General features: G+C 42.1%; 1 protein-coding gene and 1 long non-coding RNA gene across 2 annotated transcripts; one reads left to right on the top strand and one right to left on the bottom strand.

The window, feature by feature from the left end:
- The first annotated feature begins 11,569 nt into the window (after nucleotides 1-11,569).
- Nucleotides 11,570-114,550, top strand: ARID5B (AT-rich interaction domain 5B). Its single transcript, XM_008933646.3, has 8 exons — nucleotides 11,570-11,791; nucleotides 45,231-45,461; nucleotides 78,067-78,179; nucleotides 84,129-84,339; nucleotides 86,659-86,711; nucleotides 93,796-93,893; nucleotides 106,204-106,402; nucleotides 110,330-114,550. The coding sequence occupies exons 1-8, from the start codon at nucleotides 11,683-11,685 to the stop codon at nucleotides 112,478-112,480; spliced, it is 3,165 nt and encodes a 1,054-aa protein (XP_008931894.1). The 5' UTR covers nucleotides 11,570-11,682; the 3' UTR covers nucleotides 112,481-114,550.
- LOC108641824 lies at nucleotides 87,336-103,945 on the bottom strand. Its single transcript, XR_001922300.1, has 3 exons — nucleotides 103,860-103,945; nucleotides 90,262-90,381; nucleotides 87,336-87,560 (listed from the first exon to the last, which is right to left on the bottom strand). It is a non-coding gene; the product is annotated as an uncharacterized LOC108641824 (long non-coding RNA).
- Nucleotides 114,551-126,445: the final 11,895 nt, after the last annotated feature.

Genomic DNA, 126,445 nt, shown 5'->3' with positions numbered 1-126,445 from the left:
GAGGGTCCCCGAGAGGGGCTGGAGATCAGGCAGGAGGGGGATGAGATGTTTTGGGGTAACTTGTGTTGTGGATGCCGGGGGAGTGTGGGTTCGAAGGGGGGCTCTCCGCAGGAGCTGTTTTCGGAGGCACGCGTGGCTGTAGGTGTCGGCGTAGCCCTGTCCCCGCACACATGCGTACGCGGCTGAAACGCGTTTCAGAGCCACCTTCACTCGCTACCACCTCTTCACTTTAATTTTCTGTGCGTGCCGCTGAGATAAGGGAGCCTTTTCCTAAGAATCAGGGAGATGACAGTGAGCAATGGATGCTCTGAAATTGCCCGTGGTGACTATTTAAAACTGTGCCTCTGTGTGTCTCGTGTGTGTGTAAAATGAAAGATATTTGGAAGGGGGGGGTGGGGAAAGGGACACAAATCATTTTAATACGCCTTAATGATCAGCTCATGTTACTGTGGTAGGAACATCAGAGAAAATTAATCCTACCATTACGAGTAAAACACTGCTCTGGTACGAGAGTTCTCAGCTGCATGTACCCTCCTAATAATACGCACAATTTTATTTATTTTTACATGCAAACACGGCTAGTAATTAGCCGTGTGATTATACTTGTGCATTTCATTGGGGCTTTAACTGATGTCATTCTGCATTATTCAACCATATGAAAACAATTTTCAATTAAGATAATGGCACACCTTGAAATTATGCAAATGCCAGCCGTATTGTGTAGAATAATTATGACAAATGCAAAGCAGGTAAAAAGTTTCCTAATGCAGTTGTGTTTTACACCCTGGTGATGTCATTTCCCCTCTGGCCTAAGTTAGTCATTCATTAGCAGAGTAGCAGCAGCAGCAGCAACAGCAACAGCTCTGAGTGATACTTCTCTGGCAGGGAGCCTACAGAAACCGGCACTGAGAGCCAGGGCCTAGAGAGGGCAACATAACACTCCCATTAAGAAATGTACTTTGTTTTCACTTACTCCATTAACTTGTTTATAGACATCAGAATGGTTTTTTATGATCGATTTTTAATAGTTTGGAACGATCCGAGCTGTGCTTGGGGATGTGTGGGTGGACAGGAGACAAAAGGCTGGGTGCTGGCTGGGGCTGTGCAGGGTCCTGGCTGGGGGTGACCAGCCTCATCAGGGCACAGGGTGGCTGTTCCCCCTGACCACCCCAAGGTCCTGATCCCTTAGGTAAATGACACCCACATCTGTCCCCAAAGGGGCGTCAGGGCCACTCTGGGGTCGCAAGGCTTCCTAACTCCAGGCTGAGCTCTGTCTGCGGGAGGAGATGCAGTTGGTGGGTCAGAGGCGGCTTGTAGCCATCAGGGTAGACTTTATTCGTGGTGTGGGACTGCTGATGGGGTAAAACACCTTATCTTGCATTCAAGGAACGAAGTGAGACGGTGCTTATACGTGCATTGCAAATCTGCAGTGTCCGAGGCAAAGGGTGAGAGGGGCGCTCGCTGTCCGTGGATTTGTCGGCGAGGGGAACGAGAGGTTGAATCGCGGGCTTGCGATGGAGCCCACAGGAGGTTTAGGCACAGTCACTGGCAGCTACCTGCGCTAGAGGCATGATTAATAGAAGCAGCTGGCTGCCTGCTCTCTGTAATAGCAGCACTGACACTATGACAGTATTCAGCTAGTGGCTGTGAGGAGGGAGGAGAAGCGAGGAGGTATGTAATGCTTCTGTTAGTCAGAAATTTCTGATGGCGTGTTTTATCTGATTGCCAAATGTTTGAGCTAATCAGCAATAAGCGTAAATATAAGTCTTTTTATAGCTAGCTGAATTCATCATCCAGATTTAAATATAACCCTGACTGCTGCTAAAACCGGATGTTTCCACGCACTGAGGCCCAGACCCAGGGAAGGTTCAAGCCCAGATGTGCCTCTGCTGCAGTACCTCTCCCTACACCTGAGGCTCAGCATCCCCATCACCTCCGTGGAGAAACTCCTGTTCACCCCCAGGAGCTGGCCAGAGGTTGCTTCCCAGGGAGTCTCAGTGGATGGTGAATGTGGGATGGGGCTGGTCACATGCAGCAGTAGAAGTGCTCCTGGCCCTGATGCTCATCACATCCCAAAGATATGCCTGCTCCCAGGCATGGAGAGCCTGGCAGCAGCTCTGGCATCATGCTTGGGCCAGGGGTCTTGCTGCGCAGGAGCAGCGGAGACATCTTTGTAAGAGCAACGGTGCCTTTGGGAGCACTGTTAGGTGAGGTAGAAGAGGTTTGTGCTGCTTCGGTGAAAACTTCATTGCTGCTTTTAAGACACAGGGGCCTGAGTGTGCTGCCTCCCACCTTGCCATCCAGCCCAAACACTTCAGCACTCTGGTCAAAGAGGTGAGGAAGAAGTGGCTCTCCTCTGTTCCTGGAAAGCCATTGCCAAACTGGAGAAAAGTATCTTTTTCTGGAGGAAATCACCACCTTGCCCCTATTTTCTCGTCCACTCCTGGTCCAGCACAGTTCCCTGTGTCACCTCCAGCATAGGCTGGGAAAACCTGTGTGATGGAAGGTGTCTCACACAGGGTTCGAAGGAGAATGCTTGGGGGGATGTGAAGATCCTGAGGGAGTTGGCCCTAAGAGCACACTGTTGCACTTGACCAGTTTTGCAGGGTGAGTGTGGAAAGCAGCCCCCCAGCTCTTTTGGCACCTGACTGGGAGAAGTACGTGCCGGCCGAGAAAACCCTTGTCTGGTCCCTTTGCTCAGTGCCCTGGTCCTGTGGCAGTCAGGGAGCACAAGGTGGGCTCAGCCCCCAAGTCCTCCAGCCCACAGGGTCTTGACCAAACCCTCCTCCAGCTCATTTATTCCTCTGTGCTCCAAGGGGTAGCGTGGAGCTGTGGAATGACTGACCTTTGCAGAAGCAGTTCTAGAGCAGAATGCTTGTTAGTGCCATGTGTTTTCATGTTTTTAAAGGTGTTGGCATTAATTAGACTAGGCTTAAAAATATATCTCAAAACTGGTACTCATTAAATCCAGAGATGGTATTTGATGTGATGCATACAATTCCTAAAGAAACCCAAACAACCAACTAATTCACTTTGCATGGTCTGACATTCCCTACATTGCCCTGCATTGTGGTGAATGGTGCTTCCACTGAGGCTGGACTGTCAGTGGGGATCTGCCTTTGGTTCATTCATCAACAGTGAAGTTTACTACGAACTCATGTTGATTTCGTCTCTTCTCCCGAACTGGGGATCTGATGCAATGCTTTTCGCCTTGCAAATAATCCTTACTCATGCAAGTAATTTACATGAGTAAGCGTTGCTCATACGGAGGAGAGGAGAGAGCTAGTTTCCTGTAATTATTTCCCTAGCAGTATTTTGCATTTTCAGACTAATTGGGGGAAAGGGAAAAAAAAGAAGTCACTCCATAAATGTACGTCACTTTATAATTTCAGGAGAGATTCTTCAAGAAAGTTAAGGGAGGCAGTGGTTTTTTTCTCCCTTCATTTCGGGACAGATGTTCACAGCATCCCTCGAAAGCCTGATTTGTTTTGGAGGGGTTCTCCACGTGCAGAGGTCCTGCCCCAGTGCAGAAATGTAGCATAGGCTGACCTGAGCGTGGTGTCTTACACCCGCAGTGCTTTATTGCCACCCCCCTTCAAAAATGTGCTACTCCCTTTGCGCAGTAATAGATCTATTTTTATTTTTTTAAAAGACATAGGAATCTGTACGCTCTTATTTGAAATGAGAACAGTCCTGTTTTAGTCTCCACAGTGTGTGCCTTATGCTCGTATCTGTCAACACTGGTAATGGCAACACGTTTCAAACATGCAGATTATGATTATTAAAGGGTGCTTTAAAAATCATGCTAATAGCATCAATCTCCAATGTACACTTGCTCAAATTAATTCAGCTTTGTAAATCAGGCGCACTGTAATAGCAGTGTTAGAGGAATGGCATTTGTCATAAAATATCATGGTTTTGGTAATTGCATATCCACTCTGTATATTTTTATCTCTCTTGCCACCAGTAGCATATGCTGGCAAAGGAAGGAGAGGGCAATGATATTACTCAGAGAAGCCACATGTTGCTAGCCATTAGCCAGCAATCTGGCATATCTGGTCATTTAAGGCAGATTTCCTTTTTTAAAATCTTTTTTTTTTTTTCCTATTCCCTCCCCTTCCCAGTGCATTCAGACTGTAAAATACACCCACTGCTCTCCAGAGTTGCTTTTCCCAGTCTGATCAGTGGCACTAAACATTAAACTCTTGTCTTTGGAGAAGAATGGGCCTCACATGGTACACCCTCAAGCATGTTGAGATACTGTGCAGGCTGGAAAATAAAAATGTTCTAATTGTGTCTTTTAAATAAGCATAGGAGTGAATTAATTAGACTATATTTTGTCTTTAGTTGCTTAGTTACACAATAGTATTCCTAAGCGCAAGTAAGATAAATTGGCTCTTTTTGTGCTGCTTGTCCCTTAATCATAATTACTGTATTGCTCAGGAGAGTAACGCATACATAGATTTTGCATTTTTAATAATATTCAAACAATATGCGAATGATATAGAAAGTATGTTCTGATTCAAGCTCTCGCATGCTTTTATTCGGGAAGAAGTTCTACTGCTATGGGAGCAGTATTTGCATTAGTTGCTCAGAGATGTAGTTCTGGGAAATACATAATTGAAATATTCTTGCAATGCTTGTTCTGGCCCTTTCATTCGCATTCAAAATAACAATGCCTTAAGTCTCTGAACAGTCATCCACTCTTGATTTAAGAGCGTTTTTCTTTGTGTGTGTGTGTGTGTGTGCATATGCAGTGTGGGTTCACACCCAGCGTTAACCCTGCAGAGCCAAGGCACTCGTGTGATTCATGGTGTCGTATCAAGTTGAGCTTTTTATTTGTAGCTAAAATGCAGTCAGAAGGTCAGATGAACATCGGCATTTTATGGCATTAATCCAGTGACCTTAATGCTTGGCAGGCGTCCATGTTTCTGTGCAAAGGTGCCAGGGTTATAGATAATAAAAGAGTTTGTTTTCATTTTCTGGGTATTTTAATCTTTCTTTGCAGAGCGTAGCCTCGGGTTTGGGGGGCTTGGGGCTACTCCCGGGGGCCAAAACTTTAATGTCTTGCTGGGTTGTTGAACGTTTGCTGCTAATGATGGGCAGATTGATACAGATACTGAACAATGGAAGGTTCTGGCAAGAAACCCCCTAGACATGCTCAGTGGATGTATGTGAAAATTGGCTCCATTGTTCTGCTGTATGAAAAGCAAGTAAATTATTTACAGATATTTGCTAATTAAAGCACATATTGTTTTACCAGCACAATAGAACACAATATAACTAAAGACAAAAGAATAAGCTTGCATAATTTAAACCTGCTAATGCCATGTACTCCTTGTTAAGAAAAATATAATTATGTAATCTACGAGGAAAGCTTTTCGTACTGTAACTGTAGTAGGCAAAATTAGGAATGAATTGCTTGTCAACTTGCCTAAACTAAAACAGCTCCTCAAGATCTGTGAGCTATCTGATGGGGAAACATTTTGACTGAAGCCTATTTTCTCTTTGGTCAGGACTTCTATCTACAATGACAGATATAAATTCAATTTGAACCTCTGCTTGGGAGTGGGAGGAGGGAGAAAAAAACCCACCCCAGACAAAAAGGAGGAGGCTCACAGTAGAAATGTCATGTCTGGCTGCTCACAGCCATCCCTCTGTGCACTCCATCTCCACCCCACTTCTGGCCCAGATGTACCAGTGTCCCACAGAGCATCCTATAAAGACATGGTGCTGCTCTGCCCGAGGTCATTTGGCATGTCTCGCTTTGGAATTACGGAATCACATGGAAAAAGCTGCTTGCTAGTACAAGAGAAAGTGAAAACCATAGGATTTCTCATGCTTCATTCATGTCCTTTATCTTGGTCTCTTCTCTTGGTTTTGGACCCTGGCAGAAGGGATGAACACATCAGTGTGAGTTTCAGACAGCTCTGTGCAGCTGTGCTTAGGCTGGGGAAATACCTGTCACCTGAATTTAACAAGATTATTATAGCCCTTTAAAGTAATTAGCAGAGGATTAACAGATGAAAGGTTCTGCCTTGGCCTCTTTAAAATTCTCCCGTGTGCCAGGTAAATTCCTGATCTGTGCCTGTTTCCGTTCTCAAAGCTTTCCCCATAGGTGGAGAGTAGTGGTCTCTGTAGGTCTCTGCACACAGCCACCCCAGCAGTCAGGTGCACTCCACAGATCCTTTGGGATCCTTGCTTCCAGCAAAACCTTTCTTAGGGTGCTGCAGATGTGGGGACTGGGGCACAGCTCTGCCAGACAGGAACCTGGTTCAGTGATCCTGTTCTGCAGGTGGGACCACAGGGAAACCTCATAAGAGTCTCCAGTGCTTGGCACAGGCAGGGGCAGCTTGCTTTCCCCTCAACCCTGCTTTGAGTGCCTCATTTGGTTGCCATCTCCTTGTGCATCCCCTAGCCCAGGGCAGACAGAGGTGTCCCAAAGGATCTGTGAAGTGCACCTGACTGCTGGGATCTGGGCTTGCCATGTAATAGGGGACTGTATGGCAGTGTTCCTTGCAGGGAGGCTGAACAGGGAACATCCCAGAGCCAGACCTTTTTTACAACACAGCCACAGTTTTTCTGCTAGTTTGTGATCCTGCAGTCTTAAAGCCCCCCATGTGTATTCCCAGTACACAGCAGGCAGCAGGGAGACAGGACCTTCTTATGCTAGAGAAAGTCTCTGAGAGCAAAGCAGTCCTGTACAAATGCCCTTTTAGGGCTGGCTATGGTAACTGAAGGAAGTGCTGCTTGTAGGGGATGACTGGAGCCTTGAGTTCAGGTTCCTGAGTGACTTCTGGTGAGTGGGCTAGGGCTGAATTGACATGACCTGGTTTCTCCTGCTGTCCCAGAGCCCTGGTAGCATCTGTATGGCAGAGAAAAGCTCTGGACTAAAGGCTTTGCAGTCAGGGCTTTTTGGTTTTACTGTGCTTTCAAGTAAGGGTTGTGGTACTTCCCTCAAACCCCCAGGTAAATGCATTGCTGTGGGAGAGGTGCTTACTGGCAACAAGCCCCCTCCTTCCCTTCTCCATGCCTGCAACATGACCTTCCACTCCTCAAAGGGATCTAGAGCAGGAAACCAGATTCCTGAGGTGAGAACTGCGTTGTTACACAAAGTATGGGAAGGTCCGTTTCACCTAAATCGCAAAAAACTAAAAAATCCATGGGATGTAAAAAGACCCCCTAGAATAAGACAGGCCTTTATGGCCAAATGAAATATGCAGTTCTATTATCCCTGGTGAATGCAGTCCGTAAGAGTCACACTGTATTTTTTACTCCTGTGGATGAATGTGTTTTCATCAGCAATGTACTCGGTTGTAAAATATGCATCCCCAACTATCTGCTGTGCTAAAGATTTCATGAAAAAGGCTTGAAGATGTTTTCTAATGCAAATCATACTGATCAGATAAATGACACGCAGTGTCTCCTGTAATTATCAGCAAGAGTTTTTACAGTACGTCTCCTGTTTTTCTCTAGGCCACGTATTTGATGTTAGGAGACAGCCAAGCAGGTGTTCGACTCGCTCGTGCCCTCCAGAATTCCTTAAATGACCTCTGGAAGCACTGGAGTGAAAACAGTCTCAGCATGTCAAAATTTTGAGATATCTCAGTTGCTGTAATTCTTTTAAGGCTGCCTGGACGTCTCTAAAATATAAATCTTTCCTAGTTATTGGCAATGAGTGAGGAGTTGTGACGTACCATATGCGAGCGTGCAGTCAAGATGTACGACCTCCCTGTGCTGCCCTGTGACTCCCGGCCTCGTAAGAGTTAATATTTCTTCTAAAAAATAATTATCTGTTTTAAACTATTATAACTACCTGACCTCTTTCCCTGAATGTAAGTATTTCAACCATCTGCTGAGTCAGGCAATATAGCATTCTGTGCTTTTGGGAGGCTGTGATGGTTGCTTAGACAACAGTGACATAATATTTAAGCATAATGGCTCTCGAGAAGATGCTGTCCCCTTCTCCCTGGATGAACTTCTCTGGAAATGCAAATCCAATATGCTCTTAAAAAAAAACAAGAGAGGGATGAAAAGGGTTTGTGTCACCATCTTTCTTAACCATCTCCCCACATCCCACTTGAGAGGTGAAAGTATTGTACTTCTCTTAGAATCTTGTAAGATGTGCTAAAATTACAGGCTGAGTAGATACCCGTTTTAGAGAAGCAGAAAAAAAATACCTCTTTCAGTAGTCAGTGCTTATTTCAAGACTTATACAACATTGTGTCTGGGAACGTTGGTCCATTGGACCACTGACCGTTGATTGGTCAGTGTCCATTAAGGTCCATCCGAGATAGATCTGATTCCTGAGCTGGGCTGAAATCTGTGCCAGTTGTTTTCTCATCCTGCTGTAGCAGGAAAAAATGGTAATTAAAGACTTAACCGTGCAATGGAGATCTTATAAACATATCACTTCAGAGCATAGCTAATACACGATGAGTTGATTTTTGTATATATATATATATATATATATATATATATATATGTGCTCTCTAAGCCATGTGGGTGGTTTTTCATGTTTACACAGAGATATAATTATGAATGACATGAAGGTTATACAGCAGATTTCTTTAATCTTCTAAAGGTTTGTTAGTCATGTGTCACCGTGTACCTGGTTTTTATTTATTCAACATCTGTATTCTCTGGAAGGGCTGTGGCAGTAGGTGCACAGTGGTTGATACAGAATGGCTGCGGGGGCTCCTCTGGCTGGCAGAGCCCTGCAAGGTTCCAGAGCAGCTTTTGTTGTGACACAGGGCTTAACCAAAAAGGAGAGGAACCCTTTTGTCACCTGCTGCTCAAAAAATACGTAATGAAAATAAAAACCACAGTAGTTTAGGTCTGAGTGCTTGGAAAGGTTGCTTAGGAATGTGCGAAAGCTTGACAAGGCACATTGAAATTCCAGAGCTGGTGAAGTAGCTGGGTGACCTCTTGTTTGGGTGGCAGAGGGACAGGTGACCTCTTGTGTTAGCAGACTACCAAGATAAGGGGAAGACAGCCCCTCTGGAGCTACCTGGGGCTTGGGCTCCTCAGAAAGCAGGAGCTGTGGCCACCTACCATGCCTTGCTGGGTGGCAGTGTTTGTATGATGAGGTGTCAAGGTGGAATTGTCTCTGGAGATGCGGCTCCTCACTGGTGAGATCCGTATTGGCAGCGGCGCTCGGAGGAGGACTGCGGTCTGACTTGTGACCTCTGTGGTGTTTGAGGAGTTGGGAAGGACAACTCTTGTTCTCTCTGAATTGGGCCAAAAATGAGCAGAGAGAGGGAGAGAGCAGGTGTGTTCAGTCCCGCTGTAGGACGGACGGGGAGACCCAAGGCAGGCCCTGAAATGCACTGGGTAATTTTTCCATTTCCTGGGTAAAAGTGAACTTGGCTGTGTTTCCCTGGTGCAGCCGGGGTGATCCCTGGTGGTACAAGGGGTGAACAGGGATTTGGGGACCAGCTGGTTCCCCCTCCATGGCAGCCCGGGCAGAGCCAGTGAGTGCACCAACATCGCTTCACCCTTGTTACAGTAGGGTGTTGTCTTGTTTTTTTTTTAATTCCTTTTTTTTCTTCCTGTGTACACATCATGTGCATGTGTGCGAAGGTTGTATTCTCGAAAACAAGTTTATTCATTGATGATGTAACAGTGATTGTACTTTTCTTTTGGTTAATAAATTGTCTGCTCAACTTACTTTGTATGCCAGCCAAAATTAGTCATACCAGTTCTTGGAAAGGATATGAAGAAACTAGTAATTGAAATCATAATCATTTGATCATGAGAGCTATTTGGAAAATAATATTTTAACTAAAAACATGTCTGATCTCCAAGTCAGGATTTTTTTTTAAACTGCTGCTAAATAGATTTCTCTAGTGTGGAGTATTAGAAATTGTGTAGTAGCTGGTGATGGTATTCAACACCCTAAAAGAGGACTTCATCCAGAAATTGCCGAGACTGTCTGCAGGCAGTCTGATATTTATATATATGTATTATTTTTTTCCATCCTGACATTTAATAATCACCATGTAATAGCTATAAAATGCATAGCAACTACAGCTTTTTTATTTCAAGTGGATGGTGTAATGAAATTGGGTGAAACCATCCATTGAAATTGTGCTTTGTAGTACCCAGTGCTTGTTTACAAAGTATTGACGTTTGTCATAAACAGAGATTTAAAGCATCACTGTTATTGTTTGTTGTTTGGTGGAAGCTGTGCAGCGATAATGGAAAAGATTTTATTACAAGCTTGCTTAGCATAGAAGCATGCTGTTCATTTCTGACCAAATATTTGTTATTGCACTAAATGTAATGAAGGTGCCTGCTTATAAAACAGTTTTGTATTATATAAGGGAGAGTGGAATATCAGATCTGGTTTTTTTACTAGAGATATTTCAGTATTGTGTGCAACTTGTCACAATAAAGCTTTTTTTTTTTTTTCTTTTCCATTGAGCAGTATTTTATTTCCTGAGGAATGTGTTCAGTGGACAAAAAAAACACACAGAGAGAATCAATCATGCTTTCCTCTTTGTTTAATAACGCAAAGAATTTCTCTCCCCTTTGCAAATACTTTTGTTTATTTGAGAGAAGAATTGGATTCTGGTTTATTTATTTCAAGAACCTGTAACCTTATTCAGTGCTAGAAATGCGTGGTGTGCAAGGTGTAGTGTGCAGCCAGCTCCTGTTACAACATAAATTATTTCTGCTGTTTTAACCAAAAAATCTGGAGTGTATCTTGCTGGGTATGTATGTTTGTTTGGTTTTTTTTTGAGGCTTTCTTGATCCCTTGCTCACTGGAGTCAGCTGTAAAACATCCTGCTTATTCATCATGACTGAGAGGAGTTGATTGTTTCCTGGAAGGTTAAAATCCAGCAATTAGGGCTGTTTTATTTGAGTATATGTTCTGGAGGCTAAACTAAGTTTAAGTGCTTTTCTTAGACTGTATGTTTTAGACGGGAAAAAAATTACGGTTCTGATCTTGAAAAAGGTTTTAAGAAACATGAGAATGTGCAAGTTTCTTTTGGTGGGAAGCACATAACATTTATGTAGTATTTCTTTTGGGATTACATCACAGTTTTATTTAATTTTAAGGACAAAAGTTAAATTCAATATTTGTATTTAAGCCAAGGGAAAATGTACCATAAACACAGGAATTTTCTGGTGAGTCAGAGTTCCAAGAATCTGAGATTTACTTAGTCCATTTATTTCAGGACTAGCTATAACCATTAGTCATCCAGCCATGAATTTTTACATTTGCAGCTAATTGCACCTAAAAAACAAACTTTCCCTCAGGGCTTTGGGTTATACAGGATGTGATTTGGCAACCTGCATTCCAAATGCCTTTTAGGATCATTGCCCTGGTCCTCGAAATTGTCTTTAGATCATGTATATTTGCTTCCAGTAAACAACTAATATTTCCACTTTAGATGGCAAGAGGAATAAATTAAGTACTAGCTATTCTGTAACACAGAAAAATTACTCAGCAGCAAGATATGCTTTTCCAGGAGTCAGTGTGGGGCGGTGTTACGGGTTTGTCAGTCCTCGTGGAGCCCAGAGTGACATGTTGTGTTCTCATTTCACTGCCTCTTGCAGGATGAAGTTATTGCTGTTTCAGAAAAAGTTACTGTGAAACTTGAGGATTTGGCAAAATGGGCACAGTCCGATTTCTCCAAGTGGAAGTGTGGTTTCCGGGCTGAGCCGGTCCAGCTGATGGATGTGGGGAAGAATGGGCAGAAAGAGGCCTTGACAAGATACAGACAATCCACACTCAACAGCGGCTTGAACTTCAAAGACATCCTGAAGGAGAAGGCTGACCTCGGTGAGTATCCCTTACTTTCTCCTGTGGGGAGGGGCCTGTGGGTGAAAGTCTTTTGAAGACAGATGAGCCGATCCTGCCATGCCATCCCCGATTCCCAAGGTACGTCAGAGCCTGGGGCGGAGGTGTGGCGATGGGATACCTGTGTGGGATGGGTGGTGGTGGTGAGCTCATCGCAGACTCCTTCGAGACTGGCATGGGGTAACTCTGTGATACCTGTCTGCTCCCTAGACATGTCCCCAAGCACTATGGCTCAGACCCTGAAGATGTGCACACAAATAATTGTCACTGTGGAGAGAGGAGGCTGGTACGTCTTCTCAAGGCCTCCTACAACAGGCAGGGGCGAGCAAAGGCCTTTTACTTTTCCTGTCCCATCTTCTGGAAGCTCAGAGATGCTCCTGATGCTTGCCCTGCTCCTGTACGGTTGGCTCTGTGTCTTGTTCAGTAGGGAGGTGGCCCTTCTATGGCGTTTCCTTGTCAGCTTTATCTTACTACACAACATAGGGCTCTGCAAGCACCCCACTGTTGTCTCCTGTAGTTTCTTTCCCTGTCTGTTTTTTTGGGATGGGAAACAGTAGCTCTGCTACTTTGGATGGTTGCAGACAGGCTTGCAGCTCTGGGGCTCCTTTGGTGCACAGACACTCATACCTCTAAAATCTGTGGTGGGATCCAAGGTCCAAGGGAGATGGATCGATCCTTTGTTGGTAAAAATGCCTGTTTGTGGTATTAGGCCCCTGGATGCATAACAGCTGCCAGAGATGGCACTTCGAAGTGCGTACCAGGGACATTTCTTTCTTGTGCCAAGCTTTTAACAAATGTTCCATGTTTGAAACAAGTTTAGGCTGTAATTTGTGGAAAGGTAAGAAATTAAAAGCTAAGGCTGATGCATTTGAGGAAATGGTTTTGTACCTTCATGAACAGGAGGTGCAGAGCCAAGTTCAGTTTTGTAGTGTCACGACTGTGTTGGCATTGAGACCCAAGTTACATGAAGCTGAAGATCTGTCTTGGAGGATTTATCTTCTGCATCTCATTTTTCTGATCTTATCAAATGGTGAAGTGATTTTGTCAATGTCACGTTTCACCATTAGATATGTAGGTTGGGAGATTAAAGTACAATTGAAAGTTGATCTTATTTTTCATTACATGTCCAGGAATTAAAAAATAATCCATGCAATTCTTTATCTTTTCCTTTGCTTTTCTGTGTGGTTTCTTCTGGTTCATAATTACGTGCAGTAATTTTCTCTTGCTATTGCCCTGGTATGTTCTTTACACACTACATTTATTTGCATTTGTTTGTTGTGTCAGAAGAATCTTAATGTTTTTCAGACAGAACTTTTGTGTGCTAGTGTTTTCTTGTTTTTGTTTTCAACAAACAAAAAAACCCTTGTGGTAAGTTACGAAATTGCTATTATCTACTCTAGGAGCCAAAGAAAATTATCTTTAAGCCTAAAGCTTATAGTTGCATGTTAAGCCTTTCAAAGTATGGGTTATACTGAAAATGTTTATGGAATGTGAACTGTACGGTATAATTTTGATAACCCCACATTCTGATGTTGCTCATTTTCAGTTGGTGGCTCTGGCTTTATTGTTGGGTTGTGCTTTTTCAGTAGAAAACAGAATTTTGGCTAATGTTTGATTATGATTGCCTTTATCTTTATAATGACCGGTTGATGAGAAGTGAAGCCAAAGGTTCAAGGAGACATAAAGCTGACCAGATATGTTGATATAGACAATTGATCTAGCCTTTTAAAGGCAGTAAAAGAAATTTCTTAAATTTAGTAGTGAGATGATTTTTTAACTATTTGAAAGACCCAAGAATTTAAGCGTATTTTGCTTCCTGGATCTGACAAGAATTCAAAAGAATGGTGATCTTCAAAGCTTGTGAAGCAGCTTGGTTTGGTTGTGTCCTGTAGGCAACCCATGAGCTCTGGTGTTTGTCTCAACTGTGAGACGGAGGTTTAACACCCACCAGATGAAGATTTACTTCTCTCATTCTGGTTGGTCAAGGTTGACATTGTGCTTTGGGAATCGTCATCTCCCAAGCTGTAGACATGGGCAGCAGCACAATGTGCAGTGTCCAAGGCACAGGGATTTGGGCTGCTGGTGTTGTCTCTTCCCTGCTGTCAGAAAGGCAGGTTTACTGCGCGTTACGACGTGTGCCCGCAGACCTTTTCCAGTACTCAGCATCTTGCCAGTGGAGCAGCACTCAGCTGCAGTGTGATCAAAAGATTTATTAGCAATAACTTTTGCAGCAGGTCTCCAGCACAATCAGATGGGGTAGTTTTTCTCATACTGTGAGGGAGCACAGTGCACTGTCGTGCAAAGGTCCCTCTGGTGATGCTCATGTTTAACCCTGGCTGTAGATGAGGAAGTTGCTGAACCAGGTGTTGAAAAGGCCTAGAAAAACAACGTGATCTCCTGGACCCATTTTTTCCTATGAAACGACATGTTTCCATTACAGAAAAATCCCATAGAAGTGAGTAGATTCTGCAGTTTTTCCTGCTAGATGTTTTTGAATCGAGCTCTAGAAGGTAGTAGGAAATTATATCCCTACCGAAGAGCTCAAAAAAACTTTACAGAAGAAACAAAATTATTTTTCACACACTGTCCAGGAGTGGGGAATAGTGAAATAACTCGGATGAAATGAAAACATGGCCAATGCAGAACCAGAAAAGTGTCACTGTGCAAACATACTTAATTAAACACGCTGCTGGGAGCAGGGCAGCTCCAAACAATAACCAGGCAAAGTGAGGCATCGTGAGCAGTGTATGCCCTGTGCCATGCGCTCTGTGGCACTTGCTGAGCCAAAACTAAGGCAGCCCTTGGTTAATCCACAACCTGGAGAAACCATGCACCTATAATTGAAAGTTGACCCTAATTCAAATGAGGTAGTTCTGTCCCCTTTTTTGTTCTCTCTTTTATCTCTTTTTCTTTTCTCTTTTGTTTCTCTTTCTCACTCTTTTCTCTTTTTTTCCCTTCTTTCTTCTTTTCTCTTTGCCTCTCTTTTCTTCAGAAACTGTGGAGTTTTTTTCTGTAAAATGCCATTGTTTTTATCCCTAGTGAATTATGCAGAACTTTTCCTTAGGACTGTATTAAATAAAAGATCTTGCAATGGCATTTTTTTGTATGAGCTTCAAGATTTCAACCTGAAAAATGATTTTTGAGAATTATTTCTTTCTGCCTGTTGAGATATTTATGTTATACATTCTATCCCTTTCTACAAATATGTCAATATTGAATGCTAGCAGTTTATGTCTTAAGACTATTTATAGCTTTCTGAATATTTCTTTCTAATGTTGAGAAAAATAAAGAGTAACAACAATGCAGCATATAAAAATAGAGTTGCTCAGGAATGTATTATTCATAATGAACATGAGAACCTGTTTTTCCAGAAGAATTGGTCTGATAAAATCATTCAGTACTAAGGCCGCTAGTTATTTATTTTTGTCTTTAGAATTATTTAGGGGATTTTTCTTTGTAATAAATGGACTTGTATATCCATATTTGGTAAACCAGTGGGAAAGCACCAAATGAGGAATTATTTCATTTTACAAAATTTCTAGCAACTAAGCAATGTAAACACTATCGGTTAAATATGGCAAAGTTGCATATTTGTATTCCTTGGGCTATAGTTAAAAAAAAAAATTCAAATTATTTTATATAACACTACTTCTTACAGACTTCCTTTAAGTGAAGTATGAAAGCTGCAGTGTAAGCTTTATTGGCCTATAAATATGTCATTATAGTTGGACTACATTTATATGCTTTGGATTGTTGTTTAAGCCAAGAAAATATGTCTCTACAGGTTGACTTTTTATTGAAACCCTTTGAGGCATACAACAGAATGTATTTTAGGCCAAGGTTATTAAAACAGCATTTTCATTTTTGCAGCAGACTCATTGTCAATTATGCTGCCACAAACTGTCTGTGGATAGGCAGTTATGAATGGTTTCATCTCTAAATGTGTCTTTAGAAAAAGAAATAAAAGATAGAAGAGTCAGAGCTGAAATTGAGAGAAGAGACTGAGAGAAAAATGACTGAATTTAGTGCTCTGGTGGTTTGGGTTAGGCTGGGCTGCGGTGCTGCCTGGGCGTAGCCAAGGAACAAGTGGTCCCTGTGCCTGAGGTGGGAGCTGCTGCCCTGGCTAGGAGTCTGCATCCGTCTGGTTCTGTCCTGACAGGAGTCTAGATTTGGTTCCCAAGCTGGCATTGACACTCTTTTCACCCATTTTTTATGGCTGTCATGCCAAAATGGACAGTTTGAGGTTGCTGTGCATCAGGCACTCCTGTTCCTGCACTGGCAGTGTTAGTAATGGGGATAAGCAAGTTCTGGTGCTTACTGAAGGGGTTTTGCTGCAGTTATTTCTTGTTTGTTTGTGTCCACTGGGGGGAAACATCAATAAAATTTAGCAGCCAGTCCTGTCCTGTCTTTCATTTCCCACAGTCGTGTGTTTGAGGGTATAGAATCTGGATCTTTGTTCCCTGTGAAATCCATGGAAATCAACTACTGCTTCTAGCTGAGGTGTATATTCTAGCAGTCACCTTTTTCTAGTCCCTAGGTGGCTTTCCAGCAGTTGTTTCCTGCTTCTCTTGAAGTAGCTCTTTTGTACTCTCCAGCAGAGCTTGCTGGGCAGGGCTGGATGCTGCAGGACTGGGTCACCCTCCCATTTCCTTCTCCATACCAGTCTTACAATTTGCATATCATCACTTGGAAGATCACAGCTCCTCGTTGGATCTTGTGTTGCTGTAGAAATGGTCTGATCCATGGCAGATTGCAGTGAGTTTGGAAGGACCAGCAGAGCAGGGATGAGCTGTCCTGCAGGAAGGTGCCAACCCCACGGCTGCCAGCGAGCACTGGGCTGCTGGATAGCCCTTCTGACTTCACTTGCCAGTGGCCTTGAAGCAGGCATGGCTTCTCCAGATGAAGGTTCCCCAGTCATAATGTAGTTAAACTGTGATATTATCGAAACTGATAATCTGCAGCTGTAGTGTGCTCAGACACTTGCGGTGACTTCTGGTCTGACGCCGACTCTCCTTTCACATTGTTTGTCGCGTGCTGCTCAGTTCAGGCTCGCCTGGCTTAACTTGATGCAATAATTTTCTGACCAACTGATTGTTAGCTATTCAGCGTACAGCCCACTTTGGATACTTTGTGCCTAAGTCATGCCTCTACCTCTTCCCCTCCCCTTCTCCCCTGTCTGTACTCTTTGCCTCTTCCTTGTGCCTTCCTGTCCCCATTGCCCTAGCTGAATGCCATTTTGATCTTGATAAAGCTTCTTTAAGTGTCCCATTATCCCATTTTCCCTTCTCTGCCCTTGTTCACCATATGTTGTTTTTTGTCTTGTGGGTCAGAGTGACCTCTCTAACTCATTTTAACCAGCCCAGTTGATACAGTTCTTTTGCCATAGATGAGGCTATTACATGATTTGTCTGTTGTGCTCTATGGAGCCTGAATGGAGAAGGATGGCTCCCTTGGGAAAAAAAGACTGTGGCCTGGCTCTTTCTTCTGTGTTTGTGCAGCTTCTGGCACATGCCAGCACTGTTGCAGCAGGACGAGAGCACCAGCAGGCTGTGGAGCAGGGAGGTCTGTTGGGATGGCTGTTCAGAGAGGTCATGGAGCAGGAAGACTTCATTTGGTTCAATATCTTCTTTTGATTTAATTACTGCTTACCTTTGGTGTTAACATGTTTGGGATCAGAGATAACCTGAGGTGCTGAGCAGACAGACAATTTTGTCTGGCCTTGCCTAAAGAGGGCAAGATAAATATTTGTTTTAATATCTGTCAGCCAGTTGGTTTAACAAATACTTGTTGGCTTGTTGGCTTCAGTTGCTGTCTGCCTTTTAAATGGTTAAAGGGGATGCTGTTGTTAAGTCCAGTGTACCCCCAGTAATTTGGTCCTGGAGGTGAGCCTTTCTCCAGTAGCATTTTGGGGCTCCCCCTCCTCACTTACCCTTCTCTCCTGAGCCACTGCTGCTCTCCTTTGCACCTTCCTCCACCTACTTGGGAGGAGATTGGTGGGGTCCTTCCAAGGTTGTCTGTAAGACACCTGGTCCTTCCTGAGGCCACATGTTTGCTTGAGCAATGCTGAGATGATTTAAGTGCTGTTAATTTCTTCCTTTCCCTGGGGAGAACCTACTTCATTACAAAGGAAGCATATGGGGGTGACAAAACATTTTAATATGCAGCACTGACTATGGAAGCCTTTCATTCACCACTGGATTGTGTTGAACCTCATCTATTTGTGGCTCTTGAAAGGAGTTTTAACACCACACATCTCAAACTTCAAGCGTGCCTTATCAAAGAGATAAAATTTGGATTTCTTATCAAACTTTGACCTGCCTTTGAGCCTTTGTAAAAGAAGATGGAAGTATCACCCCTGGAAATTGAAGATGTGGGTATTTTGTTCTTTGAAATATAGAAGGTATACCAAGAAATGTAAACAAAATCCTAGGTAACTTTTCTCTAGGTAACCCCTAAATCACAGTACCTGTTCCCCACCCCCATGGTTCCTGCAGCAGGAACAAGCTTATATGATTATCAGAATTGTGCTGATAGTAGTTGTCACTGTGTCAGCATTTTCAATTATGTATTGGTATGACAGGGCACTTTGTCGTTGGTGTAGAGCACAGCCATTTGCAATTGCAGTTCTGGTCTATTCAGAAACATTGGAGAAGGAATCACTACTGCACAACTAGAGGAGGAAGAGTTAAATTTTATTGCTGGTGAAACTGGAGGGAACTGCCCCATGTTCTCTTAAAGCAGAAGTTGCAGCAGTTTGCGCCATCAATAAGAGTTTTGTTACAGCCTCTGGCTGAAACAGGGTAGCCTACATAATTACAAAATAAGTAGATAAAAAATAAGGACCATTCACAGACAGTGTCAAAGCAGCCAGTGTGGGACAGTGTCCCTTTAAAAATGTTTGATGGCTTTTTTTATTTTTGTCTGTTTTTAGCACCGAGATTGACCTTGCCAGGCTGTGTAATAACCCACATGTGTCTGCTCTCCAGGATTTTTTCCCTTCTAGTCACTGTTGGATCTTGCATTTAATTCTTACTGACCATGAGTTTTTGTTCCAGTAACTGGAAACGTGTGCCTTCTGCTGCAGCGCTGCTGTGCTCTGAGCCTGACTTTATCTCAAGGGCTGCCTTCTTTTTTTTTTTTTTTTCTTTTTTTAATTTTTGGGTTTAGAGGGTGCTGTTTTCCTCCCCAGCCTTCCCTCTAGTTTCCGTCCCTGCCCATATTGTTTCTGGGTCCCAGGGGGATCCAGTTTGGGACTTCTATTGTTTTGTGTCCCTGCGCTTCCCTTGCCCAGTGCCATGGAGGGAGGTGATCAGTGGTCTCCTCTGTGTGACGTGGTTGCTGGTTAGAGCTGTTGATCCTCTTAGATTATCAATGCCTTTTTCCTGCATTGTATCCTTTCCACACAAGCAGCCAGAAATTGTCTGAATACCGAGATCTGTAAACCAAGCACCTATATAACATTGTGGTATAGTTGGGTGGGCCCCAAGGACATCCTCTTTTTCCTGCTTGGCTGCTTTCCTGTGTTGTAATTCTGCTGGAGCCCAGGACTTGGAGTCCTGCAGTCATCTTTGACTCCAAATGCTCTGTTAATCAAGTCTTCACAGCAGCCCATGAATCAGGCAGAATTGTGACCTGTGCTGCCGTGCTGAGATGCTCAGCTGTGGGTGCTGTTGATACTATGGCCAGATCTGGGTGTCATTTCCCTTCTGGGGGGGGGAAGGAGAAAAGCCAGACTCAATTTATTCACCACCTCCCTTCCAAGTTGCTCTTCTTGAGTTGCTCTTTGTTACTCCCATGCCCAGAAAGATGACTTGCCTTTTGTTTACAGGCAGAGTATGATGTGCTTGGCCTGTCATTGTCTGTTTTCCTAAGTATTTTAGTTCACTTCTGGCTGGTGTGTTGCAGAAAGGCCAGTACTTGTTCTCTGAGATACAATATTCATCTTCTTATAGATGACTCGTCTTGTGCCATGGGAGCTTGCCAGAGGGAGCATCCTTTGTGCATCTGAAATTGAAGGAGGAGACTCGCTTTTTCTTCCCTTTCTCTTCTTTTTGCAAAATTGTTTGGTAGGACAGAGGCACACAGGAGCAAAAGCTGGGCTACCCCCAAGATGTTTGGGGCTGTAATGCCAGTGAAGGGCCATGTCAGCATTTCTGGGCACCTCAGAAACAGGAGGTGGTGGGCCCTCAGCTTGCCAAGGTGGAATTTTGCTGGGCAAGCAAGGGAAGGTGGGAGATGAAACACTAGAAAGAAAAGGAAGGTGCTGGGCAAGATTGTGGAGAGAGGCTTGGCTCCAGCAGCTGAGTGGACAGTAGCAAATCTGCCTTCCCCGCATGGGCAGCCCAGGGATCTCCCCTAGAGTTGCATGTCACCTTCGTGAGCACCAAGAGCTGCTGTGTGGGTAACCAGGAGAAGACTGTGGTTCTGGAATCCTTCCTTTGTTTTCTGAGTTTTAGGACTCTTGGTGTCAATATTCTGACTGCTTAATCTCTTTTGGTTAATATGGGTCATACTTGCCTTTTCTGGCATGGTGGTCCTTGTGTGATGAGAACACTGGGAGATGAGGGTGTTTGGGAAGGGTTAAACTTAGTGTGTGTATAAATTGGATTGCAGTTTGTGGGAGTGGGTGATAGAGAAAGCGTATATTTAAAAGCTGTAACAGCATGAATTGTAACTTGCTGGGTAGGTTTTGTATTGGAGAACATAGTGGCATAACCTTTATTTACTTCATTTAGTAAAATCTGTACCATGTAAAATAAGTTCCTCCTAAATTTTACTGCCAATAATTATTTGCTTGTAAAAATGAATCCTCAGCACTGTAAACCTTCAGGTTGGATCTGTCTTGCTCTGATACATTGTGAAGGGCAAATAGTTAATGGCATAAAGAAGCTTTTGTTAGTGATAGATGATGTGTATGATTTTAGCAGGAGTATATTTTAGCAGCTTGTGAAAAATCAAGGTGAATTTTTACATCTATGCACTGCTGCATAATTGATATATGTAGAAGCTGAAATTCAAAATAAGCTTCTAGAAGAGCACACATATGATTTTCCTAAACATTTAAATATATGTATCACACCCTCATTTTAAGATGCCGGTTAATGACTTTATGAGCCTGTTGGCAGCCAGAGCATTACATGTGGTTTGAGAAATGTGTTTGGATATGCTTGGTAAGCAGTATTGTTCTGACAGTGTACTAAAGGCCATCTTCAATTTGACTGTGCTCTACTTTGTTATGCTGTGAAAGAAAAAGATAATTCAGCAGAGCATTGTGCTGTCGGCTGGAGACGCCACACTTCAGAATACAAATATTACTAGGGATAAATGAATCATTAAAAGAACAGTAGCATAAAATATCTGATGAATGAACTCCAGGAGTCTGTGCTGGAATAAATTTAGCATTCATGGACGGTACCATAATATGTGAAATAATAGTATCAGTTCTACATTCAGATGCCAAAAACATTTATGGACCCAGAATAATTGTGATTACAAGGCTATAAATACATAGAGGGGATTTGGTGATATCATAATAAACCATGAGAAATTCGCTAGACTGGTTTCTAATGTTACCAGAACCTTGAGATATATTTACAACCTTGTTCACACTCCTGCAGTTTTAGGGGGCAATTCTCCTCTCACAACATGGTTGTCATTCCCATTAGTGCCAAGGGGAGTTATGCATGTGTGTCATGAGTGGAATAGATCCCCACACAATTCAAGGATCCTATAGCAAACTGAATATCTAATTTAAGAAAAAGGTGGGAAACATTCCCTCTCGTCCTCCTTCAAGTTCCCTCACGTCCTGTTCTGCTCCTATGAACGAGGCTAGCAAAGGGAAAATAGGTAAAGGATGACAAGGTAGCTGCTGTGTTCCTGAACATTTTATCCACAGCTGCATCATTTTTTTCACTTTTTATTACTGAGAAACAAAACAACCAAAGCCCAGATGTTCTGGTCCCATGTTTCTTTAAAGTGCAGGCTAATGCATTTTAAAAGCCTGTTGTAAATACCCGGGAAACGCTGGGATCGCCAACCTGTCCTCCAAAAGGAGGCTTCACTGTTGTGATACCAGATCCATGCCTGATAAGAACCGTTAATTAGGAACTGGGGCTGAACCTGACAGGATATCCAAGAGCATGTTCAGCTTTCAGCATGTCCCACATCACCTGTTTGTAATTAATTCTGGTGTCCCCTGCCTTCCTGAGCTGGGGTGGTGACAGAGCCTCTGCAGGTACTTTGCGTCGTTTCACACATCTCAATATTAGATATTAGGGTTAGATGGGTTACAAGCCCCAGTACTGCAGGACCCCTTCCCCTCCCAGCATCTCCCCCAGCCAGCTGTGTGGTGTTACTGGCCTCATCCTTCTTGTAAGTCATTGGCAAAATATGCATGTTCAGTGTGGTGCGCAGAGCAAGTCAGCTCAGTAATTCCACATTCCTCAGTGTTGCAGGAGGTCTCTTGACTGAGCAAGCTTCAGTCTTTCTGCTCATCCCTCTCCTGACTGTACATCCAGGCCTGCCAGGGGGGCATTTGTGGTATTTACAGTGGGAAGGGTCTGTGGCTTGGTTGACGTCCCTCCACGTGATTGCAGTTTTAGTTCTTGTGTCTTGGTGGACTAACATTCTGATATCAGCAGATAAATCACATCCTTGAGATACATCTTGGGCCTTCCATCCTTGTCAGCTGATGAAGCAAAGAGAAGATAGTTACAGGACCAAAAAAATAACAACAGTGAAGTGGTCATCAGCAAGAGGGGGGTCCTTGGCAGCCTTGTAGGTGATTTGTAGGCTTTAGTGTGTGTCAGTGATAGGTCCTCACCCATTTAGTCACTGAGCCTCAATTTGCTTTGATCACTGCCTGTTTATGTTATTGTCTTTCTCTCTTGAATCCATGCATGTTTTTGCTATGGCAAGGTCATGGGATTATTGATTATTTGTTTTAGTTAATTACTAGTGGCTTGATATTCTTAGCAATATCTATGTGAGGTCTCGTGGCAAACCCAGCAGACAAGGTATAATGTAATCTTAATGCATGTTTTTCTCTTTAATTATTTTCAAACCACTGTCTCCACTTTTCTTTCACACTGAGTATTTGCAAATTAAAAGCTTTGTGGGCTGAAAATTAAATGATAAGTTACTATAAAAATCTATTTCAAGAATCTCGAATGTTTTGGCTCCGTCTTTAGTTTTTTTACTCCCTGAATGACCCTTAGTTGTGACAGTGTTTGTCACTATAGATTTCTAGTTTTGTTGCCCAGAGAAAATAGCTGAAAAAGTCCTTTTACAATTGTGTTTTTAATCCTCTGTTCATAAAATTCCTCTGATACATAAAAATGTGGCCCTGTAAGTTCTGTGGTACAGTAAAAAAAACCCCAACCCAAATAATTTTGGCAGTTCAAACACAGAAACTAAAAATAATGTAATCTGCAGTGTGAACATAGTTTCATATTTATACTAGCATCTGGCCTCAGGAATTGAATACTCCATTCTTTAAATAGCTTCACTCTGGCTCTTGAATGCTTTGTGACTAGAGCATTACCCTACAGTCATACACCTTGTTTACATATTTCTGTTAAAAGGCAAAAGAACTTACAGTACTTCAAAACATCGGTACAAGCTCCCTCCTCCCCTCTCACCCTGGAAAAGAGAAGTTAAAAAATAAAAAATGAAAGAGTAGTCTGAAAGTGCATTTTAAATTTAGTTCTCTGTTTGCTGCTGGGTACGTATTTTACTGTCATTTGTATGAAAAACTGGGAGAAAAATTTTCCAAAGAAAATGTGTGCCATTCCAGATGCCTAACAGTAGTCAAACACAAATTTATGTACACTTCAGTTGTGTGTTTGTTTTTAATCTGGCAAATGTCTTTGTCTTTAAAAACACTTTGCCTAGAGACAGTGGGTCTTTTTTTGTTACCCATATAGAAATAAGGAGGAGGTCCCCGCGAAGGAAAAATATCAGAATAATGTAATAAAAAGGTCACCACTATAAACAGGTGGCTAATGATTAGCTTCTTGCAATCTTTAGGGACAAAGTATCTTTTTATAGTTTTATGGTCCTTGCCCAGCCCGACTTCAGGAGGAGTTGCATTTTCAGAATTATATATTTGAAACTTCAGCTAAGCTTCACAAATTTAGTAGATCCCTATTTAGTGTCTGTTGGTGAACGTAAGTCCAGCCTAATATTCTTACCTGCTATTTCTTCATTCACATGTCTTGAGGTGAACCTAGGAGCAGAAGAGAAAATATCCCGTTTTTAAACCTTAATCCAGAATCCATTCGTATGAGTCACTAAAACAAAATCATAGTGGTTTGGCTAAAAAAGGCTTCGTGTCCGAAGGGAACGTTCCTTAAAGTGCTGGCGCATTTCCCACAGTGTTTCTTGAATGTGTTTTATATGTTGTCTTTGTGCTATTGTAAAACATCAAAGATTAGATGCTGCAGTTTCGTGTGTGGGAGGCTGCTGGTGTGTCAGTGGACTGGTCAGCTTGAACGAGGGCAGGGGGCTTCTCCCCTGAGAGGAGCTCAGCCCCCTCGGCTGCCTGTGCTGCTCCTCCCATGGAGCAGCCTTCCAGCTCAGGTAGGGAGAGCGTTCCCCTTTCTTGTGGTAACTCTTCAGTGCTGTACCACGGGCTTAGGCTTGCTGCTGTGGAGCTCAGCAACAAACCCTGCAGCAGTGTGAGTGCCAGGGAAATAAGGCCCCGTCTGCCTCGGTGAAAAACTTACAGAATGAGTTGTTTTGTTTTTCCTACCCAGCTATTACAGCCTTCAACAGGAAAGAGCCTCTGGGATAATCATCCCACTTGGGTTTTGGGTGGTCAGTGCTTATTTCTGTAGACTTCAGACTGGCCTGGTACGTGTGAGAAGGTCAGTGCAGAGGCCATACTCCACCATGACCTCCAGCTTTGATCTCCTTGTGATGGAGAGAGAAAGAGGTGGTACGAAACTGGATAGGAGCAGGTGTGAGGATGGCTGGAGATAGCATTAAGGTCTGCTTCTTTACCTTACCACTTTGCTTTTTTTGGTGGGTGGCTCAAGTTTTTTTGTTAGCCTTCCCTGCAGGGAAGGTTGGTGTTCACTTTTTACTTTATTTTTCAGACCTGGGCCTTCCAACTCATAATGAATGTGAATAGTGCAGGATTTAGCCTTTGGTGATTTCAGATACCATGTGATTCCAAGGCACAAAACATGTGATTTATTGGGTAAAGCCTGTTTAATATCTTAAAAGCATAGAGTAGGAGATCAGATGTGAGCATAGCAGCCTTAAAGTATATTCCCTGACAACATCCTTAGGAATGTTTGGGTCTATATGAAATATACAGGAAATGAGGCCAATTTTGTCCCTGCTATTTTGATGGCAGGGCATGCAGGAGAGACGGAGAAAGTGTGGTCAGGAATTCATATGTTTGATAACATGAGCCCAGCATATTTGCTGAAATGGAATATGAGCATTTTTCACCCTCTGCAGCAGAAACTATTGGCAGTTTCTTTGCCTCTCAGAGAGACTTTTAAGGGATCAGACATATCGGCAAATCCGTGTAAGTTAACATGAAAAGTCATTCCCTTGTCTCTGGCCAGTTGTGTATAGTGTTTGCACAAAGCAGCACCTCTTTGCCATTTCTGGTGTCTTGGGGAAGCACACACAGCTGATTCTTAAGAACCAGAGATTAAGAAAGGCTACTATCCTCCATCAGACCCTTTTTCCTTCGTCACCTTGTAGCCAAAGTCAGTCTAACAGTAAGAAAAGGCTTATATACATTTACTATGAGAGTACTTGTTAAGTGTTGTTTCTAGAACAGGAGGCTTTCATGAACAGTGAAGCAGGAAAGCAGTTGCCAGAAGGACCTGTAATTATTTCTGATCATGCTAATGTCTGACCACTGTCTTCTGCCACACAAATAAAATTTTCTTTTTTCCCAAGAATGTCAGACTGCTTAATATATGGCTGGTTTTCTTAAAGAAGCACTTAACTTTCTACTTTTTAGGAAAACAATGCAATTAAAGTTCTTATTTGAAGAATAAGAATTTGAAGAATAATTGTTCTTATTCCAACAGTAGTTGGAAATTTTTATTGTCCAGACTGTAAAAATCCATATTGAGTGTGTTTGTCTGAAAGAATCATTTATACCTTCCTGGGCATGTGGCAAATTTCCTACTTAAAGTCATGTAACATTTCTTGAGCAACAGGTATTTTTAGTGGGGCATGTAACAAAAGTTTTGTAAATGTTTGGTTGAGAGAAACTCAGAAAATGTGCGGTGGTTGAGTTTTCTCTTGTTTTTCCATTGGTTTCATCACTTATGTTTCTTATGGTTGTAGCATCTCCAGCTGGAGCACAAGCTCTCAGGAAACAGGAGCCCTTGGGCCCAGTCCCACAATGTACTGAGTGTCACAAGTGGTACAAGGAATGCCCTAAGCTCAGTGTGGCTGGCAGGGCACTTCATCACTGAAGGTTATCAAGACATGACAGAATGGGATGGTGATCATAGATAAAATGGGACTGCAGTTTCCATCTGGGTGCTCCTTTTCCTTCAGAGTGTGTCTGTGTGGACTGCATGTAGGACAGTTTTGTGCGTGCCTCCTTTGCCCCAGCTATCCATAAGAATTTCTTGCCATCTCCATTTCTCAGTCAGTTCACTAGCCAGGTTGCCCAAGCCAAAATAGGACAAGGCTCCTAGGAGGTGTAGCTGTGTACTGTGCATTCTTCTTTACCTGATAAAGTGACTCCAGTTTCATACCAATGACTGATGACTCCAAAGCCAGGAAGCCCTCTTTGAACGGAGAGACCAGATTTATACCAGAGTGGATCCTCAGTTTCATTTGATGCTATAACTTCAGCCAAAATCTGTCTTCAGGGTGGCTTCAAGCTTTCCCTTTTTAATTAGTTTACCTACATAGAAGAAATGCAGTTGCACATAGTAGACTTGACTTTTCCTTTCACGGATCAAAATGTTGAGGTGACAATCACTGCTAGGCACTCTGAAGCTCAGGCCATCCTGCCACAGTGTCTCGAAGTTAATGTACTGGTGTATCATTCTGTGTTGCTGCCTGAGTGCTGTGTAAGTCCCATGGAGCTTATAGACCCAGTGCAGCATTGCTCTGGGGATGTGCTCTTCCAGTGTCAGGAATCCACAGAGCAGCAAAGAAGAGCAGCTTCTCCAGTACTGTTGCTAGACTTGACTGCGAGGTTGGGAGTTTGGGAGAGCATTATTTCAGTCACTGTTTAACTGACAAAGTCACACTGAAGACTTTGCTGTGGTGCATGCTGGCTTTAGTGAGAAAAGATTGGTTATTTGCCCTTCTCCTACTAATTGTGACTTCTCCAGATTTTACCATTCCTTCCTGTTTTTCAAACGCTCTGATACTGCAGGCTTGAATTGCGGGAGGGCTGTGGTGTCCCCCAGGCTTGTCCTCATGCTGGTGCAGGAGGAGGCAGCCCATGGACCAGGAACAAAATGCTTGGCGTCTCTCAGAAATTCCCATCTCACTTGCATCTGGTATAAATGCACCCTGCGGTTTATTGAGTTGCTTGTCATGAACGCTGTGGTTACTGTGCAGTAACTATACTTTTGCATATTCTGTTCTTCCTGGGCATTGTAGGAATTAGTGCATCAGTTGAGTACTGATGAGACTGATTAGATGAGAGTGAAATGGTATGGGTCATTAAACAAACAAACAACTCCACTTTCATTTTACTGAAAGTACCTATAAATCTCATCAATTTTCTTCTTTACAGCTAGATGACCGAGGATCTGTGTGAAAGAGCAAGCTGTTAGCTTAGGCAACTCAGATTGCTTTAAGCGGCTGTGAACTAGTTTTATTGTGCTACCAGTCTATTTCATTTCCAGAAAGTGAAAGTTTGAAGTAGGTCCCGAATCTGATTTCTCACATGTGAGATCATTTTGCTACCCATGACCTAGAAACCAACAATGAATGTGTAAATTACAGACAAGAAGAAAATTCTGAATTGACTGTAAGGTGAATAGAAGTTGAATAATTCCCTGAACTTCAACAGTGAAAAGAAGAAAAGATCACTGAATTCTAAAACAGACTTCAATATAGACAAAGAAAATGTTATTTTAGTATAGATTAAACTTATGACTAAGATATAGAGGGATTATTGTGTCTGTTTCAAATGTAATTTCATGCCTGAGAATTTACATTGAAGGCAAACTGGTCTGGATCACATTAGCAAAGGCCCTGTTTTGCTGTCAGTTTAATTAAATGGAAACTGCTGGCAAGGAGACCTGGGTAGGTTTATAGAAGCAATACTATTTTGTATGTTGGAGCAGGAAACTGTTAGGTCTTCCAGTTTGAAAGGGACACAGAAATGAAACCTGTGATTCATTCTTTACAAACTCCTAGCTAGTATACAATGACCTTAGCGATAAATTCGCTGCAATTACATGTTATATGAGGTGGGCTTTACAATAGCTGCAGACTTCATGGTTATGAAAACCATGACCTTTGACAGGGAGGTTAGAACATGAAGTTTTTCCAAACAGTGCCTAGGTCTTCAAAAGTATTTGCATTTCCTTCCCCGTTTCAGGCGAGTCAATTGACAAGATGTGTGGTGGGTGTTCTGTTTGCTCGACGCGAGATTGTTGTCAGGCAGGAACCCCCCAACACAAAAAAGCCCACCCTTCAGGAACATTGATTTATCTGTTAACTGTGGCTGGCATGCTGCCTTTTGGCTTTGATTTCAGAGAGAAGCATATTTGGTTACTTTAATAGGCAAAAGCACTGAACCTGACTTGTAGGGGAAAAAATTGTTTTCTTTCCCTTTTTCAGTTCTGTTTATCGTATCCTGACGTTCTGTATCGTAATCATGCAACAGTTCCAAGTTGAAGTAAAGAAAAGTAGAACTGGATGTCAGGCTCCATCAACCTCATTATTTCAGAGCCAGCTTTTCTGGGTGACTCAGTGGGACTGCAAATGCATGTTTATGCCAGTTAATAGCCACCCTGTGACACCAACTCAGGTGATATCAAATGCCTTTTTGTTCTTGAGAATTGTTCACATCACCTATTTATATCTCTTCTTTTTATTTATATTTGTTTTTGTCTTAAAAATTTTTGCTGAGCTGGAGTTGACTTGCCTCTTCCCCCCAGATCTGTTTGTTCATCTTTTTTGCTTCTTTCAGATATACTGAAATGGAAGGGGTTTTTTTTAACTTTATTCTTTGACAAAAGAAATTCAGGTCTTACCTATTTTCAGCTACTTCTCCAGTTTATGATGTCACAGTGTGCGAGAGTAAAACTTGGGAATTTGAGAAAGTAAGGTTTTAAGTGGTGTTACAATAATTTATTCTGTATGTATATACAAACAGATGATTACATAGACATGTGTAGATGACTATATAGTCATCTCAGGTGAAACTACACATATCTGTGTGTGTATACATGCAACTGTATGTGCTGCTGAGCTCTGGTACCCATAAAGCATTTGGCCAAAGGAGTGTATTTATGAAAGTCTTAACATTCTTCACATAAGTATCAAAAGTAATAAAATACTTTGTTTGAGACCTACAAAGATCAGAAGAGAAAGAAGGGAGAAAAAGAGCTTTAAAAAAACCCCTGTAATAGCAGCAAGAAAAACAGAACAAGGAGATTATCAGGAGACCTCTGTCCCTGTGAATGCAGTGGTTTTTTTGAGTGAAGCTATAGGAGGAGGAATCCATGTTTTAATATTAACTTCAGTCGTGCTGTAGCCCAGTGCCTCCAGTGAGCACGAAGCTCTGCATGACTGGAAGGTAGGTGGAGATGAGATTTGGAGAACAGTTGTGTGTAACTGCAGGTAAGGGGAGGGAAGAAACTCTTGAGCCACCACCAGTGCTTTTACCTCTCCCAGTAACACAATGCAGCCCATCCCAAAGCACTTTGTGGTGTTTTCCTGCGCTGTGAGGAGGCCACATGTGCTCATCTCTGCTCTGTCCTCTGCCTCAGCTGGGTGACGATCTGCCAGGGCTCAGCTCCCAATGGCAGTTGCTTGGCAGTAATTAAAACTAAACCAACAAGCAGCAAACTCTCTTCACATCCAGGGTCTGTCCATCAAAGCTGACCCCCAGCTCTCATTTATAGGTCCTGGGGGTAGAAAAACAGCAAGAAATGATCAGTTAGTTTTGGTCCTGGCTGTGATGAGGTAAGAAGTGCAGAGAGATAGGGGAGGAGCTAGAAAATTATTTTGTGTGAATAAGCAGCAAAATATCCAACAGGCTGCAACAAAAAGTGCTCAGTTGGCTTTGCTTCCACAGCAGGGAGGGACTTCAGTTGTCTCTTCCAGCCTGACTCCCTGTTACCCTAGTCTCAATGGCTGCAGTGGAGACCCATCCTTTGCACTACGGAGTTGCAGGATTCCTCAGTGGAGCCCTGCCAGTTGTGTTGGAAAGCTGTAAGGAAGCAGAATCTTTCTGAAGGAGGTGCCTTTCAAGGCAACCAGGAAGGAGAAAAGGCTTTCCCAGTTGTGGTGGTGGTAAGGCTCAAAGCTGGTAAAAAATTTCAGTCTTGAGAAAGCAAAATGAAATTCTTTAGCAGCTAGTTTATTTTAGTTTCTCTTTTCTTGTTCTGCTTCGTGACAGAACTTCAAATAATTATGTTGATTTATGATTACAGGTATTTTAAAGCTGTAGTATGCTGAAACAAGGCAATGCCAGCTTATTGTTTCTGGCCCTATCCAATTATACAATTGAGTTTAGGCATGTAATAATGTTACAACAGAAATATCCATCATGATGGATTGAATTTCATGAAGTACAACATGAGAATATTTATAGCTCCATTCTTAAAGCCACTTTTGAGTCAGAATATGCCTCCCTCGCATTTAAAAAAAAGGAGAAAATCTGGAACTTTTTTCAGTCCAGCCCCAAACCCACCACAACCCATTGCCTATGTGGGAAGATTGATAGTAAGCAGAAAATGATAGAATACCATAATTATTTCTGCTAGAAAATGAGGATCCAGCATTTTTTGTACAGTAACACAAAAGTCATTATTTGGCTATGCCACTGTAATGAAACAATAAAGATCATACTTAATTTAAGTATCATCTCCAAAGAGACTTCTTGCTTTCCCTCTACCATTTTAACTGTTAAAACTAAATTGCTGGTCTAGTTTCCCGGTGTTTTTTAGGGAGCGGAATGGGCAAAGCCTCCCCTCCTCCCAGCTCTGTTTAAGTGTAGACCTTTGGCATTCCAGAAATCTGACCTTGTTTGTAGGGAATGGCTCATTTTTCTATAATGTAATATGAAGCACTCTTGTGTTTTGATTCCATGAACTAGAGAGTTTAATGTTCCAGCTTGCCATGATAAGGATACGATCTGGTTGAGATAGAAACACTAAAGGAAATTAGCTATTGTACTATTCTTTAACATATTGTTTGCCTAGCAGTTTCATTTAGAATCATTTGGAATAATCTTGGAGTACCTTTTTTAAAGGATTCTTTTTTTTTCTTTTTTTTTTTTTGTTGTTGTTGTTGTTGGCCCGGATAAAAAGTGGGGCTTTAAGATATTTCTCCTAAAATAAATGTGAGGCCGCCTCATTTATAGTCAGCATGCCTTGATTACTTGCAGACATGCTGGAAATTTACATGCGCTTTTCTCCATTATAAAACACTGATCTGTTCAGATCATTAGCTCCCTCGTGACTAGAGTTTGGCAGCAAGCCAAGGCAGGCTAAATCTGTAGCTGTAAATCGTGAGTTGAAATAGCAGAAAGTGGATTTGTAACTTAAAAAGTGTAAACAGTTTGGAAAATGAAGTAATTTTAGAGTATGATTGATTGCCTTAAAATTGCACTTTAAATTAGCCCAGGGTCTCCGCTGCAGATATAGGCACTAACTGCTCATTATATATTTTCACTTTTCTTTGGAACAATAGCATTGTTGGTAGGCTTTGAAACAATGTATGCTTCTCCTGGAGTGACCTTTGAGGAAATGAATAGTTTTATTGTGTGTCCATTACTTTGCCTGAAACAACATTTTTGAGTTATTAATTTGCTGTGGTCTATAAATAAAAGAATCAAAATGCAAAGCAGCTGTATTATGTTGCATATAGTTCATCAAACTCGTGCTTAAACACCACCGTTTGAGATTGATAATGCACTGTATAAATAATTTTTTTCCCCTCTGAAAAATAAGTAATGTTTTTTGTAGCCTGTAATTCCTGGAGATCGGTCCTTGAATTCCATACAAGCAAAAATTATTATTATTAGCACAAACAATTGTTGAATGTTCTGGGGGACTGGAACAGTGCATTCACCTTTTCAAGGACCCTTTTTCACTTAATTGTGTAGTTGAGAGTTAGAAATGCTGACAGGGTATCTGGAATAAGAAAAGTGGGAGCTGTGTGATCAGTACTGTTATTCTCTCATCTCCATGTGGATCCCATGTGTGTTGGTGCTCTCAGCACCTCTCTGGAATAGGAGCAATCCCTGCAGCACCCTGGTTGAGAGGAATAAGTGGAGGGTAATCCATAAGGCTTTTGAAGGAAGAAGCATGTGCCAGGTAATATCTGGTGTCTTGTAAGCTCTGGCTCTTTGCAGATGGTGGCTGAAACCATTTGCTGCCCTTTCCCAAAGAGATATAAAACCCATCGATAATGTTCCTGCCTGCCCGGGCAGTGTGATATCTGAAGTCACAAAGGTCTCTGGTGGAACAGCACCACCTCAGTGTAACTTCGTGGGTGTAGGCACATAACTTACATGTATGTACTAAGCATATTCATTGTGTGCAGCCAGGACTACTGCCTGCTGCCCTCGCATGCTCCGACCGTGCTAGAAATTTGGAATGTAAAGCTATTAAACTGACATTAGCAGTGGTTACTAGTCACAGTAAACAGTTGTGACTGCTTGAAGAGAATATATAATAAAAACCCTTGCAGTTTTGTATCAGAGTGTGTTTCTCATCTCTCTCCTTGTCCTAGATTTGGTGTCTACCATTCGGTAGAAACGTGGCTCTGTTTCGTCATTATTCTGGAAACTCCTTTCCCAGAGAGTATTTTTTCCCAGTGTTATCACCCCTCCTTGATATTCTTTCCTTTCTCCCTCGACGTTTGAAATGAAGATTTTGTACTTCTGAAAGAGGTATGGCTGAGAGGTCTGAGCACAGGCCTGGGAGCCAGGACCTGCTGAGTCCTGAGCTCAGTGACTCATTCAGTGGCCTTAAGCAAGTCAGAACATCTCCTATGAGATTATTTCGTATGTAAAACAAGGGAAATAATACTTATCTATCTACCTGCCTCATAGGAATACCCTGAGGACTAATTAGCGGCCATTAAGTGCTTTGAAATAGACAGTGCTATCTATTATTAGAGCAGGTTCCAGACTAGTAGATAGTGTGTTAGGATTGTTTTCTACTTGGGAGCCTTCCTCTCTGCTGGGTGTGGGACTGAAGCCTATCGGGAGCAGAGCATGAGCCGCCTGGTGTTTTCTGGCTCTGGTGGGCCCTTCCTGTTCAGATTTGCTGGAGTCTTGTCGCTCTCACTCAAAACTTGGAAAGAGGGTTTGCCTAGAGAAAAGAGTGGGAGGATACTTGCTTGTTCTCCTCAGCTCATAGGCATAGCTTGTCCTGAAATCCTTTCTCGCCCTGCCTCCACCTGAGGCCTTTTCAGATAATTCAGGTAGCCCAGCTTCTCTGCTTTTCCAGGAATGGATTCCTGGTCTTGCAGAGGAGGAAGAGAAATCCAGTGGTTCTCAGGAGGAGTGTGGGGCTGGGCTGGTAGGTTCCCATCGCAGGAAGCCCTTTCTTATTCAAAAGACCATTCCTCTTTCCTGAGGAGCAAATGGTTCTTTTCTTTCCCTTCACTGGATAACAGACTCCTCTGAAAGTCCTTAGAAGGCAAAATCTAATTTTGTGTATAGGATACTAAACTCTGCAGGTATGTGTCTGCTGAAGTCTGGGACTCTTTTCATCATCATAACAAGGAGGGTTTTCATCTGACCGGCAGCTCCTTTTGTTCTTGGTGCATCTTTTCTCACCATATACTTTTGTACCTCTCTTAGAGATGCCATAATAATCTAGTTCAAAGGACCCAGCCTTGTTCTCACTGAAGCCCACAAGGCTGGTCTTTCTACCAGTGAGACTAGGACTCAGTCCAAATTCACTGGAGAGAAGCTTTATTTCTCTCCATTTGCTCCTCACACGTCTCACAGGCCATGAGTAATTTGCAGCGAGACGGGAAAGCCTGTGTGAAATTTTCCAAGGGAATTTTCTCCATTTTAATAACGTTAATGAAATTGCTTAACACTTCATCGGCTTTTTCAGCGTATGTTGCTGGGATTTTGATGCATTCTGCTTTTTTCTTCAGTACCAGAAGATGCTTACCTTAGAAATTGGACTGGGGGCTCGTATGAGCATTTGGACCCACAATTGAACCTCAGTGCCACAGAAACCTTTTTGGCACAGGTATTGGTAGATACCATTTTGAGGAGGCTCTCTGCACCTCCTCTTGTGCCTGCAGGAAGGGGTAGGAATCAGGAGCGATTGTCCCACAAGCTTTCACATGCCTGTGACTAATTCTTTTTCCACAGAAATGAGGCTGTGCCACGGAAAGACCTGGCGATACAACCTTGGTCACACAGGGAGGCCCTGGCATTGCTGAACTTCAGCACAGTTGGTTTGTTCATCTTATCCTGCATATCACTCTGTTTTTGGTCCGTGTATCCTAGGCAGGGGAGTATGCTAGCTCCCTTTTCCTTTAGAGCTCCTTCCTATTCCTCCTTTTCAGTTTGAGTCTACTTTGTTGTGATGCAGGATAGGATTAAATGGGCAGCCACAGACTTACTCATATACCCGTAACAGCTTTTAAAGCTACATTTGGTTTGTTTTTCAGAGCAACAGTTTGGGGGTTATTTGGTGCAACATGAGAAGTTGAGTTAGGAGATGAGAGTTCCCAAGTGTCTGGAGGAGTGTGGTGCAGGGCAGGTGGGTCAGTGGCCTGGTTTTGGCAACTCCCATGTGGCCTTTCTTTGTGATAGTCTTCATACTGAGTTTCATCTTGGGAAGGAGGAGAACCTGAGTTAAGTTCTATTGGGGAACAACTGTGTGCTACATTGGGATGAGATAGAGGACAGCAAATTCTTGGAAAAATATATATGACACTGGCATTTTTGTTTGTGTTTTTTTTTTTTTTAAGAAATGGCATCGTGCTAATTCTAATTCTTCACCACTCCAGGATTTAAGCGTTATTACACTGCAGATGATAGCACAAGTTTATCTGTAAAATTCTTTAACTGTGGTTTTTATTTCCCAGCTTGACTTCTTTTTCTCTTCTTGTCTTTGATTGGCTTCCAAAAAAGTTATTAACATGTTGCGAAACAAATACAAGGGGCCACTGAAGCTTATTAAAAATGGTTTCTTTTGTTCATATCTGGCAGTTGACAAATTGTCTTGTGCTCTATCTTATCTGCTCCCGTGTGAAAGGTTACATGAGAAAATGGCTGCAAATAAATTGCTATTGAATGTTGTTGAAGACTAAGCATACAAGCTTCTCTATTAAGGACCTCTTTTAAAGCTCTCTATTCAGACTCCCCCCTGCATGTCTCTCTAACACTTGTCTGTTATATTATGTTTGGCACAGAAGGAAACATTAAATAGAAAAGCAACGTCTGACTGTGTTTCTAGACCCTATTATCCCTCTGTCAAATGTCCACATGAGAAGGGTACAATTTTTGTCCATATTGATGATAATTTTTGAAGGTTTTACTAACTGTCTTCAGAGTGAAATGCTAGAAACAAGTGAAATTGAAAAGCATATTTTTGCAGCTTTGGAAATCTTAACTTAGTGTAATGAGGCACACTCAGTAAAATGTAATTATTCTCACTTCTCCATGTGTCAAAGAAATCAGCAGTATGGTTAGGGAGCACAGGGTTACAGTGAGCTTGTTATTTTTATACAGAGCCAGATACTGCTTGTGTGTAGTAAATTGTAAATAGTAGATAATGCAGTTTTTATGTGTACTAAATACCCTGCCAGAATTAACGGGGTTGTTACTTCATTAAGGGTTTCAAAGAGGGCATAAACGTCAAAAGCAGAGCTCAACTGTTTAAATCACTGGACCATTTCCACCCTCCACCCCTCGTGTCACAGCTCTGGGACCGGCAGCTTCTGCCGTTGCTATTTCAAGGAGGGCGCAGTTCCTCTGAATTTTCAGAATGATAGTGAAAGAGCTTCGTGTGAGACACCAAAATAAGGCTTTTGACTCATACTTTTGGGTGCAATGGAAAATGAAGACGGTTGATTCTGCTGCATGGAAGAGGTGGTGAAACAGTCCCTTATAAGTAAAGCTGCATTTGCTTCTCATTTGTCTTTGAATGGTGTGTGGAGCTGAAAGAGAAATGACAGAAGACCTAGTTACTCTGATATTAAGCCCAGAAGCTCAGTTTAACTCTCATTGACTTTCCACTTCTTTTCAGTTTTTCATGCCTTAGAATTTTCCCACACAAGTATGGATTTGTCATGGGCCTCTTCAGCACAGAAGGCAAATAACAAACCACAAATTTAAAATTCATCCATCCAGAGTATATCTTGAGAAAAAACCAGTTCCTGAGCGGTGGATTGGGGAAGCTGTTATGTCTTTGAGCTCGTTGTTCCAGCGGTTCATTATCATCGCTGTACAAATGTGTGCCCCTTTCTTACCAGGGGCTCTAGTTGCATGTTTCTCTGCAAGAGTGGAGTTTTTCATCGTCCAGTATTTTCTCTGTACAGTGCTACACTTCAGAAAGGGAGACCAAGACACATAATCATAGAAGTAGTAATAATGATACAGATAATGAGAAGGTGCTGTAGGGTAAGTTATTGGATGTGACCCCCCCCCACAAAGGTGCTGTAGAGAATGTGTAACTTCAGCCTCAGCAGCAGTGGAAGTACTTGTGTTTGTAGCATAACCCCCTTGCTCAAGTATCTGCAAGATCAGGCTTTATGTGTAAGTACTGAAGCGTAGTTCAGTGGTATGTTGGATGGTGTTCAGAGATTGCTGAAAACTGTGCATTAAATAGCACTTTGAATTGCAAAGTGCTGGTTCAGTTTTGTCTGTGAGAATGATAACACTTATTATCTGATTGTTCCCTGTGCAAATCTCACCTCAGGAAAAATTAAATTATGTTTGAATTCAGCTAAAGCAAAGTATATCATTATTTCCTTTCGTTATTAAAAGGGATTTTTACTGTTTGTTTGTTAAAACTGAAGCAGCTGCCATGTTAGAGCCTTAGATGATTTAAAAGCAAATACAGAGGCAGAGCCATTTACAGTACAATTGGCTTGTTTAATGTAATTTAATTCCTCTTCATGGCTTCGTCATATTACCAAATTATGTTTTCAGCTCCCCTCCCCTTTTTAATTCTTTCTTCTTTTTGTTATCAGCAGAATTGAAGCTGCTTATCAGTAACCACGACAACCAGGATAAATACTTGTTTTAAAGCTGATGCACATTCAACCTGAATGGTCCACATGACCCAGAACATTCAAGAGGACAGGCAGCATGTGCTCCCTTCTACAATCAATCTCCCCCTTCCCCCCATCTCCATCTGCTTTAGAAAGCTAATAGGGCAGTTTCAAAACCTTTTATATCAGAGTGGTTTTCTGTAGCCATCCGAGGCTGTTTGGACATGGGCTGGCCCACGCTTCTGACCTCAGGAGTAAGGAAAGAAGGAAATTTTGGGAGGCAGGGAGTCAATTTCACAGCCCAGCACTGAACTTGGCCACATCCCCGTCATCATCTTGCTTTCCTCGTGCTCCTCCAGCCATCATCACGGCAGTCACCTGCGTCTAGCAGGAGGATGCTGCTCTGAAAACCCTTCCTGAAGGGAAAGGATAATCCCAGCTGGGCAGCAGCTAAATAAAATGAAGGAGTGACTGGAATCGTGCAGGACAGGGGAAACGGTTGTGGTAGGAGAGAAGCCTCAACACGGACCAGCCTGGTCTGTCCCCTGTCTCTGGGGGAGGCAGGCAGGCTGGCTGGGGTGGCCAGAGACAGTCACTTCTCTTCCAGGGAAACTTAGGGATCTCTCACTTGCCCAGAAATCCCCCAACAAGAATTTCTGCTCTCTGCCTTGCTCTCTTAAGTTGCTTGATGCTGTAGAATAAATCCTTTAAGCTCTCTCTGTCTCAGTTTCTCTCTCTGTGTAATGGGGATAATAATTTTTACTCATCTCCATAAAGCAGTTTGAGGCCTGTGGATGGAAGGGTTATATAAAAGCTGGAAATGACGATTGTCAGTCACTCTTTTTTTGAGTCTAGAAACACCTCATAAGGTTTATGAGGCACTTCCTAAAGCACAGGAGGATCTTGGGAGCGCAGGGTTGGAGCTGCAGTTATGAGGAGCTGAATATAAGATTAGAGTTTGAAAAAGGATGTGGAATGCCTGGTTGGAAACTTTTTCAGTATTAAATTTCTTTCGTCTTTTTCAAAAATTGGATTTATGATTTGAATTTAAAGTGATTTAGTGAAATAAATATTATAGAAGTTTTGATTATGCAGACATACTTGTCAGTCATCTGTCAACATACCTGGTTCTGTCCCTGTTAAGTAGGAGTAGAACAACTCAGATCCAAATAACTGAGTGTAAAATGTTCTTCAACCATGTGCTTTAAGTACATTTTAGACTGTGCTGTCTTTTTTTTTTTAATGACTGTATTGCTGTTCGGTTGAACAGTAGTTTCAATCTCCAGTAGATTTGTAAGTATTCTCTTTCTTTCAAATGTTAAACTAATCTTAGGAATTCTTTGAACGGCTGATGCTCTGCTGGCACTGTGACAGAAAAAAGAGGGCTGGGGAAGTGGCACAAAATTCTGAGAATTAGCTCTGTCTCCTCCTTGAAAGGGGAGAAATATCTGACACATGCAGAAAGACTGCACATTTTATTCTCAGTATTGGCAGAAATGGCTTTTGCCTTTTGATCAATTTAAAAGCAAAATCAAGCAGGCAAATGTCCATGTCAGAATTACAGGCAACTTGTTAACATCATCATTATCTGGTAAACATAAATGTAATCACTGTGTTCCCTATCCTGCAACACGTTGCCTTTGTTCTTGATTGCATTAGCATTCAAATAGAGGGGGGTTCTCAAAGCAAGGATGAGTAGAACGGGTCCTAAGCGGTATCCCTGTTGTGTCAATAATTCACCCAAATTTATTTAAACCCAAACCCACAGATTTCCTGTCCCATCTCATGTGGCTAAATCATTACTGTATTTGCATTTATCTGTGAGAGAAATACAATTCTTAGATTAATATTTTTCGGTCTTGTGATTAATTAGCCAGCTGAGGCACATCAAGTGGCTTTACTAGAGTGAATAAACACCGTGGGAATGAAAAGGCATAGTGGATTGGAAGAGCTATGTCTGAGAAGTCTTCCCTAACCACTGGAGAAGAAAGTGGATTGGTGTGCTGAAGCATGCACTGTGATGATGATGCAGCTACCTGAGCTCCTCAGCCGTTGCTCCTCTTTCAGAGCAGCCTGGTGCAAAGGGACATGGATTCCTACTGCGGTTCTTAGCCTTGTGTCTGCACAAAGAATTGAGTGTGAGAAGTGGTCAAGCAGGGAGCCAGGCAGAATTCTCGAGACCATGAAGGTTATTTCACTGGGAGAGCTATGCTTTCTTGCGTGGGAGTACCCAGAAGTGTAGGTGATGATTGTTGTTGCTTCTTGGCCGGCTGCAGTTATCTGGGTGATTTGGAGGTGTTTGGCAGATTATAGCTGGATTGGGATATGGCAAGGTGTTCTCATTGCATAATTCCTCTTAAAGATTTTGAGGTCATAAAGACCCAGTTTCTTTTTCCTCCTTGTGGTTACTCTTTCATTGTTCTGCCATTTGCATTGCTTTTGGACTTTTTGAGAGGTTCAGGGTTTTTAGGTGGTTGTGTGGTAAGTTTGTTTCTGTCTGCTGGAAACTGGTATTTCCCTTTGGAATTGTATCAGAATGGGCAGCTCTGATCTGTGCAGAGCCTGTCTGACCTGCAGTCGTTGGTTTTGTAGGGTCTTTGCCTCATCTACACCTGTGTTTCTTTGCCAAAGGAGTAGAATGAGAGATCTTAAGAGCTGGAAGAGCCAAAGGCCGTTGTTACAGATGAGATCAACCTCTTTTATTTTGATGGCAAACGTATCAGCTGTGAGGAGATATTTTAGCACACATTTGGAGCACCATTTCAGCATAGGGCAGACTGCTTTGTCACTTAGGTGGAATTCATTTCACTCACTTAATTTGATCTTCAAATAAAGCTTTTAGACTAAACCAGTTGTCATTGATGGGGTAGTAGTAGCTCCAGAGAATGAGTTGATCCATGTCTTAGAAGACAGTGGGTTGAAAGGAGATCTCTGACTACAGAGGGATCTGCACAACTGTTGTAGATTAAAATTGTGTTATTAGATTAGATGAGTCCCATCTTGTGTGCTCCACTGGATTGCTGGGGCTCTTGTGAGGGCAGTGACACCTGAACAATGCACTGCAATAGTCAGGAGACGCTCCGTGTTGGGAGTCACAACCATATTCATTCAACACGGCTCACCTTGCCATTCCCAATCCCTCCAGACATCCAGATGTATCCTCCATTACCTCTGTGTCTGCGGCGTATTGATGGCGTGGTCAAAGCCATGCATACAAGCAATGATAAACTAATTATGATGTGTGAATCCTTTGGGAGACCCCCTTAGTAACTGAGGGCAATGGAAGGAGGCAGAGCAGTGAGGGCACTGTGCGGCAGAGGAGCCTGACAGACAGAGCCTGCAACTTCCTTCATTTTAGCTCTGTATTCCAAATAACTCCCTTGCTCGATTTGCTACCCACACACCAAAGCATTGTCCCATTTTATCTGGTTCCCCTGATACTTCCATTGCTTATCTTATGAAGATCTGTGTCAACATTTATCAAAACAAATGGCAAGCCTGGGACCTTTTAAGTAGTTTTTTTAGTTAATAAAACCAATCTTCTACTTCTGTTATGTTAAAAGTACATTATCTTTTTATTACAAACTCTCTACAGCTCTGTCTGTTTTCCTTCTTGGCAATTTCATGACTGCTCCAGTTGATTGCTGTATGGAGAATTACAAAATCATTAAGGGTGGGGTTTTACCAGCTGACTTACAGTACAAGCCATTTCTCAAAATAACCACAACAGTGCAATACTGATGTGTAATTTACGTCACAGTATGTTTTTATGAAATAGTTTGTGGCTTATTCATTTAGATTTAGAACTGAATATCTCTTCTCTCGCTTTTTAATCAAGCTTGCTTTTTTTTTTTTTTTTTTTTAACTTTTTAATATTTTCCACTCCAAGGCTTGGCTTGCCTCCAACTTACCAGCTACAGTGAGGAGGAAAAAATGATTTTTTTTTCTCTTTTCCCTGCAGTTTAACTGCAAGTGTGTTTTCCCCTTTGATGTATACATTTGTGTTAACTGCCTCAGAAGAGATGGTAGATTTGTGGTAGAATATATTGCACAAAGGTAGAGCAGAGAATTGATAAAAGAGATGCAAAAGTTTGGAATTTCAAACCATACCAAGCAAGTGAGGCTCCTGCTCTAGTACATTTCCTGTATAATGTCTTGCAATTAGAACAGGAAATCATTGAATTACTGTAAAAAGAAAAAGAACACTTTAACTGAAATATACCTTCCAAGAAATTATATGTACAATTTTTTTTTCTTGAATTTTTTTTTCCTTTCCAATTACCAGGTTGGTAATGACAGTAACAGATGTACAGACCCTTATCTGTATCCTTGTTCTGCTTGTGTTTTCTGGGGGTGGGGAAATCGTTTTTACAAATACAAAAAATGAATGGACAGAAAATGGGAAAAGCCTAATTGCAAAAAATATTCTGTGTCACAACAGAGTAGCAATTAAATTGAAACTTCAATATAATTATCAATAACAGTCGAGCCTGGAAGGGTGCCAGGCGCATAAAGTTGGTGCTCAGCCTTTATGTGGTTGCTAGGAGCACAGTGAAAAGTATAAAGCTTAGAGAAAGGAATGTCTAATATAATAAAGTAACAGAAGGTAGCATAAATCATTGTGAGAGCAGTTCATATTGACATTATTTTACTTAAATTGGGTCGAAACTAGACATTTAGTCTTACAAGAGGCACAAATTCATATTTCTTCTGCAGGAATAACTCTGTGCTTTCTGGGAAGAAGTGGAGTGTGCTTTCCTAGCACCAGCCTCGTACATATTTGGAATCTTTTAAGCAAAAATCTTTAAATGTTTGTTTCTGTTGGCATCCAAATGCATTTGCACTAATACGATTAAAAGAACTAAAGGGCAAAATACTTGGCAGCTTTTGCAGTTGAGGTAATTAGGTACAGGAAGGAACATGCATAGTTTTTCCATCAAGCTCTATAAAATCCTGGTGTGAAGGTCTTTTTAAAGAAAAAAATGCTTACTGATGTTGAGGGTAGATTATAGCAGTTAGCAATAACATTATAGGCTGATGTTTCTGAAACGAACAAAAAGAGTGTTACAGTTTTGTATTTCTCTTGTCTCTCCATAAATATTTCTGGCTCTAGATGGATTTGTTAGGAATTCATGCTCTTAGCAGGCTTTATTTTTTTTTTCTTTTGGGGCATTTAATTGTCTTACCTTACATATTAAAAATGGTTGTGCTGATTTGAAAAGTCAGTTCTTGCATAGATTCATTGTGTTTGGCATTTCATGCGTCTCTTACTTACAAAGACAACTTGAAGAACATGTAATCCAACATAAATGCCAGGCTGTGCCAAATCCCAGCTCTCTTTACCCCTCACAAAGGGAACTGTTGGATTACATCTATGCATATATAGGCAGTGCTCGGAAGGCAGGGTTGGAACCTTGCTTCCTAATTACAGTTTCTCTGTTTTCAGCCTGAAATATAAAAATAAATGAAAAATTGACATTGGAGGGGGTTATTAAACCACACAATTATGCCATAAGCATGGGATTAGAGTAATTTCAGTTGAGCTTTACAAGCAGCATACTGTAGGTATTATCTTTTACCATGTTCTGTCTGTTGAAGCTAAAATGAGATTCAGAAATACAGCATCTCCATTCCCTAATATCTCAGTTAAATATTTTTAGAAATTACGTTGTTTTTCCTAATTTTATAGGAATGTGATCCACATTTTGAGCTCTGCTTCTCCTAAGAGTTTACTAAACTCTTTCTGATCATATCTATGAAAAATACTCGGCAATGTTCACTAAGCCCACCATTAAATGGCACGTGTTAGGTTTTGCTGGAAGGAAAAAATAGTTCTTCTTTGGGCTTTTATTTTATTAGGGATTGGTCTACTTTGATTTCTCTTTTTTCATGTGGGCGTGGTTGAGGAATAAAGTCTTTGTTCCAGGAACACTCTATTTGCCTTTCACTAAACAAATCTTCGGTTTATTCAGCCTTTGTTCATTCTTAGATGTATTTATTGAACTGGAGTGAAAAAAAAGAAAAAAACCGCATCATAAAGTACTCATTGGAGTTGCACAAGCATGTATAAAAGTGATCCTGTAAAAAATTACTTGATTTTAATTTATGCCAGGGGTTTGAGTTAAGTCGTCAGTTGTCAGGGGTACAAAGTTTGTGTGATTCTGTGAAGGGACTTACAGCACATTTGTCTAGAAACTAATGGTTTACTACAAAGGCACGTGGGACATACATTTATATACACCCTGTTTAAAAAGCTGACCACATCCTGGCATAAGAAAAGTGCTGTCAGATCAACAGATTCAGCTCACTGCTATCTACACAAAGGTATAAAGTAGTAATAACTGTCAGGCAGGCGTACGTGAAACTCTCGAAGGAGCTGAGGGACGGAACATGAGCTTGTTAATTCCTAGAACAGTTTTCCTGATCTGATTTTTAGAGTTTCCTAATAAAGAAGAGACAGCCTTATTCCCAGGAGCAGTGGGAATCATGCCGTTGTGTAGGCTTATGGGATACTTGTTGAAACGAAGAAAAGCATGACCACATCCTTATTGACCAGAAGAGGGTTTAGGACCATAAATTTTATTTTCCTAGAAAAGTAATCTCAGTGCTGTTTACCAAAATGTATTACTCATACTCTTTTTTTCTTTTTTTTTTTACACGAATTGTTTTATCTCCCCACCTACATCAGAATGGTGGGGAGAGTTCTGAGTTTTTAAAAGTGATGACTTTCAGGAGCTGTGCTTGTAAAAACAGTACTTCGCAAGTGCGTCTGCCGTGTTGATTTTTTTTTTTTTGGTCATTGCATTTGTCTGCTGTGATGACATTCTAGGTGATATATCTGCTTCCAGAGACTTCTTAAAATTTAGCCTTTTATGTGTCAACATTTCCATTGCCTCACACGAATCTAGATGAGTTGTGCCATCGTATTTAGTTGGGGAGAACTGATCTGACATTTCTCTCAGTGTCTGAAGTGATTTTTACTTTAAGGGTAAGAATGATGATTTCAGGATTGGTAATGGGATTAAATAGTAGACCTTTTGTCTCTGGAAGAAGAAATAGCTTAGTTATTCAGTTATCAGAGTACAGCAGAAAAGGTAAAGTGAATGCTCTTACTTTGTCTTTATTGGCATACTTAGGAAGACATGCTCTGAGGAGATAAATGAACATAAAAAGAAGTGCTGTTAAATACTGGCTTGCATACCTGCAAATGAGAAATTTCTCATGTTTACATCTGTGGTTGGGTTTTTTTGCTCTTGAGTTTCCTGCTGGTTATCGTATGATGACACTTGATTGCGATATTACAGAATCTGCTGCCTTTACCCATAATGTCATCTAAAACCTGGAGGAATGGAAAGGTCTGAGCTCTAGATTGCTTTACATTTTGAGCCCACATTTCAGCAGTACCAGCTGTTCTAAAATTCATTTGCTCGTTATGCTCTGTAGGTGTTTTATTGAGTCCTGCTGCATTTGCAGTTAATGCGAGGAAAGTTACTTCCACCTGTTACCGTTTAGCAACAATGACCAGGTCAGACCAGCCCACCTCCCTGGCCAAGGGGCCCCTTGGTAGTACCAGTGCCAGGTACTTCAAAGCAGAGTTAATAGCTGTATGCTCTGGGGCTTGTATATTATTATTTTTAAAAGATGTTAGCTGCTGTAAACATGAGTGCAGTAAAGCTGTGTGGGGAACCAAGTGAAAATGACAGATAATATTTCTATCGAAGCAGCCAAGTTGGCAAAGTATGGAGAATGCTTTCATTCAGGCCCTTGGCCAGCTTTGGCAGAGCAGTGTTTTCTTGCTCATCCAGGTAGTCCTTGTGAGTAAGCATGGGAGAACTGAACAGAAAGCTAGAAATTAAGCTGTTTTAATAAACTTTCTTTAAGCTTCTATTTTTAACCTTTAAATTTCTATATTTAACCTTTCTTTCCAAACTGTACTATAAAAGATAGGCCTTGAGAAAAGACTGAACTGTGTGCTGTGCATGTTCTGAGATACTTGAGGTTTTTATTTTTCTGACATACTAAGAGGTTTTTCTTTTTCCTGTTTTTCCAGGTGAGGATGACGAAGATTCAAACCTGCTGATTCTCAGCTACCCCCAGTACTGTCGATACCGTTCCATGTTAAAGCGCATTCAGGACAAACCCTCCTCAATACTAACAGACCAGTTTGTTTTAGCCCTTGGAGGCATTGCAGTAACAAGCAAGAACCCCCAAATCTTCTATTGTCGGGATACATTTGATCACCCCACCCTAATAGAAAATGAAAGTATATGTGATGAGTTTGGTAAGTCATGTTACAACTATTTTCTACGTCTCTCGAGTAAAGACGTGTCTTTTTAAGTGTCCACTGGTTTCCAGAGGGAAGATGTGATTCCTTTGAAGTGAACCAATGCTATTTGTGATTGAAATGTTAAATACCAAATGTGCTCTTTCCTCTTTGAGACTTAAGGCTTCTAGCCACCGGTGATCTCAGTATTGCAGCTTCAGTTTATCACAAACAAAGATATGTTACGTAAGTAGAGGATGTAGCACAGTTACTTGGTATGAGTGAAAGGATACCTTGTCTGGGTTTGAAATTCACCTACCTTAACAATTCACCTATAGCCTATGTCTTTCCAGAAGCTTTACAAAGTGTGTTGGGGTTTTTTAAAAGTCATTATTGGTGCAATATGTTAAAAAATGCAAAATAGGAGAGAGTCCCTGTGCATCCAGTCGCTGTTGCAGAGCACTCACTAGCCGTGCTTACGCTCCCAGGGCCCTGCACAAATATCGGCTGTAGCTGGTGTGTTTCAGAGAGAACTGCAAGATTTGACACCTCATAGCAGCCAGGTGATTTCACACGTTTTGTTTTTGGTGTCAGATTGACCCAAGGACAGCGGATGTGCTGCGAATGTGTGGCAGAATGCACCTCGTGTAGACAGCCCAGGTAACTCCAGTGATGGATGCAGGGTAGTTTCGTTAGCAGTGTACCCAGGCTGGGAAATGAAGTTTTATTACCCATATCACCAGATGGATGAGCACTGCAGCTAGTGCTAGAAAAGTCTGTGTGCACAATGATGGGTACACCACTATGTGAGACCCCTACATCTCTGCAAGGAAGCTCTTGTGGTCTCTTAGAGGGCAAATTTCTGGTTATGCGTTTATGATGAGAATGAGAGGGAAGGGCTTCAGTGATTCCTGTGATGGGAGAGTCCTCTCTCTGTTTTTCCAAACTCAAGCATGCTGGCTATGAGCTTGGTACCCAGTTCAGGCCTTGTTGTCTTGGCAGAGAAGAACTGACCCAACCTGTGGCATTGGGGCATTTTGTACGATGGTGCTCCTGTGCTGCTCTACTACTCCATTCCCAACAGGCAGATGAGAACCTTCCTCATATGGTGTTGCCACTGGAGCACATGACTGTTGGGAGTAGTTTTAGTTTTGTGCTGTCAAGCTTTTTCAGGATCAGGCCCAAACTGTCAAGTCTGCTCACACTCACACAAAACATTACAGGCTTTGAATGAACTATGAATAAAAGTGTTGGTTGCTCTTAGGGGGTGGGGGCGGTGAAAAAAATGAATGAAATGCCCTGGAAGTTTGGTCCAATAAACACAATAGTATCATGTTGATTTTTATTTACTCTGAGCTCCAGCTTAGAATATAAAGTTCAGTTTTAATTGACTCTCCTTTTTATATGGGAAAGGTTATTTTAGGCTTGAAGGCGTTTGATGAGTCTACCATCTGCTTTCTGTGGAGTATTTTATTCAGGGTCATTCCTTGATTACAGGTTTGTTGAAATAGTTGGATCCATAATGTAAGTGTATCATGGATTATTAGTAATAGATGAATCAAAGAGATGTGGAGTGATGCAGAAACTATGCTTAGTGAACCATAGCAAGTGCTTTGTTCAGTGTCTGAAAGCAAACTATGCCATTCTCTTGACCTTTGCAAGGCAATTATCTCATTATCAAACCAGAGCTACAGACACCTTAGCCATAGAAATGAATAATATGTATTTAAAATTTAGTTTGGTTTAAGAAGCAGATTTTTTTAAATCCCTATTAAAAACAAAAAACAAAACCAAACCAAAAAAAACCCACAAAACTACTGTTTCAAAGTATTTGTTGTGAAAATAATGATGTGGTAAAACTTGTAAACCCTGCTGTGTTAGGAAGAAAAAACTGACCAATGTGTGGTTCCCTATCTGTATAGCAAAATGTACGGTGTCAATTATACTACCTTTGTTGAAGACAACAGGCAAAATACTATTTTATCCATTTCATTGCTGGCAGGACAATAAAATGTACCACACTTTGTTATACAAACAGTTTACATTGATACCATGTAGATTGATGTCACGTGTGGAAAGCGATGACTGGTAAGGCTAAACAGAGGCAGGGTGGGACAGTAGATAAATGGATTGCTCTAAGGCACTGGTATTTATCAGTCAAATCTGAGGGGATACCAGATTACAGAAGTGTGACTAAAATTCTGAAAAGGTATCTGTAAGGAGTTCCAGTACACATTTAATTTGAAGGTTATTTTTTACCTTAGAGATGAAAGAAGGCTGCAGAAGGAACAAGATAGGAGTGTGTGTTTCATCATTACCTGAAATTTTCCCAACTCTAAAGTGAATACAGAATTTAGGAAGTACAGTCTATTGATGTCTTTATGTGGGAAGCACTGGTTTCTGATATGGATGCCAGGTCTTCTTCAGAAACCTTGCTGCTGGGGAAAGTGTTACACGTTCTCTGCATGTTGGAGTACTGTGCAATAGATACAGCATGTCACAAGTGAGATACCAGAAACACCTTTACAGAGAGCCCCAGCTGTTGTCCTTGTTAGGCAGTTTTCATAGAGAGAAATACTTTTCCAGGAAATAGTCTCTTTACTTTCATTATAGATTTATAACAAAAACCATTTTGTTCTGACTTCTTCTCATACTTCCCTGCCTATTTTTCCCTCTTCTGTAGGGTTTAACAAAAAAAAAAAAGGGCAGGAAATGAGGAAGAAAAATTAAGTTTTGTTGACAATAAATAATGCTGTTTTGGTGTGGGACTTTTTAAAGTAGAAGGTGTATGTAGATGCTGTCTGTAAACTCCCACAGATACGGCTGGAAGAGATGCTACGATGCTTTGGGCATTCCCAGGTGGATGTTCTCTGTGTTTCCATAGAACTTCCATAAGGCTCAAGCTGTGCTAAGCTTCCCCTCCAGCTTCAGCTTGGGCTACCACAGCCAGTGCTGCTGCTGGCACCACATCTGCCTGTGCCAACCTGTGTCCTGCCTGTGCACTGCTGTATGGCACATGCCCAAGGGGTTTGGCCAGGAATATTCAGGACCAATTTTCTTGCACAGTCCTTTTCTGATTCTCCTTTGCCTTGCTTCAGAGTGCCACCATTTCCCATCTAGGGGGCTGCTGGAGCTGAGGAAACAGCTCAGCAGCTGGAAGGCTCAAACATTTGCATCCATCTCATTGTAGCCTGCCAGGGAAGGACTTGCTTTCCATTTACAGAGGAAAGACTGCTGTGAGTGGGAAGCCTCTTGCTCCCATTCTTGTTAATACAACTACTGATTAATCTAACTGCCTTGGAGGGTTTCCCTCCAGAATGCAAATAGGCTCAAAGGCTTGCTTCTGTTCAGAAAGCAGAAGACATAAACCATGCTTGGATGTCTCGATGGCCCAAGTTCCTGGCTATGACCGCAGTCAGAGTGTACATGTGTTCCCCTCCTGAAAGAAGAGCAATTAGAGGTCCTCACTAGCATGAAGCAGTCCAGGTGGATAATGAAATGAACATGAACAATGAAAACGAATAATTTATTTCTCTTCAGCTCAAGACATTTTTCAAAATCCTTTGCATTTATCAGCTGCTTGGGTTACTGTTACTGAATAACTTTTGTAAATGCATATAATTTACTGGCATCTGCTGTGTGGTCATACATGCTGCAAGAGAGAAGGAATGAAAAAACAAGGTTCCTAATAATTTTCATTACAGACCAAAGAGCTCTAGCTGGAGGCAAAGCTGCCTGTGAGTGTTCAGAAGGTCTGTCTGAAGGTCACTGGGCATTAAATCAGTGTGCACTTGTTGCTAGAGCAGCACATTAGAAAGTGCTTTATGTTTGCTTGTCTGAGGAAGGTGACTTGTCCTACCAGGCTTGTGCCAGCTCCGTGGTATGGAGTGGCTTCCAGGGCACATTGACGAGTGTGGATCCTTCGTGATCCAGCTGTGGGCTGTGTTGCCAAATGCATGTGGGCCCTACAAAAACACAGATGTGTCTGTCAGCCCAACCTCCACTTCCTTCAGGCCTGGGGACTCACAGGGCAGCGGGAACAGGCGTGCAGCTTAGAATCAGGAAGTTCAGGTGCTTGGGTGATGATGGATTTCTATGGCTCCATCAGCTTCACCAGGTGCAAATCTCTCACAGAGGGATTTATCATGGGGCTTTGCTAGATAAATATTATAAATCCTACCTGCTAAAGATGAACCAGAAGTCTGTCTTTCGTTTTGTGAGCATGGGGTTGCTTTTTCTATAAACAGGAGTGTGAGAGAAAACTAAATACAATCGTTTCCTCTCGATTTTTAAAATCTATGTGATAAGTTTTGAATCATTATTTTTACAGCATGCTGGGTCCAGTATGCCATTAAACAAGCTGTTTGGTCTCTGGGGTACTGTAAACATATGCTCACCCCCCAAAGAAGGTTAAAAGTTTTGATTTTACATATAAAGGCCAATTTTTTATAAAAAAATTCATACCAAAAAGGTGAGAGAATGAGAGAACTACATCCTGCTGTGGTATTAATATATTTTTTTTCCTCTGAAAAATTAAACCTTCATTTTACCATATCACGAGCAATGCAACAGGAATTTCTCATTGAAAAAAAACTGTGTGTAAAAGGGCATTGCAGTCCCCACTTACCTCCTCTCCCTAGCCCAAACTCAATGATATATTACTTGCTAGGGGAAAATTAATCTACATTAAAAACAAAGCAAACCTCCAAACCTTCAATAAGTCATCTGTCCCTGTAAAACAATGAAGAAAGCAGTTTCTCTCACTTCCAGAACTGGCAAGGAGTGGTTAGGAATGAGGGGTGACTTACCAGTTCTCCCATGCACTGGTGTTTCTGAGCCAACGATTTCAGAAGGACTTACTTCTGTCTTGTCACTGACCAGGGAAGCCATGGCAGGACAGCGCCATGAAGGAGAAAGGACTCTTTAGGGATAGGTCATGTACCAGAAAAATTGTGTGGGATGAAAGCTGATGACTTCAGGGTATAGAATGGTACCATTAGTCCTGGTATAGCTGAAATTTGGTCTGTCTTCTCATTATGCATCTCAGTTTACAGAAGTTTGTGACTCACAGATAAAATCAGTTGTTTAGGGGAAAAACAGAACAAAATAAAACCTTGGCAGGGAATGAGACTTAAAAAAAAAAAAGACAAAAGAATGTTTCCAGTCTAAATAAAATACAGTTTTCTTGTTGGTGACTTTATTTGTGTGAGTCAAAGACTCAAAGTTGGCTTTTCTTTTTAAACTAGCTCTAGTACAAAATTTGTACTTACGCTTGTATGGGTGTTTTTTTAATGCTTTTCAGCTGATATGAAGTATCACCATTATTGCTATTGACTGTTTTGGCTACCTGCAGGATAATTTATATCAGTGAAATTCAGAAAAACAGAAGTTTCCATATAGATGCTTCGGGCTTCTTTGTTTTAATACAGATGTGATGTTAGAGTGGGATTGATGTTAGTGCTTCTCTGCACAGACTGTAATGTTTAAAGCATTTAGAAATGCAATAGGAAGAGTAAGGAGACTTTTTATTAGCGTGGATACTGGGACCTCCTTAGATGGAGCTTTACGGTGGCATCTCCAGCAGTCTGAAAAATATGCAAATCTTTTCCAAGGTCCTGGGCAGGGTGGCTTAGCTAAATATTTCAAATTTTAGGTCTCTCAAAACAAAAACAGGACATAGCTGAAGGGGAAGTAATGATTAATGCATAATAGTGCTATATACAATATAGATAAATGTACATTTCCTCTTCCCTCCCAAATCACCTCTGCAAATGTGCAAACGTAAGCTTTTAGCTTGAAAAAGCAAATCTGAAATGTTCTGGATTCTGGTCAGACCTCTTTCTTATTTTGATAATTCAACTGTGAAGCAAGATATTAATGATCCCCAGATGTTGTTTATAATGATTGATTTTTCAGTTATGAAAAAATACTTGCAGTTTTTTTAAACAATAGATATTTTCTAATGTGCTCTGCAGCATTTGAATAAAATGTCTGAAGGCAGAACTGTTTATATGCCCAACATAATTGCTTCTGTTAAGTGATTTCTTCATTCTTAACATTTTTAGCTCTAATTGCTTTTTCCCCATACATCTAAAAATAAATATTTGCAAGTTTTGCATTCTGTCACTCATTGAAATGCATAAAATATTTGTATACTCAAAGCAAAAAGGCACTGATAAGGGGTCACATTCTGCCTTACTTAGTGGCGTAAATGCAACATAACTCAATCCACTTCTGTGGCTGTTACTCAAGATTTTCACCAGTTAACCAAAGACAGAATCTCACCCAATGTTAACAGCAAGCTAAGTGAACATGAGTAAAGTGTAGTAAAGTAAGATAAAATACCTTCCTGTCTGCAAGAACTTCAATAGAAACAAATGCTGTTAGCTTCTACTCTTTTTTTTAAGTGCATTTTCACTAGCAACCACAGTTGTAACCAGGATAAATATTAAGATAGATTATTTTTCACTTTATAATCAGAACTCCTTTATGAAGGACACTGATTAATTTGTGTTGCATGTTCCTGCTGCCCTGAGGAAGGCAGCAGATGCTGAGTGGAGGACCAGGCGCTGCGTGTGGCTGTGACCCGGCTGCTTGAGGAGGCATCAGGGCTGTGAACCGTGGGGTGTCCAGGATGGCCTGGGTGGGGACAGCTTTAGGGTTCTCACGGGAGGGGAGGTGAGATGTCCTCACTGTTACGAGGGCCCATGGCACTGCTGAGAGCCTGGGTGTGCCCACTTCTCGCTGGCACTTTTAACTGCTTTTTAATTTTTAACTTGTTGACTGTGTGATGGTGTTGTGGGGTTTACGTGTTTTACCAGCCAGAGTTTGGCAGAGAATCGAATATACAGTTCCAGCAAACAAAGGGTTTGCAAGTGAGCTGCTCTTCTGTGCCTGATAAATGTAACTCATCGCGTGTCTTTTGTCATCTCTTACGCACACATCTGTTTTATGGGTGTCCATGCAATAAATGATTGTAGATATAAATTACTAACTCCTCCTGTATAAGATTTCCACTCGATGGTTAGTTTTGCAATTCAGCTGTCAGAATCACTTGTGATTATAGAGAAAAGTAACCTAAGCTACGTTCATGGTGCACGTGAGCCATGACCATCATAGATGTTCTCATGTCTGGAGCCATCGATTTTACAGTATGTGTTCCCCTGGTTTTGGTGCTTCCCTTGGACCACCAGGCCTGCCCAGACTCCTGAGCTGTCTCAGAATTTTCAGTCCACCAGCATCCCAAACCTGGCAAGCAGCATCCTTCAGGTTCCAGGGCTCAGCAGTGGCAGCAAGCATGGGAGACCTTCGTGTCCAGGGAAGGGCCCCCATTCCCGTATAATGGAAAAGTGGTTTATGTCAGAATATGGTCACATTCTTCTGATTAAACCCACTCAAAAAAGACAACATTGTAATATTTTCCAATGACTGTTTATCACGAATTACGTCAGCCTTAGTTTAAATTGCTATTATTTCTCCTTAATGCTTCTTGGTGCCTGCATAATTTACAGCATTGGCATCTGCGGGACTATGAAATAACCTTTCACAACCACCATACAATAGTAAAGAACATGAAGTTTTTGTTGTTAATTATTATGGGACTCCTTTAACTTTTTTACAAAGTGACATAAAATATTGTTGAGGTATTTATGGTTAAAGCTACTTTTACGTGGATCTATTTTGCTTCTGGCTAGTTCTTAACTAAAGCAGTCATTTGTGGTTATTATGCCTAGGGAGATATTATGTCAGAACTGGTTTAAGAGTATTATTATGTATCACATGTCATATATTACATGTCAGCACTTGAGGCTGTCTTTCAATAAAAACAAATGTAATTTTAGTTAATGGTCTTTTAGGTATAGGCCATTTGTAAACTTACCTGAATTCATTTGAAGGTACACTAAAAAGCTTTGTTCTCTGGGAGCGCACTTGGGTAATTTCATTTTGGCTTCAGAAGGAATTTCCAAAATATTAATCATTATTTCAATCAGAGGGTTCTGCCTCTAAAAAGCAAATAGTTTCCCAATAGCGAGGTTAATGTACACATTTTAAGGAGCTGTAACTGTTACTCATTACTTTGTTTACTTTTCCCCCTTCGGAGCTCACGAGTGGGAGGTTCCCCACTGGTCAGGCTGATAGGAGTATCCCAGGCAACTAAGGCACCTAATGATGATACTTCACTGTGCCGCTTAAATGAATAGTTTATACCTTCTAGATAATCCGTGGGTGAAGTGGAGGCAGGTTGGGGGGAGAAATTAAAGGTTGCAGGAGAGTTTTAGGTTTCCTTGAAGTTTCATTTCAAACTTGGAAAATGCAAACAAAGCAAACTTCAAATTAATGTGTCATTCCCCTTGGTTCCAAATTCTGTGCATATTTTCCAGCACTTACTTATTTAAAGCAAGAAATGAAGCATATAGGATGTGCCAGAAAGTTTACACAAAGAATGAAAACACATAAATGACTCACGTGAACTTTTTCTGTTGTTTCTTTTTTTTCTTAATGCATAATTATTTCACTACTAGTAGGAAAAGAAAAAAAAAAGACATGATTACATGATTTCTCTCTTCCCCCCACCCCCAAATCTGTGTTTGAGCACCATAAAAATGATCAAAGCCTCTATTTGTCTCTAGTTGCATTTTTCTCCATGGGACTGCTGGTTTTGGTGACTTTATTGTAAGGAACTGAAACCCTGCTGGGCAAAAAAAAATCAGTTTCTGTCCCCCTGTAAATGCACAGACTGAAGATGTGAAGGTGCAAACATGAAACTAAAATAGCAAGCAAAGAGCAGGGTGAGCATTTCGTATGTTGCTAGGGTGAAATTTAATAAGGGGAACATAAAATGGAGTTAAACTTGCCTGGATGCCGTGAGATTTTTTAATATTAGGCAGCATGCTTGATTTCCCTGGAAATGAGTGAGCAATCTGAATTTAGAGTTGTTTGGCAGGGGGAGGGGGTGTTTCGTTCTCTTTTTCAATCAAAGGCATTTCACAACCCGATTGCATGTGAAAGGGGAATCTATCCTTACGTAAGAATGTAACAAACTTTTCCGTTTAATGAATGAATATTCGGTATTTCGGGAGCCCATAAAAGATGGTAAAAGAGGGAGACAGAGCTGACCTCGTAGAGATTTTAATGAAGATTGAAGTTAGTAGTGAAAAGGTCAAAGTGCCATTTGTTGAGCCCCTGCTCCTGGCATGGTTTCAAAGCTCGCAGTGCTGACTGGGGGGCTGTGATGTGTGTTAATGAACAGTTGTGGCACTTAACTGAGATCATGGGTTGGTCACATGAATATATATAAAAGATATGAGTGAACATTTTTCCCCCTTTTTGTGGCTGTTGGAAGGACTAAACAATTAAAAGAAATGTTTGAAATGTTTGAACACCACATTAAGTCCCCTAGTCTGTAAGGAAAATGAGCTGTGAATAATAGAATACTGCTCTAGTTAAATATAGTTATTCAAAATTGTTTTTAGCTACAGATGTTATGCCATTTTAGAAACTTAGACTAAATAATGTCAGCTCTTGTTTGCTTTTTTAGTACGTTATTCATTTATTGGGAGATTCAAAATTTAAAACAGCTGGGAAAGGGTTTGGTGTTCACTAAGAAATCTTTAAAATGTGTACATTTCAGACTTACTCTTACAGTGCCGTTTAGACATGACTGAATTGTATATTATAGTTATAAAGTTCTGTAAACATGCTCTGCCATGTAGATGACAGGAAAACGTGAAATGGGAAAATGAGATAATTGTGGAGCCAAATTTCATGTATTACAGACTTGATAAAACAGCAAATGGCTTTCTCAATTTAAATAATTTGTAACTTTCCAGGAACGTGCATGGATGTTATGAACAGTATGTCTAAAATAGCAGCAGAAAATAATGTTCATTCTCCTTTAATTCCCCCTTTGATGTTTATGTCAAAACGAAGGAGTTAATTTATCTAAGAGTTTCACTGCATGAGTTGGACTGTACAAAACCAATCATGTAGAAATAATAGACTACCATTGGAAGTACTGTACTATTGCAGTTTTAATAGCTCTTCAGTTCTGCTCAACAATTAGTCCATACATTTTATAGCTGTGTCTTTAAGAAACTGGCACACTCAGCAAAATCACAGTAATTGGGAGATGATGCAATGTGGAGAGAAATCAGAGTAAGAAAATTAATTGAAAATAGTGTTTTGTTCAGGTTTGGGTTTGTTTTAAAATTTTAAACACTGCAGTAGTAATTGCTGATGGGTGAGACTTCTGCAGAATTTAAATTCCACGTGGCCAGATTTTTGTGAATTTGCTTTTAAATCAAATTGCGAAAGAGGCAAAATAGGTCATTAAAATTCTTGCTATAGTTTTCTCTCTCTGAAATCAAGTGAGGTTGTTAAGGGGGATCCAGAGGAGGGCTTTTTCTCTTTATTGACATGAGTTCTGTTTAACTAAGTTCTCATTGCCTGTCAGCATCTTCATAAACCTAATCAGACAGATCACAGACAATATGTGAATTAGTTTGTCATTTACACAAACAGCTTAAAAGACCTCAGCAATCCCTTTTTGCTTGTACCCACTGGAGATAGTACCGAGGCTTTACAGTGTGAACATCCATCTTCCCAGTGATAGCCAGTGGTGCTGGTAGTTTCTTGCTAGGACTTTGTTTTTATACATAAGTACTGAAATTAAGGCAAATTAAAAAAAAAAAAAAAGTGGTGGTTTGTTGGTTTTTTGGGGTTTTTTTGTAGGTTTATCATTGGCAATTACAACCTCGCAGTGGTTTTTTAATTGCTCTATTGTCCATTATGGGCCAAAGGTGAGTGAAGCGGTGATAATTTACATTTCAGCTGAAGTTTGGGCCTTGTTATTAGATACAGGTGTATCTTGGGCTTTTAGTGATCAGACAAGCATTTCTGTGTGCCTCAGGGCAGCTGTGTTGGTCTTAATGCCATAAATTACTTGAAGGTAATGATAGATGACCAATTGACTAGAGTAGGAGAGCAAACCTGATTCTTGGACTAATAAATAGGGGAATAGAGAGAAGTAGTAGAGAGGTGTTACTGCTGCTGCATCTAATGCTAGAGGAAATCATTATCAACCCCCTAAGAGCTAACGTTTTTGGTAAGTCAGTCAAATGATGATGGCTTTCTGCAAAAAGGGCTTCATGGAATTTCATGGAATAACTGCACTGCTAATACTCAAATGTATTATTCTGAACTATGAGCTACAGAGGAACATGGAAGAGCAGGAAGAGTTTATTAGAGAGATTTTTCCCCTGCTTTCAACTTCGTGCCCCATTCTGATGTCTGTGCTTTGCACATTGTATTGAAATACTGGAGAGGGTTAAGGAAGGACCCAGAAAGCAATTCGTGGTACAGAAAACCTGCTTTTAAGTGGAAGACTAAAGAATGTCAATCTGTTTAGTGCAGAGAGGGGAAGACTGAGAAGGGGCCCAGTCACAGTCTGTTAGTACTTCCATAAGGAGAAGACCTATGACAGTAGAGGTCTCTGTAATTTGGCAGACAGACACATAGCAGGACCCTGTGCTTCAAAGTGGAGGCAGATAAATTAATGCTGAAACTAAGGCACAATTATCTAGCAGCGAGGGTTAATTAACCATGGGAACAACTTAGCTAGGAGCATAGGTTCTTTTTTGCTTGAATCCTTTAAATCAAGAGTGATTTCCAAAAGACATGATCCTTACTCAAGGAAGTCTTCATCTAGTAGTCATTCTGTTGTATAGGCAGTATCTGCAGAAGGTAAACAAGACACTAATATCCTACTAATTCCTTCTGGCCTTAAAAACTGTTAACTGTGTTAATATATGTAATTTGTTGCATCTGGGCCAGTAAAGGCTACTTCGTGCTTGGATATTGTGTCCATTATACAATAAAAGAAACCCTCCAGAAAACTTGCTTGCAGTCTTACTTAGACAAGGCAGAGCTTTGCATCTGCTCTGTGGACTGGAGACTGAGGAACTGGAGTGCTAGGAGGAAGCTGGTGTGCTAGGAGCTAAATATCATTGTCTTCACTGATACAAGGTGGTGGCTGTTGATGCCCCACGTCCCCTTGGTTCTCCTTACCCGTCTCCATCCACCATGAGCACTTCCCTGTCTCAGAGCACTGACTGGGCAGCGCGTTCCTCTGCTCTGGTCTCTTGAGGGCTGGTCAGTCCCTTGCCCATTCTCTGTTGGGAAGATCAGCTCAGGGAGAATTTTAGGTCAATTTTAGGCCATTTTCAGTAACTTCTACGAAGGGCTGTGTGCTCAGGTGAAGTATGGAAAATGTAACTGAGTAGCATCTCATTTAAAAGCGCAACAGCATAATGCAGGATCATCTACAGATTTACATTACCGACTCCATGAGTCTTCCCTGATGTCCTTCACAGACATCTCCAGTCACCTTACCTTTCTGTGTAATAGCTTTAAAGAGCATGTTAATTTAAAAGCAGGTGTTAGCAACAAGTGAATAGTAGAAGAGAATGAATTTACTTGAAATCAGCAGTTTCAGGCCACAGAAAGAGTAAGAGAATATGTGAAAAGGCTAATGGTGATCATCCTGCTAACACGGGTGACATTCACAGACACTGCTGCTGCTTCAGCAGAGATCCTGTGCGACCTTCCAGCTCTGTCATCTCCCTCCCGTGTTTCACTCTGGGTTTGCAACTGTAGTAGAAGTTAAACTCCCAGTGGAAAAACAGCTCTTTGGTGTGGGGTGGCACGTTCACTTTAAGTAGGTGCTGATGATTCTACTTTTCACTTCGTTGATTAAATAAGTCCCTTCATCTTCAAATCTTACAAACCTCAGCCGAACTTTGCTGAGTTGGGCCTGTGTCCCATTACATGCTTTCACAGAGGTAGAGCACAAGGTTGAAAAATGGAAAGGATTATTCCCAGGATCTTGAGCAGCTCTTAGCTCAGAATACCAGGTACAAAATTAGCATTATAGATGTCCTCATTCTTTTATAGAATCCCGATTTTGCAATGAACCATAATTGTTCAACTGATTTACCAAAAAATTATGATTCTTCAGGGGATTTTTTTGTGCTGGTTGTTTTGAAAGGCAGCCTGTAATTAAGATGAATACATGTACATTGTGAATGTTTAGTTATGGTAGAGATAGGTTTACTATAAAACAAACCCCCCCCTAAAAATTATCTAGCTGCAAATCCTTGCAGTTGCTTAGTTTAGAAGTTTAAGTCAATTTATGGAAGTCTGTGTTTACTGTCTTTAGAGCTTGATCATGACATTGGAATGTATTTTGGAAAAAAAGACCCTATAAAATGAAATCCACATTTATGGGTAAGGAGCACAGAGCACTTAGGATCAGCAGTGAGACTACAGTATCTCTTTGAAGTGTAGCGAAGAGGAGTATTTGCTGCTGCCATGTTGGGTTTAGAAGGTAGTGAATTGATACGCTTGGTATGTTCTAACACTGTAACAGCAGCTGGACCCAATGCCATAAATTTCATGAAAATGTGGACTGTGATATCCTAATGACAGCAGTCAAAAGATAAAACTAGATCTGAAGTACTTAATTTAAAATAAAACTTTATTATGAAGTCAGGTCTCCTAAGGTGCTGCTTTTTGCTGCGCTGCATGTGAGTAATCTGGGTGACTCATCTAGCCTCTGACATACTGCAGCCATCAACATTCCCAGCCACGAGTGTTGCCCTTCATAAAGGAAATATCCTATTTTTGGTATGACAATGTCCTCAGTTTTAAAGAATTTTCCTCTTTTAAAGTGCTCAGACAATTAATGCCTCATGCATGTATTCAACAATAGTTGCCTAGCAACCATCAGAAATATTCGGGAGAGCAAAGGAAGCCGAGATGAATGAGCAGTAACATCAGCTCCCATTTCAGGTGAGCTGGAGAAGGCATCAGGACTGCGCTGCCTGGGTCCAAGCACGTAGATCCGTGAAAATCAAACGGTCCCTAAGTAGCAAAAACGAGCTCCAACTGGCACATCAGCCACACGCAGAGATGAGTTGGGTTGTGCAGCCAGAAGCGCTTGCAGGAGGCTGCAGCTGGTTGGGCTTTTGCAGTTTCAGAAGCCTAGACCAAAACAATGTAACAATGGTTAAAGTAAATTATAGAAGGTCAACAAACACTTCTTGATGGCTGAGGGAAGTTTTGCCACCTTGTTGTATGTTCCACCTGCAGTTAGAGAATAAATGACGTTCCTGTTTCCTTTGATAGAAGTGTTTGGGCAGGATCTGAGCTCCAGGAAAACCCCTTACACGGGGCTTGGCTCCAGTCCTTCTCTTGGCATTGCCACCTGGTTCCCACTTATTCTCATATTGCATTTTAATTCTAGTATAACTTTTACCTCAGAGGAGATTTTTCTCACTCTAGAGAGTCAAGTTCTTGATGCCTTTTTTAGCACTGGAAGATGCTAATGAATGGAATGGAAATCTTTTCCACAATAACAGCCCACAGCCACTATATGCCTGTTTGGATTTTGGTCTTTTATCCTTTTTTTTTTAAATTCTTTTTTCATCAGAAAGGTTGAAATGAAATGCTCAGTCTAGGATTGGAAGGACTGAATTTTATCATCTCTGTCACATCAGAGCTAGTGTGGCCATGTCCTGTGCCTGTCCTTCTCTCTGGATGAGGTTTGGTGCTGCTCCACAGTCTCCCCAGTGGCTATCCCATTGCAGCAGCTCAGGACTTTGGGACCCACAGTTCAGTGGGACACACTGTCTTGTCGAAACCATTTGAGATGGTTATATATACTTCTGCAGTTTTAATCTGTAGAAGTATAGTCAGTTGGTTTCTTTTCATTAGACACATAAAAATTAAAGTGCCTGATAGTTGCCTGTTAGTGCTGCTCAGAACATTTTTGACTGCCTGCCCCTTTTTGAAGAAAGTTATGAAATTCTGACATTCTCCTGTTGGATAGAAAAACCAGATTTATAATCATCTCTACTTCAAAGGTAAAGGTTAAGAACAAGATTAGGATCTCCTTTCCACTCATGTAAATCCACAGGAGTCAATTACTTTGAATTGACAGTGATGTGATTTAGATCAGAATCTGGCATTAAAGCCTTTTGGGGTTTGCTCTTATACCCATCGACTTTCAGTGCCACTTGACTGCTGACTCTTTGCTTTTGGTATGTGGTGGTGGTATTTGCATGTGGAAGTACCTCAGGGGGCCCCACATAAAATATTGGTTCACTAACTTTAGTGGGATTTTTTAGATTAGATGTTAAAATGTTGAAATCAAAATATGTAGGGGGTGGTCGGTAAGTATCAGTCACACAATGGTAATCAGAATAATGCGATTTTTGAGGTCGATATCTCATGACTTAGCTGAAAAAAAAATCCCTTATGTATCTTGGAGGTCTGAGGCTTTTACTCTTTTTGATTATAACAGGCATTTATTTCTGGCCTTGATGGCTGATGAGATATCAAACTTAAAATATGCCATGATCCTATAGTCTGGTAGTGCTTTCTGGCACTGGTCAGTGACTAAATATAGCTAGTTTTGAACCGCTGTGATAAACCTGGAAGTAATGTTCAGCAGAAAATTCTCAGACAATTCCATAGACAAATGTGGAATATGAAATTACTTTTCTGGATCGCATCTGGTTTGTACTGTATATGTTTTTTTGCCCCATCTCTCTCATTCCCAAGTTTTCCAACTGCTATCCTACAAATGTTTTGTGGTACAAATAAATCTTAACTAAGGCATGTCAGTGGTTCATGTTGGTTCATGCTAAAGCAACAAATAACGTAAAGGGGTTTTAAACCCCAGCTATTTCATGCATTCCTTTTGGCTTTGTAAACCATTTTGCTTTGTTTTTATGAAAAGAAGGTGTATTTAAAAAAAAAAAAAGCATGCATTTCTAAAAATCACTGATTGTCTTCTAACTGGCATAGTCCAGAAACATGCAGATTCTTGCATTGTATTATGGGATTAGTGGTATTCATCTGTCATGCATAATGTGACGGTGATAGTCAGGGAAGGAAAAGAACCTTTTTGAAAGGATTGTGATTTTTTGTTTGGGTTTTTTTTTAATGATTTATCCACATACTTGGGGTTTTTTTCTCTTTTTTTTTTTTCCTATTTTAAACTTCTACCAGGCTATCTTTAATTTCAAGATGGTGTCTTTGCTAGAAAGATAATCAAATGTAATGTCTTCCACAACCTCTTCATATGCATGACTGCATAAAGCTTGTGTAACAGTTTATTATTATAAAATTAGTATAGCATAGCATAGAGCAAACTGGGCCCCTGGCCAGATGAACTAGACAATGAATAGTTATATAAGGTTTTGAAGCACATGTATTAGAACACAAGCGCCCTGTATTTTCTTCTCAATTGTCTGCTGTTTGTTAATGTTTCCCTTTCAATGTGATTGCATCTCAATTTAATACCACTTGCCATTTCAGGGTTTACTGTGCCAGCGCTCACATAGTTACATCCCCTCTGTGCTGCAAAGCCTGCATGTATATTAAAACTGAACTAGGCATGGTCGGCTAATGGGTACTTTGAGAGATATGCACTTATAGAATTAAGTGATGTATGTAATTGTTAATTTTGTGTTAACAAGTTTGAAAAATGTGTTTCACCAATAATTGTAATGCTCCATTCTTTGCAAAGTGTGACATTTTAATTCTTGTTGAACAGTTTCCTACCTCTGCTCTATGTTTCATGGCAGGGTATTATTTTGCAATCAGGATAAAAGCATTATTTATTAAAGTTCTAAAATATTACATTACTGGAAGTTTTAAACTGCAGATCAATCTTCTCTTTCATAAAAGCATTTCATTGATTTTATTTTTTTTAATTGGTCTTTGAGTTTAAACTGAAGTTCCGCATTATGGATTGCATATGATTCCAGAAGCAGAGGGATGTTTTAGTGGAGACTTGATGCTGCTTTAAGAGCAACGAGACGTACCTGTCACAGAACTGTGGGAAAGGCTTGCGTTTGGCATATGCAGCTTTGGGACTGTCAGATCCCAGCCTACTGCATTTTTGGCACAGGGAGGCCATTGACTTGGGCTGTGGGAAACCTACATTCAGCACTATCGGTCCTTGTGTCTTTTTCTGCGCCTCCAAAGGAACTTCTGTTAGAGACTTCATGTCTTTGGGAGTCAATTAACAACTCCTCCTTGCTTTCAGTGGGGTGGGACAGCCTTTCCGTGGGGAGAGGCTGCTCAGTAGCTACTGGCTGTAGTAGCCTAGGTGTCCCTTGGTGGAAGAGTGACACTTTCACCTGCCTTGGGGATGCTGGATTTATTTGCTTTCTATGTGTCTTCCAAACAGCCCAGAAGTCTGAATTCCCCTACTACCTCTTGCTTCAGTCCTCCTATTTTTCAGTTCCTCGCCTTTTGCCCCCTCCTCGCCACACGGTCCCATCCCCATCCTGGTTCCTCTTTGTTATACCAGGGTGATGCCAGTTCTCCCGTGGCAGCTCTTGGTGGTTCACTCAGGCTGTTGCAGTTGTGAGACCAAAGCCTGCCTATTATTCCCTTTTGTGGTAAATAAATTAATTCTTCGATCCCTCATAGGCCTAACTACAGAACTGCACAAAGTAAGGCTCACATTCCTCTTCCAGCTAACAGGGGTTTATGTCATTTGGATGTTCTGTGTCATCCCATCAGTGGAATCTGACCTCATGCAGCCTTACTGGTTGCCAGCCAGTGAGGGAAGGCAGTTGAGAAGGGAGGACCATTGCCATCCCCCACTGGACAGGAGCGCCTCTGTCTAGCATTTGCATTCCCAGTAAAGCAAGATTTTCTTATTTCCTGGTAAGGGCAGGATGGGAGGAGCATAATAGGCTCAAAACACAATAAAAATAGCAAAGGAAACAAACAGTTTGTGCCTAATTTGAAACCAACTGATCTCCATGGTGATTGCAACAAATCTGCTGTGTTCGACTGTTTAGTGAAGACAAAGGTTAGAAATAAGACTTCACCAGCCATGCTGGACTGTTTGAATGAACACTAGAGTAGGAGTGTTGGTACCTTCCCAATGATGGAGTGAAGGTGCCAAGGGGAATTCCACAAATAACCTTATTGAAACTCCAGGGGTTTCAAGTGTCTTCCTTCATCATGCATCTTCAGAAAAATCAGCTCGTACAAATTTTCTAGGATTTTTACTTTCAACAGTACTGTTCTGTGGAAAAGAGTCCATAGCACTGTGGCTTCAGACAAAAATAGCGTGGCAGAAGACCTTTAAAAACCAGGCACTAAGCTGGAAACCTTAGGTAAATAATAGGACTAATATAGTTGTCACAGTAAATAATAGGACCATAGCTCCTCTAAAACTCTTGATTGGCATTGTTTCAGAGTAAATCCTTATGTGAAATAGAAGCCAGAGATAAAATTTCAGTCTCAATTTGAGACAGAGGAAGAGGAGACTGCATTAATCCTTACTAAAGAAGAAATTCCTGTTCATGGTAGTCTGAGATACTGTCGTGTGATGAGTCAGAAAGTTTTTATTGTTCACATCTTCAGGGTTCAGGGCTGCTGAGTTTTGGCATGTGGAATGGGCGAAAAGCATTTGTGGATCAACCCATCTCCTTTTGCTGAGGCCATTGGCAACAGAAAGCTTCCTATTTGCAGTAAGGGTGTTTGAGTTTCTATTTTTAAAAAAGAATTTTAGAGGGGAGATTATACTTTTGAAATCCTTAGTCGTAATGAAAAGATCTTGAGAGGCAGCTGATGAAGACATTCAGAGTGTTACACTACATCAAGATTTAGAGTTTCTTGAGTAAATATTGACCAATTTGACCTTTGCTTTTCCTCAGTCAATATTTATCTCTTGGGACAATGAATCTTCATATTCACCTTAGATGAAGTCCAAATCTACTTAATAGTATACTTGGAAATCCAGGAGAGGTGATGATTTATCTTGGTACTACTTTTATCTGTTTAAAATTACATATACAGAGGGTTTGGCCACTCATGTCACTTTGTCAGGTTTCCTAAACAAGGCAGCTGCAGGTCATGGCTGATGGGGAGGCTTCTAGGAAAAACTTAAATCCATCAGCAGGCAGAGTGGGTCAGTCTGGGAGTGGAACAATCTCTTTATTGGAAATGAGGATGAGGATTCCTGTACAGTGTCAGAGCCCTTCCAAATACTGTCAGGAGGAGGGGACTCATCACGATTAGTCAATAAAATTCTTTCTGTGTATTTTATGAAGTAAAGAAAAGAAGTTTTTGAGGTTTCTGACCCTACCACAGTCTTCCAGCAGCCTAAACCCGAAGAGCACAACATCAGGTGTTGTGCAGAAGGCACTGCCCAAGAGACCTGTCTGCAGACAAAGGGGACAGTGGCTTGCCAGGGGTCCCACGCTGCCCCTGAGATATGGATTTGGGAGCAGGTGAGCCCTGACACAGCTCTGTGATGCTGGGCACAGTGGCCAGTTGCGTCCCTAATGTAGTTTGCTTTAGTAGGTCAATATAAAGTTATTCCCCAGCCCCTGCCCCCAGCCACTTGCCTTGTTATGTCCCTCTGGCAGGGGAGCCAGGGTTGGAAACCCCGTAGGCTTCCTGTGGCTTGAGAGCCAGGATTCAGAGCAAATAGTGTGGCCCCGACCAAGCCCTGTCAAAGAGGACCGTACTCCCCCCTTTATTATTTCAGGACTGTATTACCCCCTTTATTATTTCAGGACTGTATTACCCCCTTTATTATTTCAGTAGCAATTGCAGTATTTGGAGGCCCTGGCTTAGGTGGAAGCTGAGACACAGCCTTCCCCTGGAGAGCAGGGTTGCTGGGGCAGCACGTGTGGCTGGAGCTACTGGGTTATGATTCCTGCACAGGCAGTCCTGGCACCTCCCTGCTGCATCCTTGCCTGGATGCACCATGTCACCCTTCAGTGTCCCACAGCATCCCTGCCTGCTGCTGTCAGAAGCCTCTTCTTACCAATAGGGGCAACACTTTGGGGTAGAAAGTGCAGTTACTGTGCTTGTGAGAGTTACTACTCTCGTGAGAGTGAGAGCAACTGGAAAGTGCTGCTCAGGCGGTGGAGAAAGGTGGAGCCTTACAAATATCTGCTTATGCAAATCAAATCATTTGTCTTCTGAAATGTTCATTTTGCCTTCTCCCTGATTATATTTTCTGAATTGCCATATGTACTTCTTGTGATATTTCAGTCTTGTCAAATTAAGAAGTGAAAGCCTTATAATTAACATATATACCAAATAAAGTTATGTTTATCATTTTTACAGTTTAATCAGTCAATAATATCATATGTGGCCTGTGAGATTTTAAAAAAAAAACAGTCTAACCTGTTTTTGTAACCCTATAACTATCAAAGGTATTTGTCTGGGGAGAAGGCATTGAGAAAGAAGAGAATTTTAAAATTGCACAATTACAGTTAAAAAAACAGGGCAGGCAACGTCATGCATTTCTGAAGAGCACACTGTTTAATTTTATAGTATAACAGTATTTTAAGAATGCTGACGGTACACAGGAAAGCAGTGAATAATTCTCAAACCCTGATGTGTTCAAAATGCTAAGACTTAATTAGCTACGGATTTCTCTTAGGAAGAACAAGACATTTGGAAAAAAAAAATAGCCAGCTGAAGCAGTAGTGATTTATCAAAGCAGTATTCAAATATAATAAAGATTTGGCATCCTTACTTAGGATGGGCTGGAAAATATATTTGTTTTCATGTACCTTTTCTTTTTTTTCCTGATGTGCCTGATTGACTTGTTTTAATACCGGTGTTATTTACATTTCAGGGATGGGCCTCTATTATGCAGGAAATTGTCCAAACCCCTACAGCTGTATTTTAAATTGAAATGATATTTTTTTATGAAGTGATTGTGCAGACTTAATTTAGTAATCTATTATTAAATATATAGTTTCAGGCTGTATAAAGTCTTTATATAGAATGAAAATGGGCACATATGAAGATCTAGGCTATATATACACCTGGTTCTGTATATTAAATCTTTTACATATGTTGTCCATTTTCAGGAACAAATAAACTGCTGCTTTTGAAAACTCAGCTTCTCTTCCATATTAGGGAATACTGCAGACTCCCTATGTTCCTTAGCTTCAGTATAATGCTAAATCAGTTTGTACATTAGTCTATTTTTAGTTATGAATGAACTTTATGGAGTGCAGCGCGCAGAGTGATTTCAGAGATTCTCGCTCATAAAACCCGTGTGTCATGCGCCGCAATTACAGCTGTAAACATTATGCAAGCTCTGGGCTTCCAGGGGCCCGAGCCCTGAAATTTCCAGGAGGGAAAAGCACACACCCCTCTCACCCTTCTCTACAAAATATTGACACGAATAGTAAATCTCGTGGCATGAAATCGGGTTAAATTGTGTGACCTTGGCTGCGGCGGGTGGGCTGCCTGGCGTGGCAGCAGGGGGACACTAGAGGGCAACTGAGAGTTTGCTTTAAACCAGCCAAGCTGGAGATGGTTTTAATATCAACTAAGTGTTTAAACTCGGTGAGGATTTATTTTCCTGTCTGCAGATTTCACATATGTAACCTCGGAGTTTCCATTGACAGCAAATAATAATCCGACTGAAGTTCTTCTAGGGGGAGAATGCAGCGGGAGCAGGTCCGAAGCCTGCTTTTGCCCAAATAAGGCTTTTTTTGCAGACCCCATGTGTTAGATAATGATCAACTGACAGTCGGTCATGAGTTAATAATGCTGGATGCTGAAATATGCATACCATGTGGTATACAACAGTTCTGCGGGGAGAGACAAACACGGCTATAATTAGACATCTGAAACACAAGGAAGTGTGTAAATTGTTTAATAGTCCTCCACTTAATTCACTCAGATAATTTCCTAAGAACCAGTATTGACTACGAAAGAATATTGCACAACTGACTGCATATTTAGTGTAAACCCTGCCCTGCTCAGATAAATTTATGGATGCAGCTCGGTTTTATTTGGATTTTTCTGAGTGCTAGAGATTTACTGGGGCTGTAATGCAGAGATGGGCTCAGTTTTGTTTGTGTTGATGTTTGGGAAGATTACACTGAGTCCATGGGGTTTGGACTCATTTAAACTGGGCACATGATCTTACAATCAGGGCTTTTAAACCACCATTTTTTTGGTGTGTTTTGGGAGCTATACAGATTCCCTTTCTACTTGTACACAACCTGACAGAATTACCACAGTTCCACCGCTGGTTTTCACTGGTGAATAAGTGCAGATCCCTCAGCAGTACTGGGCAGTGTCACCTCTGCACCCCAGCATTAAAGCCCCGTGCCAGGTGTATGCAGGTCTCCCAGGGTACAGAGGCTTCGTGCCAAGCTATCTGTGGAAGAAGAGTTATTCTTGAACCTCTGAACTATTCCTGTGTGCACTGTGATGGGGGGCCTGGCAAGCCAAGTGCTGTTGGTGAAGTTGGTGATGACCCAGAGATTTGAATGAAGCGGGGCTTAGCTTGTGGCTGCTGTTCCTGCCTCCACCTAATGCCTTGTGTAGTCCTCGTTGTGGTGGAAGCTGAATGTAGGCATCAAAGGGGGGAGCTTACTCTGTAGTTTCTGCTTGTCACTTTACTAATATCTTCATGCAGGTTGATTATGCCTAACAAATTTTGATTACTTCACAGTGCAATGATCAAGTGCAAAGGGAAAAAAGTGAAAAAAAATTCTTATATAATCAGTTACAAATCAGAAATGCAAGAGATTATTTAAAGAATATATTTGTAGTTTTCACATTGTGCACAACTCAATGATCGTTCCTTCTTACCTGCCGTTGTCATTCCTGAAAGCAAGGTCTTGGAAAGCTGTCCATTTTATCCTTCTGGCATGAATTTCTGCCTGTTTATATTCATGCACGATGTCCATCAGTCAATTAGCTCATCTCATCCGTCTATCTGTGTGGATACCACTGGTTGCATATCTATTGTATTTCCGAGGTATGTAGGTCACGTCTCCATTGGGTACTGCTGACTCTGCTAGACAGCAATTACACAAACGCTGGCTTTTACTGGAGAGAAAAAGAAACATTACTAGGAAAGTCGCCTTAAGATTTGCCTTTTATTTTCTAAAGCCCTCTAATGGGAAGTCTACCTTGAGTGTTCTGATGAGTTTTGATCAGACAGGCTGACTTCCATGGGTTTGCTGTGCATTTTCATTTCTTGCTACCCTGCTTGCACTGCTTTTGTCTTGGCTATTACATAATCTATTAGAGCCTGTTCACTTTCCTTTCGTTGCTTGCTTGCCTTTTTTTTTTTTTTTTAACCCTGACTATTCTGAGAAGTCAGTCCCGCACTTCTTGAGTATTTCTGTGACCTTCCTACAGAAACTGAAGCCTCTGTCTGCTGGGTGCCGCTTTCCAGGAGGTGACCTTTGGGGATGGAGGGCTTAGGCTGGAGATTGACTGCAGATTTCTGAGGGAGAGGGAAATTTGACGAACCTCTGTCTGATCCTGTGATTCTGCCCAAGCACATGGTGTTTCATGATGAGATAGGACGATTTCTTTGTTCGGGGCTTGAATGCTTCTTTCCCACTAGTGACAGAGAGAGCCATGCTGGCTTGGTTGTGTGGCTCCATGCTTAACAGGCTTAGCCTCAAAGGTGTGAATAGCCCCAGTGAGGTCATCAGAGGTCTTTCCATGTTCCGGGTCTTTACGAGTTAGGCATGTACTTTGCTCAATCAAGGCTGCAGCTCTTCATGTTCCTTGTCCTGCATAGCTCAGTATTTCACTGTATTTGATCCTATACTCACGCAGTTTCTCACCAGAAGAACCATGGAGTCATCTAATCTGGTATGAACCCCAAGCAGTGGCTCATCAGCCAAAATTGCTGGCCAATGCTTTCATCCAATTCACCACCTTTTTTTCTGAAGGAGAAGGGAAACAGCTGTTTGAGTGAGGAGCACAGCCAGACAGCTGGACGCCTGCTCCGTGCATCCCGCCAGGCTGCTGAGCCCCCCACAGCGCCTGGGCTCTCCTGGCAGTAGCACGGGACACCCAGCCCCACTCTGATAACTTGACCTTCAAGACCCTCGAATTGCATGTGTTTCTTCCTGCCCTGTGCACACCAGCTTGTGTCTGGCTCAGGCTTTTCCTGAAGGGTCTTGAGAAAGCTGGTCATAGGCACGCCTCCATATTCTGCCGTGAGACCACCTATGGGGACTGCAGTGCCTAGGCACGCCTGGTTATGCCTCCTCCCTTCTGAGTGCCAGCTTTTTCTTACCTTTGAGGCACTCATATTACTTAGTGAAGTCACTTCTCAGTCATTTTTGCTCAAACCCAGCACAGCTTAAGTTGTTCAGACCTCCTTGAAGGCAGACACCCCATTGGCAATGGCATCTTCCTATCAGGGTGTGTTGAATTTCCAGTGGGGAGTGGCCTGTGAAGTGTCACTCTTGGCTTGGACAGTGGCACCTGTAATCCTTGCTCGCAGGTTTCATGCTGGAGCAGTACTGAGGAGCATTGTGTGTTTCTGGTCCGTTTTTCTTTCTGACTCATTTGTATGAGTCAGTCTTAGCATTGTGCCAGTCCTTGTGTCAGTGTGAATGTTACTGTCAGGGACTTTATATTTATTTCACTGATAAAAATTTGTAATACTAGCAAGGCCAGGAGCAACCCCTGTGGAATCCCACCAGAAGTCTTTTCATTTGATAGAAATTCCCCACTGATGCCTGCTTTTAGCTCTGTCATTTAGCCAGCTATTAATCCATTCAATATATGCTTGAATAAAATCATGTAGCGCTGTTTTTTAATCAAAGAGTTATTTAGTATTAAATCAGCTGTCATACTGAATGAAGGTATGTTCCATGTGTGCAGCTAGTTTCTCTAACCAAGCTTGTAGTTTCAAAGTGTAAAATAAGGTGCTTTGTTTGTTTTTCTTTTCTGTTGTTTTAAGATCTGGTTTCTGTAAAACCAAGTGAATTGACTGGCTTTAATTATATTCTTTTGCAAGCATATCATCTGGCTTCTTTGCAAATATGGAACAAATATTTACCAAACACCTCTGCCTCTTTTTGAATCATTAGTAACAATCCTGTCATCTGTAGCCAGTAATAGGCCTACACTGGATTTTTTTATTATTATTATTTTAATTTGCTCTAAGGTCTACTTGCATGTCACATATTTGTCAAGCATAGATTTTTCTCTGAAGTCTTCAACTTCCCTTTTCAATTTACCGCACTTCATAATTTCCAACACATGTATAGATTTTGTCCAAAAAAAAAAAAATAAAACGCAGCAACTTCTTTCCATTTTCTTTTAAAACCCACATTAGTCAGCAGGACATAACAAAGCCCAGATCAAGAAAAAGTCTTAACTTCCAGTCATGCTGAAATGAAGAAAAAGAAACTTCCAGCCTCCTCCTGAATCTTGTCCCCATCTTCCAAAAAGAAACATTCAGGTTTTTTGCAAAATTGGCCAACCTGATATTTGCAGTTCCTCTAACTTTTCTATTAAAAGCAATGCTAGTCTGAACTGTAATCCATGAAAAATACTACCATTTTGCTTTTTTTCAGAGATTGTCTGGTCAGGAGGGGGGTCAAAACAACAGTCTGCAGCAAGTCATGTGTCTCCACATTAATCCACACAAGGAAGTGTCTGTTTCACTTATTTCCAAATGAGGAATGTTTTCCTTAGAGAGGTAGCAAATTGATTTTCCCCACATGGAGCATGGGATATCTCATTTCCAAAACAAAACTTTCAGAAATGGCTACACAAGTCCGCTCTTTCTCCATGTGTGTTAGAAAGCAGCATGGTTCCTTAATGTTCCCTGTAAGATTGTTCACTGCTGTGCTCTGGGGTTTCCAGGTCAGGTCTGGCAAGTTCAGTTACAGAGAAGGGAATAAACAAATGTTTACATTTAGAAAAAATGAGTAAAAATAATTTTAATATTGAGATTGTTCTATGTGCAGCTTGAGTAAGCAAGAGGTGTGTGTGTTTGCAGAGAGGCTGTGTGACGTCCACAGCTCAATGAGAGCTTGAGCTGTTGGTAGATGCTCATCACTGACTTCTGTAGGTGTACTTAGGATCTTAATGAGAGCTTCCCCAAATTCAGTTGATATTGTTGTTTCCTAAACAAAGGTCTGGGGTTTTTTTTAGTGTAGTCTGATCTTTTGCTTTATTTTTCAGCCACTTCAATTTCTGACCCTTGGATGCAGTATTAGGTTAGTTACAACTCACTTCTCTTCACCAGCTCAGCTCAGCATGCCTGGGTGATAAATGCCCCAGGCTCTCCTTCTCGGACCCTGTTACCAGGAGGCAAAAGTTTTTAAATAAACTTTGAGGGGTGGAAGGAAAATAAATGAAATGTAAGATCCTGAACTCAGAATGCAGAAAAGGGTATGAGGTGAAGGAGAGAAAATAAAGAGATGGAGGTGACAAGGAAATCAAGGAAGCAGCTGGGACTCCAGAAAGTATGCGAGATTAAGTAATCTTTGAACAGTTTTTGAGACAGAGCTTAAATATAGCAATATACTTTCCTTAACTTTCAGATATTGCAGAATACCAGAAGCCCCCTAGAGGGGTGAGTGTTAAAGCCATTAAACCTGTTAACTTTCTATTCATTACATTTTAAAAGGTGTAACATGTAACCATGATTTTCAGCCAAGAGCTAACTTTTGCCAGGCTGCTTTAGGGATGTCCTCAGCAACCAGCTATTTGCCACCTGCTAGCAGGCATGGTCAGTTCATGGATTTTGTGGAGATCTGGAACCATTCTTCTCACCTTGACTTTGATGGCCAGGCACCTCTGTATGCCACTTCCAGCTTCTATTTGGCACCTGCATTGTGAATAGCTCTGTGATCTGACACATCCTGCCATTTCCACCTGCCTAAGAGGGAAGGTCTCCTAGTCTGTTCTGTATGTACTAATGGTTTTGCAGCTTAGGGCCAAGGATTCTGGTGTCACAGCTTTTGTGCATGTGTGTGAAAGCTGGAAGGCATATGAAGGACTGGCACAGTGCAAAAAGATTCTATGAGGAGACATTCTGCAAGGTGTTCTTCAGGGAGGAGAGGCTGTTGATGCATTTAGCAGGTGTGCTGCAGCTTTGCCTCATGCGAGCGCACGTCTCCTCTGAACCCAGCACCACAGCACATCCCTGTTTATCAACTCCTTGCAACTTCCAGTGCTCCACCTTAATCCTGGTTTGTGATTGCTTCCCTCTGGTACACTCCCACCTCTGTGTTTAGAGCTCACCTGACTCTGTGAGCCCACCCTCAGTGTAGACCCAGATCTTCTGCTGGCTCTTCTTTGTTGATGGCCCTGGACATTTTTACAAGCTCGGTTGATTTTTTTTTTCTTGTATTGGTTTTTGCAGTTGGCAGAAATGCTGTTGTTCTTCCTTCAGCTTTCCACAGGACAGAAACATGATCACAGAAAACAACAGGCAGCCAGAATCTGGTTGGCACTGCAAGTTGTAAGTGCATTAGCAATGCTTAGCAGCTATCCTGGTACAGTCCTCAGCAAAACACAGCAATGGTCTTCCTTTCCTTTTTTTTTTTCTCTTTCTCTCTCTCTTTTTTTCTTCTCCTACTTTTGAAGTGTTTCTGAGAAACTGGAATATCAGCAAGACAAAATCAAAAGTCATATCAGGAAATGGTCACACAGGTCAGAGAGGCTTGAAACGGAAAGAACTTTGATCATGAGCATCACAGTTGCTTAGATGTGCTTTAGAGTAAGAAATGTGGAGCAGGCAATTAAAAGGTACATGTTTTAGGCATGAGTACAGTACTGTTTACTTACATGGTTTGTTGAGCAGCCAACAAGGTCCAAGGTTATTTTGGGCTCAGCATGAGTAAGTGATCCAGGTATGACAAATGAGGTAATGCATTCCAGGCTCATTAAAAACTCTTGGCTACACCACTGATTTTGACGGAGTGCCAACATAGCTTGACCTCAGCTGTGTGAAGGCCACTATTTTTTTTAACACCCTCCCTATAACAACACATCTTTTGCATTAGCCAAAATATATGCTCCAGTGTTATTGTGAGGGTTGAACTCACTGGAGTTCCAGTGATAATCAGACTCCTAAAAAATAGATAGTTTTACTGTAACTGACCTGCTAAAGTCAGGTACCCCAAACCCACAGTCATTGTCTCTTGACTTATTTGTGCCTCTAGTACGTGGCATTCTTGGCATGGATGTGGCTCAAGGGAGGTTGACTTGATAACAGGGTAAGCCCAGTAATCACTTCCCCACCCTGGGGATGCAGGAAAAGAAGGTGGCAGGTGGAGGTGCTCTCTTCTTCTGGCAGCCTATGCTTTTCCACCATAGGTAGTGTTTAATCATGGCTGACCTTGGCAGCTCACATTTTTGGGTACTTCTCTTTCACCTGCGTAGGACTTGACTTCCTTGGGTTAGACCCAGAGCCAGGAGTTGTTGTAGGTGGTGAGATTTAGAAATGCTCCTCTTTCCCATGTGAGAGTTGAATAACTGAGGGTGGTAGTGACAGGAGAGCAGTGGCCACAACCTTATAAGTTTTCAGAGTAAGTGGGCAGGGTGGTTGCTGCCTTCTGCTCTTTCTGGCCGGTCCTGATCACCTAAAATATCCTGATGTTTGCACAGAGTGATGTGAGTGTTGGAGGGGAAGATGTAATTTTTGAGCAATGATGCTGTTTCGTGGCTTCATGAACAGAGAGGACATCTAGCTTTGAGGAAACATCTAGCTAGTTTGAGCAGATTAACCATGAGCTCCTCTCTTTTCTGTGTGCCTCTCTTACTCTGGGAGTCAGAGCTGCTGAGCTGAGCTTCTCTGCGATTCCTGGTCTTTATTTCTGTGCAGAGATGCCTCTGGACTGTCCTTGTTTGATTGCTGTAGTCTGTAGGCAGCTCACAAGAACAGGCTTTGGGAGCACCAGGACAGCTTCTTACTAGAGTACGTTTTAGTCAGCAAAGATATGCCAATCTACGTGTACAGATAATCTAACTCCTTGTGCTGTGCATGACATGGGCTTTGCATTAACCTCTCAGGAGTGACAGTTTGTAGTAAAAACACGTAGAGTATTGCTGGTGCTTTGGCACTACGGGGTTGTAGCCATGATCTGTGGACTCCTGGACTCAAGTAGAGTTACCTTGTACTGTGTATTTTGCAGTAGCTGTGTTTTACCTGGTCGTACCTGAAATGTTTGCCAGGACTCAGCAGGTGAAATGGCTTTCCCGGCTGGGCTCTAGATTGCTGTAGCACAGGGAAGGCAATGTCTTATGCTTTACTTGGTTCTAAGTGAACATGCCCTTTGTGGTGACTAGCAAATTTGGGATGAGCTGTGATCCCGAGAAGAGGCTCCTTGAGTCAGCAAAACTTCAGTGTACAGGACAGCTCTGCTATGCTAGTACTGATCCTTTTAATCACACCTGAGTAGAGGCAAAACAAGTTCCCAGCAGCCCATCAGGGGTCCCAGTAGATGTTTCAGTGGCTGAGTTTTCCCCTCTTTCAGATACAATAGGAAGCAAAAAGAAGGAAACAAGGGTGGAAAACACCACACCTTGGCAAAAGGCAAACATGTTGTCAAATGCACAGGAAAGGAAGTTTTTTAACTGGTACTGTCCTGTGTCTCTCATACTCCTGTTACAGGCACTCAGACTGAAGAGGTGGCAAATAAATGCAAACTTTCTTCTGTACTTATGTATTCATTTTGTACTTTAATTTGCTTTGCTTATGTTCTCACCTTCTGGAAATGTGCAAGTTATCAGGTCTCACTGCCACAAATGCTTTCAGAAAATGATTTTGAAAGCCATATGCACAAACATGTGAAGAAATTGAATCGTTTCAGATATTCTCAGGTAGTCATGCCAGAAGTCTTTCTCCACCAGAAAACAGAAAAATAACATAGGATACTCACTTAGCAGTCTAGTAAATACTAAGCATACAATGTCATCATGAAAACTGACTGAGACTAAGCCACAACATGTGTGTAAAATTGCTTCAAAATAATTATGAATAACAAATTCAAGACATTTGCAGTGTGCTCATGAATATGTCAGAAATTAAACAAAAAAAATGACAAAATTGAAACACGTATGTGACTTGTAAATGATTTCTTCAGTCCTAGTCATATTTTCTAGAGAACAAAATGGATGTCACTGAAATGCAATAATCTTCAAATAATGCATTTATTTATAATGATTTAGGGAGCAAATATTAATAGCTTAGTTTCAAGTGTGACTGGAACTATGTCAAATGTTTTCTTCTACAGAGTAGATACTAGATGCAAGGACCTTCTCTTCTGGTATTAATTCCTATTGCTGCTTTCTTGTTAATTGTGTGTCAGATCTGGAAGGGCTTCAGGTGATTTAAAGTCATACCATGGGGCATGTGGGATGGTCCTCGTATGTGCTGCGCAGACCTTCCCTACTGCAACTCCTGAGCCATGGGGAGAATGCAAATACCCCATTTCATAGTGGGTTTGTGCCAGTTCTGCTGTGGAAGGCTCCAATTCAAACAGTGTTTATATGCAAGCTCAATATACCTGGAATTTAGAAACAAATGCCTTCTTGCTTTTAAAGCTGTTAGCAAAACATTAGCAGTGCTTTATAGTGTGATACAGAGTAGAGTGCCAAAACTCAGGATAACAGGTATGTTTGGAAAACATTGAGCCTTGAACTAGTTTCTTTATTCATTAAAGAGAAAGAAAAGAAAGAAAGAAAGAAAGGACAAGTAATTGATATGCAAGTATATTTGATGTTTGCTCAGCCACATCCCGCTTCTGCCATGTGTTGGGCCAGACCTGGGGATCCATTCATTCGAAGGTCGATCTTTCAACATTGTGGGCCGGGGTGTAGGAAACTCAGGGAACGTTACTGTTCTCTTCAGTATCTGCTTAAAGAAGATGCAACTGCTGGCACAGACGGTGGTTCGGGATCTGTCCATCCCATCCAGGTCATGTGCCAAAAAACAAACAGGCACCAGGAATACACCAAAGGCTGAGCGGGGTTTATGAATAAGGCTGGGTGGCGTGGCCGGGGCTGGCAGTCTGGCAGCTGACGCTGGATCCTCGGAGCTCATCCCACGCTCCCGCAGAGCCGCTCATCTCTGTTTATATGAGTAATAGAGTGGCTGGGGGAGGGGACTTGGAAGCACAGAGCAAATACTCTGAGTGTTCATTTTGTGTAAGGCTGACATCCACACCAAGTCGAGACTCCCAGCGACGTAGTGTGCAGTCACATGCTGTAGCATTCATGAGTACAGATATAAATCAGGCAGATGTTTGTCGACTGGAATGGGTAATAATTTCTTTCTCTCTTTGTTTGATTTTGCATGTTAGCCTCAGATGACAATTTCAGAATTGCTTTCTGCAGTACTTTTCAATAAGCAGAATGTGCTTCGCTGGAGATAGATGGAGATATTTCTAAAGGGAGATAAACATATTTTTAGATAGACACAAATATGGACTTACACCCATATGCACTTACATATATATATATATATACACACACACACACACATATATATATTATTTTTTTTTACTATGTGCCTGTGTTGGAGGAAGAAAAAGGATGTGACTTTTGATTTTAAACCTGCAGCTTTTCTCTTTCTCTGAACAGACCAAATATGAGAGTGTTACTCAAACTATAAAATCAAATTAGCACCCTGTATTGTGTTTGCAAACTAATTAAAATGTAAAATGTCCCGAAACCACTGGCTTGCTGTGTGACAAATGTAAGATTAAAAACAATTAGAAGACACTCAAGAGGTTTGTGATGTTTAGATTTCTGACATTGTTCTAATCATCCCTTTAAGTAATGAAAACAATGGTTACCTAGAAATTAAAGGTTTAAAGAAAATTATCTTATTCAGTACAGTCATTAGTTAATGATTGTTTATCATTTTAAATGTTGCCATAGTAGTCAGAGGCTGATTTTTAAATCTGAAAGCAGAGAGGACACATAATAATGAGCAAACATCTGCTTCATCTCTTATTTCTATATATGATCATAATTTATATTGTAATACTACTATTGAAAGATGAGTGTGATATTTTTTATGATGATCCATATCCCATTCTTTATATGGCTCAGCACAGTTAGGATTTAGTCACTGTGTTATTTCAGAGCTGTTTTATCTTAAGAATTGGACAAAACTGAAAGTGATTCATGTTAATTTGTATGTGTGGTATGTAACCCTTATGAAACAATCAATCACTTATTTCAGTACTTGTCAACTTCCAGAACTAGTTGTTAAGGGGTTTTTTGATCCATTTCAGGACTCAGGAGTAATTTTTTTTTTTTCTTAAACTTTTTCAGAAGAACTTTGACAAGAATGACAGGATATATAAACATTTCTTGGAGCTGTGAGGAATTTCAATATTTCAGAACGTTTCCAAAGCCAGATGTTTCCCAAAGTTGGAAATAGTAGTTAGTACTCTTGCTTGAAGATTAGAGATAATAAAGGCAGCAGGGTGATTAATGCAAGGTTACCCATTAATATTCAATTTTGTTCTTTTTTGTACCATGGAGGAATATTTGTGCTTTCTCTCCGAGTCCTTCGGAGACCAGTGTTTGACTTTATATTAATTAGCTATGTGAAAGTAGAATAGATTAGCTTTGGGGGATATTCTATAGAAATGTATAGTGTGTCAAGATGTAACCCATGGAGGATGGGAATCTTGTAATAAGCATTTACTGTAGACAGATGTATACATTTCTGTGACTGATTGTAGTGGAATTATTTATTATGCTTTCAGCTGTTAAGAATCCAGGATAAGACAATGTGCTCAAATTGTTCTCCATTAATTTTCAGCGCCAAATCTTAAAGGCAGACCGCGCAAAAAGAAGCCATGCCCACAGAGAAGAGATTCATTAAATGGCATTAAGGATTCCAACAATAATTCTGAAAGCAAAGCTGTTGCCAAGGTAAATCACTTAATAATACTCTTTTCAGTGCACTCTCCTTTTTTAGGTACAACCCTGCCTTTGTTTCCCAGCGTGCTGTTTCAAATTTAGAGTGTCACTTATTTTCTTGGGGATGATAAATGTAATTTTTTCAATAGTTTTATTTTTCACTTAATCATGCCTGTGTTCAAAATTACCAACAACTATAGTCACCTAACAACCTAATGCTATCAGCTTGTTGGTAACTGGTAATGCTTAAGCTTTCTTGGCATCTAGTGTTAGTTTTCACATTCTGTGACACACAAACATAGTTTGTGACATTATCTTTGAATTAAAAATAAACCTGGGAGCAGCTCACTGTGTTACAATGTACTTCTAAATATAAGTTTGAAGATAAACAGACTATGAAACAAGAGCTGCTTCGGTAATGGTTTCTAAGAAGCACACACAAGCGACATTACCCTGATGTTGAGATCTTGACATTTTTAAATTAGAAAAAAAAAATAAAAAAGATAAAGGCAGAAACTCAGTACAAAAGCTTAAAAAAAAAATCTGGGCTGTTTCCTTAGTACTTAGTGCTGAGCTGCGTGTTCCAGGGTTTGTTGAATAGTGCATGCTCTTACAGAGTCTTCTGTATGTGCTTAGCTCATACTGCAAGTAAAAATTGGATCATTGATTTGTGTTTATACACTTAATCTTTTAGATATTTATGGTTTTGTGTCTTTTCCTTAAAATATTTTAAAATGAAGCTTCTGTAGTGTAAATTGCATCCTATTTTCTATGTTGTCTGAGTGGTTTTAAATAGGAATTTGGTTTTCTCTTAAAAAAAAAGGCAACACAAATGGCTCCTTTCAAGATGATTTAATTTGAAACTCTGAGATGCAAAGATGGAAAATTACTTAGAGCACTACTTGATTTTTATCTGAGGCAGAACTTTGTCACTCTGAGCTAGACAGCTGCAGAGGTTTGCATATACTGAATTTTTACGCCAACTCCTGCCAAATCTGTTTCAATAAATTAGATGGATGTGTATCTGAAAAACGTTTCCATTGTTGTGACCATCTCTTTAGGAAATACAGTGAATGTATAGACCCATTTGCGTTGGTATTGTTGTACACAGTGAATGTCCTGGGAGATTAGGAGGTTAAAGAGGTCAAGTGGAAGTGTTCTGCTCTCAGTTTCTCATAGGAAGGCAAATTAAATTCCACCTCCTCCTCCCCCCTAGGAGTTCAGTTAAAATTGTGCTTTCTGTTGATGACGATAAAAGAGGCTGAAGTTCATGATGAAGCTCTGCCCTTAAGTCACTGTTTCTCTTCCTGTTGTGCCCTATTGTGCTCAGTTGGAGTCTGTACTATCGTATTAGACAGGCATGGTAAGAGATGATGGAGCCTGGTGTGTTGAGTTGCGGGGTCCTGCCAGATACTATAGTTTGTCTGAATGTTTTCTCTGTGAAAGAACATGTAAAATTGGCAGTGTGAAAATGTCTCAATTTGCCTCAAGTCCCCTTCCCCCAAGACATTTTTCATGTTGAAATATTACCAGTGAACTGCGGCGTGGACCGTCTTGTCAAAGCACCCTGTACTGTAGCACAAGTAGTTCTGCCTCTTCAGCACCTGATATATAGGTACTAGATAATTAAAAACTACAGTAACACTTCATACCAAATTGTTTATCCTCTCTGTTTATATTTGGGTTCACCCGACTAGTCAGATGGGAGGATATTTCAGATCAGAAGTAATTCCGCCTATTTATCTAGTCATACTGTGCTCATCATTGTGCAGATATTAATAACATTAATTATCTTGGCCAGCTTAATTTCATTATAAATAACAGACATGCTCATGATATAATGTTCTTGCATGTAGTCACGCTGACTTCACTGTGGCTCTTCACATCCATCTGTGTCTCAGGGCTGTGGATATACTTTTATAAGAGGAGGACAGCGAATCAAACCCTCTACAGCAGTTGTACTGCACTTCACACAGACCCTGCCTCTGGGTTACTGGGGAAGGAGGGGAAGTGTATTTGGGGAAGGGGGGTGAACAGAGACCCACCTACTGTCTTCTCATTGTTGGGAACAGTTGGGATGTTAAGTCATCATCTGAAGCTCCATGTTGGACTCTTCTGTTTATTATCCTCCTGTCAGTGCTCCATCTCCAACTAATGCTGACAATGGGTCCGTGGAGAGCAGGGTTGGACACTGCTGGTGTAAACAGGACAAATCCGCTTGTGTCAGACGCTGAAGCGTTTTGGCCGTGGTCCTGGCCATACTCCTGTTCCAGCTGAAATCCCTTTAGAGCAGAAGTTGTGCTGCTTGCATTCTCAGATCATGTCCCTCAGTGTCTGACAGCAGCCTCACTTCCCAGTGGCAGGGCAACATCTCTGACAGAGTCGCAGTGGCTCTATGGTTTGAGTCAGGAAACAACGGAAGTGGCATTCTGAATTCTGTGGATTTAAGCCTGTCAAGACCAATTCAAGCTGCACGGTTGTAATGACTTGCTGAATTTCACGTTCTCAGCTGCCAGTGACTAGAAAGCTTTGTACATCCTTACAACATAGTTCTCATTAGGCGTGTTTGCCCTGAACCATCAGCAGATTGTTTTGTAGGATTTTACAGTTACCTGACATGGAAAAGCATCTGGTTGGGTAGGAGCAGCTCTGAGTTAGTTCCACTGTAGGTGGCTTGTTAAAAATAGAGTGATAGCGGGACAGTCAATGTGGTCCTGGACCTGCAGGTGCTGCCAGGGAAAGCGGGTCTTTCATGTACCACTTCTTGTTAGTCGCTGCATCCATTTCAGTACTTCCGGGGAAGATCCCAGGGGAGTGTCCTCCTAGGCTGGGAAGAGAATACAAGACCGTCTACTCAGGCAGGATCAGCTCTCCTGGAGAAGGATATATCAAGCTCTTCTCACAAAACATTCCCAGGACTTTGGAGGCTTTTGTACTTCACTCCTTCACGTGTCATCAGTGCTGGACAGGCTTTTGGGACTTGCAGACTCCAACGTGACCCTCATTGTGCCTGCTTCATCCTCCCAAAGAGTGTTCCCATTCAAAGTGTGCAGAAATGCATTCTAAGGCTTTTTAAAACTGGCTGATCTGACCATTTTGAAGAACTGAAAGGATTAACTTGTTAAACATGGAAGTTTTCCCCAAATGAATCTACTCATTTCGTCTCCTAGTGCAAATGCTGAAGTAAATCTCTCGCTTCATTTGGACAGCAAGATCTAGGAGATTAGTTTAAAAGTCGCCAGGATATGCTTTTCCTGTGGCCATAGGTGGCCTGGAATGCTCTCAGACGTGGAGATTTATTCTGAGCGCCTCAGCCATTATCTGATTGAAACTGTAAAATGCAGGTAGTGGTCTGTGTTGTGTGTGACCTCTGGCAGGAGAAGACAAACACACAGGTGTACCCTTGAGTGTTCACTGGTCATTTAGTCATGGATGATCCGCCTCTGAGGGAACACATGGCCGGAGGTGGTCACATGTTCCAGAGCCCATCTCTGGACACCCCCAGAGATGCAGCACTGGGCCTCAAACACCAAGTGGATGAAGCACTGCAGCCTTCATCAACGCTTCATTGAACCTGACACTGCTTGGAGTCCATCCATTGCATTTTGGCACCTCTGACTTCCACAGGTGCTTTGACCTCACTTCTCTGTAGACAGGAGAGAGGGAGTTTGTGTGTACCAGAGGTTTTTCTCACTACTGGTGGGTTTCTTAATATTATTTAATTTGTTTCCCTTCATCCCTTGTCATTAGTTTGCTTGCACAGCAGTGAGCTTGGATTTCAGTTTGTGTTCGTGCCCAGGTTGTCTTTGCAAACGTAGTTCTGAGTTGTCCAGTTTGAAGAAGAAAATCCAAGCAAGCAGGTAACAAAACTGAATAAATGTTCCCAGGTCCAGTGAATTTGTTCCAAATTTACAGCTCAAGTTGAAAATCCTAGAGTTGTTGAAGTCATGAGTTCATATTGGGAGTGCTAACCAGTCTTTGGAGAAGCATTGAAACTTATGACAATGTAATCTAAACTTTATAAGAGGAAGCTGTTAAATAATTTTTGTGAGGAGCCAAAGTAAAAAAGTCAAGGGATTACAACTCTGACCTGAACAGTGGATGAGGAAATCCAAAGTTCATTTAAAAGGATAAAAATCCCGTTAGCTCCATTGAGTTTTGGATGAAACCCAGGGTCTTTACAGAAGTTTAATCAACAAGCATATCTATTGCTAAAAGGCAAAGCATGGTGTCTCGTGCCATAGGAAGACAGTATCTTTTTTAACCATGCTGCTGGAGAATATCAAGCAGTACAGTGGACATATTGCAGCAGCAAGTGATCAGGAAAAATCCCATAAGAAGTCCATTTCCCAGTCCCTGCTGCATTGCCTGGGAGGAGTGAGCCTGTACCCTGCAGTGACCAACATAGAGGTTTTTCAGCAGCATCAACTACCATGGAAGACTGTGACCACTTGTCCTGTCTGGTTGGGAGCTACCACTGCTTTGTCCACCATCTGCGGAAAACTATGGAGGTGGATAACCTCAAGTCAGAGCTTTCTGCAAAGTTAATGTCTAGTGGAGTATAAAGATGTTGCTTTCCCTGAACCTGAAATGCAGGGTAGCTTTATTAAGATGAAATGAGTGTATCATGGTCTTTCCAATGATATGTTTGTTGTTTGTTTACAAGCACATATGTAATGCTTTACACAGCAGTTGTTTCCAAAATGTCAAAAGTGCCTAGGAAGCACCTGATTTAGAACTGACAGTTCTGAAGGAGAGTCCATTGGTTGCTTGAGCGAGAACTCCTGCTTTCCTGTGCAGCAAGACACCCTGCTGTCCTCAGCTGTCCTCCTAAAATACGAAATACTGGCTCTTACAGTCTCCCTGCTCCCTCTGGGAGCACAAAGGATGTGTCTTGGATGGGGTATGGAACTGCCAGAAGGCCCCTGACAGTGCTCAAAAGCCTTGAAGGGGCAGTGCAAATCCACTATCTTGTATTAGAGGACTTCCAGTATTTCACTGGAAATGTATTGATTGCATGGTCCCAATGTCTTGATCACGCAGAGCTTTTACACATCAGTTTGCAAGATTGCTCTTTTTATTTTTTTTGTATACACACATCAAGTGAATGCTTGACTTATAATTTGCTTGATTCAGTGAGAGGATTATCTTCAGGAGGGACTGCAGGATTAAGGCAGTCTCACTGGATATTTTTCTCCATATTTGAATACTGATAAGAGGTAAAGTGGTTCCAATTTATTGATTTCCTGACTGGCATACATCTGCTGGGCAGGCCAGTGGGAAACCTGAAGCTCTGGGACTCGTGTGCTTTGGGGCTCCCGGTGTCTACCAGGACAGGCTCCAGCTATCAGCCTTTCCCTTCTGCTAAAGACTTAGGGCTGTGCTCAAGTTTAAGCTGATGCCCCAATCCACGTGACTTGAGTCCATGCTACAGCAGAACCTCCGCTCGTGTGCTGAGAGCTCTGCCTGGGTAAGGCTTGCTAAGGTTTGCATCTGTTTTGGTGGGCCAAAGGAGAGAAAAATGTGTCGTTTCAGAGCTGGCTGCTGAGCATTCCTGGAAGGGGCTGAGCACCCTCAGCTCCAAGGGTTGTCTATGGGAGTTGACGATACTCAGTGTCAATCCTGGAACGAAGTTTATTATTAGACTTGCTAATGGCAAGTGTATGTGAGAGATGGAAGCTGTCTGTGACATAGCAATGTATAGTCATAAAAATGCAGATCTGGAGAGCATTACCAATGAGTTATAATGATTTAAAGATGTGGCTATTTAAAAATGTTGTGACTAAGATTCAGAACAAGACATTTAGCTCTATAAATAGCTTCCTTTGTTTCCCCTCAAAGACAGTCACATGGTTTGGCCTTCATTTTTTCAACAATTCATTCTGCTAGGAGAGGGTATTTATTCCTTAAGTGAAAATTAAAGTTTACCCAGATCTGATATGACATCTTTTCTTTTCCCAGGTAAAATGTGAGGCTAAGTCAGCTTTGCCCAAACCCAAGAGTAACAACAACAACAACAACTGTAAGAAAGGCTCAAGTGAGGATAAATCAAAGATTGCCGTAGGTGAAGAATGCAGAGCTGATGAGCAGGCTTTCCTTGTGGCTCTTTATAAATACATGAAAGAAAGGAAAACACCAATTGAACGAATACCCTATTTAGGTTTTAAGCAGAGTAAGTATCCTTTTTCTCACTTTCTTGTTGACATTTTAGAATGGTTTGGCTTCTCTGGAGAAAGTATTTGCACACGTCGCCTATTTTAAAGCCTTACGGTTGGGGGGGACCATATTTATATCTACACGTTTTCCAGTCCAGGCATTTCACTGTCTTATGCCTAGATTTGCATCTCTTCCTTCTGGGGTAGTTGCTGCCGGATATTTATAGGTTTAAATCCGCTGATTATGACTAGAAATAGGCATGTTGAAAACTCTATAGTTTTCTGTTTTGTAAATCTGCAGCGTCTGTAATGCCTTTCTTCTGAGTTAATAATATGACGTATCTTTATTGTGCCCAGATGTTCTTTATGAAAGGACAAATATTAAAGGAAGATATTTAAAGGTGGTCAAGAAAGGCACAAAAGGGATCATATTCTTAAACCCCAGAATGTGTTTATAGTTAATAAATTACTGACTTTGGAGAATATAAAACCAGACTGTATCTGTTTAATACAGAATGCAGTGTTTAGAATTGCTTTGACGTGTACAGTTTGTAGTGCCACAATCTGTAAAACAATTGTAGGTGGAGAAGATACAGTTGTAACCCAATTTTGCATAAATATTGCGGCACAATGTAGATCTTTCACAGTTTCCAACAAAAGCTGTAAATGGGGGTATTTTTCCTCCTTATCTATAGATTGAATGGTACTTTATTTCCTTAAAGGGAAAACGCCATGGATTGAAATATTATTTACTCTAATTTATCTCCAGATTAAAACCATGTGTTATTTTGATGAAGAATGTCAAACCTGTATGTTTTACATAACAATTTACATACCTAATAGCAATTGGCACTGATTGCAACAGGCCTCCAGCAGCCATTATAAACTTATATAACTCCAAATGATTACAGTGTTTGTCTGAAAACTGGCTGCTTGAAATGGAAGTAAAATTAATGTACTATGAACAACCTCGTTGCATTATGCATTGATTCAGATTAAATCAAGGCCTAAGCAAAGCTCTCAATAGCTTTGAAACAGTACAAGGTTCAATGAGGCTTTCAGAACGTTTTGTGTTGAAGAAATGATTTCTTTCCCCCCCCTCCCCATTTTATTCTGCACTCCCTCAAGAATGGAGACAGGGTGAGCTTGAAAGACAAGCTAAAGTATTATTTCTAAAATTCCCCACCGAGGTTAGGACCCTCTGCTAACATTTAGCTGAAATATACTGAGACTTGCCTGACATTCATTATAAATTAGGGGCCTGATCCAGCAAATACTTAAATACCAAGAGTAAGTATACTGAGAAGAGCAGAAATGTTTGCAGGATGGGGCTCTGTATTTGTCCAGCAAGACTTGTGCAAACATTGCCAATATAAATAGCTTAGTGGAAAGAGACAGTGTGTACTCTGCAACAGAGCATCCCCCCGTGGAGAAAGAGATCCCATCCTCCGTGGTCCACAGCATTATTGCTGACCTGGAGTATTTGCGGCGTGTCCGTGGGGAATCAGTGTTTGTTGGTGGAATCACGCATACACCTTTCATAGGGCTGACATCAATTTTTCTTGTAACAATTAAAAAAAATAAAAATAAAAATAAAATAAAATAAAAGTGAGACACCAGCAGCAAGCAGTGACCCCACAGACAGGATGAAAAGCACACTGGGGGAGGGGAGTTCTGCAGGAAGTAACAACTGTCTCCCAACACATCTTTTGAACTGAGTTGCCTCTGTGCCTCCGACCCCACAGCCATGGGCAAGGCACAACAAGCCACAGCATAATTATTATGGTAATGCTCATTTGTGCTCCATCTGGGTTCATTCACACGGGACCCGTTAGAACGCAGCTTATTGTTCATTGATTATGGAGACCATTATCTGGAGCCGCAGTAAATATTGGATATTGTTGTCTAATCGATAGGCTTTCTCTGTGAGCCAGTGTGTGGCTCATGCTTGCTTGCTAATGAAATCAGTATTAAACAAATAATTAAAAGCAACATTCTTCCCAATGAGTAACTTTTATTAGCAAGGTTGTGGAAACATGCTACAGTCATTATACTGTGCCTCTTATCAGCAAAGTCAAATGAGCCCATTACCTTTGTCTTAGTGTATTTTTCCAGTCCTGTTAAGGAATCTATAAGTGTGTTCTCTTATATGTAATTAAAAATATATATAGTATGGGCTAATATTTACTCTTCAGATTATGTAAATACCTCTTTTGAAAATGTTTCACGGGAGCTTTTTTTTTTTCTCTATTTTTTTTTAACTGTTTAATTTACATTTCTTTGAAATATGTTGGCTAATGCAATGCTTATCTAAATACTTATTGTCCCTCTAACAGTTAACCTTTGGACTATGTTTCAAGCTGCTCAAAAACTGGGAGGATATGAAACAGTAAGTGTTTAAGTAACTTAAATGAAATAATTGTGCAATCTAACTTTTCCCTGTTAGAAAAAAAAATGTAAAAGCAAACAATCATTTGCTGCATTTTAGGCTAGCTGTACACATTGTGGGTTTACTGGACCATTTTTGGAAACAGTCCCAATTAGTTCCAGGTTTGGCAAAATTGTAAACTTGTCGTAAAAACTACAAGTGGAAAACATATGTAACTCTTCCCTGTCAAGGAAATTAGTTAGGTCTGTAATTTTTTCCCATGTTGAGAAAGGGCTATTATTGTACAACAAGCCAAGATTGCATAAAAGAAATTTCACTTGGCAACATCCCTGACATCTGTTCATGTCTAATATGGGAAATGTATTAAAGGCTTTCAAAAGTAATCAGCATTGTCCATTTAGGAAGAGTATGCTGCAGAATCTCCTCTTATTCCAAGTGTAAAAGATCTTTATTAGACTAGGGCCAGTACTACATAAACAGGAAGTTATCAAAGAAATTCAGAAAAGTCTCTGACACTTTTTATCAGTTAACCATATCTGACAAGAGCAGTTTATTTTTAGCTTACAGGAAAATTTGATGGCCACGGATTTTACAGCATGTATTTTGAACCAATAAAATATTAGAGCAACAAACTTAGATTAAAATCTTGAAATGAGAAGAAAGAGGTGCATTAATGTGGCATATCGAGATGACATCTGTAATGAAAAAACAATTGACATAGGAAGATGTCGTCATTGGAAATATTTTCTTTGCACGCAATGATCAGATTAAGTTGTTCAGTTCCTGCCGCAGTTGGATGAAAGAAATTATTTTTGCTTTGTTTACGAAGTAATCTGGGACATATCAGTGCTGTAGAGAAATGACAAGAAGAAATGCACTGTCAAGAAACTGAAAGTCATTAGAACCAAAATGCAAAACTCACTGTTTTCCTTCCATACAATAAAGCACATTGTTCCGTACATCAGCAGCCCGGGCCGGTTAGCATGGGTGTGCCTGGGATTTTGTGAAACATGAAATATAACATTCTTAAAAAAAATATATGCTTGATTTGGCTTTTATTGTTCTTCTTCTGTCTTTCATTAATCAGCACATACCATGCTGATGTACAGGGGTGTGTGTAGGTGTGCTCATGGGTATGTATGAATGAATAGCTGCCATAGATAGATCGTTACAGCAATTAGCAGAATTGCCATGAGTTGTAAAGTGCAAGGAAAATGAGGGCTAAAATCTTGAATTTGATGCAGAGCACTAGGGAAGGCCAGGAGGGAGATTAAAAGGCAAGTGGTGTGACCGGGGTGCTCGTCCAGAGAGACGAGCGATTTTCACAGCAATGTTTCGGGTCTGCATGAAGGGATGAAGTATAGAAGCAGGGATGCCAAAGTAGTGGCTTGCTGGAGAGACCTGAGTTTTAGTGGCAGCAGGAGAGGGATGAATTTAGGGATGCGGGAGCAGGTGAACCCCTGTGCCTGGGGAAGAGCAGGAATAGGATGGAGAGTTTGTGAACACAAGGCCAGGGCCAGAGAGCCGGGTCTGCCAACGAAAGCAGAAATGTGTGATAATATCATCCAGAGTAGCTTCAGTCTATCCTTGTCTCAGACCTTCTGTCCTTTTCTCAGAGACAGATATTCTCTGTTGTTTAGGGACATTTGTCACCTTTGATGAAAATGTACCAGTGGTGCTTATTCTTCAGAGTAAACTAAGCAATTGCTTGCTGGTCAGTAAAGGCAAGGCAAGCATAGCTCATGCCCTCTGACATATCTGTGAGCCCAGCCTTGTTTGGAGAGTGACTCTGGCTGAAAGGATGGGCCCGATCCTGTTTTTATGATGTGAGTGGCATCTGTGCTCTTGGCGGGTGAGCTGAAGTTGGGAGGACTGCTGTGATGCAATTTTAAGTTGTGAATGGAGCATGAGGTTTCCTGACCTCATTCTCATCTGTTAACAGTCTCATCCTCAATATGGATCTGCCTTTGCTTTGAATTTCCTATTAAATTGATAGCTGTTGCAATACTTTGACCTGTGCACAGTCTTTTTTTTATTATATTATGGCCAGTTGATATTCATTGAGTTTGCCAAGCTGCATTCATTTGTATATATTTTATCATGGTGAGCACTGCTGAGAGGCTTTTGTGTTTGATTTGTGTTTCATTTTTCACAATGGCTGGGGTGACATGTACCTCAGTATCAGTTCTAGCATCTTAGGCAGGTCTACTTAGATGCAGAAATTTCAAGTGAGTGCTGTAATTCAGTAATGACCAGAATCCACTGCTCACACACAGTACTACTATCTGTCAGTGAGGAGAAGTCATGTGCAGAGCAAAGGCTTTCTGAAACCTGCCCTGATTAATGCACATTTATCTCTATGGACCCTTCCATCTGGCTTGAACAAACCCTTTGTCCGTTATAAGGGCTTCACCATCTTTAACTTGTTTTAAAATGTCACAGGTTTCTGGTTTGTGCATCGAGATAGAAATAGGTCTTTTCTCTTAGAAGTATTGTAAAGAAAAGAATATTTAGAAGTAGATATTTGACTTTGGCATGTGACAGTCATTTTGTGAACAGGAAACAGATAAAACATGGGTTAAAATGACATACGGAAACTTAGAGTGGTTAGATGACTAGTTTTTTACTAGTAAGAGTAGAAACCTTCCCAGTTAAAGCAGTTGCAAACTTTATATCCTTGTGTTTGACAGAACAATGATAGTCTGCCCATTTTAAGTTTTATCCATTGCCCTGTCCACCTTGTCCATATATAGATGTTTCAGTGGGGTTTAAAAAACATTTTTGAGAAACAAGCAGAGGTGATGCGCGGTGTTTTCCAGCTTCTGCACAGATTCACAGAACAGTGCGAGACCTTTGAGTCCAGTCCTGTTTCGATAAGGATCTAACAGGGACTGAGAACAGCCAGGACCTGGTTTTGAGATGTGGAGATGTAACAACTTTCTTAGCCATCTGTCTGACTTTCCTTTATTGTCCTGTGTCAGGGGCCTGAACGGATCCAGTGAGACTTGACAGAGAGCATTACCTTTGCATATGGGATATACATGCAGGATATCTAATAGTGTCAACTCATGATTGTGTGCCATAAAGGGTTCTCCAGTCAGAGTACTCATAAGAGTAATTTCTCCCCCTTTTGATTACTAATTCTTAGTTAGTTGTCATCTTTAACTGTGTAATACCACACTCCCTTGTACTTCTTGTTGGACATAATACAGGCTTAATAAAAATAGCAACCTGTACAAATTAGTTTAAGTCCTTAAGAGATGAAACTGTCTCTTCGGAGTAGGTGGAATCATGTTTCTCTTAAACAAAGATATGTGAAACGAACATCTTTGTTACTAATAATAGGAGAGTGCATTGGAAAGCTCTCTCTATAGCAGATCTTCACAGTAGGAATGGTTTAAAATGTCTCCAGATCACTGGGTGAAATACAAAACGTTCAAAGGGGCTCAGCTGCAGTGGCATTTAACAGCCATTGCCTGGAATTCTGTCATCCTAAGTGAAGTGAGTGAAAGGTGCAGATATTCATAGATGGGAAACTTCCAGGACTTACCTGAAGAGTTGTCCTTGGCAAGTCATGAAGTAGCATTTTTTCTTTTGAGCCAACATAAAAGAAGTGCCTTGGCATGTTTGCAGAAGGCTGTGCTGCTGAATGGACTCTACCTGGAGATGTCTTAGAAAGATAAAGGGTAGAAAGAAAATTAGGTGGAGCTTAACCTTTAGTGTGTAGCAGCTTAGATTTTGCCAAAGGTCAGTGGGATCCCATTTAGCTGCTGCCTCCTGGAAGCAACAATAAAGTGCTTTAGTTTTTAAAAATTAATGATTGACACACACCACAGTCCTGTGTCTGGGCAGGCCCGAAGAAACTGATATATCAGTGGAATGCAAAGCTACCTGAGTTTGTTTCATACAGAGCTAATACCCAGAGCTCTGTTTCGAAGAGAACTGTGAAGATCACGTACCATGACCAGAAAATTCCTTATTATGTTTGCAGTGGGAAAAGCAAGAATCCTTTCAGGGGGAAGGGATCTGGGAACAGTGCTGAAGACCTTAAGCCTCCAGTTTTTGCTGGTTGGGAAAGATGTCACAGGAGTTTTCAAAGATGCTGACTTCCACTGGACCCAACTCTAGGATTGTGAAGCCGTAGGTTGGAGCAAATTGCAGGAGGGCTCTGCAAAGCAGACTACTTTAAAACTAAAGCCAGCATTGGAATAGGAAGCTGTCAGAGATGGCAATTGCACTGGCCTGTGCAATTGCCTTGATTAATAGGTCAGCTTGGAGCATCCTGCACTTCTAGAAACATGGCAGGCACTGGGAGGGATGTATATACTGGTTAGGAGTAGGGAAGAACAAATTGGAAAACTAATACAGCAAAGGCAGAGAATTTTGGTAGGAACCAGAACTGTAACCAAAGCATTGCAGAGCATTACCCTCCTCAAAAAGTTCTTGGTCACTGAGGTGTCTGGGAGGAACTGGTATGAGAAAGGAAAGCAGTCCTCAATTTGGATGTGGTCAGTATGGGCATCCAGCTTGAGCAGAGCTGCCCTGTATGACAGCAGTGAAGTTTCCTCAGTGCAGCATTTTGTTCAGATTAAGGGTGTAATTAATCAGTTCCTTTAGTCCTTTGAAGTTTATTAAGCATAAAAAATAAACTTTCCAGAGCAGGAGAAAATTCAACCCCAGGCGTTGTTAGAATAACAATTGTTTCAGGAAATGTCAAATTTAAACTTAGCTCTGTATGTAGGAGGGCACAGCTCTGCTAATTGCCAAGCAGCTCTAGTCCATTGGAGAGGTAGAATTGGATAAAGCTGGGCAAATGTTTGTGAAAATACTGTTATTCTAAGCAGCACAGAGGAAAGAGGCACCAAAAATGATCATGGGATTTCAAAGAGATTCCCTTTTCCCCTTAAAGTCGGTTATGTTTACTGGTGTTCCAGTGTGAGTATCGCCTCTTGAGTCAGCTCATGGTAAACGAGACCAAGGCTCTAAAGTTAACATTTTCCTTTTGAAAATGGAGACCATGCTTCTTAGTCACATTGGGATGTTTAAAAAGGGGACTTGCAGTAGTCCTCTTGCTAACTAATCCTTGGCTTTCATTTAAAGCTCCTGCACAGCAATCACTGTTCTTAGCCAAGGCATCGGGTCCTGGCCCACAGCCTTGCAAACCAGCCAGGCTGTGCTGGTCACAGGGCCAGAGCACAGACCCCAGATTGGCTTTGTGCACCTTTGTTCCCCTCGTCTGTGAGCCTGCCAGAGACTTGATTTAGTATAAAGCCACTTAGAGCAATCCTCAGGAGATCTCTGGTTTTTTGGGAGCTACAAGAAGGCAGTGTAGGTGGTTGTCTGGCTGTGCCTCTGTCCTCTGCCTGTCCTGAGGCGACTGGTGGAATGTGGGAGGCAGAACCAGAGGTAGCTTCCCATCCACGCATTCCTCCACAGCAGGGTACTTGGTCCAACTCTCACTTGACCTCTTGGGTTGCATAAAGAACATCCATTCATATTCTCAGGATGTGACGTTCTTTATGGCTCATTAGGACTCCAGTTCTTCAAACCCTTTAGTAGTAATAATAAGTAGAAGTGTGGGTAGCCTGGGGAAGGAGACAGTGTAGGAACTTAAACCAAATAGACTTAGCATGAACCTTATCTTCAGATGAGTGTTTGATTTGTATTTAAATAATTTATTTGTGCAGATTTTATCCCTGAATTGCTTGAATCCTTGTGCCTGTGGTGTCTGGGTTTGCTACAAAAGACAGAAGATAAAATTAGTGAATGAAGTCAGTTCATGTAGCTTTAAATAAGGTTTAAGATAAAATACTTTTTTTTTTCAAGTATCTATAGATGCAAACTGTGCTCAGGTGCTAATAGTGACTTGACAGTGCTGCTGTTTTCTGGAGAACTCTGCAGACAGTAAATTTGAAGAAATTGTAACATTATCAAATGATAAGTCTCCAGCCATGCTTTTGATTCTGGAGAATAATTTCTGCAAAGGAAGGATTTTCCTTTTGTATTGAGCAAAAAAGAAACACCTCTTACCCTGTACTGTCTGATGATAGTAGGTATCTCCTCTTGTTTAGATTAAAATTACAGGCCTCAGATTGCAAGTTGTAATATTTGTTTTCTTCTGATTGCTGCCTTTAGCTTCTCAGTAAACACCATTGACTGCTCTGTGGGTAACTCCGAAGAAACCTCCAGGGCTGAATATATTAAATCCACAGCATTCCGCAGAAAATGACAAAATTCTCCCCAAATTGCCCCTACAGTTTTCCACTGGCCTTCTTTATGAGCTGCAGGCAAAAGAGGGTGATCTGTTGTGCTTGTCCTATTCCTGTTTTTCTTCCTGTTTTAAATATAGTGGAATATATAAAATAATGAAGTGGTATTCAGAAACAATCCTTTTGCCAGGTCTTCCATCTGTTATTCTGTATAATCCTAATTTCTGTACAAAAAACCAGAACCATGGTATGCAACTCAATATGTTACGAGATGTTTATTTTCATCAGCACGGTCCAATAAAGTACGTAGCTCAAATATTAACATTGGAGTATGTTAAGATTTCATTAGTATTTGATCTGTATATTTTACTGACATAAATGGATAAAAATAAACAACTTGTAACATACAGAGTTACGGACTATGCTTTTGTGGATTTTTGGAATTCTGTGGTGGATTTGGGTTTTGCAGCAGATTTATTTTCTCTAATTCAGTTAAAAAAAACTATGTAATCGTTATTTGTGCTGAGTATGGTTTGAGATTCATTTTCATAATTCACCGTGGGATTTGTCTGCATAACTTCTGATGGTTAATGACCCCGTATTGATTGAAATTCTCTTTTGTGAGTCCGTATTGCTTGTGACTTGATAATGAATCAGTCAGATCACTCCATTTTAGAAAGAAAATAGATATAGTGCTAACTTACAGAAAAAAAAAGACACCCAAAGCTCTGTGCACTCTGTATATTCTGTAGGGGCTTTTATAGTGCTTGTAGTACATGCTGTTCTGAAAGTGTCATACGTGCATTTGTTGTGAACTCAAACACTGTAGAATCTATAAAGATGCAAGATTAAATTTTCCATTGCCATTTTTACAGATAACAGCCCGTCGACAATGGAAACATATTTATGATGAATTAGGTGGTAACCCTGGAAGCACAAGTGCTGCTACATGTACTCGCAGACATTATGAAAGGTAAGATAACAAATCCGAAATGCTTGTTTAATAATGAAAAAATTAATTTGGAAAGCCTTCAAAGCATTTTATAAAGAATTAGAGAAAAAGAGAGAGAGGCTTCTTGAAGATATAGTAAATATTCCCCCAACGGTTTAGTCAGATTGTAATTTAAACCAGAGTGTCTGTCTCCAGTGACTAAATAAATAAAACAAGCATCTGATTCTTCTTTGGTATATATCTTAATTTTTGCAACAGCTTTACAGTTAAAGAAGCTGAAAAAATGAGCAAAACATATTCAAGAAAAAATAAGAAATGACAGCTAATTGATGCAAACACTTGTCATCTGTCATTTTTTAGGAATACCAATTAAGCAAATTGTGGTTGTGATCAAAATAATGGGGTGACCCACAATGCAGGGTGCTGTTAATATTGTAGGTCATGCCGAGCGTTGCATTCCTCTTCTTCATTGCATTCCTTCCCTCCTCCCTGCCTGCGAGCTGCTGCCAAACACTCTTTCTCTGCAGCCATTGTAGCTGGTCAGAACTGTTGATTTCTTATTCTTCCCATGTAGATAATAACTTCCAGGGCTTGTGAAGCCAGCACGCATTGAATAAAGTACTGGAGCTGGAATGTTGTTTTGGTTTGGTATGGTTTTTAGAAACAACTCTCTCTTTTTTTTTCTTTTTCTTTTATCTTTATTCTTTCTTTTTCTTTCTTCTGTTTTTGATTTTTTTCCTTAGACAAGCAAATGCGAATAAAAGCTCAGCAATTTCAGGCTCAGATAAGGAAAGTCCAGTCTCTTGTTCCTGGGCATAAACAAGTTACTTTGCTGGGGTCAGGAAGAGACTGTACTTGCCTGTGCAGAAAGCAGCACGGCTGAGCTGTACTCAGTGGGCAGTTTTGCTCCTTATTTTAGTGCCTTCCATGTTGGCCTCTCCAAGGGACGTACTGCCATCCTCATGGAGGGAGGGGGAATTGATCATGCCCATTTACAGGAGACACCTCCAACAGAAGGGCCCAAAGGAGTTGCATGTAATGAATGCCACTATAAAAGTTAGAAGCTTTCTGGAGATTGAGCCAAACAGCAGAGCAAGCTGAGTGAGTTGCTGCACGTGTCAGGAGGGGCTTTTCCCTGCCCTCGCGCTGCAGACAAATGTTATAGATTGTTTTATTGACTCATCAGATGGTGGGTATTCAACTCTTCCCCTCCATCATTACAGCCCCGAGAGTCTCAGGGCTTCCTCTTGCACCCAAGCCAGCTGATGAGTTTCCAACTGGCAGTCTGGCTCTTCCCTCGCCAGATGTGCTTTGGAGGATGTTATTTGACAGAGGAGACCCAGGCACATATAAGCATTAGGTCTCTGCCGGTTTAGGTCGCAGAGGGAGCGAGCATTGCTGAGCTCTGTGTTGAAATCCTGGAGTCACCGAGAGCATGCATGTCTTGTAGTTGTGGAAAAATAAATGAACCATTCCAAATACTTCATGAACCCCTGTCTCTCTCTTCTGCTTTCCTGTCAGTGTTTCATGCTAGTGTTTTATTTTTTTACGTGCAAACGCCCTGAATTGCATTCCCCTTCCATGCATAGAGACTCATCTTTGTGACTGACTCAGCAGTTACTCGAGGTGTGCCGCAAACCCCACTGTGCTCACTAGAAAACCTGAGCAGACTCACGATACCTTCAAGATTGAAACCCCTTTCCAGGCTATCCAAAAGCAGTTCCGCTTGCCTCCAGCCAGTCTGAGGAAAGAGTCTTTTAGTTTATGGTTAGGTTGGTCTTGGTAAACCAGGGAGCTCAAATCTGAGTTCTTGGATGGCAGCCTATCGTGTAGTTCTGGGTTATGTCTGATATGATGCAGCACCTATTTTCCAGGACTCTGGGAGGCTGTCAGAAGATGGCATTTGGAGAAAAAGTCTTGCAGGATTTTTAGGTTAACCTTGAGCTTACCTAAAATGTGCTTTACCAAATTTGGTCTGAAAAACCAAAACACGTATACAAAAACCTCAGTGACTCATCCAGTCTCTAATTTTCTACTGTTAGATGCTTTTTTTCCACCACAGGAAAGCTGTATTAAGCCTCAGACTTGGAGAAAAGTAAATGAAATTGTCATGGTTTGTTTCAGCTGGTAATTCTAACTACAGCACCTGTAAATTTAATGCTCATTTATAACCAAAGTGCTCAGATGACATTTAATCTAAAACTAGAACTGCAGTGCAGGAACACACAGTCATGATTCAGGACACACATATATTTTCAAACTTGATTGTGAACTGTAAAGCTAAACTGGAAATTGAATTAAGCTGGAAAGTAAATGCTGAATAAACCTCATGATTTTTCCTTTTTGAATCCCACTGGCCTTTCCTTGCTTACTGGAGGCAGAATAGGCAGTTTCCTGACTTCACTGACCCTGGTGCTGTTTGACTTAGCCTTGCCATTCATCTCTACAACCACATCTCAAGGGTGTCCGTGTTGTGTTAGCCAGCTCTTTTCCAAGGTGACAGAGGAACTCCTGTTTGTACTGGCTTTAGCATACCAAGGCTGTTTAGGTGGCAGCCACTTCCAGTGACATCCTTAGGATGCTCAGGAGTGGAATGGCATGTATGTCCCAATTCAAGCACTGCATCCCACCTTCCTGGCCTCTCCAGGTTTCCCTTTGAAAGGTGGAATTTTACACACGACTTCAAAGGGCAAAAAGAGGGAGAAAAAACAAACGGCAACACCAACCAACCAACCAACCAAAAAAACCAAACACAAGCCACAACAATTGGAGAGGCAGAATTGTCTCTCTGTCTAGCAAATCCCATGAAGAGATACTAGTTTTGTCTGAAGGTGTTTATAACCTCTACAAAGCCACCATGTTGCTGCAGACTCATGATAGCAAGGATGCCAAAAGCTAAAACAAAGCCAGATTTAAAGGCTGTGGGGAATGTATTGCTCTGCATCCCCCTATTTGGAGCAGAACTTGTGGTGGTAGCTGCTGGTGTGCTGTAAGCAGGCAGAATGCTTCAGTTGGGGCAGTGTTTGCTTTGTTTCCCTGGTTAAAGGGAAAGAAAGGTTTTTGTGTGCATTTTCAGCCGATTCATTTATCATATGATATGGTTTGTGTTTCCAGTAACTGGTTTCATTTTAAAACAAGGCAAGGCTGCCAGTGTTTCAGTAAGTGTTATTTGTATATTAGTTAGACAACTTTTGTTTTATTAATGAGTATAATAATGAAAGTGCAGGTTTCTGAGTAGAAGCAATGGGTGTTTTTGTTTAAAACATAGCAGGCATCACATAATGCCAGTGAATGCATTATTGTCACTGTAGGCATGGCTGGTCTGGACCTGCCTCTGATTGGGTTATTCCAAATAGGCCCAAGCACTTCATAAAACTGTCTTTGTCAGCCTAGTTTTCCTTCCAAACCTATTCATCTCTGTCAGTTTTTAATATTAGTACCAGGCTCTTGGCTATAGTCCATTAGTACTGCACTTAATTGCTCATGTTACAGATGATTACCAATATAAAAAGCATTAATGTTTTCCCATCATGGGGCTGTGCTCTGTGCACGACTTGGACTGTACAGAGCTTATGTGTTGTTTTTGTTGTTGTTGTTGTTGTTGTTTTGGTTGTTACTTTCTTCCTTTGTGCTCCTTTGATGCACTTACTTTGCACAGTCACAGAAAGCCAGAGGTGTGTGTGGTTGGTATGAGCTGATTCAGCCTGCACCGTTCCTGTGAAACTCTTACAGCCTTTGTCAGTACCCTACATCTCTCTCTCCTATCGAGAAACCCTCAGAAACGGCTACTTTTCTGCGAAGCACTCTTCTCTGTGCCATCTTCCCCTAAAAACCACCAGATGTGGTTTTCACATGCAGGGTTTGAGGTCTCTTTTCGCTTTTACACAAAACACATGATCAGCAGCTTTAATTTGCTGGCATGAGCAATAGGCTGTGTTTCTGCAGTGCTGCTGATGTTGTTGTTAGGGATTTTTCATAAATATTACACCACCACCCCCCCCCAAAAAAAAAAAAAAAAAAAAAAAAAAAAAAAACCAAAAAACCCAACCTGCTATTTTGCAAGGTATGTAAAGTACCCAATAAAACGAATTGAACAAAACAAAAATCCTAGCAATTGCCTGTTGGGGCTTTTTTCTGTCTCCAGGTCTGGCTGTGATTCATCTTGGTTTCCTCCAGAGCAAACCCTGTGCACAAGCTTTGCACATACACGCATGGGCTGGGGAATTGTGGTGTGCAATGGCATACAGTGACTCTCCTCAGCCTCTTTGGTAGACAGACATGCCTGTGTTGGAAGGTGTCATGGCAAGCAACTGGACCAGTAACCTTCTGACCTCTTTGGGTGCTGCAGGAAGCTGGGCTTCCTCGGGATCTCCAGCAGGGATGGACCTAGAGACTCCCACAGGCCGTGTCCTGCTCTTCAGCAGTGTGTCATATCCTGACCCTCACGAGTCGCACTTGTAAAGCCACTGTGTCCTGGTCAAACCTAGCTGGAGAGGGATTTATTAGGCCTTGTGCTCTCGCCGAATTCAGGCAGCTGCGTGGGAGAGCTTTCTGCAGAGCCACAACCACTGGGAACTTGAGGAGAAGCAGATAGGTGAGATGGGTTGTGGTTCTTCACAGTGGGGCAGGGTGGCCGTGCCCGTGCTTTGGACACTGACTTGTGCAGGGTTTTATTCTGGCTGTGAGTGTGGCCCCTGGGTACTTGCAGAGCACCCTGCACATCTGTCCCTTACCAGGGGACTAAACCCCAGGAGATAAAGTGTCTTGTGCAATTCAGAGCCCAATCTGCCATTTTTCTTTCTAAATCGCTCACATAAATATTATATATTATCAGAAACACAAGGTAGGTCAAAATAAGTCCTTTACATGGTTTCCCTTTAACAACTGTAAAATCTGTCTACCCTAAGGATATTGTGCAGTAATTCAATATGCAAGAGAGCCCTGTGTTCCATGCAAATGCTGTTTGGTTTTGTTAAAGCGTTTGGATAACTTTGGTAAACATGTAAGAATTTCAGTGGAGTTTTGTAAGAAATAGCAGCCAATTTTTAGAGAGAAAAAAAAGCAGGAGGCTAGTATGGCATCTACATGAAATTACTTATGGTTATCTTTTAATACACGTTGTAATTAATAGAAGGTTTTGATTTACACTGTTAAGTGTGAAAACATCCTCAGGCAAAAATTAATCAAATGTTATGTCATGCTGTAAACTACAACTAGCTCTTTGTTTGACCCAAAAAAGACTTGCCAAGCAACAGTTTTTTCTGGTTGTTTTATTTTTGTCTTCACCCCACTTCCCTGCCCCCCTCACACTTCAGCTAGTCCCAGACTCCCAGAAAACTTCACAAGTTGCAAATTGTCTCAGTAGTTTTCCATCAAGCATGAATTTAAGCCTGAAGATAGATGAGGTGTCTCAGTTCTCTCTTTTTTTTCCTGGGTTTTTAGTTTGGAGGTTTTTTTCTTTTTGATAAATAACAAGAGGTTTCTACTTATGATTTTCTGCCCTCAGGGCTTTATCATTAAGATTAAATAACTGTACTCTCAAGCATACCACTGAACAAACATCTTTTCAATTATGTGAGTAACAGATGCTTTAACAAAGGAACTATTGAAAATTCAGAAAGCTTCCCCCCTCCCCAAAATTTAGAAAGTATCAGATGACAGAGGAATGTAATTGTTTACCATTAAAATAGATCCTTAGCTGTCCATTCAAAACAACTGAGAACACACATATTTTTCAAAATTTCTGGGGTTTCAACCTCAGAGACTTGCTGGCCAGCACTGGAGTCAGCGGGAATCCTTGGGTGCAAAGTTCTGGACAGTAGGGCGCTGCCTTTTAGTGCCTGGAAACAGATGATCTCTCTCCTGGTGGGGAGTTGTTTTCCCAGCTACATCCTGCCTTCCACCCAGGAGTTTGTCCTAGCAGAATAGTGGCATACCATGTGCCACCCACTGCTTTTGGGGTCCCAGCACACCCAGTCACCAAGCTGAGTGCTTGGAGTTGGTCAGTGTCACACCTGGTAACCACCTCTTGACATCCAGGAGTAGGGACAGGCTTGACACAAGTGGACAAGCCCCTTTTCCTTGCTGGGAGCTGAGTTGCCCCAGGAGGGTGCTGCACAGTGGGAAACATGCCATTCTCCTTTGCAGGAGCAGCACCAGTGATGAAGAGTAAGATCTTTCCCCTCAGGTTCCCCAGGGCTGCTGGGAATCTCCACCTTGTACTTCAGGATTTTGCTAACATGGCGTGGATTGTCCTGGTTTGTTTGGCTTTGAGCAATGGAGATGTGACTCAGAGTTCCCAAGGGAGAGTCAACAGGATTTTGGGGTCTCTCCAGGAGACCTGCACCCCACAAGCAGTGCAAAATGGCATCTGTGAACTTGTCCTGAGCATAGGGACTGAGCATTGCAGGGACTCTATGAACCTACCAAACAAAATGCATGTCTTTAGATGCAGAAATGGTGACTGGACAAACAGAGGCTTGTAGCAGTTTTGGTAGAGTCACCTGGGGAAGCCGCTCTGTGCCCATCACCTTTCCTTAGAGTCTTTCACATGCAGTAAATCTGCACCAAAGGCAAAAGGCTGGGGTTGTTCATCTCCCCCTGCTGAGCCCTAGGATCGGAAGTGCCTGAGCTTCCCTAGCCTGGCTGTGCAACTAAATCAACAGCTGTGTTTGTAATGTCACTAATTTCCAGTTTACTTAAAACAAAGTGTCTTTGAATTCTCTTACATTAGCGCAGTTCCCACCTTTCAGCAGTGAGCCATTCTCATTACCCACCAGCACTCCCAGTGGGCTGTGAGGAAAGTTGTTGATGAAAGGATGAAAGAACCATTTCTTTAAGGAAGGAAAGTTCTTTGGAAAGAAAATTGAACTCAAACATATTTTGTCTTTGCTGATAAAATACATGCCAGTTTTGTACTTCAGACAAATGCAAATCAAGCCATTGCTATTGTGTTCTGCACAAAAGCATGTGAGGCTTGCTTTCGTAACCCCTCCATTGTACAATGCAGTCCAGGGAAATCAGACTTGAGGAACACTCTGCTTCATTTCCTCAATGTATTTTATATTTCCATTTTGGAAAACAGACTGAGACCTTTAAGTTTCCCTTCTTTGCTGGGAACGTGTCAGTGGTGTCCAGGAGAGCTGCCTCCTACTCCTGGCTATCCCCACCAACTGATTGCTGTTGAAGGTACCTTGTTTCTCTTGCCTACACCGACACCAGTGCTCCGAGATTTATCCTTTTGAAAAGCATCACAGTAAAAAAGACAAGGCTTCTCTTGGGATCAGAGCTCAGGTGTTCCTGCTGGTCCCTTAAAACAGCTGAATTTTTGCCACTCAGTTTTGCCCCTGAGTTTCTAGGGGACAAGACTCCGGTTTCTCTCACCAGGGTTACTGATGGGGGCCCCTTTGCCCCACAGGGGCTGTTGCCAGAGCTGCCCCAAGCTGCTCTGGCTCAGTGACCACTCCTCCCAGCCCTGTGCTTGGACCCTCTGGCTGCAGGGGCTGTGGGCAGCTCTACCCGGCTGTTGTGGGGACCTCTTGAACCAGATGGTTGCCCTCTGGAGCCAGGCAAACCAGCTGTCTTGTCCCCCAACTCCAGAGGAGGGAGTTGGAGCCACTGTGACCTAAGGTGCTCAGGAGGAAAACCTTTCCCAAATTCCTACCTGTAAAGAGTCCTATTGCCTGTCCGTTTTCAGCATTTTGAAGCTCTAACAGCTTAATGTTCTCATGATTTACATTAGCATCTAATCCTTGCATAATCTCACTAATCCCTTGGCCCCAAGATATCCATTGGCAGTGAGTTCCATGGGTTAACTGGTTGCTGGATTCATTTGGTGGAGCAAATTTAAATCTTTTTCCATTCCAGTTGCAATTAGCCTCCTTAACCTGGCCAAGCATGCGAATGGGGCAACATCTCCCAAGGAATGGCCTTCGGTACTTTGTCTTTCCAAAATTATTCTTGTGGCTGAGAGGCTCCATTGCATGCTATTTGGTGTTGGACTTGAAGCCCTTGAGAAAGTACAATGATGTCGATGGGAGACATGCTGGAATATTTTATTCTGCCAAAAACAAAACAAAACTAAATACTGAAACAGAGATATAAAAAAATATTGTAGGGGTTGTGCTGAGCTGCCTCCTTCCCTCCTTCACCCTGTGTGTCCTGGGCATATGGTTCCTCCCTGGCCCCAGAGCCCTGTCATATCCATACACAGTAGGGAGAATTAAAGAGGAAACTGGCAGCCTTAACATTTAATTTCCTTCCTCTTTCTGGGCTGGTCAGATCCTTTGCATTATTGTAACTACTTTTTTTATCATGCCTATAAATAGATGTGCTCTCATGTGTCCTGTGAAGCAAAGTCGGGCCAAAAAAGTCATTCATTCTGCATAATCAATACATGTAGTGGTTGTTGGCTCAGATGAGATCTTGTATTGTTAGTTCTGTAGCTGGGAAAAAAAAATGTTGACTAATAAAGATTAAGGGCTTTTTTTTTTCCTTTTATGAAATGCTAATGATGAAGACATGTTTGATATACTGTGAAATACATTTCTCTAATGTGAAGTTTCTGCTTTTTGTTGGGGAAGAGATTCAGTCCCTAGAGGATTTTAGAATTTGTAAATATAAAATTATCTGCTTCAGTGTTTTTTAAAAAAACCTTGGCAGAAAGCCAGATTACTTACATTACTGTAATAGATTTGCTGACCTCTGACATCTGCTGCAGAGAAGTACATTGAATTTTTCATAATATCAGATGATGCAGATCTAAAAACTCAGTACACTGCACCATTATTTAATTCAGGACTTACTAAAAGAAAATCTTTTTTTGAGTAGCAGTTTATACATGATTAAACTTAATATTGCCGATTGTAATAAATCAGGATTAGTATAGTACTGATTTGTTAATCTAACTTGTATTGATTTTAAGTTGTCTTTATTTAAAAAAAAAAAAAGAAAAGAAAAAGACTGGCTTTTCACAGTGACTGAATTTAATAAGAAGCCCTGTGATAGCAAAGACTCCCCTACTGTTTCTGCTCTTGGCTGGAAAATGTTATTCTTGTATTATTCCAGGAAAAAAAAAAAACCTCATGCTGCTAAAAATCTGCTGCCTGTGGAAAGATTTTTTTAATACACTAGTGCTTACATATTCTATTTATGTTAATTGATTTATAAATAATACATTTTATTAATCTTAATATCAGAATCTTGATCACTATAAAGACCCTTTTTTTTGGTCTTCTCCTAGGCTTTACAAGTAAATATTCTTTGGACCATGAAATATTCCCCCTCTTTTCCTTTTTTATGAATACTTTGATACTTCCCTCCCTGTTGTGAAATACAGCCACAGTTCAAAGCAATGGAAAACACAGTTGTTGTTTCCAACGTACGATCCATTTGAAGTACCTTGATCCAGTTTTTTGGACATTATCTTTACCTCTCCTTGCGCAAAGATTGATTAAATCTTACCTGCACTGCAAATATTTGACCAAAAAAAAAAAAATATCTTGTGCTGGTTTCAGACATGTCACATTCTGCTAAACTATTTGGCTAACAGCAGATCGCATTCTTCTGGTGTTGGGCAATATTGACCTTAAATTGGTTAAACCGGCTGCTTTCATGGCATGTGAGCCGGCTGCTTACATGTTCCAAGAGCTGTATTAGCTTTATTACTCCTGCGCTATAAAAACTTCTAATAATCAAATGATAAGATCATATCCTGTGGGTAATTGTGTTGTACCATGACAGGATAACTGAAAAAACATTCGGTGAAAATTGCAACCAACGGAAATCTCTATGTGAAGCGGCAATTGCTGGCGTTGCTGGGCTCTGCTGCTCCCCGGGGTCTCGCAGCCCTCGTTCCTGCCCGGCTCCTCGCCAGCCGCCCCCAAAAGCCACCTTGACCACAGGGTCCGGCAGCCCGCCGGCCCTCCTTTCAGGCGAGGAGGGGAAAATCCTAGAACAAACCATCCTTGTGTTTTGACTCAGTTTTACCTTAGTCATGCCGCCTCCCCGATACACGAAACATTTAATTCCAGATTTCCTGCCGCTGGCTCCAGGCCACTGACCGGCGATGTGAAATGTATTTTTACTGCTGTCGGCCTGCCAACTGCTGAGCTCAGTGAAAAATAACTAAAATGAAAACCTTGTACTCCCACATGAACCCTTAAGATCAGAAAAGGAAATTTAAGCCACGGTAACTAATTAGCGCCCAAGCTAATGAGTTCTGATGAGGTGCAGAAGCAGGAGGAGGAGGAGTTTGTGTCCCGCGTTACCCTACAAGGCTCGACGGAGAGCACGCGAGCGGTGATTAATCGTGTCGACCCAGGCCTTGCTCCCGTCCTGGCCGGAGCCACGGGGTTAATCACTTGGCGCCTTTCAGGGAAAGGCCCGCTCCATGGGTTGGGAGCATCTCCGTGTCCCATGGGGTACCGGACAGCGTCTTAAACCTTCCTGGATGGAATATGTAGAGTTTTAATGGGCAACATGTTCCCATGGAAACAAAACAAAGTCAAACACTCCCCTCGCAGTGTTAACAATTATTGTAATAAAATGTGTTTTTATTAAAAGCGATTTTAAATATTTAACACATGGCAAAGCAGCCTGGACGCTGCCCTGTGTGAAACCCAGCCTTGCCTCGAGTGAAGTCCAAAGTGCTTTGGGCAGTGCAGGGAGGAATTTGGTGTTTTCACCAATATTTGCACTTTGCGAATGAAATGTAGCAGCCTCAAGTATGAACAAGATTATTTTTTTCTTCTTCTGCTTAGTTATGCTTTTTATTATATAAACATTAACTGTAATATTACAGTGGGAAGCAGGTATTTGGCAACTATGTATTATTTTGCTAAGTTTGCATAGAGGGAGCAGTTTCCAGTTTTAGCAGCTGTAACATGTTTAAACTCAGTTTGTAATGGGATCTGAAGATGAATATTCCCCGTGGGCTCTGCTTAGCTTCATTACTGGAGCCCTGCCAAATTCAGGGCTAGAAAGTATTATTCACGCCTCTTTGCACATACCATGTCAGAGCATGCTCAGTTAATGAATTTTGTTTCTAATATAGCATAAATTAGGTTTATATTTTAACATAATTTATGTTGTATTTTATTAAAATGTAAAATATTATGATCACGAGCAATCTAATTTCTGCTCTCTTAAGCCCAAACTGTGTTTGAACATCTAAGTATGTAAATCAAAATTGCATGCTTAGAAACTGATTCTAGGATAACAAACGAATATCTGAACCAAAGAGGTTTCTGCCTTGGAGTCTTAGATTAAAGATAATTAAGGATTCCTGGTATTTGAGTAGATTTATGTTGTTTATAAGCAAAGTACATTTTCTTCATAAAGTCGACTTTTTTTTTTTTTTAACAAATTATGTTTTCTGTATTAAAGTTCATATTTTTAAAGTCTGAGTCTTGTATTAATCCCACAGTGAGTCATTAATCATACCAAAATGCATTATAAAAACTTTAATCACTGAAGTTGAAACTGAGATTGTAATGCAATCCATCCCTTTTAATTATATCAGTTATTTTTCCTTTCAGATCAAAAATTGCAAAGGGAAAACAGATAAATTAAAACTTGGTGTGTTTGATGCTTTCAAGGGGAGGATATTTTTTGTTTGTGTTTCTTCCTTGGTTTTTTAGAGTGATTTCGTGCACTTTGTGGCAGACAGTTCCACAGTGAAAAATTCCTTTGCTTTTAACTCTTTTCCTCTCCCTTTCTTCCTTAAAATAAGACTCCTGGCGAAGGCAGGGAGCATGGTGGCTGTCACTACATGGGTGCCTTGCATGGGTGGCAGCATGGCTGGTGCTGTGCCCACCCCTGTAGGGTTCCCACAGCCCAACTCTCCCATCTTCTGCCACATTCCTGGCACTCACCCTTGCACTCGAGGGAACCACCAGCCTGGAAATTGTGTAGCTGTTATCAAGTTGGCTGTGGCTTTGTAGGTGTTTTCCTGGGGTTTGCTGCGTGCTGTTAGGGGCAAGGAGGGAAAACAAAAATAAATGGTGGATATTTTTTTATTTTTTTTAAATTAGTCTTGAACATAGTGGCTCATATCCTCATCTGGTACAAATTGGTGTACCCACACAAACCACTGCGGCGTTACTGACAACTGATCCACACCAACTCCAACTCCACTGAATTTATGCCACATGATAATCTTGCCAACTAAATTGATTTCTTATACTTGGATTTATAGATGTAGGGTTTAAACTGTTGCTTTTATGGCATGGAAGAAAATGGATTTATTAAGTAAACTGCTCATAGTAGATACATTTTTTTTCTTTGCTAGAATGGCAAAACCTGATCAATTATTTGTTCCTTAATCCCCTAGATTAATCCTGCCATATGAAAGATTTATTAAAGGAGAGGAAGATAAGCCACTGCCTCCAGTGAAACCTCGAAAACAGGATAACAGTTCCCAGGAGGGTGAAGCGAAAACAAAAGTGTCTGGATCAAAACGCATCAAAAATGAAAACCAAAAGAGCAAGAAGGAAAAAGATAATGCACAGAAACCCCAAGATGCATCTGAGGTCGGTTGCTTCCCTGCTTTTCAGTTTTTCAATTAAAAATGCACAGCTTTAATCACATGAAATCCAATGATAAAATACATAATTTAAACTGGAGAATTCCAACCAGTTGGCCTGTTAGTTTGCTCAGCAATGGAAATTCAGTTCTTGTGCTGGGAAATTCACTTCTGTCTGTGCTGCGATTTTGCTGGACTACGAATGGCAGCCAGTGAGCTCCATATTGCACAGCAGTGATGGCAGAAGACCAAGAGCTGGATCTAACAAGTACCATTTCTGCTCATTGTGTTATACAGTGGCCACCACTAAAAGATCAGCAGCTGCCAAAGGGAAACCACACAACTACCACAGTTATTTCCTAATCTAAGTACAGGGTGCAGGAACCTCTAATACTGTTGATAATACTGCGGTAACTGTTGGACACAGCTGATTTTTATAATGGTGACCTCTGGATCAGCCCTTCTGTGCTCACAGATGTGTGCACGGCTGTCAAAAAACATATCACTCCCAAGGATTTTTATTATGTTATACTAAAATTCTTTTTGGACTTGAAAGGTCACATTTTGAGGGAACCACCTTCCAAGCCCTAACTGAGACCAACTTCCCTCATGGTTTTCAGCCAAGGTTCGTATTCAGACATAATGGGTTCCTGTTCTGTCACCTGCTTCACATGGTCAGGCCCCAATTTCCACATAGAGCTGTGTTACTTGCAGGCACAGGACAGTCCTCATGGAAGAGATTGTACATTCACAGCACAGGGTAGGATGGATGGTAGAATTCATACTTGTCTGCAAATAAGGGTAAACTTCAAGTGTTGTTAAGTGATATAAAATCAATGGGGTTTTTGCTCCGGTGTTACTTAAGCACTTTCCTTTGCACATCCTGCCCGCTCTCTCCTGTGCCCTGTCTGCACCCCCTGTGAAGGAGGTGGTGAAGCTCCTCACACACAACCCCTGCAAAACATGTTGCTTTTCTTGTCTCAGTCTACCAGATGACAGCAGCCTTCAAGGCGTTGCAGTGAAAGTAAGTATTTAAAGAATGTCAAAACCCATGACGCGCCCGGCAGACTATGGCTGCTCCTTTGGCTTCATTGCCGTCTGGCAGGTACAGAAGTCCTATTTCTAAACCTCTGTGGAAGTTGGTATTGAGTCAACTACCAACAATCCTCCTCTTCGTTGCTTTAAAAAAACAATGCAGGACTGGCAAACATGGATGCCTCTGAGACTTCATGTACCCAGTTCTGAGAACAGGAAATTTTGGTTTTCATGTCCCACTGTGTCTTTAAGTTGTGCTTACAAGGGCAGTTGCATCTCCTATCCAAAGCAGAATTTCTGTTTTAGATGACCTTGATCAACAGTACCTTTAATATCTAATGTAAGAGCACTCCACAGAGAGACTTTTTGTTTTCTCTTGCATTGTAATTTTAAAACAGGGAGCCCTGTTGGGGTAAAATCCCCAAAAACGCATCGAGAGGAGACTGCGCACAAAACTGCTTCAGACACTGGAAGGTTGCAACACAAATTGCCCAAAGCAACGAGGAGAGAAGTGAAGTGAAGGCTTGCACTCCCTTCCCCTGTCATTCCTTCATGCCTGGTTATTTATTGAGGGGTCTTGGATCAGCAAGATGCATTACACATTATCTCTACCGCCACTGCTAAGCCCAGCATAACAAGTCAGCAACAGAGCAACAGCCTTAACTTTAAATTTCCTTGCTTTTGTTGTTCCCTATCTCAAACTTCCTGCTGCTTAAACTGCAGTTATTTTTGTGTGGTTTGCAGGAAGAGTTCCTAAGCTGCGCTTATCGGAAATGTAGGGAACCTAGACGAGACAATAAAAATGTACAGTTATGGCAGTTTCCTATTGTAAAATGGTACCTTTTATGGCAGAATTAATGTCTCCTCCCTGACTGGGGTGGAAGACGTGTTCTGCCCATATTTAATCAGGGTGAACCATTAAGGACCTCAACCTCCATGTCAGTCACTGTACAGGTTGGTGGTCACACACCGCCCGCGCACTGAAGGGGTCTGCAGGGTGGATGCTTCAACTTGGGGTGGGTGTAGGGCTGCAGAGCTCATCTGTGCTCTGCCATAGGGAGGTCTCTGTGCCCAGGATGTGGCACTTCACAGGGCTAGCAGAAAGGAGACATTCAGCTCCTTTGGGTGGAGCGGAATCCAAGTCTGCTGGAGCCCTGCAGAAGGTCGTATGTCTCTCTCACCTCAGCCATCCCCTGGCAGTGGAGCCCTGTTCCTGAGCCCTCATTCAGGTGCAACAGTAATGACGTGTTGCTCGGAGGGACCCTCTGTAGCCACCATGAAGATATGTAGGCACATCCCCAACCAAGCCACTACTGAAACCATTTCTGCATGTGGCCTGGAAGCTGGTCTTAGCTGTGAGCTGGAAAAGGGTAATCCAGTTACAAGTGTGCAGTCTTCTCGATTGCATGTTCAACTCTCACCATGAGAAGTGTATATTGGGAGAAAATATAACTTTAATTTATTAGGGTTGCATTTGCCTTTGTGCTCTTCACTGTTTTCCTGCCCTCACAATGACATTGTCAGTGTAACAAGACACCAGACAAAATGCTATTAGCCTTAAACTGCACATTTCCTCACAATAGCTGAAACTTCAATCAAGGTGTTGCTTAACAGAAACAAAGAGCAGAATGTACAGTTATTAAATATGGTTCTCTCTTTTTTTTTCCCTCCTCCTTGCTTTACTCATCTGTCTGGTATTTTCCTGTAATTTTATAAGCTCAAGAGACTAGCGATGGTACTTTGTAAAGGACCTAATGATGGTATTTGGCTGCAAAAGGCAGCTATGAGTTTAAGAAGAAGTTAGGATGACTAACAGACACTGTAACTAATAGGCCAACCAAACAGACAGGAATATTTAAAAGCAGCTGTGAAGAAATAAATCTCTGAGAGGGTTGGATTCGTTAGGACCGTCTCTGATTCCCCGCTCCTGTGACAGACCATAAAGCAACATTTAGATGATAACTTTCTCAATGCATCTTATCTTTACAATGAAGGAAGAAAGAAAACAATAATAATAAAGGGCTTGCACAATGCTGCTGTTTTATGACTGTCTTCCACCACAACATGTCAGAGGAGAGTGACAGCAGTTTTGAAAAGGGCTGTCAGTCAGCTGGATCGCAGATGGGACGCTCTGGTGACCTCTGTGGGTCACAGTTCAGCCAGCTACATAATGGGATGAATAGTGTGAATTGTGCACACAAGCTGTATTAATGGGGGAGCAGAACGAGCTGCGGTCCCATTGACGATAATGCATAAAAACCATGTTTGTAATAGCAGGCACACACACTTACTGAATGTTGACAACTTCATTTTAATCCGTTAATAAAAAAATGTGTGTCCTAGTTAAGCTGTGGCAGTGATTTGCTGCCTACAATAGGGATTCCTAGTATGCCATTTCTATCATTTTCACACTTTAATGCAGAAGTGGGTGTGAATGATCTCCTCTGTGATCACTGAATTTTTAAGATAGCTATGCTAGAGAGACTTTAAGTAAGAAAAAACATGGGAATTGTGTCATTTTCTTAGATGAAGTTGGCTACCAGGAGAAATTTCTATAGCCTTATCATTTGTGTTATGAAATCTGCTCTCCTGCATTTGCCTAATTAATTTTAAAAGTGTATAACCTCAGCATTTAGCTATCTGGTCAAACCACCAGTGCCTCTCGTCAGGTTACAAATATCTGCTGTTTTGAAATGCTTTATTGTAACCCTGGCAAGGATGGTGTATTTCCTAATATTTCCAGGAGATTCTTCTCTTTGTTTGATCCAACACGTGAATGTTCCAGAAAGGTGATTGGCACATCCTTCTCTAGAAATAGCCAACAGTATACTGTGTATAATCTTACAGTCTGCTGAAATGTACTGCATTCTTATTACTGTCTGTTGAATCATTTTATTAGGTTTCATCAGAACAAGAGAAGGATCAAGAATCAACAGACCAGAAAAACTTCCCCGAACACACTGCAGTGGGAGAGACAAAACAACCCATGCAAGGCCCTCCACCTCTTTTACCAGAAACAGCTCGAACACTGCCTCTGGAAAAGACAGACCTGGCAGAAAACAGCACCAACAGTGAGAAAGCCAAGGAGGAGGCTCAGCACTCCTCCTCTTTCTCAAGTATATCTGTGCCCCCAGAAGAAGACACCGTGCTGGATGCCACTGTCACAAAGCGATTGCACCCCCCAGCAGATGCCCCGGAAGACACAAAGCCTGAACAAAGACTACACAAAGCTTTTACTGACAGCTTGGAAAGCGAACCTCCAGAAATGCCCTTCACAGCTTTCCCAGTCCACCTGCCCACTCAGAGTGACATGGAAGACGAGAAATTGCCAGAGATGGCAGATTACATCGCAAACTGCACGGTGAAAGTGGACCAGCTGGGAAACGAGGATATCCACAATGCACTAAAGCAAACGCCCAAAGTACTGGTGGTGCAGAACTTCGACATGTTCAAGGAAAAGGAACTGCCTGGGTCCATGAATGATGACTCCACTTTCGGTTACACACCACTGCTGTACTCCAAGGGTAATCCAGGCATCATGTCACCCCTGGCAAAGAAGAAGCTGCTGTCACAGGTCAGCGGGGCAGCGCTGTCGTGTAGTTATCCTTACGGTTCTCCTCCGCCTTTGATCAGCAAAAAGAAACTCAACAGCAGAGATGAACTGTCCTCAGGCATATCACAAGGTCCCCGTACCCCTAATTCTGATCCTGTAGCAATTAATAGGCCTTCAGTCATACAACATGTACAGAGTTTTAAAACCAAGGAGGAAAGGAAATCAATTAATGATGTTTTTAAACATGACATGCTAAGTAAACCAGATCCTCAGCGCTGTGATTTTTCAAAACATCACCTCAGTTCTCTTGCCGAGTCATACGTACCGAAGTCAGATATCCAGGACTGCAAAGATAAAATGAGTGAGAAAAGGGCACTGCAGCACTCCCATGTGCCCACTTTCTTGGCAGATTTTTATTCATCACCTCATCTACACAGCCTTTATAGGCACACAGAACACCACCTTAATAATGAACAGACATCAAAGTACCTCCCCCGGGACATGTTCAGAGAGTCTGAAAATATTTCTACTTTTACTCAACACAAACACCAGGAAAAACTAAATTTAAATTATCGCCCATCTTTGCATCAGCAAGAAAAAAAGGCAGCGGTGGAGGCCTCTTCAGATGATCAGCCAACAGATTTGAGTCTTCCAAAGAGCATACACAAACAGACTGCAAAGGCTCCAGGCTCCAGCCTCCCTCATTCATCCATGGCCCAGCAAGAGTGCAAAGGTATCTCCGGGTTCCAGGCTGCGAGCAGCCAGGCAGTGAGCCTAGACTGTAACCCCAAAGCTTGCCGCGTGTCCCCCATGGCCATGACAGTCCCAAAAAAACACAGCGAGTTGCTCCATAGGTCTGGGAAGCAGCAGGCCCAGAGGCTGGAGAACTTGAGGAAGATGGAGGGGATGGTACATCCTATCATCAGCCGCAGAACGAGCCCACAAAACATGGGGGCTGCCCGGCCTTTGAAACGGAGCCTGGAGGATTTGGACAAAGTCATTTCTGAAAAAAAAATCCGAGCTGTCTCTCCTCTGCACTTACCAAAGGAGACCCCAGTGAAAGACAAGGTTCCTGACCCAGAGGGGGAAGGCAGCAAGCCAGTGCATGGCCTCCATTCTGGCAACATGCTGGAAAGCCACAAATTTCCCCTCTCAGCCCCCATCTTCCCAGGTTTGTATCCAGGAAGCCTGTGCACAGGGCTCAACAATCGCCTCCCACCCGGGTATTCTCATCCCCTGCAGTACTTGAAAAACCAGACCGTGCTCTCCCCACTAATGCAGCCTTTGGCTCTTCACTCCTTCATGGTGCAGAGACAATTCCTCACATCCCCAGCAAACTCCCAGCAACTGTACAGACACTTAACTGCAGCAACACCTGTAGGAAGTTCCTATGGTGACCTTTTGCATAACAGCATTTATCCTTTAGCTGCTATAAACCCTCAAGCTGCGTTCCCACCTTCCCAACTATCCTCTGTACATCCCAGCACAAAACTGTAAACCCCCTCACTCACAAGAAGAGGTCTGAGGAGAAAAGTTCAGTTAGAGACATTCCTCCCCCTGTGACGATGATGTCTCACAGATTTAGCGATCTGTATTTTTGTCAACCAGGATGCAGTCATATCCCACCAAGAGGAGCACTTCGGAGTTTTGATGGAGACAGGACTGCTTCTTTAATTCTGGCTCCCACATCAGCCCCCCCACCCCTTATCCCTGCCCCCACAAAAAAGAAAACCAAAAAAAAAAAAAAAAAAAAAAAAAGAAAAACAGGAAAAAAAAAAAAGAAAGAAAAAAATCATTTAATTTTGCGTATATGTTTTCTGAAAGGACTTGAACATGGTAAGAGCAGATGTTCAAAGGGAGCCGTGGAAACACATGCCCAGTCCTGAGCTCACTGAAACCCTGGTGAGGGCTGCATTTGCCTTTCACTGAGCCAAGGACCAGAGGCTGTGCATTGTTGCCAATGAGTCAAGGACTTGAGATGAACCTGGAAAGGAGAAACGGGCCGAGAATCTGTACAATCAGTGGATGTGCTTTTTGGGGTAACTTTTTCCTGACTTTTAAAGATTCAATCAATGCAATGTATAGTAAAATGGCAATAGATTTTTTCATTTTAACACTATTAGAACAGAAGGGTAAACACTGTTTTATTTGACTGTACATATCCACTTCGTAAACTACCAGTGTCACATTTGGTCACAATAATTTATATAGTTTCGTTTGTCCAGTATATTCTGTACTCTTTATGTTTGTTTTTTTGTTTTGGGTTCTTTTTTTTTTTTAAATTAAACAGTATCATTTTATCTACAACTTTTTTAAAGGCTGTGGCTGTCCTAATTTTTTTTTTTTATTATGTGTTTGTAATTTTTCCAGTTTCTTTATACTTTTGAGCAGCGTTTTTGTTTCGTTTTTGTGGTAACATTTACTGTTTACAAACTGAAGCAACTGGCTCAGATTAATCTTAATGGTTATAAACATACTGTAGGTGATGTTATGGTGCAAGGATGAGAAAAAGGTTCCTTTCCCCACAGCCCACCCCTGCGAGGTGCTGAGCACCTCTCGCCCTCCTCCCGTTGTTGCGATGGCTCCCACGCCATTCCTCACCTCCCACTGAGCTTTGCTTTCCTGTATCGTGGTCCGTGAATTTGTCAAGCATTGTACTTAACCTTACCTAGGCTGTGAAACCTTCCTGCCTACCAGAGAAACAAAACCTCCCTGGCACAAGCTTCTGGATGACAAAGGAGTGCAGAAAACGGATTTGTGATTTGCGAGAATGTCGGGAATTTCAGAAATTGTGAGAGGAGCCAGTGCGGATTCGAATCAGAGGCTTACGGGTTGGGTCCTGTGCCTCACAAGCAGGCTGGGCTTGGTAGGATGGGTAGGGGGTTCCATGCAGTGGTCAGGGTGGTCCTTCCACACTCCCACAAGGATCTCGGCCTCTCCCTGGGCATCCTTTCACAGGGGGAAAGCCTGGGCATGGAGGAGCTGGGTTTTCCTGATGAAAGAGCTTCCTATGGATGTATATTCACTCTGCGGGACGTCACCACCACGCAGCTGAGCACAGACATCAGTAAAGTGAAGTGTGACTTGGAGGCTTTATACAATGTGAAAATTGGTTGTGATTCAAACCATCTCAGTTACTGTTCAAAGACAGCGTAATCAATACGAAAAGAAAAATGGGAACTACTAAGAAACGCTTTGCATGCTAGGCATGTCGTTAAATTTTCCCTTGATATGAAGCCAAATACAATATATAATGTATCATACATAATATCCAAAGGTGGAAACCAGAATAATATACTAATCTACTGTTAAAAATCCAGCTTCTTCAATTAAATACTTTATATTCCTGTGGTAAAACTATATTTGATTGATAAACAGACTAGTAGAACTTAGAACATGGATGTGCCAGTGTAGAGCATCCTGCTGCTCCAGAAGTCGTACAGGAAACAGAACTGCAGGCTCATCCAGGCAGAGGCCACAGTGTGGAGGACATCTCTAGTAAAGTTGCACTAGATCTGAATCACGTAAGAATCAGGGGTTTGGGGATGGGGGGGAGGAGGGCGGGGGGAAAGGGGAGAGAATATAAAAATCTACAGCAAATGCAAACAGAACCTTGTCGTGTGTTTGGCAAAGCAAATGCTTCTCCTTGTTTTGGTTAAGTTGTGTGTCCTGGAGTTGTGCATTTGTTTATGCAAAGTGTCCAGTGTCCCTTTTGGTTATGTCCCATTGGAGTTTGCTGGTAGCCTTTTTGGAGCCGTGCTGAGGCAACGCAGAGCTGGGGGACAGGGAGAGGGGAGGAAGGCTCCTCGCTTGCCCCACGAGGAGTCTGGCCACTGTTGGCTGGGGAAGCTCATAATATACTGGGCAAAACGTCAGGGCAAAGAAAAAGAAATGGTAGCATAAACCCCCAACAGAAGCGGTGCATTATTTGTTTAAGAACTCTTAACAGAAATCTTGGAAATCTTTCAACAGACTGTTGAATTCTCTATTGGCTGAAAAGTCTTTTTTTTTTTCCTTGATGTCTTAAATGGGGCTTTGTTTGCATTGTTTGAGTTCAAGGGGCCTTATTATTGAATGAAATTGCACAAGCCTTTCTTTGTGCAATCAGACCATTGTTATTGGTAGGTTTGTAAAGGAAACTGCCGAACCTAATTGGCAATAGAGTCATAAATCTATTTACTAGTACCCAGTTCCAAGAAATGTTGCAATTCAAACGCACTATGTCCAGGATGCATTAGGGATGCTGAAGGTTGTGAGATCCAAAGGAAAAGGCCCAGCAACAAACAGCTTGTGTGTAGCTTCTGGCCATGCTGTAAGCCGAGCTTCATGAAGCGTGTGCAAAGTAGGGCCCAATTCCTGGTGCAATCCGTACCCCTGGCCAGGCTGAGTGGGAGCAGGCTGGCGGTTTGCAGCAGTTCCATCGCAGCTGTGAGCTGGCCTGGTGTGAGAAGCTCACTGGGTGGGTCCGTGCCTGGGGAGTCATTTGTCTCAGCTGCAGAGAATTGGCTTGGCAGCTACTGGAGCAGGAGGCAAGTGCTATGCTGCCTCTGCCAGCAGGTTTGCCCCGTTTGGGGGGACGTGGGGCTGCCACCTCCAGAGACACCTCTGGGGTCCCTCACCCTCCTCGCCTGCTCTCTCACTTTGCAGCAGTCAGTGAGGTCACACCTGGTATTTGGTGATTTTGGTGAGCAGTGGGACTGCCTGCGCTGGTGTGAGGCGGGCAGCATTGGCAGCGCTGCCGTGGGTGCTGCCGGCGGTGTTTGCTGTACACGTGGTTGATATTTCACTCGTTCTCTTCCTCCTCCTTCTCCCCTCTCCCCCCAGCCCCGCAGTTTTAAATATGTTCTAACAATGGCAGCATAATCTACTAGCTGTTTATACTTTTTTAACTTTCTTTTGTTGTAAATATTGTATACTTTTTGTGATTCAAGTTATGTAGCCTATATGCTCTGTAAGGTGATGATTTGTATATACAAAAATGGCCCAGTAATATTATATAGTTTCCCATTTAAAAGGTTATTGAGTAACCTTTGCGTTAGTTTAAACACTACCAGAAATAAAGCTGAGCCAACTATAAACACTCAATTTTTGTATGTTTTCCAAATTGTACTTATTAATGCTTTTGATACTGTATTATGTGCCAATAGTTTCCCAATCACATAGCAGGCAAAAGATATTTTGTACTTTTTGATCCACTGTAATATTTAATAAAAAATGTTACTATCTGTTCCCTTTTGTGTTTGATTAATAATTCTGTAAACAGCCCTTATCGCGATGGATTACATATTATCCCATCTGACCTTTCAGCCCTCTTATATTGGCTTTACTAGAGAAGGTATCTCCTCCTGCAAATGATTAGATTAAAGAAATGGAAGTTTGCAATTTCCCAAAAGAGGAAGAGACAAGATCTTCAGTCAGTGCCCCTCTATTTTTGCAATGTGCTTACATTAAAGTGTGGCTGTGATCAGGCTGACTGTAGGAATAGCTTTTGAGGGCTTAACATCCATGCTTAGCCAGTAGCTCCACTACCAAATTTGCTGTGTTTGCATCTCAGAGCAGGATTTTTTCCACCAATACTGGAGGCCTGGGAGCTGGGACCTGAAAATTGCCCCCACGTCTTCCCAGCTCAACCATGGGTAAGATATTGGAGTCTGATGCTAACTAGTAATTTTGCTGATGACGCTAAACAACCACCAAATAAACTTAATTTTTACTGTATTCCTTGACAGGTCCAAAAAGCCCCCATAAACCTGGCGGCCTTTTGTATTAGCACAGCGAATGCTGTTAAACTCCTGGTTTCCGCAGATGGGAAAATCGTTTGGGTGGGTGTGGGTCAGGATTGGGTACTGCCCTTGCTCAGTGCGGTTTCGCAGTGGGACAGGCGAATCCCCCATTAAGTTAAGTGGGTTAAGTTTGTGGTTCTGGAGCAGGTGTGCAGCAGAGAAGCCTCCCCCACCCCTGGGGTTCGAGAAGCTGAGGCCATGGGTGGCCCTGGGGGCTGTACAGTATGCACTGTGTATGAGCAGGCAGAATAAACCTTCTGGTTTAACCTGCTGCATTTTCGTTTCCATTGATCGTGTTTATTCTTGTATTGTGAGAAACAGTAAATAATTATGCCACATATGAAGCTATGGGAGAAGATGGGACCATCTCGCAAACCTTTTGCCCCATCCACTTCTCTCTTTGCCAAGCTGAGGTGTTTTCTTCTTTTCATGTTGAAAACGCTGTCAGCTGGTGATCACCTGAAGGCAGTGGATGCCAGCTTTTACAGGAGATGCAGAGATGGCCAAAGTAACTTGGTTTTCAATGCTGCTTGCTTCCTTGCTTCTTAGCCCTTCCTAATCTGTGGATTAATGTAAACTAACGCTGCCTGTTCCTGCTGTGCTGGGGGTGCCCATTGAGCTGCCCTACCCACACCACAGAGTGTGACTAGGAAAATGACCCCAGGAGCTTTTTATACCCAGATGAGCCTGGCCTGTGAGTGGCACTGAGGGGGTCACAGCATCATCCCTTGGCTGGGCTGGGCACATCCCAATGAGTTTGTTGGGGTTACTTGGGTGTCAGTGCACCCACACACATGTGCAAGCATTGGAGTGAAGTAGTCTATGTTAACAACACCCTCTGTGCTTGCAGGGCAACAGGGGCACCTCCTCAGGGCTCAGCACACCCCACTATGGGCTGGTGGGGTCTGCAGAGGGCGGAACTACACTCAAGAAGAGTTTGCCACTATATTAGGGACTTGAGACCGCTTTGGGGTTTGAGAGGGAAATGTCCAGTGACCTGAGAGAGGACAACGGATGCTGTACTGCTGGCTTGCTGTGGACAAGGGGTTTGTCACCTGGTGACACCAATTTTTCAATTCATCTGCCAGCAGCAGTTTCAGGGGGGCTGAAGCAAAGCAGAAGTGCACAATGTGGTGTTGCTGGCTGCAGTTTAGTTCTCCTGGCTGAGAGCTCTTAGTTCTGTCCCTTGCTGTCTCACCTTTCTGTAACTGCAGAGCAGTGCCCTGTGCCGGGCTACTTGCAGGAGGAATAGGAGCAGTGATTCTGGATTCCTCTGGTTTCTGGGCTATGGTAGCTGTGTGCCTGCTGCACACACTCCTTGAGGACCTTGCAGGACCTTCACAAGTCTGGCACAAGCAGGCAGGGCACAGAGGGCTGAAAGTGGATGGAGGTCCTGGGGCAGGATCCCCCTGCCCTGGATGGCTCTTGTGGGGTGTGGCTCAGCAGTAGCTGCATCGCCTGGCAGCATTTTGGGGCCAATTGTAACCCCCTGGTGATGCCAACCTGTTGGGAATGGGGCCCTTCCTCTCCATCTCTGCCTCACCAGAGATCTCTCTGCTCCAGAATATTTCAGGAACATTTTCTAGGAAAGTTGCTGGTGCTAGGAGGAGCTGATCACGCACAGACATCACTGGTAATCCTCACTGGCACAGTAATTGCTCTGGGAAATGCAGTGCTCGCCCACAGGCTTTCCAGGAATATCAGTCAGACACCTTTTGCTCTTCTCAAAGCAAAACCAACAGAGCCTGTATGTTTGCCATCCCCAATTTGAGCACGCTCACAACTGAGATGCTATGGGTACATATTGCCTCTACAGATTAAGAGAAACATGGCAGGGCTGGATGGCCTTGAGAAAAGCAGTGTTCCCCAAAGCATCCTCAACCTCCCTCATGTGTGCCTGGACCTGTGGCTGCTGTAGGTTTGCATTCCTGCCGGAGAAAGCTATTGCCGTGGCCAGGCAGTGTCCCCTCCTGCCCCCTGCACAGGCAGCACGTGTCCAGCGAGCAGGCAGGGATGCGAAGGCTGCTGGATACAGCTTAATCTGTGCTTTCATTTAGCTTTTCAATTTATCCTTTATGATTAAAAAAAGAGTATTCGCGATGTCAGATGCTCCATCTAGTGCTCACCTGGGGAATGAACCCCCAGGGTCACAGGCCAAGCCTTGAGTGGGGGGATCCCCTGTCCTGGTGGATGGGTCACTGGGGATGGGACCCTCCACAAGGGCCATCAGGCTGGGGTGCAGAGGACAAACATGCCCAAAACTGGGTTGGACAAATTCATGAACACTTTCATGGCTGCTGAAAAACCAATGTTTCAGGTACAAATGCCTCATGCAGATGACCCACAAGTCCTGTGTGGTGGCAGCTGTGAAGATCTCCCCCTGCTCATCGGAGTGAGGGGTGGCCAGGGGCCAGCACATGTGCCTTGTCCTTGGGTGCTGCACCGTGCTCCCTGGCTCTCACACCATGGCACCGGCAGGAAAAGCCTGGTAACTCCCTCTTCCTCCTCTTGCTGCTCCTGGGAACAGAGCTGCTTGGCAGAGCTTGACAGAGCTGCTTGGTGTTGGTGATGAGCATCAAAGCATTTAACAAACTGTCCTGGGTGTGGGGGCTGCTCTCCTGGGAAAGGAGGTGGCTGAGGGTGCCCAGCCCATAGGGGGCTACTTTAAGAAAGGAAGAAAGAGGGGCAAAAAATCACAGAACTTGCAAACATTCCTCAGTTTGCTCTGAAATTTAGTCGGGAAAGGAAAAATATCCCCCACCCCACCCATTGCTGAGGCTGTCCCATGCCCTCCTCTGCCACAGGCCCTGCCACAAGGCAGCACCATGTGTGAAGTGACAGTGTGAGGTGACATGAAGCCGTCAGTCAGTGCTGTGCCATGAGGCGATGCCATGCTGAGGCCTTGCCATGAGAAAATGCTGTGAGACGACGCCATGCAGTGAGGGGCTGCCATGCCATAAGGGGATGATGTGAGGGTCTGCCATGCTGTGATGCCATGCCATGCCGTGAGGGGCTGCCTTGCTGTGAGGTGATCCTGTGAGGGGCTGCCATGCTATGACACAATGCCATGCCATGAGGAACTGCCCTGCCATGAAGTGATCCTGTGAGGGGCTGCCACGCCGTGAGGGGTTGCTGTGAGGCAATGCCAGGCTGTGATGCAACGCTACAAAACTTCCCACCTTGCACAAGCCGGTAAGAGCTGCTCTTCAGCCATTTTGGTGCCAAAACTGTTTGTTTGTTGATACAGGCATCTCCTGACGCCCAGGGGCTTGGGCACACCACAAATGCTGCCTCATGATGGGAAACACCAGAGGGGTGAGCAACAGCCCCAGTTTATTTTGGGGCCACCATACAGGGGCGTGGGAGCCGCAGTGCCAGTAGGCAATGCCATATCCCTTCCATGAGGCAGGCGCTGTGATGGGGCTGAGCTGTATAAGTGGGAACAGGAAGCAAAGGTGGAGGGCAGCCATGCTGTGCTCCCAGCACACACCCCAGGTCCTAAAGGGTATTTGAAGGACACAGTGGGATCCCATGCCATGAAGATGAAACTATTGCACCTCTCTTGTTCTATGGATGGTTCATGGATACACCTAAACACAATTTCATTGAATTTACAGGCAGCCAGGTGTGTGGAAGCAGGGGTGCAGGGGATATCTGCAGTGAGAGGTGCTGGATGGTGTTGCTCAGAGCAGAATTTGGCTCTTGTAACCTATACATCATGTGTGCACCCAGTTTGGTTTAGCCACTGCTGGTCTGGGATGGAAAGCCCAGGGAGTGCTAAATCCCTCGATTACCCTGCACGTCGGTGTCTACACACCACTCAACTCCCACTGGGATGGCTGGGCCCTTGGCATGAGCAGAATGTGTGGTCACACAAGGTGATGGCCATGTGGCTTTTCTGGACTGGCACCCTACGCTGGCCCCTCCACTCTTCAGTACCAATGGGGGGAATTATTTAGCTTCTGGCAAAGGAGGCATGCACAAGTGCCTTGTCTCCCCAGCACTGTCTCCCACACCTCTGCTCAAACCCTCCATCCTCTGCAGGGACCACAGGGCACTCCTCTCCTCTCACAGTGCTCCCTTATGTTTTCTGGCAATGCTTTTGTCTACAAGCTCCCCAAAAAACAGCCAGGCAAAGCAAGCTTTCCCCCTCTGCCCCCTGCCAGTGTCTGTGGAGCTCTCAAATGAGGAATAAAGCCATTTGTTTCTAATTACATTTGGCAGCCACTCAGAGAATTTGGGACTAAAGCACGCAATTTTTTTTTTGCTCCTGATTAAAGCACTTGACCTCATAAGCAAAAAGCAAAGATTTCAACACACCCCTACAAGTAGGCTAGGAACAAACTGCAGAGAAAAGACCAAAAAAAAAAACCCCTTTGCTCTAGATACACAAAATAATTCATTATGAAACAAAAGGCAGAATATTTAGTGCATCGCCCAAGCTCACCTAGGGCTCAGCTAACTGCCCAATTACTGCTTTTAGAACTCTAACTCTGAGCACAGGCACACACAGTGAAGGCCCACATGCCCCATTGAGCCCACAGCATGCACGTGGCCAAGACCCATTTGCTACCTGTGGGAAGAAAGCATCTTTCATGGGACAGCGCCAGCCTGCTGGGCCCCCATGCCTGGCTGACGGGATGGCTGGGATGAGGACCGGTGACAGTGGATATGTGAGTTGTTGTCATCTTCTTTTTTCCCCCCGTATTCCCAAGATGAAATAGATTTTACCCACCAGCTGCAGCATCCTTGGTGCCTAATTTCAAGGAGCGGATGTCCTGGGGTGCCCTGGGCAGGCTGGAGGCTGCAGACCTTCCTTCCTGCCTTCAACCCAGCAGCATCCAGCTCCCGTGTTTGCTATTTTCCCTGTCTTTAATGCAGTGCAAGGATGTGTCGCAACTGCAGAAGAGTCAGTTGGCTCCCAACCAAGAGAAATAGCAATGATCTTGATGGCATCCTTTAAAATAGCAGAGAAACCAGCTCAAACAGAAATTAACTACCCTGTGAGGTTCCGTGGTCCATAAAATACTTCCCTCATCTCCATGGTTTTAAAATAACATGAAAGAAATACTTTCCATAAAAAGTACTTAACTAGCATACAGATTTTTTTTTTTAGTCATAATTCTGAGAGTCATACCCAAACAAAATAGTTATACAAGCATTAAATTATACATTAAAGAAGGCTGATAAAGAGAGTGGATTACAGAGCTACCATATAAGATTTCAGATATACAGATAACAGCATTATTAACATTTCTATTAAAGGTGACCTACAAAAAAGGGACAAAAATAATCTCTGATGCTTCTGATTTCTTGTGATGCAGGAGAAATGGCTCCAGCCCAAGTGCCACCTAGTCCCTATTATCATCCCTGTCTGCTTCCCTGCCCCATCCTCTTCCCCCAAAATTGAGAGAAGAGGGTTGCTTTTTTTCTGGGACAGAAAATATCCAGGCTAATGTTCTCTGTTTTACCTGTGAAACTTCCTTGGAGGGCATAAAATGGATGTTTTTCTCAGTGCTTACGTGAAACATTGAGATGGTGAATTTTTAGAGAAGAGATATTTTTTTCTCTCTGCTTGACAGGTACCAGGGGTTCAACCACGTGAGCAAAGGTAGCAATGGGCAGAGGTGGATGCAGTGGGGCTTGGGCTTTTTATGCCCAGCGGGGTTTGGGCTTTTTATGGAGGGCTTATGTTGCATCTTCCCTCCAGTGGTTCTTCCCCTGGGGGTTCCCCAGTGCCTCTGAGGTTGTTCCTGTGCTTCAGCTTTCCCTGGGGTGGGGGCATCACCTGCCTCACCTCTCCATCCCCCTGCAGGGTTTCATAATGCCTGTGGGCAATAAGAAATATATAGTTATAAACATATATAATGAAGTGTTAAATACATTTTAATATAGATAAACATATAAATACAAGCAATAAATATATCAGAATAATTTATGTAGAAGTATGTATTTGTTTGGATACTATATTTTTTCTCTATAGGTTTACATACTTATGTTTATGTAAATATATATGTGCACTTTCATTGTATAAATAGATAATGTAAATATATAATTACCTCTGAGACTGCTGCTCCTCTGTCCCTGGTGGCTGGGATTGTTTATCAGGTTTTTTGGTTGCTGTTAGTTTCAAAATTTATGTGGAAGAAACCAACAAACGAATTGCCATACACAGGCACACACAGAAACACACTACTCCCGCGTAAGCAGCTCCTGCTCTTGCCATGCCCTGGGATTGAACACAGGCACTTTGGAGTCACATACCCATCTATGAGAGGTGTCCATCCCGCTCTGTCCCTGCAAACAGAACACCTCTTCCAGGTTGAAGCTGGAATCTCATCCTAGTGCTTGATCTGCAGCAGCAAGGATCCTGCTCGTATAACCCATCCATATCCAGGGTTAGAGTGGCTTGGAGGAGGGTGAGGGCTGGGTGATTTTATACCAGCTTCTCCGTGCATTTGGGCTTTAACTTTAGGTTATTAATATACAATGACTCCAGATATCCAGCTGTAGCCTGTTATCCTATACCATTAGTATCTGCTTTGTCATAAGCAATGGGTGACCTGGGAGCCAGGTGTGGCTGTGTGGCCCATCCAGCAGCCTGCCTTCAACAATCATGAAAGGCCCTTTGGAGAAAGACCCTGTGAAGTGTTTTGTCCAACAGTTCATCTTATAATACTTACAAAATGTGTCCCCCATCAGCAAAACCAGAAAAGGCTGCCGACACATGCTGTGGCTGGGCAGCCATCTGCTTTGCCACCATGGACATCTTGTCTCAGGACGTGACAATCACACAATAAAATCCTAGTCCTTGCTGAAGGGCAGGAGTGGGGGGTGTACAGTAAAAACTGCTGAATGGTTCTCTTTTCATTTACTGTAGTTTTTGAATTAGACAAAACCCCATTTCATGTGATGTGAAAATGAGAAGCTGGCACTACTCCATCAAGAGACGAACAAGAGTGGATTACATTTTCCCATCTGGAATTATATTGCAGCCCCACCAAACACTACCCATATGATATAAAATAAACTTGAAATAAATAAAGCCTGACAACAACCCACTACATTATGAGTTTACCTGGGTGACATCAACTGAATCTCTTTTGGTGTGGACAGGTTTCTGATCCAAACCAGATCTCCGACAAGGCAGCTGCAGATGCTACTCTTTTCCAAACTAGTAAAAAACACATAAAAATGGTACACAAGAAGAGTCTGAACTGCAGCAAAGGGCCTCTGAAGCAGGAATGAGAAGACAGGGAATTCACTACGTTGTTATGTATATCAACGGGAAAGGGATTTTCCTCCCAGGAACTTAAAATGTGATGTGAAAGGCATTCAGGTTTCACCCCTTAGAGTACCTGTGTCCTGTGCTGCAGCAGACCCTGACACCCCCTTAGTCTCCACCCACCATGCCCTGAGCCACTGGCTGCCCAGGTCCTGGGGGTTCTCTGAGAAAGCAGTCATTATTCTCACAGTCCCTCTGTCTTCCCCTGCATATTCTGCTTTCAGCTGCTAATGGAGATGGAGGAACAACTCCAAGAGTGGAACCACCAATTGTATTTTCCACTGGCTGCTTTGGAGGATGTGTTTGTTTATCCCCCTCCTCACTGGTGTGTGATAGCCGTGCTCGGAAGGAGCATCTGTTCTTCATTTAGAGCCAGCGCTAAGCTACTTTTGCTATGGGATTGATGGAGGCAGAAGGAGATCAAATGATTTATCCAATTTCAGATGGAGTCCCACTAAATAGCTTGTCTGTAGCACCTATCGATTATTGGCCCTCCTCTGTTCAGAGGAATTACACGGATCAAAGAACTGAAATCAGCATGGAAGTAATAGGGGTTCCCAACTCAGTACAAATTCGGCTTTTCAGACAGGCCCTTATAAGGTTGTGTATGGAAAATCCCAGAGAAGGCCGAGGGAGTTATGCACTATTAGAATTAGGATACATCTCCATATGGATCAGGCACAAAGGAATTACAACTGCATGCTGGATACTTCAAACAAAGAAACAAGGTTACTTGGACTAGAAATCCACTGGCCCCTCCATCTCTGGAGGGGATGGCTATGGGCCTTGTGCTCTGCTGCTGCCACCACTCCCCTCGGTGCCACCCCCACACTTCAGTGCTGCTCTCTCTCTCTGGCATTGCAGAGTTTGGATATGTTATTAATTTTCATTTTTATTATTTTTTCTGAAACCAACTTTTTAAAGAAGAAGCTATGCCTGGGCTAATTTGGCCTCCCGAAAGCAAACTGTACTTGCTGGAACAATGCAATAGAATACATGATGCCATGATGGCTGCAGGGCCTCAGCTATCGCCACATGCCAGATCATCCAGAATGGGACAGAACACCACTGGACATCTCCCTGCTGTGCAGCGCAAGGACCAGCACAGAAGATGCACCTCACAAATTAGCACCAGTGTCCCTTGGCTGAGTGAGGATTGCTCCATCAACACAGCCGTCCTCACCAGGCGAGCAGCCCCCAGCCTAGACACTGGTATAGATACCCATAGAAATTGGAAAAGTTGTGCTCGTGACATTTTGTTTTATTTTCCTTGCCCAGTTGAGAAGGTAGGAAGAGGGGAAAGGATGAACATATAATTTGTTGGGTGCACCTGGAGCAGAAGGAACAGGTGGAGAAGTTGGGTGTTGTGTTTTACAAGCCCAGCTGTCTGGAGTCCCACTGTGTGAGCCTTAAAAGGCTGCTGGCAGCGTTAAAACTTATGCATATGCATGTGTGCACACAATAGACAGGACAAATACCTTAAAATTTCAGCCTCAAGTTAGTGGTTAATTATTATCTGAAGTGAGTATGGATGCAATATCTGTTCCTCCACTGTTCCTCTTCACAGCCCCTGAATTATATTCTGTAACTGGAATGGCAGCTTCTTAAACACTCTGTTTCAGATCATACTAACTTGTAACATTTTGATTTGGCTTTTGAACCTATTCAGAAAGGTTTGAAACCAGTAGTTACACCGAGGAGGAGATCAGGTGTGACCTCTGTCTGCAAGCTGAGACCTTCAGTGTGCAGATATCATCTGAGCCTGTCTCTTCCAATTACAACCAACTCTTCTATCAGTTATCCTGCAATATGTCACACAGGAGAGCTTCTGTGATCCACCCTGAGCAAATATGAGCTCGAGCTGCCCACAAACATGATTATGTAAGAGCCATGCTTTGCAGTGATTGGGCTTCTCCCAGCTTGTACCATCCAAGTCATCCTGGTGTTTAACCCCCTTGTGTTAGAGAGAGCTCAGTGTTGAAGAGACTACTTGGTGGAGAGTGGAGGGATATTACTCACATTCAGTATTTCATATGGGGACAATTCATTGCAAATGTCTTACCACTGATATTCTTCTCTGCCGGGCTCTCTCCAGAAAAAAAGACCTGCGAGGGAATATGTACTCCAATGCTTTCTAATTTCAGGTAGCTTGGAGGCACCCTCACTGCAATTTGGCTTATGTTCACTGCTGCAGGAGCAAGGGAAGGCCACCTGTCCCCAGCCACAGTGAGAAACCTGACCAGCAACATTTAATGTTTCCATCAAAACTGGGAAGGGGATGGAACAAAAACTAGTGCCTGACAAACCTCTCCAGGGTGAGAAGTTTGCTGAACATTGCTGACTGCAAGCTGGTTAACCTTCCCAGGAAAACTTGGATTTATCCAAATACCATGC

This window comes from Manacus vitellinus, unplaced genomic scaffold (genome assembly GCF_001715985.3).
Source record: "Manacus vitellinus isolate BGI_N305 unplaced genomic scaffold, ASM171598v3 scaffold_80_pilon, whole genome shotgun sequence".
NCBI classification, from domain to species: domain Eukaryota; kingdom Metazoa; phylum Chordata; class Aves; order Passeriformes; family Pipridae; genus Manacus; species Manacus vitellinus.
Note: the sequence above shows the minus strand (reverse complement) of the source record. Positions and strands in the feature narration are given on the sequence as shown.

Bases quoted from the DNA above. Each gene is read 5' to 3' on its own strand.
- ARID5B (XM_008933646.3), top strand. From the start codon at position 11,683: ATGGATGTGGGGAAGAATGGGCAGAAAGAGGCCTTGACAAGATACAGA. The intron at 11,792-45,230 runs GTGAGTATCCCT...CTGTTTTTCCAG, and splicing joins GAAGGAGAAGGCTGACCTCG to GTGAGGATGACGAAGATTCA. The intron at 84,340-86,658 runs GTAAGTATCCTT...TCCCTCTAACAG, and splicing joins CTATTTAGGTTTTAAGCAGA to TTAACCTTTGGACTATGTTT.